The sequence below is a fragment of the Peromyscus maniculatus genome, chromosome 17 (genome assembly GCF_049852395.1).
Source record: "Peromyscus maniculatus bairdii isolate BWxNUB_F1_BW_parent chromosome 17, HU_Pman_BW_mat_3.1, whole genome shotgun sequence".
In the NCBI taxonomy this organism is placed as follows: domain Eukaryota; kingdom Metazoa; phylum Chordata; class Mammalia; order Rodentia; family Cricetidae; genus Peromyscus; species Peromyscus maniculatus.
This window is the reverse complement of record NC_134868.1, coordinates 5,593,825-5,738,003: the sequence shown is the minus strand read 5'-3', so window position 1 is coordinate 5,738,003 and position 144,179 is coordinate 5,593,825. Positions and strand designations below refer to the sequence as shown.

The window sequence follows — 144,179 nt, the reverse complement described above, 5'->3', positions numbered from 1 at the left end:
CTGAGAGTCTCTCTTCCATCGCTTGTATTCTGTTGGTGGTGTATAAAATCAGCTGAGTCAACCTCTTTGAGCCTTTTATCTCTATTAATACTGAGTAGCTAGAGATCATTGCATCTCCCGGGAACAGAGGATGGATGCTGGTGGTGAGACAATGTACCTGAGGAGTTTGCCAGCTGAGTAGTCTTCAGTTGGGAGTAGCTGTTCTTATTCTTCCTCCAACTGGGGAGAAAGCCCAGTCAGTCTAGGTAGTAGGGTATGGGGGTACCTTGATGTGCTGAGTTCCCAGTTTCTTGTCTTTTCTTCAGGGCATGATCTTTGGGTGGATTTTTAACCCCTTCCTTCCTTCTTTAAGGAATCCATTCCTCTGGGTGCTGTGTCAGGAAAGTCAGCTTCCTCTCCATTGCACAAGCATGAACTGTAGAAACTGGAGCCTCCTGAGTCTGACACTGGGGAGTAGGTTTGTTCCTAGGGTGAAGCCATCTGATTGGCAACAGAAATGGCTGCACAATATAGTTTCAATTCTTCCACCCTACTTCTTTCTGAGAATTAACGTTTGGATAGGACACCCATACATTCCACACAAATAATTCAAATCTGGAAAAGGTCACTCCATTCTAGGGTCATTTTAAAATTCATTAAAATGCCACCATAGCAGCTTACATCTATCATCCCAGCACTTGTGTGGCTGAGGCAGGAGAGTAGCCATTAATTTGAAACTGGAATAGGCTACATAGTGAACTTCAGACCAGCCTGGGCTCCTTATCTCCAAAATCCTAAAAAAAAAAAAAAATTCTGAAAAAACTAAACCAAAAACCTCCTTAATACATACATGCCTGGAAGCTCTTCGGTCATAATTACTTTCTAGTAATCTCCATCCCTGTCCCACACACTCATACAGATGAAGGAAACCCAGCAGCTTTATTTAAGGACACCAGGGCATAAGACCCTCGGCAAGTGCCTGAGAGCTGGTCAAGAGCAGTTAGTGTTTCCTCAGATTGCTCTCAGCATACACAGGGCCCGGGCAGCGCTTGGCCAGTGTTTCTGGACTGGGGAGTCAACATGGGATTCCTCCCTTCCTGTGCCTTCCCTCAGAGCCCAGCTGAGTCCAGAAGGAAAGGGAAATGAAATAAACAACTCTGACTCCACAGCCCACCAGGGTCACTGCATTCACAGAGCCACTTCTGAGTCACAGTTGACCCTTTGGTGCCATTGGCCCAGGCCCAGGCTCTGGAAGTGTAAATAAAGGCAGGCGAGGGCAGAGGACTAGTCTCCGGGTAACATTCTGTCCAAACTCACAGCTTCATTTTTGAAAACATCTATTTACTTTGTGTACACACACACACACACACACACACACACACACACACACACACACACACACACGCACACACCCATACAGAAGTCAGAGGACAACTTGGGGTCTCAGTTCTCTCTTTCCACCATGTGGGCCCCGGGATCGATCTCAGACCCTCAGGCTTGGCAGCAAGCACCTTTGCCCATGGAGCCATCTCTCCTGCCCAAACCCGGGGCTTTCAGCAGCAGACCTCCAGTCAGTGGGGACTTCATAGACCCAGTCTGGCATGTGAGCCCGCCTTCAGTGTCACATTGAATCCCTATAAAGTCCCTGCCAGGGAGGGGTTTTGACAAGATAAAGCAGCCCTTGGTGAGTCTCCTAAGTGGTCCTCCTGAGCACTTTCAGGCAGGTCTTTCTGCTGCAGCGGGAGGCATGTGTTTCTCTAGCCAAATAAAGGGACCGGGAAAAGGCAGCAAATGTCACCCCATTCATTGTCTAAGGCATGCAACTCAAAACTGGAGTTTCAGTTTTTGCCCACAGGCATTTGTTGGAACAGGGCATTTCAAGAGCTCAGTTTAAACCCTTCCTGCCCACCTTTTGGTTCTTCTGAGAACCAGAATCAAAGTTTGTTTTTTTTTTTTTTAGTTCCCAGTTCATTCCCTTTTCAATCCACTGAGCTGTTTCCTCCTCCTTGCATTAGCTCTACAAGTCCAGAAGATGGACTGCTAGCTGGTTTCTCTGCCGGGTGGGGAGGAGACGGCCAGGAAGCTCAAAGTTTAAACTCAGCTCACTGTTGTGCAGCTTTTTTGGGCGGGACCGTCACAAAGGAATACAGATTAAACCGTCTCTATTAACAGTGAACTCTATTCCTAAGACTTGGCAAATGGCTCAGAAATGTAGTGTTTTGTTGATCTGGTTACTGCCAGTTTTCTATAGTGAATAATCCCACACAGTAAATGACTCTTCTGGTCCATACCTATGTAATACTTTATAATGAAGTAAAATGACATGTACGTTTGTGTTTGCACCTCAGGATGCGCATTCATTGGTGGCTAGGCTTTCATGATTATTCTCCTTTCTTTTGTATTGATCTCAACTTTGTAACTTGACCACGACCTTCTTCAGTGCTGGAACTTGCCCTGTAGAACATGGTGATTTTATTTACCTGTGTATTTATTTTTACTTCCCGGTGGTCAAATGCTGAAATGTGTCCCAGTGAAAGTGTTATTTGGTGTCCCCTAGCCTTCTTGCTGAGGTTCGAATGTAAATATCCCTATAGGTTTATGTGTTTGAAGAGGTTGCTCCCAGCTGGTGGCTCTGTTGGAGAAGGCTGTAGAACCTTCAGGAAGCCGAGCCCGACTGGAGAAAATGAGTCACTGAGTGTCGATGGGGACAGTGGGACTTGAGGTTTTGGATATAGTCTGTGCCTGCTTTCTGCTCATCCCTCTCTGCTTCTTTCCTGTAGATTCAACGTTACCAGATGATTCTGCCACCATGCCTTCTCTGCCATGATGGACTGGACCCTCACACTGTCAGTGAAAAATCAATCTTTCCTTCCTTAAGTTGCTTCTGTATGGGTGTTTTATCACAGCAATGAGAAAAGTAACTAATACACAGATACCTTAACAAAAACAACAGCTCACCACGCATGGCCACCTTAAAATATGCCATAAAATAAGCACAGTATGGTGGGTGCATAACTGTGATTCCAGTGCTCAGAAAGTACAGACAGGAGGATCACGAGTTCAAGGCCACACTGGGTTGTGTATTAAAACCTCGTCTAAAACACAAGACAGAACAAACACAGACTTTCAATTAAGCATTAGCAGAAAAAAAGGAGATCGTCCTGGCTGGGTCGGCCAGGTGCTTTTCATCAGAAATTTAGGGTTCCACCCTAAACGTATGGTGAATTAGTTTTAAAAACAAAATTCCAAGAGCTTCTGCAGCATCAGCCTTCAGGTCTGTCCTCACATCTCTTGTTCAGACTGTTAATATTTTTTACCTGTGTGGTGCTAGGGATTGGACTAAGGCCTTAGATATGGTAGACAACCACTCTACCACTGAGCTACATCAACAGCCCTAAATTTTTATTTTTAAAAACAATTTGCTTTTATTATGTGTATATGTGTTTACAATCGCCCGTGGGGTCCTGAAGGTGCCAGATCTCCTGAAGCTGGAGGTTCAGGTGGTTGTGAGCTGCCCCATGTGGGTGCTGAGAACTAAAGTCCTCTGCAAGAGCAGCATACTCTTAACTACGGAGCCATCTCTCCAGCCCTGAAATCTTTTGTAATAATTGCACATCGTCCAGGGATACAGTGTGATATTTTGACACGTTTACAACAGGAATTGATCAATTGATCAATAATTAGTATCCTCATCTCTTCTTCATGAGGGCATGGGGTAAGAGTAAGGGGCATGGACCCTTGATGGTCAGCCTGATGCACTGAGCCAGACTGACCACACACAGACCTATTCTCTGTGATAGCTAAAACTAGTTTTATTGCCATCATCCTCTGAGACCCTTACAGAGAAGGGAATTAAAAGGATTTGTCTCCAACAGTTTGCATTAACTGGAAATGAGAAGTCAGGGAGAAGGACTTGGATTAAGCAGAACAAAAGAATGACAACAACAAAGGTCCATTAAACTTTGCACTGTATCATTTTATCCCCCTTCCACCCAACGAGGCCCAATTTGGCTTCCTCTGTTTGCTTTTGACTATTTAGAATAAAGTTGCCTGTCAGATCTCCTGTCTCACTCTTGTGTGTTCTGGGACACAGGTGTGTGCCACCATTTCAGGATTACTGGAAAATCTTCAAAAAACAAATATTTTAAAGATAATTCTGAGGATATTTTAGCTAAGAAAAATTCTCCAGCTGGAAGGGAATGGCAACAAAAGTAGTTCTGAATTGTCTCCCTCCCATTTTGTGCTCCTCTTCCTCCTCCTACACCTTCCTGTCATATAAAATGTCCCAAGGAACATATTTCATGTTATCCTTGATTACTTTTTATTTTTAGAAAGCAATTCCTTACATTTTATCTACTTTTTCCTCTGGGGGAAAAAAGGAAGAGGTAGAAGTCATGGTGCTTGTAGGCGTCAGTGAGATCTGAAGGACCTATAAAAGCATTTTCAATGCTGACACATGACACGCTTATTGTTTGGCTCGATGTTAGTTTTCTTAGTTAGGGTTTCTATTGCTGTGAAGAGACACTATGACCACAGCAACTCTTACAAATGAAAATATTTAATTGGGACTGGCTTACAGTTTCAGGGGTTTAGTCCAGTATCATCATGGTGAGAAGCATGGCAATGTGCAGGAAGACATGGTGCTGGAAAGGGGCTGAGAGTTCTATGTCTTGATCTGCAGGCACCAGGAAGTAAACTGTGTCCCGCACTGGGTGAAGCTTAGCATATGGGACCTCAAAGCCTGCCCCAATAGTGACATACTTCCTCTAACAAGGTCACACCTACTCCAACAAGGCCACACCTCCTAATAGTGCCACTCCCTATAGGCCAAGCATTCAAGCTCACGAGTCTATCTGGCTATACCTATTCAAGCCACCACATTCTACTCCCTGGGCCCCATAGGCTTGGAGTCATACCATAGTGTAGAAATGCATTCAGTCCAAATTTGAAGTCTCCATAGTCTATAACAGTCTCTGTTTAAAAGTTCTGAGACTCATGCAGTCTCTTAATTGTAATCCCCTGTAAAATCAAAATAAAAAAACAGATCACACACTTCCAATGCATAATGGCACAGGTTATATATTACCACTCCAAAACATAGGGAAGGAAGGAAAATGAGGAAATACTGGGCTAAAGCAAGACCAAAAATCAGCTGGGCAAACTCCAAACTCTTCATCTCCATGTCTGATGTTAAAACACTCATCATATCTCCAACTCCTTTCAATTTTGTTGACTGCAACATACTTCTTTCACTTGGGCTGGTTCCACTCCCTGTTGGCAGCTTTCCTTAGCAGGTACAACATTTAATTGGGGCTGGCTTACAGTTTCAGAGATTTAGTCTATTATCACCATGGCAGGAAGCAGGCAGACATAGTGCTGGAGAAGGAACTGAGAGTTCTACATGTGGATCCACAGGCAGTAGGAAGTAAACTGTGTCCCACACTGGGCATAGCTTGAGCATATGAGACATCAAATCCCACCCCCAACAGTGATCTTGTTGGTCTTCCTCCAACAAGGCCATACCTCCTAAGAGTGCCACTCCCTGTAGGCCAAGTATTCAATTACATGATTCTATGTATGGGGCCATACTTATTCAAATTGCCACATTAGTTTAAGCATTTATTGTCCTTTTGCTATTCTTGGACTTTAAAGTGTTAAGAATTTTGTGTTTTATGCTGGGTGGTGGTGGCACAGGTCTTTAATCCCAGCACTTGGGAGGCAGTGTAGGTGGATCTCTGTGAGTTTGAGGCCAGCCTGGTCTACAGAACGAATTTCAGGACTCTCTCTCTCTCTCTCTCTCTCTCTCTCTCTATATATATATATATATATATATATATATATATGTATATGTATATGTATATATATACATACACACACACACACACACACACACACAAAGAGTTTTTATCTTTGTAATTTTTCTGGTTGGGCAATGTGTTCCAGGAATCAAACTCAGGTTATCAGGCTTGCTTGCAAGCCGCTTTCTCCACAGAGCCACCAGAGTCCCTGACCCAGACTATAGAATTTGATGGCATCATTCCCATGGATTGTTTCCTTGATAGTATTGTGTTACATACACAAGATTGTACAAGATGCTTGTACAGGAAAAAGTATTTTCCGACACGACCAGCTGTTGGCAGATCGGCAGTCTGGAGGACATGTACTACATTCAGAATGTGGTACAGAACACATTCAGCAAAGGAGTCAAAGCCAATGTTAGAAACGGTAATGCCTGAGATACCAGTGAGACTAAATCTGATCGGAGATGCTTCCTGATAGCCTTGGAGCCCCGTTTTGAAGGATTTAAGAATTTGGAAGGATGGACAACTATAGCAGCAATGCCCAAGGCACAACTGTGGCAGTATGTTGCTGATGCAGTGGTGAGATGAACTTTTATTATTTGGACTATTAAGAAAAATAAGGGGAGCCGGGCAGTGGTGGTGCACACCTTTAATCCCAGCACTCAGAAAGCAGAGGCAGGCAGATCTCTGTGAGTATGAAGCCAGCCTGGTCTACAGAGTGAGTTCCAGGATAGCCAAAGCTAAGGTGACATAGAGAAACCCTGTCTTGAAAAACAAACAAACAAAAAAAAGAGGGGTGGAATTTGGTTTAAGCATACAAAAACACTGAAGGTAGATGCACATTTACCTGTCACATCTGTAACTAATTATGAACTTGAATCTGAACAGGTTTCCAAGCAAATGTGGAGGTATTCTCCTTCCAAGAAGAATGGAAGGCCCCAGTCCCTGCAGGGAGGCTTAGCTCTTTCCTGACATTTGTCTTGCTGACTCATCATCTCTGCAGGTCCTGTGGTGTTCAAGGGCTCTCAATGTGAACAGCCATCAGTCTCCCATCTGCTCTTTCTGTCTGTCAGGCGCTGCCCAGCCGAGGCCCCCCTGGCCCTGTGCACCTGCTTTACAGGCTCTGCCATCTGCTTTTAGGAAAAGACCTTGGCTGTGACTTTGTGACTTGAGGCCACCTCAACCTGTGAGTTAAGACATGCGTGCGAGCGATGCATGGTCTGGGATGCGGTGAAAGCTGCTCAGAGTTTAGGTGTCCTGTGTGTTAGTCACTGTTCTGACCGTGTAACAAATACCTGAGGAAAAAAACGAGGAGAGGAGGCTTATTCGTTTATACCCTTTCCTGCTAGACTGGCTAGTCAGAGAGCCCTTGGCATCCCCCTGTCTCTGCATACCATTCCCTGCCTCCCCACCACTTAGTGCTGGGTTTATAGACACTCACTGCTTTACATTGGTCCTGGGGAGCTGAATCCAGGTGGGCCCTTAGTCTTACAGAATGTGGTGGTTGAATAAGAAAGGCCCCATAGGCTCATATATTGAATGTTTAGTCACCAGAGAATGGAACTCTGATAGGATTAGAAGGATTAGGATGTGTGGCCTTGTTGGGAGAGGTGTGTCACTGGGGGTAGGTTCTGAGGTTTCAAAAGCTCAATCCTGATCCAGACTGTCTTCCTGGGGGTCAGAATGTAGAGTGCTCACCTACTACTCCAGGACCATGTCTTCCTGCATGTCATCCCCACCATGATGATAATGGGTTAGCCTCTGAAACTGTAAGCAAATGCCCGATCAGATGTTTTCTTTTTTTTCTTTTTTTTTTTGTGGTTTTTCGAGCCAGGGTTTCTCTGCGTAGCTTTGCGCCTTTCCTGGAGCTCACTTGGTAGCCCAGGCTGGCCTCAAACTCGCAGAGATCCGCCTGGCTCTGCCTCCCGAGTGCTGGGATTAAAGGCATGCGCCACCACCGCCCGGCGAGATGTTTTCTTTTATAAGAGCTGCCTTTGCTTGGTCATGGTGTCCTAGCGACAGAACAGTGACTTTACCTATGCCACTTCTGTCATGAATTATTGAGCAGGGGGACCCCCGAAGGTATCCCGCACACGCAGGGAAACATTCTAAGCAGATGCAGCAGCAGCGGGCTGGGCAGATGCACACCATGTGGGCATGGCGGCAGCAGTGGCGGCCAGTGATGCACACCCCAGACACTGCATCCACGTGGAGAGCTTATTAAAATAGAGAGATGAAGAGAAAGATAGGAAAGAGAGAGACAGAGAGAAAGAGAAAGAGAAAGAGAAGAAGAAGAAGGAGAAGGAGAAGGAGAAGGAGAAGGAGAAGGAGAAGGAGAAGGAGAAGGAGGAGAAGGAGAAGGAGAAGGAGAAGAGAGAAGAGAGAGAGAGAGGAGAGAGAGAGAGAGAGAGAGAGAGAGAGAGAGAGAGAGAGAGAGGAGAATGCACCTCATGGGAGGAAAAGCAGAAGAGAGAGGGAGGAAGGGGAGGAGTTTTTCCTTAGAATGAGGCTTTTATGTCAGGACACAGGGTGGCGCCCAGGGGTGGGGTTTCAAGGGGCGGGTCAGAATATCAACAACTTCACTTCATGGATTTATAAAATGAATGACCGTGGAGGAGACTGGGGAGAAAGAAGAGTGGGAGGAGGGGGAAGAAGAAGAGGGATGGCTTCCTGCTCTGAGTCTGCCATAGTGCGCCAGCTGTGACCATCATGGCATCCCTATCTCAGAGCTCTGGGCCTCTGTCATTGTTAATAAAAAATGTTCCCAGCTGCGTCCAACCTTTTGACATTTAGACGAGATATTGTCATCTATGAAGTTCATTCTGGAAAGCCATACAGTCATGTTATAACAACAACAAATCACACACACACACACACACACCAAAAACCTTTCATACTGTTTTGCAGAAATTGGTGACTTTGAGTTGGACTGCATTCCTAGCTATCTTTAGCTTTGTGTGGCCTGTGGGCTATGGATTGAACATGCCTCAACCAAAGGAGCCACAGGACATTATGGTTTGAATGCAAAAACCCTCCACAGACTCCCATGTTTGGGAAGGTGTGGAGCACTTGGCTCCTAGCTGATGGCACTATTTTGGGAAGGTGTGGCGCCTTTGGGACTGTGGCCTCACTGCCAGAAGCAGACCGTTGGATTCAGGTCATTGAGGTATGTTGGACTCCGGTACAGTCAAGGGGACTCTGCTTCCTGATCCTCCAAGATTTTACAAGCTACCTTGCAAGCTGCTGACGTTCCAGACGGAACCGCTCCAGTTACCGCAATGTCCCAGCCATGGTGGTACCTTTAAATCATACGCCCAGACAAACCTCTCCTCTTTTAGGTTGCGACTGTCCTGGATATTTTGTCACAGCAATGAGGAAAGTGACTAATTCAAAGATCTACACTTGGCTCTAGAATTTTGTGGTACAGTGACGTTGTTACCCGCACAACTACAGGGTCATTTTTTGCTGTGTGTCCCTCTGTCCAGGAAGTGGTCTGGAGGCAACTCCCTGGTGTCTGCTCTTCTCCTCCCGTTTTCAATTCTTTCTCATCACTGGGCTGTCTGCCTACAAAGGGGGCTGCATAACTGGTAACCAGAAACACCCCCTATGCCCCCACACCCCCAATGCATTAGGCAATTGCGCGCGCGCGCGCGCACACACACACACACACACACACACACACACACACACACCGGGCATGTTGTAGGAAATCCGCCTGGCTTGGCGCTTGCTCTCCAGCTCAGGCAGGTGGGGAAGGGCAGGGAAATCACCAGTTATTTTTAATGTCGGGGCTTTGCTGAGAGCTTGGCAGAATTTCCTCGCAGGTTGGAGGCCCCCGGAGGCCCCGGGGCACTGCCTGCCTAATTCCCAGAGTTCAGGCACAGATGGCCCCCATCAGCCCTTAAGTGGGGGGAGGGGTCGTCACTCCAGTGAGTCTTTGGAGGGATCTCCAGGGGCCTGGCCCAGCTGGCCATCTCCTGCCTGAAACTGTGTAGTGTAGAGGGAGGGAGGGAAGGAGGGTGGGAAACAGCAGATGGGCCTCAAGGTGCAAATTTAGTTCCAATCTCAGTTGATTTGGGCAGGGGGAGGAGAGACACCTCTTTATTAGCAGTGTTTGTTTGGGCATTAACCTGGTTGAGGGGGTGGGGGGCTTGGAGAGCACTCAGAATTAATGCTGGGGTGGGCCAGCTCAGTCTGCTGCTGAGCTTTTTGTCGGGGGTAGGGGTCGAAAAGAATCCTTGGCGGGACACCACCTGCCTTGAGTAAAGAAGGCCTGTTTGGAAGAGATGTCCTTGGAACAGGAAGCCAAGGTCCCCAGAGCAAATGAAGTCAGAACTTCCCCAGATGCAAGGTGTTCCGCTCCAAGTCTTCCAAGTCTGCAGGGGGGCTCTCGGCAGCAAACAGCCCGCGTGTCCCCCGGTGGCTCTTTGGCTAGGATGGCTTCTGCAGCTGCTCTCCTCAGCTTGCTGCTGGCAGGCTTAGCTTCCCGCACAGCCTTTCCCACTGAACAAGCGTGCTTGCGACAGGAAACGGGAACCAAGACAGTAAAGGTCACCGATGCAGTTCTCAGGCTACTGTGGAGCCTCAAAACACCACCACATCAGTGGGAAAGACGGACACTCCTTGAGCGCAAGGGCCGGGAACTTAGGCCTGTTAGACCATCCCGAAAATCTCATTTCCAGGGCTAGGGCAGGTCAAGGGCAAGGTTAGGAGGAGGCGGCAGGGCTAAGGAGAGGGGAAACACATTCCTGCCTTTGGTTTGTTAGGTCCAAAAGTTAGAAACAGGATAAATGGCTACTAACAATGGCGCCTGTGAGCACTCCAAACGAAGGCTGGCCTCTAGGCTCTCTCAGCATCTCAAGGACCTGTTACAGAGTCCTTGCTGTCCTTCTGCCCCCCCCCCCTCAGCTCTTCTCACCCCACCCCTACCCTGAACTTCTCCAGCTCAAGGGCTCCCCTCCCCCAGCTTCTCATTCCTGTGTGATGCTGCCCGTGCACGTCCTCTCTTGGATGCCCCTCATTTGGCCTCTTTCTTCTTTGCTCTCTCTCTTCTCCTCCTCTCTCCCTCTCTCTCCTCTCATGGCTCAGTTCAGTCCACTATGCTGTCTCTCTGCTCTGGACTTTTCCAGATGCCTCTGGCTGTACTAAGATAAAAATCTTATCTATGACAAAATTCTCCTCAACCACACCTTGGAGCAGTCACGTCCTCATTGTACAAATCAGGTGCCCAAACCCCCACTTTATAGAGCCGAGAGGCCTGCTTACCCCAGTCACTTCCTGATCTCCCCAGGCCAAGCTGCTCAAATCTCATGCAGCCTAAATTTCTTGAAGGAAATAGGAGGAATATTGCCCAGCTCCTTGAGGGTCTATCTGAGGTTACATCAGGTAAAACTGACACTGTGTTGTGTGACACAGCTCTTTTCTTTTTAATCTTAATAATAATTTTTTATTATTTAAAACAATTTAAGTATTTAAATATATTTAATCATATTCCTCCCCTTCCTTAAATCCTTCTAAATCCTTTCCCTACCCACTCATCTTTAAGATCTTTTATCAAAAACAAACAAAAACCTAATACAACAACAATCCCATACACACAAACCAAGAAAACAAAATAAAACCATACCTAAAATGAAAAACACTAAACAAAACAAAACAAAATCTATCAAACTGTAACCAAATAAAAGCACACACACGCCAGGCAGTGGTGGCGCACACCTTTAATCCCAGCACTCGGGAGGCAGAGCCAGGCGGATCTCTGTGAGTTCGAGGCCAGCCTGGGCTACTAAGTGAGTTCCAGGAAAAGGTGCAAAGCTATACAGAGAAACCCTGTCTCGAAAAACCAAAAAAAAAAAAAAAAAAAAAAGCACACACACACACACAAAAACCCTGTGGAGTCCACTGTATATTGATCAACTACATATACGCAGGGGACCTGGTGTAGATCCTATGTATGCAGATCCAGCACACAAACAAGCAGGCCCTATGCATGCTGCCTCAGTCTCTGTGAGTTCATATGAGCCTCGCTCATGCTGATTTAGAGGGCCTTGTTCTCCAGGGGTCCTCCATCCCCTCTGGCTCGTACACTCTTTCTACCTGGGCTTTCTTGGGCTTCCCCGAGCTCCGAGGGGAGCGATTTGATGGAGACAGCTAGGCTGAGTGTTCCAAGGTCTCCCACTCTGCGTAATATCTGCCTGTGAGTCTCCCTATTTGTTCCCATCTGCTGCAAGGGGAAGCTTCTCTGATAATGATTGAACAAGACATTGATCTATGAGTACAGCCGCATATCGTTAGAAGTCACTACATTTTTTTTTCTTTTAGACCAGTATTCTTTGATTTTCCCTTAGGTCCCTGGGCTATGTACTATCATGCTGTTAGCCACCGAAGCAGTGTTGGGTGTGGGTTCTGTATTACGGAGTGAGCCTCAACTTACATACATATTGGTTTGTGCCGCCACCATTGCCCTAGCACATCTTCCAGGCAGTACCCCGCTTGTTTCCGGCTTGGTGTTTCCATACCAAGGCGGTGAAGGCTCTATGGCGGCACCAGCTTGGCATTTCTGTGTTCATCGAGTTGTGTCTGTGTTGTCTTTCAGCAGCGATGTCGTCGTAGATGATGCGGTTTTTACCGTCAGGCTGCTTGCTGCTCAGCGGGAAAGATCTGGTCAGAAAAACTTCTGTTTTCCACAGAGTTCCTCAGGCTGAGGCGGCCAGGCTAGTCCTGGGCAAAGCTGCAGCTACAGTGGAACTCCAGCCTGAAGAATCCTGAAAGAGAAGAAATGCATCTCCATTTCTCAAGTGCCATCTCTCCCAGATTCAGTAGGCCTGGGAATTATGGGAGAAGTGTCCTCACTCAGCCTCAGACCCGGGGGATTTCAAAGGAAATCGTTTCAAGGGGTGTTTCTTTCTTTCTTTCTTTCTCTTTCTTTCTTTCTTTCTTTCTTTCTTTCTTTCTTTCTTTCTTTCTTTCTTTCTTTCTTTCTTTCTTTCTTTCTTTCTTCCTTCCTTCCTTCCTTCCTTCCTTCCTTCCTTCCTTCCTTCCTTCCTTCCTTCCTTCCCTCCCTCCCTCCCTCCCACCCTCCCTCCCTCCCTCCCTCCCTCCCTCTTTCCCTTCCTTCCTCCCTCCCTCCCTCCCTCTCTCCCTCCCTCCCTCCATTCTTTCTTCCTTCCTTCCTTCCTTCCTTCCTTCCTTCCTTCCTTCCTTTCTTTCTTTCTTTCTTTCTTTCTTTCTTTCTTTCTTTCTTTCTTTCTTTCTTTTCTTTCTCTAGTCTTAACACAGGAAACACTTTGGAAGACAGTGTTTCCCCTGAGATGAATTTTCAGAAGTGCATAGATGCTGTTGTGGCCATTAAAGAAGAATTAATTTAAAGTAGACTCCAGGGTAGCTTTGGGTGTGGGGAGTTTTCTTGTGTTTATATTTGGTTTTGGTGCAGAAGTTGGGCCTGGGGCCTGCTTTTATCACTCACCTCCCTCTGCCCCGTGGGTGTGAAAAGTTTCTTTAAATGCAGACTCACTCAGGTGGTCTGGCTGGGTTATTTGTTGACTCTAAAAGGTGGGAGGGGACCACAATAAAGGCAGGGGGGCGGTAGGAGTGGAGGAGGAGGTCCTTTGTGGAGATAATGTGTGATGCAGTTGATAGGTTTTGTTCTTTTATTAGTTTGTTTTGTGGAGTGCTGTGTTGCTAAAATTCCTTCCTTGGGGAGACATAAAGTCTATCCCTCCTCCCAAGGTCCCCAAAGCAGGATTTTTGAGAATCAATGAATTTATTGGGCTTCCTACAGAGCCTAGGCATGGTTTAGGGGTGTGTTTGCGCTCTCCCTCCATCAACAGCATCTGAAAAGCCTTACCCAGCAGGGGCGAGGGCTTCCTCTGTAGTCCAAAGGTGGAGCCACCCCTTCCAGTCTGCCCCGGCCTCTAGTGCTTCCCCCAGGCCAGGTGCTATGGAGTAGCTGGATCCTTGGGCAAGCATCCTGTGCCTCTGTTCAAGGTTTAAACCATCACCCAGCCCCACTAGGATGATCTTCTGCAAGGGGCACAGATGAGTTCCCCAAGATGGTAGTTTGCTTGGCTCGGAGGAGGACAGTCAGTCACAACAGCATGCTATCTATGCACACACTGTGAGGAGGACCATCACTCACAACAGCATGCTATCTATGCACACACTGTGAGGAGGACCATCACTCACAACAGCATGCTATCTATGCACACACTGTGAGGAGGACAGTCAGTCACAACAGCATGCTGTCTATGCACACACTGTGAGGAGGACCATCACTCACAACAGCATGCTATCTATGCACACACTGTGAGGAGGACAGTCACTCACAACAGCATGCTATCTATGCACACACTGGGAGGAGGACAGTCACTCACAACAGCATGCTATCTATGCACACACTGTGAGGAGGACAGTCACTCACAACAGCATGCTATCTATGCACACACTGTGAGGAGGACCATCACTCACAACAGCATGCTATCTATACACACACTGTGAGGAGGACCATCACTCACAACAGCATGCTATCTATGCACACACTGTGAGGAGGACAGTCACTCACAACAGCATGCTATCTATGCACACACTGTGAGGAGGACAGTCACTCACAACAGCATGCTATCTATGCACACACTGGGAGGAGGACAGTCAGTCACAACAGCATGCTATCTATGCACACACTGGGAGGAGGACCGTCACTCATAACAGCATGCTATCTATGCACACACTGTGAGGAGGACAGTCACTCACAACAGCATGCTATCTATGCACACACTGTGAGGAGGACGGAGGACCGTCACTCACAGCAGCATGCTATCTATGCACACACTGTGAGGAGGACCATCACTCACAACAGCATGCTATCTATGCACACACTGTGAGGAGGACCATCACTCACAACAGCATGCTATCTATGCACACACTGTGAGGAGGACCATCACTCACAACAGCATGCTATCTATGCACACACTGTGAGGAGGACCATCACTCACAACAGCATGCTATCTATGCACACACTGGGAGGAGGACAGTCACTCTGAACAGCATGCTATCTATGCACACACTGTGAGGAGGACCGTCACTCACAGCAGCATGCACACGTTTTCTGACTGAGCTGTAGCATCAGTGCTCCTTTAATACTTTTTATTTTGACGCAGGGCTTCATTAAGTTGCCCAGGTTGGCCTTGGCCTCCCTCCACAGCCTCTGATCTTGTGCCTCAGCCCCTGAGTAGCTGAGATGACAGCTATGCCACTAGGCTTCACTTTGTTTCTAAACAGGGTCTTATTTTTAAGCCCAGGATGTTCTAGAACCCACTATGAAGCCTAGGCTGACTTTGAACCTGTTCTTTCCTGCTGTCTCAGCCTCCCAAGCGCTGGGATCACACATATGCACCACACCATCAACAAGATGTATTTGAGTGGAGAGAGGGCATCAGGGTAAGAGCGGGAATGAGGTGGGTGGGTGGTGGAAGTGAAGGAGAGACTTGGGAAGAACTTGGGCTCAGCCAAAGCTGCCCTCAAAATTTGGTTATGCTTTGACTTGTCCTTGTATGACAAGCATACCTTAACACTTTAGCCTTCTAAGTTCATGATGAAATATTCCTTTAAAGCCACCTTGAGTTTGAGGTTATGTACATTTTTCTGGGGAGGGGGGGTACAATCCCTGTTTTCTCAAATGCTGGGTGCATGCTGTAACACCAAGCCCCAAGCCCCAGCCCCGTTGTAAGACCTCGAATTGAGCTGGATAAGAGAAAGCTGGGAAGCATTTCCTTGAGTTTTTCCTCCCTTTGGTCAGAGTGGTGGATCTAAACTTAGAAGATTTAATTAAGAAGAAAAACAATCCACTATGTTGGGTTTTTCTCTAGGAAGCAGGGATGGCGGTGTGGGGGTGGGGGATTGCTTAGTTTCCACTGGTCGTTCCTAGAAGGAGGTACTTAGGATTGTCTGTTACATGGTTGTAGTTCAAGGCCCAGATTCACCACCTTTCCGGCTGTTAGGAGCTCACCATATTGCAGGTGCTCAGATGTCCTCAGAGCATCATTTTCCTCTGGTCCTAGAACTGCTGTGCACATCCAGAATGGAGATTGGGCTAATAAGATGTAGTTTCACGAGTGAAATGATTGCAAAGATAACGTCTGACTCTTCTTGTCCACTTCACCTCTCTCCCTGGTTGCCACTAGACAGGTATTGCAGGCTGGTGTTTTTCTCCTTCTGCCCATATAGTCACCCGGGGCCACCACAGGCTCAGTTTCTGTGTCATGAAGAGATTTCTAGTCTCTTTTTCAGCAATACTGAGACCAGGATGTTTGGGGCAGATCTTTTCATTTTGTGGTCCTCAACACTGCAATCCTTGCCAATCCCACACGAGCAATCTGTACTGTGCGAGGTGACGCCCAAATCCTGAGCCCTCTCTTCTCTGTGCTCATTTTAAACCTGAGTTTAATTTAGAAAAGACAAAGTCATGCCTCTAACTTCAGCTCCTAGTAACCTGGGGGAGCCCTGCTGGGAGAGTGTTTGCAGTCGAACAGAGTGTACTTAAAGCTCTAGTTCTCCAGCCTCCAAATATCAAAGAGTTAGGTAGATAAAGACGCTTAAAGAGGAGCGTGTGGATTCTCACACTCGTGAGAGAGAATCTATTTCATGTGACAAAAATCATTCATGTTACCGTGTTAGAGATGGGTCCTGGGAAGTGAAATAAATACCCGACCAGGATCAGTCAGTGTTGTGGAGAAGTAGCACTTGCAGCCAGGCAGGTTGCTGCCAGCATCTACCCACCTCTCCCCTTCCGCCTCCCAGTCCTCCCTTCCACAGTCTTCCCACATAAACAGTCCTGTGTGGTCATGAGGAAGCCTAAAATGGGAAGAGAGCTGAGATGAAGTTTGCTTAAAGCGCATCAGGGTGACCCCCTTCCCCACAACCCCCCCATTTACCCTCTCTTCGCTCCTCTCCCCATCCCCAGGCTTTGTTGGTACTTACAGATTCCTGACAATCTCTAAGGTCCATATCTCACACAGTCTTGGAAGCATCAGCTAACATCTGCACACACCCAGACCTGTGCCCTAACAGCCTTAGTTTCTAATTCATAGATCATGCCCCCCCCCCAATCTTCTAGATAAAAATCAAGTCATGAACTGGGTGTGGAGTGCACCCAGGAGGTCGAGGTAAGAGGACCTAGAGTTCAAGGGAACCAGAACTTTATAACAAGACCCTGTCTCAAGACCAAAACAAAAACAAAAGCAAAAATGTGACCATAGTACAATGTTAGATCACTTACTTAGCAAGCACAGGCCCTGGGTTGCACCACAGAAGCAGAGGAAAACTAAACACCAACTTGACTTAAGTCAGACTTAACTCAACCCTCAATAAATGATGTGATATGGAAGGGATCAAAATGCGTTGAGGTGCTAGATACACCGATTTCACAAAGTTGAAGTGTGTGTCTTGTGTGGCAGCTGCCCTCTCTCAGGGGTCCTTCTGACGCGCATGGGAAATGGACTCTGAGTGACAACTGTGGCTGTGGGAGAAAATGACTGGGATATACACAGAACTGGGCAGAGATCCAGTGAAGAAAGTGAGGGAGATCAAAAGTGGAGTTCCCATATCTGTGGCCGACGCTCTGGGAAGCTGTTTCTATGGAGGTCATAACTCTAGATTCCACCTCTAAAGCCAGGGACATCCTGACAGACTGACAGACACAAAGAAACCCTGACGCCTAATGAGAACAGTCTGTGGCAGGATGAAATGGGAAAAAGAATGAAAGGCAGTTTGTTTGTGTAGACTTCTTGAGACCTACGTGTCTGCAGCCGAAGGTCCTTCCAGGGCACCAGGTGTAATGCCACCCAAGACCTGCAGTGAGGATATGACTGTTCGTGCTTTGTGGGGACCCAGAGCACATAGGTTGTGGCATTTGCTCTGGGTCATAGCAGGGGCCTCTGTTTAAGAGGTGGGGAAGAGGAGCTATCTCTGCTGGGTCTTGGGAAGGTGGCTGACAGGGGAACAGAGGGCAGTGGACATCAGAGGGATTTCCCTCAGCTGGGAGACCTGTGTGCGATCCCTAGAGACCTCAGACTGAATCATTTTGTCCATCATAGAGTAACTTCTGAGGAGCAGATGACACTGTGGTGGGGTGGGAGGGGCCTTGGAATGCAGGTGCTCTGAGCACAGGCTTCCTGTTCCTCTGCCTGCTCCTCTTCCTCTTCCCCGGCCTGCGGAGTCCCAGAGCTTCTCAGCGATCTGTCTGCAAATCACTTCTCATCTTTCTGATCTTCCTCTCAGCAGACCTTAAGCTGCAAGACTCCCTGATAAATCGGGAGTTGTCACTCTTTCCTAGGCTTTGAGCAGATTCATTAAGGTATAATTGATGTGGAGAAGCTGTACATGTGAGGTCTGTCTGCGGGATGTTTTGATATGCAATGCTTTTTGACATGTGCACCAGTGAAACCATCACCACCAACAAGATATTGTGCACACACATGACCTAAGCAGCTTGGTAACTCCCTCTTGTTCCCCTGTGCCCCTCCTTAGGCATCCCCAGACCTGATTTCTGTCACTCTGGGATGCACGTGAGTAGAACCATACAGGAAATTTCTCTGATTCATCGTGTTACTTTGATAATTCAAGTGTTTCAGTTTTAGAAACCAATTTCTTATTTCCTATAGAGGGCAAACAATGCAGCGATTTGATTGCTGAGAGGCTGCTACAGTCGCGTGGGCACTACACAGGGTGTAGTCCTAACTATGATTGCTTCTAGCTGAGAGCACATGATGACTTTGAGATTCACCCCTGTGGTGGGGATCCATAGTTCACTCTCTTTTGTTGAGTGTTTTTTGGGTAGATCAAATGGACCACTCAGTTCTGTTACTGAGCTCCTGTGAGCCCCAACCCAGACGTGAGTACATCTCTGTAGTTTCCACTGTTGTTCTTGCCAACTAGTAGCTGGCCATTACGGGGAGAAAGGCCCATCCAAAGTTTCTCATTTACCTTCAGAGAAATGGGTGTGAGTGCTAGAAGGACACTAGAGACCAAAGAAGCTGAATTGTGCAAGCCTAAAACAGTACACGGAAGCTATAATCCCTAGTTCTTCTGAAGGTAACTGTTCTTGGACTTGGGGGCCTTTGAAGGGAGAATTAAGTATGAAATCATGAGGGGTCTCTAATCCAATGTAACTCATGTCCTTATAAGACATGTGTGTATGTTTGTGTGTGTGTGTGTGTGTGTGTGTGTGTGTGTGTGTGTGTGTGTGTGTATGTGTGTGTCCTAATTGTCATGAAGGGAGGAGATGACCAATGCTGAGCTAAGGAAAGAGGCCAGTGGAGAAACCCTGATGACCACTTGACCCTGGGCTTCTGGCCTCCAGTGCTGTGAGGAAGGAAATTTCTGCCTACTGGACACGAAGATTGTGATACCTTACTATGGGGTCCCCAGATGACTAGTTCAGTCCTCTGACATCCAATTCAGTTTGGCATTTCTGAATGCTTGCTTCACTGTAGACTGGAATCGGGGGTGGGGAGGGGAGGTAAGCTTTTGGTTCATTAGAAGCCTATAACTTATTTGGCTTATTTCACATGTGAAGAAATGGAAACTCACAATGGGGAACTGACCTGTCTGAGACAGAAGCATCGATGCAGATTCCCACAAGTGATCTGTTCAAAGTGTATCTGTCCACAAGTGTATCTGTTCAAAGGGCAGAGGCAGTAAAGTTTTGGGTACCATGAAAGGGGCCACAAATATCAAACAAGGTCCCCTGCCCTGTTATTCAGTTCTTTCTTATGTAACATTCAGTGAGACCTGGGCTACTCCTGTCTCTTTTCTGCTCATACCTGGGTCATGCATGATGGTTGGGATGGGCCTTACATACATGCTGGCCTCAGGGCCCACTGACAGGCAGTGAGGCAGATGACCAGCTATGACACTGCAGAAGTGAACCCTAGTGGGGGCCTTCCCTGGGCTCATGGTTAGAGAAGGTATATTGTTTGCATAGTGGAAAGAGATCAGGAGTCTCTTGTGGAAGCCTGAGGGCATGTCTGCCTCCCCTGCCTCCTGAATCACACTGAAACAACAGCAGAGGTATAAAAAGGAAAGAAGTCCAGAGCTGCACTGGGACCTCAGGGGTGGCCCCGTGTGCCCAGAGATTCCGGTGGATTTCTGAAAGATGGAAAGTAGATGGGAATAGATGAAAGGGTAAAATGGGGAAGAATAATGTCCAGACAGAAGATGTTCAGGAAACTGCTACAGAGCTGAGTACCCTTAACACTCCTCGGAAAATGTATGTTGTGTGCAGAATTGCTTTTATAAGCATGATGATAAATTTTTTTTCCACTTCTGTTTTGCAGGGACAGCATAACTGAACTCTGGCTGCTGCTATCATGCTCTATGGGCAGCACCGGTGATCAGGCCTTATGGGTTTGCCACAGGCCCACAGATGGCCCAGAGCTTTCCATGTCTTGTGCACTGCAAATATCATTGTGTCTGTGAGTTCTTTTACAAGGCTTGGAGTGCATGGCTTTGTGAGATTTGAAAACAACAACAACAACAACAACAACCACTTTGTGTTCCAAGACTGACATTCCCTATTGCAGCATTGTGATGACTTTTCCAGTTTCCCATACCCAGGTAGCTGGTGCTTTTTGTCCTTACTATTGTACAGAATTTAATTAGTCATTTCTCTCATTGCCAAAACAGAATAGCTGATAGAAGCAACCTACGGGAGAAGGATCTGCATTGACTTATGGTTCCAGGAGAATATCAGCATACTAGGGTCGTGAAGGCGTGATGGCGAGAGTCTGGAGAAGAGTTCACATCTTAGCCAATCTAGGAGCAGAAATCAGAATTAGAAGTGGATCAGGCTATCATCTTCAACGTCCTGTCTCTAGTACCTTATGTCCTCCAGCTTGGCAGCAAAGGTCCCAAAGGTTCACAACCTTCAAAACAGCACCACCTGATGGGGACCGAGGACTCAAACACAAGCCTGTTTGGGACGGAGAAGTTCCACATGCAAACCACAATAAGAATGTTCTGAAGCTGGCAGTGGTGGTGCACGCCTTTAATCCCAACACTCGGGAGGCACAGCCAGGTGGATCTCTGTGAGTTCGAGGCCAGCCTGGGCTACAGAGTGAGTTCCAGGAAAGGTGCAAAGCTGCACAGAGAAACCCTGTCTCGAAAAACCAAAACAAAAACAAAAAAGATGAAAGAAAGGTAATGCCACATGGCAGAATGTGTAGATTGGTAGAAATGGGTTAATTTAAGTTGTAAGAGCTAGTTAGTCATAAGACTGAGCCATAAGCTGACATTTATAATTAATATTAAGTCTCCATGTTGGTTATTTGGGAACTGGTGGGCGAGAAAGAAAAACCTACACAGTTCTTTTTCCAGTTCCTGAAGATATTTCAAAGCATCTCCTGCTTCCCTTCCCCAGTGAGGACTGACCTTCTCCTCCTGCCTGCAGCCCCAGCATGGATTGAAGGTGTCTGTATCATGGAGTTGGGACTGGGCCACTGCCATGAGATCTAGCAGCAGGTCCTAAGGATCTCAGATGTTCACCCTGTGGTCTGAGCTGCATCTTCTATTCTCAGAACTTCTTTAGTTCAGAGACATTTTTTCCTGAATCTGCACATGGACATGCAGTGGCTGCTGGAGTCCATCAGTCAGTTTTCTCTGGCCAGAAACCACAACAGTGAGCCGGAATGGGTTTGGTTGCCTATTCCTTGTCTCAGACTACAGCTATATTTAAACACTGAGCTTTGAGAGGTTCCCAGTGAGTTAGCCATCAGCTGGCTTTTGGATAAACAACTGACTTTTGTGGTCATCCTATTCCTGGTCTAAGTGAACATTTTCAAAGTCCTACTGAGTTTTAAATGACTCAAAGGCATTTGGTGGTGAGATTGTCAAAGTACCATCTTCTCCATGAGTTCTCATTGAAGGCAGCTTAGTGCTGAAGGAAGAGGATTGTCTCTGGATACAGACAGACCTTGGCTTGTGGGAAAGATGAAGTCAGAGGGCATGCTGTTGAGAACCACGAACTCTTCACTTTACTAATTTCTCGGAGTGTAACTATTGCCATCAACGCACAGACCATGTGTCCAGAGTCCAACACAGCATTGTAAACTCAGCACAGGAGACTTCTAAAACAAATCCATTGCTTTCCTTTATCCTAAACTTGGAATCAATGTGTTCTCTGGAGATGTTGGTATCTTGAAAATAATCAGAGATATGGTGTGTGTGCGTGTGTGTGTGTGTGTGTGTGTGTGTGTGTGTGTGTGTGTGTGTAACTCTAACTCTAGTTCTAACTGCTGTTACTTGGCCATGTAACTAGGTCAAGTCACTTTAGTCTTTAGAACATGCTTCCCTTAGATGGTTTGAATTTGAGAACACCATAGTGGGTTAGGAAATTTCCCCAGAGTTAGAACCTCTGAATATCACCTTCTTTGGAAACAGGGACCCTGCAGATATAAACACGTTAGGATGAGGTTATACTGGATTAGGGTTTCTATGGATACCCTATGAGAAAAACTCTTGAGATGCCTGAACAAGTCAAATAGAGTCTTTATTTTACCACAGGGAGACTACAGTGGGAAGCAGCCTCAACCTCCAATTCATTAAAGTTTTTTTTTTTGTTTGTTTGTTTTGTTTTTTTATTTTTGTTTTTGTTTTTTTGAGACAGGGTTTCCCTGTGTAGCTTTGGAGACTGTCCTGGAACTCACTCTGTAGACCAGGCTGGCCTCGAACTCACAGAGATCTGCCTGGCTCTGCCTCCCGAGTGCTGGGATGAAAGGCGTGCGCCGCCGCCGCCGCCGCCGCCGCCGCCGCCGCCGCCGCCGCCGCCGCCGCCGCCGCCGCCACCACCCGGCCAATTCATTAAAGTTTTTAAAGGCAAAAACTGCTATTGTGACATATATAGAGAGGCAGTTCTGGATATCTGCAGTAAGCAAGCATTGTTTACAGAAGCAGAGAGATAACAGTTAAGTGGTCAGGCAGTTCTCGTAATTGTTTTAGGTCAAGGTTACAATGTATAGGCATTTATAGCTGGTCCACAAAACAGTTTACCTTAGGAATTTATGGTTGGTCTAAATGACCAGAGACCAGTTTTGAAGTGACCAGGATAGTTTGAATAAGTGAAGTATTCTTAGGAATATTTTCACAAGATGGCTGGCATAACTACAGTTCAGTAGCCCAGTGCAGGCTAAGTTCTTAGACAATTCAGCTAGTGTCTTCATCAGAAGAGGAAAGGACACAATGAAAACAGAGATGAAGGGCACACAGGGAGGATGCCAGGTGATGATGGAGGCCAAGATAGAAGTGATGTGTCTACAGGCAAGAATGCTAAGGACTCTCAGTCAACACCAGAGAGATGCCAAAGGAGTCCAGAACCAGTTCTTCCCTCGAGGCTCCAGGCAGAGCCTAGACGGAGGAGGTAGATGATGGAGCAGGTAGACGAAGGGAGAGTTTGTGTGTCTTGGGGCTATGTCCTGCCCCGTGCCTTTCTATTCTCCCTTTTCTCTGCTTCCTGGCAGCCACGATGTGAGCTGCTGTGCCCTGCCATGCTCTCCCTACTATGATGAACAGAAGCCCGTGAAGCATGAGCCAACATACGCAGCTATTATACTTCAGTTCTCAGATATTTTATCACAGTGATGCAAAAGTAACTGATAAAACTTCCAAAGTTTGTTCACAGCATAAGATATCCGAGAAAGCACTGATTTGGGGTGGGGTGGCGGGACCATTGCTTTAATAGTCTGATAGCCAAAGAGAGGGATAAAAGTGTCTTTAGAATATCTTATTATTTATTATTATTCCCATCAGTGGTGCTAAAAAAAATGTAGTCTCTTAAAACAGCAATAAGGGGCTGGAGAGATGGCTCAGCAGTTGAGAGCACTGGCTGCTCTTTCAGAGGACCCAGTTTCAATTTCCAGCACCCACGTGGCAGCTCACAACTGTCTTTAACTCCAGTTCCATGGGTCCAACACCCTCACACAGACGTACATGCAGGCAAAACACAAATGAACATAAAATTAAAAATAAAGTATGAAAACAGCAATGATGTAATTTTTTTAGTCAACAGCCTGGGCCAGGTTCATCTCTAGAAGATTCAATAAGAACCAGAGACTCCTAGATGGTACTGAGAATGTGGCTGTCTCTAGGCTCACTGGTGTGGTTGCCATGTACTGTCTGAGCTGGGTCTGGTGGCTGAGATGGCCTTCTTTCTGCATCTGGACAGTGCCCACTGGCTCCCAGGGCTCTTTTTATAGTTGCTCACCCACAAGAAGCTGGGGCCATTCTTTGTCACATGGCAGGGTCATGATTTTAACTAAGGGAGGAACAGCAGAGGCTGCCACAATGTGAGGCCACAAAGAAGAAGCCATGGGAAGCCCTGTGGTGATTTATATAAGAATGGCCTTCACAGGATCATATATTTGAATGTTTGGTTCCTAGTTGGTGGAATAGGACATGAAGAGGAGGTGTGTCACTGGGGATGGGCTGTGAGGTTTCAGAAGCTATTCAAGGCACAATCGTTGTGCTCTCTGCCTCCAAATTGGTGATAAGATATAAGCTCTCAGATCCAGGTCTGCCTACCAGCTGCCACACACACACACACCCGTGGTCCTGGGCTAACCCTCTCAAATTGTAAGCAAGGCCCCTTTTAATGCTTTCTTCGATAAGTTGCCTTGGCCATGTATCTCTTCACAGAAATAGAAGAGTAACTAAGACAGGCCCCTCTGCTGTATTTTCTCTCCCATATTGGGAAAGCAAGCCACAGTGATAGCTAGGACTCAAGGACGAGGGCTATGGATTCCCTCCACCTCGTTTTTTCCTTTTTGGATGCTGGGGAATGGATCCGAATGCCTCACACATGCTAAGCCAGCGCTTTGCCACTGAGGCACACCCTCAGCCCCTAAATTGTATTTTCTTATTAATTAATTAATTAATGGGTTTCAAAACAGGGTTTCTCTGTGTAGCCCTGTCTGTCCTAGAACTTCCTCCGTAGACCAGGCTAGCTTCAAACTCAGAGGTCCACCTGCCTCTGCCTCCCCAGTGCTGGGATTAAAGGCATGTGCCACCATGCCCAGCCTTTAAATTTATTTTATTTAATTAAGCCTTTTTAGTAGGTATATAAAATAATGAGTTTCCTTATAACATTTCCATGCTTACGTCATGGTATTTTGCTCAGATTTGCCCCTATTCCTCTTCCTCATCCTTACTCTCCCTTTCTTCCTCCCCACAAGTGGTTCTGCTTCCATATGACCATGCATATGTTTATATATTCTTAAGTCTAGATACTCATATGACAAAAATGTGGCATTTTGTCTCCTTTTAAAATAGGTTTTATTTTATTATCATTATTTTAAAGTTATGCCTGTATGCATGTGCCTGTATGTGTTTGTGCATGTGAATACAATATTTGCCAAGGCCAGGAGAAGGTGTGGGATCTCTAGGAGGTGAAATTACATGCAGTTAAGTGCTACCTGACATGGGTGCTGGGAATCAAATCTGGGTCTTGTGGTAGAGCAGTATGAGCTTTTAACCACCATGCCATATCTCCATCCTTTACACTCCATTTCTTGGTTTAGGAGGAGAAAAGAATAGAAGAAAAGGTGTGCATTGAGTGGGGGTGGGGGTGGTAATTTTCCAAAGCAGTGAGAGGAGTTGTTCTTGAGCTTGCTCTCCTTCTGTTTCATAAATATGTACACTTATTACATATGCATATGCACGCCTATGTGTAGAACTAGGTCTGATTTTTATTATTATCTGAACTCATTTGCACGTAGATGTGGACATAGATCAACATAGGTACAGCCACATGTAGTGGTAAATGCCCGTGATCCCAGCACTCAGAAGGGAGAGGCAGGCAAATGTCTCTAGTTGGAGGTTAGCCTGGTCTACATAACAAGTTCTAGGCCAGCCAGAGCTACATAGTGAGACTACTTCACAGTTAAAACCCAAACCAAACAAACAACAATAACAATACACCTAACATACGTAGATATAGCTGGGCAGAAAGATCTATATTCTTTTAAGATTTTCATTTTAATTTCTTTTATTTTATGTATATAGGTGTTTTGCTGGCCTGAATGTTTGTGTGTACCTTGTTCATGCCTAGTGAGTTTGGAAGACAGAGAGGGCAATGGATCCCCCAGAGCTGGAGCACAGATGGTTGTAAACTTCCCGTGGGCTCTGGGAATTGAACCGATGTCCCTGGAAAAGCAACAAGTGACAGCCAACCACCTCTTCAGCCCAAGATCTATATCCTTGAATATACACACACTCATAAAGACACTTAAACTTTTGTCCACGTGGTACTGTTCTGGTTGCACCGACAACTTGATGTCTGAAGTTACCCTAACAAGGTAACATATAACTGAGAGGCAAATGAATGGGCCCTGTGTACCGAGGCCCTGGGTGCTGTTCTCAGAGCAGGCCCAGGCAGCTGGGAGGTTCCTTCAGCACTGGGTCTGCATTTCCGCACTCTGCATGGGCAAGGTGTTGAGCTATGCAGAGACTGCTGGGCATGGCAGCCAAGAGGGGCGGACAGCACCAGGACGGGAGAGTGCTGGGGAAGCCAAACTGAGTCAAACCAAGGGAGAATCTCAACTGCTGGCTGGGGCATGCAGGTCTGGATAAATGGACCACTGAAGGACATTGAATAAAAGTGTGATTTGTTTATCTCTCACTTGGAGATGAGTTTTCCCTGTTTCTGTGTACACTTACCTGTCCCTTGTCCTCTCAACTCCAAGCCTCACACCTCAGGGGACTCTCAGAATAAGATTGTTCTTACTTCCTTACTTCCTTATTTTCTGTGTGAGGGGTCTCACTTTGTAGCCCAGCTTGACCCAGAACTCACTATGAAGTCCTGGCTGGCCTTTATTGCACCAATCCTCCTTTTGGCCTCCCCAGTGCTGGGGTTACAGCCACGAACCACCACCCCTGGCTGATTCATTTTGTAAGAGGTCAACAAGCAGTTTAAGGTTAGTCAGCTGAGAGTGCTCCCAGCACAGCAGAAAACTGGCAGTGGTCCTGTAACCCCAGCACTTAGGAAGCAGAGGCAGGAGGATCAGAAGTTCAATGACATCTCCGGTACATAGAGAGCTGAGGCCCGCCGGGGATAGGAAGATCTTGTCTTAAGAAAAGAAAAGGAAAGGAAAGGAAAGGAAAGGAAAGGAAAGGAAAGGAAAGGAAAGGAAAGGAAAGGAAAGGAAAGGAAAGGAAAGGAAAGGAAAGGAAAGGAAAGGAAAGGAAAAAGCATTGGGAGCTGGAGAGATGGCTCAGTGGTCAAGAATACTTCCTGTTCTATAACGAGAACCAGAGTTTATTTCCCTGCATCCACGCTGGGCTGCTCATAAGTGCCTGTAATTTCAATTTCAAGGAATCAGATGTCTTCTGTCCTCTTCAGGTGTACACACAGAGACACACAGACACAGACACACAGACACACAGACACACAGACACACACACACAAACATGATACACAGACACAGACAGACAGACAGACAGACAGACACACACACACACACACACACACACACACACACACACACACACACACCAGAAACAAAACAAAAACCCTGAGATAGAAAGTGGCTTCTCACAATCTTAAGCTTACTAGTTTCAAAACCCGGGTAAACATTGTAACCCTGTCATTTGCAATCGCGTGGATGGACCTGGAGGACACGTTAAGTGAAATAAGCCAGACACAGAAAGATAAATGCCACATGATCTCACTCCTATGTGGGATCTGGAAAAGCTGAGCTCACTGGAATGAAGAGCAGAAAGTAATTACTGGAGGCTGAAGAGAGGCTGGATAAAGGAGACACACTCACAATCAGATAAACACACACACATGGAAGCTGTGCTATCAGAATGACTGTAGATAGCACATTCAAATCAGGCATAAGAGAAAGTTTTGAAAGTTCTCATCATAAAGAAAGGTAAATGTTTGAGGTGAAGGGTGATGTAAGTATACTGAGTTGATCAGTACAGTGTGCCAGTACCAAAACATTCCATGGGACATTGCACAGATAGACAGTTATTATCAGTCAATAAGGAGGACAAAAAACTGCTTGTCCAAATCAAGACAAAGCTCAATCAGTCGGACAATGGGGGGCTAACTCTTGCCCCCACACCCCCCGTTGAGCAGGCCTAGGCTGCTCTGAGCTGTCTAGGCTGTGAATTTATTTGTTACCCAATAAACTCCTCTAGGTCTGAATCCAGGCTGCTGCTCCTTTTCTCTTCCAGAGCAGCTGGCTGGCTCCCACAGTCTTCTCCTTGGCAGTGGAAGGCCTGGATATTTCTAGCATGCAGGATGTGTCTAGCTCACTAGCTCACAGGAGCAGGCCTGGGCTTCCCTCCAGGCTCAGAAGAGAGGCTCCTCTCTCCTCAAGGTTCTCTATCTGTGTCTCTTTCTCTGTCTGTCTGTCTGTTTCTCTCTCTGTCTGTCTCCATCTCTGTCTCTCTCTCCAGGGGCTTATAAATGTAGTTTTGAATGGTATGAAACTTATTACGCAGGCCAGGCTAGATTTGAACTTGTGTCTCTGTCTCCTGATTGCTGGGATTACATCATGAATTACTATGCCAGGCTTTGAATGTTTTTCTTCAAGGCTACAAGCTATTTCATAGATTTGACCAGGAGCTAGAGCCTCCCAGAAAGGTTCTGATAGCTCAGATCTTGTCCTTCCTTTAGCTTGCTCTTCCTCTTCCTGGAAGATCAAAGAACTTTATTGTCACCCTGACTAGATTTGGAACCACTTTGGAGAAATTGCTTTGGAAGGTGTTTCTTGAGTTGTAACTGAGAAGGAAATATTTATCCTGAATATGGGCTGTGCCATCCTGCAAGCTGGGGGCTGGGACTGAATAATAAAAGGAGACAGTGCTCTGAGCACCAGTGTTCATGTCTCTGCTTCCTGATGCAGATGCACTGTGGTCAGCTCCTCACACTAGCCTTCCTGACCTCCCCTCCATGATGGACTGTGTACCGCCAAACTGTGAGCCAAAACACACCCTTCCTTCCTTAAGTTACTTTTGACAGACATTTTGTCACAGCAAGGAGAAAAATAATTAATACACTCTCTAAAATTTATCAAAGGAATGAGAGAGAAGATGGAGTATTTATACACTTGTTCATCCATTCATCCATCTATTAATTTATACTTCTGTCTTGGTTACTTTTCTCTTTCTATAAAAAAATTATGACAATGGCAACTTATAAAAGAAAATATTTAATGTGGCTTATGGTTTCAGAAGGTAAGAGTCCATGACAGCAGAGTAAAGGAACAGCTGAGAGGTCACATCTTGATCAAAGAGAAATTGCAAGTAAATGCACACTGGGAATCACACTGAGTCCTTTGAAACATTAAAGCCTATCTCCATGACACACTTCCAATAAGGCCACACCTCTTTAACAACCCCACCAACTGGGATCTAAGTATTTAAATATATGAGCCGAAGGGGGTCATTCTCACTCAAACTACCACTGAATCCATCCATCCACCTATTCACCCATCCATCCATCCACCCATCCATCCTTCTATCTGGTCATCTAATCATTTATGAGGAAATAAATAATAGTCCAAGTACTAGAGATATAAATAGAATATGGCACTTCCCTGATGCTGAGGAAGAGCATGTTGCCTAGTTAATAGAAGGGAGTAAAATGTAGTACAATAAAAATCCTCTCGTTGAAGGATGGAGGCCGTAACCCTCTGGACTTTCGTTTGTGACCACACACTTGAGGCCTTACCATGTAGTCTTGGTACCTCTGTTGCTTAGAGCACTGGCTGGCCTAACAGAGAAGCTCAATCAGTGTTGAATGAAAGAGTAATGATAATGAAGCGGAGTGTTATAAACCTTAAGTTCCTTCTTCAAATGGCGAAACAAGTATTAGTGATGGCCTGGAAGAGATGAAATATGTTCAGTATTATCTCTACCTTGTGGGATACGGTGCCTGGACCAAGCTGTCCCTTTTGCTTCCTTCTTTCCGTTGGGTTCGCCTCCTCATTCTAGACCCAATGTTTACAAGAGAATAATGAAGGGGGCAAGCTCTCTTCAATCCTGATCCAGTTAGAGCCCAAACATTAGTTGATAATAACATGTGCTTGGTGCTTGGAAATGTTCCCCAGAAAGACGTCATGATTTCACGCCTCTTAGTCAGCCCTTGATGCATATTAATTATCAATTAAATATGACTCATCCACGGGAAGCTTCAGGCTCCTTCAGGGACTACCTGAGTTGCCTAGAAAAGCATGGTGGAGACTTTTCCTAGCAGTGAGCAGAGCAGACGGAGTGAGTGCAGCAGACCCTTCTCCCCCCTCCCATTTTGTATTGTTTGAAATACAGGATTTTAACCACTGCTTCAGTCACAGGCTGCAAGTGCAAAGACATCCCTCAGAGACTGTTGTGCTGTATTTGAGGATCCAAAAAATGGCCTTTGGGGGCCCCCTGCTGTTACCCACTGGAGTTTGTACAAAAATACCTTGGTCTTTGGTCTTCATTGCCCTCTAGTGGGGAGATTGATTTTCAACAGCCTGGGTTGGCTCTTTCTAATCTAGGCAAAACCGAAGAGCAATGCTGAAAGGATGAATTATGGAGTTGTCAGGAATGGAGTATGACTGCACACACACATACAACTAGAAGAGGGATCTGCCTGTGCCACACACACACACACATACACACACACAGACACACACACACACACACACACACACACACACACACACACACGCACACAAAACTAGAAGAGGGATCTGCCTGTGACACACACACACACACACACACACACACACACACACACACACACACACACAGGTACACAAAACTAAAAGAGGGAACTGCCTCTGACACACACACACACACACACACACACACACACACACACACACACACACACACACCTAGAACAGGGAGACAATTTAAACCCAGGGCATTTGCTTGTTTTTGCCTGCTCATCTTCCCCAGGAGAGTACTCTGCCCTGGACTTTTTCTTAGTCACTGATGCATGCATTCGATCATTCTGCTTTTCCACAAACACTTCTCCAGCACCTCTGAACACCAGAGCCTGCCTTAGGTCCTGCAGCTGGAAGCCAACACATTCACATGCTCCTGTAAAATCTCACTTCTAGGTGATGGCTTCAGAACAAAGGGTTCTTTAGCCCAGGAACTGTGTGTTAGAGCTTGGACTATTCTTCTCGAAGGAATTTAGCATGTCCTCAAGAAGAAACTGCCAAAGAGAGAATCTGTAAAGTACCAAAGGAGTGTATTGCTAATAGGGTTACTTCAGGTGTTGCCTTGGAGGTTGGAATATGAGGCACAGTTGGGAAATTCCTTGCATTTCTCAAAACACTCCACCTAAGCTTATTTCTCATGTGGTGTGAGGAGGGTGTGGTGTAGTGTGGTGTGGTGTGGTGTGTGTGTGTGTGTGTGTGTGTGTGTGTGTGTGTGTGTGTGTGTGTTTCAACAGGAGCAGCAAGAATTATCAACCTGGAGGTCAAGAAAAAGTAGTGTGGAGTTTTTCCTTTTTCTAGAAGGAATAAGGAAAAAAATCCCATTTGAATTGTTCTTGGTTGGCTTCTGTCCTCAGAAAGGAGGGAAAGTCTCCATGAGTGACACAGATGAAGAGGAGAATGCTGTGCTCAGAGGCTTTTTTGTCTGTCTGTCTGTCTGTCTGTCTGTTTAAGGTACAGGAGATTACCTTACTTGTTAGACAAGCACTCTCTCATGGAGGAGCTGCTTACAGCTGTGAAGATCATGGGGTCAGGGCAAAGTTTAAGAGGACGGAAGTTGGGCTTTTTATCTTTGTCTCTCCCTCACCCCCTGTGTGTGTGTGTGTGTGTGTGTGTGTGTGTGTGTGTGTGTGTGTGCGCGCGTGCGCACCATGCATGCAAATCTCACGCACTGCCAGGAATTGGCATCCTGGGCCTTTTGTATACCAGGCTAGCACTTTCCTGGAAAGCTACATTTCTAGCCTTGGAATGTCTTTAGTCCCTCAGTCCATTCATCAACCACCTCTGTCTCTAACCTAACATCTTGTCAGTGTCAGATAAATTCTCTTTGGACATATTAACTTAGACTACTAGCTTCCATCAACTAGGAAAGCCAAACATGCCATCAGTTAGCACCTGAGACCTACAGGCAAGAACCCCACACCCCAGCTTTTGTAACCCACCCACCCAGTGATTCCATCTGTGTCCTGGAAATTTCCTTGATTTGTAACTTTCCATTGTTCTGTAACTAAAACACTTCATAAAACCAATTCTACTTGATAATGTGCACCTGCTGGTTCTGCCTAATGCTCTTTCCAGATGTGTGTGCTGCTCACCTGGTGTCCTCATTTGTATTTAATCCAGTGTCACTGACTTGAAGATGCTTCCCCTGGCTGGCCAAGCTCTTTCCTGTGGCTTCATTTCATTTCCTTTGCAACCCTGTCTTATTCATTCATTTTATCTGTCAAATGAGTTCGAGAAAAGCTGGGGTCTTGCCACTGTGCAGCTGCTGCCTGGAATAGTGCCTGCCTGCCTGGCACGCTGCCCTTAGTGCTTGCATTGTTTTTCACTGATTGATTGATTGATTGATTGATTGATGATAATGTGTGTATACATGTGTACATCACAGTGCTTGTCTAGCGGTGTCACAGAACAACTTGTGAAAGCAGGTTCTCTCCTTCCCCCGTGTGAGTCTTGGGATCTCTTTCCCGATCCTTCTGCCTCCACCTCCCAAGTGCTGGGATTACAGGTGTGTGTCACCACGCTCAGTGTCTGTCCTGCTGGGGATTGAACCCAGGCCTTTACAGACACTGGGTAAGTACTCTAGCCACTGAGTGTTTCTTGAGTCAAGAAAGGAATGGATCATTAAATAACTATGAGTATAAGATAATAAACCTACCCAAGGCAAATGAACATAGTTCCTGCCTTTGGAAAGTTCACAGAAAGCTGGTACAGGAGACAGACTAATAAACATTTCCAACTCAATGAAACAAAAGCAATAACGGAGATAAGAAGAGAAGCACTATTTGAACACAGCTGAGGGACTAATTAAATTTACTGTGTATAAATGAGTCTTATCTCTCTGCTTATGTCCTAAGCTCCTGTGTTATTTGTGTTCTGCTCCCGACTGCAGTGGTCTCGAAGAGCCAGTGCCTGGATAAACTTCAGCAGAATCAGCTGCCGGCCCCTGGGGTCTGTTTTCCAAAGCTCCCTGGTATTTCTGAAGCACACAGGCTTGGGACCAATGCAGCATGTTGTCTACCGCAGGGCTGGGCACACTGCTGCAAGGCCCCAGATGCCTGACCATGCCAAGGTAGCCTCCCTCTGGCCAGCTCCCTTCTCTTCCTGAGCAGTTCCAGCTGTGTCTGGGGCTCGAACCCGTGGGGAGAGTGCAAGGGAGATGAGCAACCATTCTTTTTCCTAGTGTGACAGCTTTAGTGTCAGTCATTTCTCTTCACAGGGATAGTTATTACCCACCTTGTGGGTTGTTTTATTTTTCTAACTGAGCAGCACGCCAGCCTTCTATTAGTCCTATCCTTGTGGATAGCTTCAGGGCAGCAGAGGGCGCCTGTCCGTGGAAGCCATCTGGGGTTGCATGGGCCTTAGAGGATGTGTGCCTAGGAGTGTACATGGGGATACAGGGTGAATGTCTGTAACTAGGATCACAAAATATGATTGGAATGACCTACAAATGTTCTGAGGCTCATCTGTTAGAGAGCAAGGCTATATGGTCCGAGAGCCTGACAGACAAGGTTAGCAATGACTGCCTCTGACATTAGGGACCACGAGATCTTAGATGCCTCACTGTTTTGTTTGTTTGTTGGTGAGATGTTGTGGTGCTATGAATAGGAATGACCTCCCTACACTCATAGATTTGAATGCTTGGTCACCAGGGAATGGCAGTTAGGAGGTGTGGCCTTGTTGGAGTGGGTGTGGCCTTGTTGGAGTGGGTGTGGCCTTGTTGGAGGAAGTGACCTTGTAGTTTTCAGAAGCTCAAGCCAGGGCCAATGTCTCTCTCTTCCTGCTGCCTTCAGATCCAGATGTAGAACTCTTGGGTCTTTCTCAAGCATTGTGTCTGTTGTGTGCCGCCATGCTTCCTGCCACGATAACAGACTGCACCTCTGAACCTGTAAGCCAGCACCAATTAAATGTTTTCCTTTATAAGAGTTGTCATGGTCATGGTGTCTCTTCACAGCAATAGAACACTGACTAAGAAAGATGTAGTCCAGGTTGTCCTGGAACTCATTACGTAGCTCAGGTTAGCTTCAAACTCACAGAAATCCTTCTGCTTCAGTCTTCTGAGTGCTGAGATTGTGGGTGGGAACCACCACATCCATACTCTCATGGTAACTTGTCCTTACAGTGGACCCTGGCTTTCTAGAACCAACCAGCAGACTTGAGTGTTGGTTCTAGAATTTTTATTTGGAAGAGGTTTAGGGGTGACAATGTCTTGAAGGATGAATAAAAGGGTTGCCTAAAAACCAAATCTGATAGCAAGTTGTCCTGATCAGTGTTTATTGTCAACTTGAGGCAACCGAGAGTCACCTGGAAAGAGGGAAGCTCAATTGAAGATTGGTCGTGGATGTATCAGTGGGGGTTTATTTTGTTTACTAACTGATGTAAGAGGTATTCTGGGTAGTACCATCCCTAGGCATGTGAGTCTCAGCTCTATAAGAAAGTTAGCTGAGCATAAACCAGACACAGAGAGAGAGAGAGAGAGAGAGAGAGAGAGAGAGAGAGAGAGAGAGAGAGAGAGAAAGGGGGGGGAGTAAACAGTGTTCTGCTGCGGTTTTTGCTTCAGGCTTCTGCTTGGCTTCCCCCACTGCTGGACTCGAACCTGTAAGCTGAAACAAACCCTCTTCTCCCCAAGCTTCTTCTGGTCACGGTGTTTATCACAGCACCAGAAAGCAAACTAGGAGACGAGTGCCCTGTTTAACTTGGACTGTGTAGTGCTTAGGGTAGCCTGGTGTCTGAGGATGTTGATGAGGAAAGGACAAAAGAGTGTCTCTCTCATGCCACCAGCACAGGTCTCTCCTTGTCCCCACCATTCTTCCCCAGATCTCCTCTTGCATCTCTTCTGCTTGTCCTCTCTTTCTCTCACAAAAGTGACACAGCCCCCAAGACAGTGGTGCTCAGCTGGTCTGGGGCCTGCGCAGCACAGACTTCACATCAAGCACTTAGAAGTGTGAGCAGAGACCGGAAGGCAGGGAAGCGGCTTTGAAGCTGGCCGTACTGTGTGCAGTTGGAGACTGAGGTTGTGAGCTTTGTTGGAAGAGACTGCAGTGCTGCGAATAGGGAAGTAGAGGGACAGTTTTCTTTTCTATTCTGTACTTTAAAGAGCATCAATGTTTGACCACACAGCAGTGGAGAAACGGCAGACCTGAAGGAAGCAGAGGCTTCTGGGAGCAGATACAGTGACCATTTGTGAGAGAGAAAAGAGGTAGAGATAATGAGAGGCAAGGGCAACAGGGGCTTGTGTTGCCAAGTGGAGGCCCTAGTTACACTCAGGCTCACATGGCTAATCCAACTCTCTTGGAGGCCTTGCACATCTCCTGCTCAGGTTTCCCATCTATAAAATGTCAATAGCAATATCCTAACATAACAAAGGAAGGGTTCATCCCTTTGGACATAGTGATGCTTTACAAAACTTACCTTTAGTAAAAATGTAAGAAATGATGAACAAGAGAGAAAGAATATGCTATGTTCAAGGATCTCATTGTGTAAAAACTCAGAAAACGAACTTTTGTAGACCTAAGAGCAAAAACCACAAGAGAAGATGTTACCATATGTAGTGCAACTATTTTTGTTCACAGAGGCAGGGAAACTTACAGTAACTATCTATTTGTTTGCTGTAGAGCCTTTGTATGTAGGCCTGTGATCAGTATCCTAGCTTTGGAATCGAGGGCGTGTGCCGCCATGCCAAGCTCTAATGCTGCTTTTTATTAAGACTTCCACAAAACTGCAGAAGTTCATGGGAGGTGTTGAAGTGCTGTGGGATGTTCTGCATGTCAAATGTGTTGCTCTGATTGGTTAGTAAATAAAACACTGATTGGCCAGTAGCCAGGGAGGAGGAAGTATAGGCGGGACAAGGAAGAGAAGAAGGCTGGGAAGTGGAAGGCTGGGGCAGAGAGATACTGTGAGCCACCGCCATGACAAGGAAGATGTAAGGTACTGGTAAGCCACGAGCCATGTGGCAAAGTATAGATTAATATAAATGGGTTAATTTAAGATATAAGAACAGTTAACAAGAAGACTGAGCCATTAGGCTAATCAGTTTAAATAATATAAGTGTCTGTGTGTTTATTTTATAAGTGGGCTGTCAGACTGTCGGGGCTTGGCGGGACCAGGAGAGAAAACTCTAGCTATACTGAAGTGAGGGCTTTGTTCTTCAGACAGTCAACTTAGGTGGAAATGCTCATTTTCCACTGCAGGCATCATGATCACTAGGAAACTCAAATGTGTGCTAGTCACCCAGGTGAGCTTAGTAGATACCAGAGGTGACAGGAGAGATCACTACTCGCCTTTCCTTTTATCAGTTGGCACACACCTGTCTTGCTTTTCAAATTCTATACATTCCTAGTTTCCTTACTCCATCTCCAGCTTGCACTCTTTCTAAGTCATCAATTCAAGGGTCAGCTAGAGCACCCTGCAGCCTGATTTTCTCTGCATCCTTAACTAACTCTTCTCATGGGCAGACTTTGTTTTTTTCACTCCAGTAAGTCTAGATTTAGTCATTCTTGTTGTTAGGAAGGCCTTTTAAAATTAGTTAATTTAGGGACTGGAGAGATGGCTCAGAGGTTAAGAGCACTGACTGCTCTTCCAGAGGTCCTGAGTTCAATTCCCAGCAACCACATGGTGGCTCATAACCATCTGTAATGAGATCTCATGCCCTCTTCTGGCCTTCAGTCATACATGCTGTATACATAATAAATAAATAAATAAATGAATCTTTAAAAAAATTAGTTAACTTATTAATAAGATGATCTCTCATGATGCCTAGGCTGGTCTCCAACTTGATATAAGCAAAAGATGACCTTGAACTCCTGTCTCTACGTCTCAAGTGCTAGGATTCTTCGCAAGCATCACTACATCCACCTCAGAGAAGTCATCTTGTCTCCACAGGAGACAGGTCAGTGGTGACTCTGCCCTGTTTTTGAAAGACAGTTACGTGGTGGGAATTCTCTTAGATCCAGAAGAAGTCCCACACTGGAGATCAGTTGTTTGTTCCTTTTCACTCGTGTGGGTCTCAGACTTCTCTGTAGGATGAAAGACAGGCAGCCATGCCTTAGGTCCTTCCTGTTCAAATGCACTTAGATCCTGAGAGTTGTCGCCATGCTGTGGTTTGTCTAAAAAGAGCCCGAAGCCTCAGCCTTGTCCTATAGCTAGGATCCGTGGCACTTGGGAGACACTGGTCCAGCCCAAATGTGAGCTCCAGTGGCGTTACGGGTCAGGAAGATGTAACTCTGAGACATCACTGCATAGGACTCTGGCCAACTTCGTTGTTTTTATGAGGAAGATAGGCTCAAATTAGCCTCACTTTCGGTTCTTAAAAAAATCCACAAAATTATAGAGCTTGTTCTAAAAGAGTTTCTAGAAGCTGGGCATGTTGGTTCATGCCTTTCATTCTGGCAGGCAAAACTCTGTCTCAAAACCAAAAACAAAACAAAAAAGTTTCAAGAGAGCTTTTGGAATTTAGTTTTATTTGAAGTCATAGAAGCAGCACATGCTCTGCTAAGAATGAAAGGCAATAGTATTTAGTGTTATAAAATGAGGAGTAAATACCCTTTGACCCCATCCTCACTGCCCTTCTCTCCCTCTGCAAAGCATCTCTCCTGTGTCAGCTGAGGGATTCCTAGTCTTAATCCCACTACTCTAAATATTCACGTACACACATTCACAAAAGGGGAGCATTTTACAAAATAGACATCATATTCCCACGTTAATGCTATTCATTGGAGAATTTTTCCTTGCCAATGCATATGCACCAGCTCTGTTCTTCTTCTCCCCCCACCCCCCTCAAGACAGGGTTTCTCTGTGTAGTCCTTCAACTCACTCTGTAGACCAGGCTGGCCTTGAACTCACAGAGATCTACCTGCCTCTACTTCACAAGTGTTGGGATTGAAGGCATGTACCATCACTGCCTGGCCTGCCCTGTTTTTTTTAATTATTATTATTAATTAAAAATTTCATTTATTTTACATCAGTATCGGTTTCCCCTTCTTCCAACCCCACCCTCCCCTTTACCCCTCTCATCTACTCCCCCTTCTCCATCCATTCAGAAAGGGGTAGGCCTCCCATGGGCATCAACAAAGCATGGCACATCAAGTTGAGGCAGGAGCAAACTCCCCCCCCCCCCCCATCAAGGCTGAGCAAAGCCTTGAGGAACAGGTTCCCAAAAGCCAGCTTAAGCACCAGGGACAGGTCCTGATCCCACTGCAAGGAGCCCCACAAACAGACCAAGCTACACAACAGTCACACACATGCAGAAGGCCTAGGTCAGTTCTAGCTTTTGGTCCAGAGTCTGTGAGTTCCTATGAGCTCAGGTCAGCTGTCTCTGTGGGTTCCCTCTTCATGACCTTGACCTCCCTGGCTTGTATAATCCCTCCTCCCTCTCTGGAGCAGGACTCCAGAGCCAGCACTTGGTTGTGGATTTCTATATTTGCTTCCATCAGATACTGGATGAAGGCTCTCTGATGACAGTTAGGGTATTCACCAATCTGATTATAGGAGAAGGCCAGTTCAGGCACCCTCTCCACTATTGCTAGGAGTCTTAGCTGGGGTTATTGTTGTGGATTCCTGGGAGTTTCCCTGGCACCAGGTTTCTCCCTAACCCCAAAATGCCCACCATCAAGACATCTCTTTCATTGCTCTCCCCCTCCATCCCGCCCCCAACCTGCCCAACCTGAGTCCTCATGTTCCCATACTCCCATATCCTCCCTGCCCCCTGTGGTGGTATTCTAATTGTACTGAAATGTGATTTTGATTGTATGTTAATAAATAAAGTTGCCCGGGTGTCAGAGCTATTAGAGCCATAGCAAGTGTGTGGCGGTGGTGGCACATACCTTTAATCCCAGCACTTGGTAGAAGAGCTAGGTAGATCTCTGTGTGTTCAGGGATACAGCCAGCATTGGAGACATATGCCTTTAAGACCTGGGGGGCTGTATATACAGACAGTGACGAGGCAGTCACGTGTTTGGGTTTACAACCAATGAGAAGGCAGAACAAAAGACTATGAAAAGATTTACACACAGGAAATAGGTCTCTTTCGGGAAGCTAGGAGCTCATAGGAGGAAGGGTAAGATTTTAGCTCTTAGCTCTGACCTCTTGGCTTTCTCTTTTACATTGGTTCTGTGTTTCTTATTTAATAAGAGGGTTGGTTACATCTACAGCCCCCACCCCTAGTTTACCAAGGAGATCTCTTATTTTTCTCCTTCCTAGGGAAAATCATGCATGCCTCTTTGGACCCTCCTTGTTACCTTGCCTCTTTATGGCTGTGGATTGCAGCCTGGTTATCCTTTACTTTGCATCTAATATCTGCTTATGAGTGAGTACATACCGTGTTTGTCTTTCTGGGCCTGGGTTACCATAGCACGAATTCTAAGATATAGCACAAATTGAAAGTTAGTCTGAACATACAATTATGAAGCTTTGTTGATTGACCAGTTGAGTTATTTTTATTTCATACGAATGAGCTTGTATGCATGTATTTATGTGGACTGCATGTATGCCTAGTCCCTTGGAGGTCAGAAGAGCTTTGGAACACTTGGAGTTACAAATGACTGTTAGCCACCATGTGGGTGCTGGGAATTAATCTTGCCTTCTACAAGAGCAGCAAGTACTTTTAAAAACTCTGAGCCCTCTCTCTATTGTCTGGTGATTTCTTTTTTATTTACTAATTGGAATAATGTCTTATATATCCCAAGCTGGACTGGAACTTGCTGTGTAGCTGGGGATGACTTTGAACTTTTGACTACCTACCTGCCTTCACCTCCCAAGTACTGGAGTTACAGGTGGGTGCTACCTTGCTCCATTTATAGTACTAGGGATTGAACCCAGGGCTTTGTACATGTAAGGCAAACATTTTGCCAACTGAACCATATCCCTCGCCAGTTCATCTTGCTTTTAAAAAGAACAGTTTGGTAATTTAATTGGTTCTCAAATGGATTCATGTTCACCATGCTTTCTGTCTCATTTTGTAGCACCCCAGGATCTTGGCGGTAATTGCCAATGAACTGAAATTGTATCATCATGCTATTGCCTGATTTGAGAGATGAACATAGTTCTCAGGGTGAGTCATGTTAGGGAGGAATGATTTTATTTTACCTTTTGAAAAAATAATTAAGAATTATTTTTATTATTTTATGTGTATAGATTTTTTTTCTGTATGTATATCTGTGTACCAGGTATGTGTCTTGGTGACTGCAGAGGCCAAAAGAGGGCATTGTATCTCCTGGAACTGAAGTTACAGATGGTTATAAGCCACTATGTGGGTGCTGGAAATAGAACCCAGTCCTCTTGAAGGGTATCCAGTTTTACTGAGCCATTTTGCCAGCCGTTGATTTGATCTTTCATACTCTATCTACTATGGTCTCCCAGTCTACAGAGTGAGCTATCAAAGGCTCTGCTGTAGCTTTATTTTTCAAAGCCATCCAGAAATTAAGATAGGAAAGTATACAGGAACTGAGATTAAAGATGTTGAAGTCAAAAGTCTTCACTGGACAATTTAGAAAGTTTGAAAGGATACACACACACATTTGACTTAATAATTATACATATTTATGGAGTGCAGTGTACCATTTCAATACATGTATACAATGTATAGTTATCTCATCAGGGTAATTGATGTATCTTTCACTTCAAATACTTTTATTTCTCTTTCTTCTTTTCTCCCTTCCTTCCTTTCTTTTTCTTTGTCCCTTTAGTCCTCACATCTTTGCTTGCAAATATTCATTGCAATGAGTCATTGGTCTGGTTCAAGGCCTCTGGCTTCTGCTACACCATCAATACTGGGTCCTCACTGGGTCTTCTCTTGGATCTCCTGTTGTTGCCTGTAGCTTTGTGTCATGCAGATCCTGTAGCTTTGGATCTGCAGGACTGGCCCCTTCACATGCTCCAATAGTTTATAGCTGAGGTGGATGTTGGGATGGGCTAATTCATAGCCTTGGATCTAGACCTGGATGGTAGCTGAGTTGTTCAGCCTGCCAGCTCTCCTTCATCCTTATCACCAAGGCAAGCTCTGTAGCACTTCCCCAGCTAGCTCACCCAAATGCTGCAGGCAGCAAGGGGTGGGGACAGTTCTCCTGTTCTTATACTCTTAGGGTCAGCTTTACTGCGCTGCCCAGGTGAGGTGCAGGGCCTGCTGTCCCAAGTGCTGCATCTGGTGAAGGGTAGGATCAGCTCTCTCACTCTCATGCCCCTGAGGCCAGTTCTCCCACCTGCCACAGGTGGCGAGGGGCGAGGGAAAAGGGGAGAGCTATCTTTCCCTTGTCCATGCGACCACATGACTGGTAAGTAGCAGGATAGCTTGCCTATGCTTACACCCTTGGGGCCAGCTCACCCATGCCCTGGGTCAACAGGGTCAGCTATACTGAGCTGCCGAGAGATGCAGGGACCACTCTCCCAAGTGCTGCATCCAGTGAGGGGCAGGGCCAACACTGTGCAGCCCTTGGATATCAATGTGGTCCCAGGCAGAAGTCCAGACTAGGGATATCCACATGGCCTGTGGTGGTAACACGGGCCATGGGCATCTATATAGAACCCTGATGCTGCATGGCCACAGACCTAGACATGGCCCTCAGCAGCAGTACAAGCCAGGACTTCACCATGGCCTCAGGTGGCTTTTCAGGCTGCTCATATCAGGCTGTTCATCTCCACCCTTGAGTCTCCAAATCTGTCTCTCTTCATAGTGCTCAAGATCTTTCATTTTTCTTTCTCTCTCATCTCTGTACCCCATACTTGCACATTGTAGTGGTTCAAGCCTAGGGTCTCTAGGTATCTTCTTTCTGCCCACTCTGTGTGGTGGAGGGTGGGGCTTCTGGGTGTCTTCAAGTGACTGTCCAACCCAAAGCTTCTGAAGGAAATGAGTCTCTGGCCAAGGTTAGACACAGCACGGTAAAAGTGTAACTCAACATAGTCCAGTCTCATGGTTGAACCGCCACCACAACCAACTAGAGAGGTCAGCAGCTAGGCCACTGATGAGAAGCAAAAACAGCAGGACACGTCCAGTCAACCATGGGTCTCCATTCTGCAGGTACTGCTCTTCTTCCTGGGCTAGGATGCAGCTCTGGGAGTCACAGGGACTCATATAGTGGTCAATTTTCTCAAAGGAAAAAGGCATAGACCCACTAGCACTTGCGTTTGTTACTGGTCTTTTGATGGATGACGTAACTCACAAGGAGTAAGAACAGCAATGGCCTTTGCATCTCCTGTCCCACCTCGCTTCACAGCACACAAACAGCTCATCTTCCATTTCTCCGCCACCTATTTGTTCGCTTCTTTCTCTCCCACCACTCCGCCATCTACTTACTCACTTCCCAGCTGGGTGCGGGCCCCATGCTGGTGTCTTTGCTCTTTGTGGACTTTGGCTGGGGCTGCAGTGTTGTCCTGGTACTTCTGGAATCTGTTTCTTGATGATCCCGGTCGCGGAACCTGCCGAGCATGAGTGCTGCTCTCTTGATGTTCCTCACAGCCTCCTCTCTTTGGGACCGTTCTCACTCGGTCCCTTCTCACCAGGCTGGAGAGGTGGCACCAGAGTCCTCACTCTCTGGAGAGATGGAGCCACCTCTGAAAGCCCAGAACGTGACACTCAGGCGCTGGCAGTGCCATGTTGATTCTTTCTTGTTACTTCATTGTGTTGGGAAAATTCAAACTCTTTTCTACTGTTCTGAAAAATATAAATAGTCAGCCATAGTTACCCTGCTGAGTTATGGGCTGCTTGAACTTATTCTTCCTATGCAGCTGTGTGCCTCTGTTAACCATCCTCACTCTATCCCTCCCTCTCACCTTCCCAGCCTCTGCGGACTGCTACTCTAGTCTCTACTTCCAAGACATCTAGGTTTCAGCTTCTGAATATGAGTGAAAACACACAGTATTTTTATTCCTGTGCTCAACTTATTATTTCACTTAACACAATGTCCTCCAGGCTTATCTGTGTTGACACACATGAGAAGATTTCTTTCTTTTTATTTTGTGACTGGCTATTCTCCTATTCTTTACTCATTCACCTGTTGATGGATGCCTTGCTTGATTCCAGAACTTGGTTATTGTGCATAGTGCTGCAATGAACAATGGGAGGGCTGGTCTCTCGTAGACATGCTGGCTTCTTTTCCTGTAGGTATGGTTCCAGAGTGGTGTTTAAGGGTCAGGTGGTCAGAGAACATGCTCTTAAACCTCACTCAAGGGCTTTATTTGTACAGTCTAGAGCCAGGGACCCTGGAAAAGGTGAAGGAAGGAAGAAGCCAGTCTAAACCAGGAACTATCTTTGGAAGACTTGTGGACAGTTCATTCTAACATCACAATGTTTAGCCTTCCAAATGCTGTGACCCTTTAATACACTTCCTCATGCTGGGACAACCTCCAACAATAATTTCAGTTACTACTTCATAAGTGTAATTTTGCTACTGTTATGACCCATAATGTAAATATCTATTTTCTGATGCCTTAGGGGACCTCTGTGACCCACAGGGTCACAACCCACAGGTTGAGAACTGCTGATTTAGAGCCCTGATTATCCTCAGTGGAGAGACCGGGAAATCCAGGACCTAAGGTATGAAATGTCTTCCTTATGGTCACCCTTAGATTCAGCTGTGCCTGTGGAGCTGGGCGGATGGCAGTCCTGAGCTATAGTTAGTTTTGCCTTAGCTCTGTGGAGCTACATGGCATAAAAGACTTCCCATTCTTCTATTCTGAGATGAGGTTTCCTGCACTGTATGACAAAATAATGTAAATTTACCTCCTTGTTTTGTTAGGATTCACCAAAGCAGCTAAGCAAGCACACTCGGCTCAGTCCTGGCAATAGGTTTTGGTCCATTGACCCCACCACACCGGACCATGTTAGTTGTTCCCAGTTCTGACTTTTCTGTTTGTTTCAAGATTGCACCATTCATCTGACATGTTAGATGCCTCTGTGGATCCTGGCTGGATTTTGCGGTCTATATATTGGGTGGTCTAGACTAGATGGTAAATATTTGCTGCATGAATGGCCTTTGATGTACTGAGTACTTCGTAAGCATGTGCTGGCTGATTGGATAACTGACCCCCTTCCTCCTCCTTCACTGGTGCGCATTCTTTTCCCGTCTTCAAACTGCCTGTGTTAGCCATGAGAGCTCAGCTGGTATCCAAGGAGAGTGAGGTGACCAAAAATCATCCACCTGCTGCTACCCTTGTGTTAAGATAACGCCTCATCTTCGTACTATCAATGAGGTTGAGTGAGATTTCATCCTTGGGGGCTCCTACTCTTTCTTGCTCCTGTTTTTCATGGGTTGTTTAACAAGGTCATCTGGCACCCCTTTCCAGGGATTGTGGTAGTCACTGCCCTCCTAATTTCTCCTATCTTTCTCTTTGTATCGATAGCTATGTGATGTGGGGTTGCCATGACAACTGACTGATTAACATCCAATTCTCAGACCAGGAAACACACAGTCATAAAGAATTACAAATGATGCCTGATTGTCGGCTTCCAATAGCATGATTGTTGCCATTTTCTGGCAGGTAGCTCAGCCCTAACAGGAAACTGTGCTGTGCAATTATTGCATCTCTATAGTTAGAGTAGGCAGTGCTTCCAACTCAAGAGATTTTATTTTTAAAGAAAAAACCCTCTCCCATCTTCAGCTGGAAATGTTTATAAATGTAGAAGATGAAGTGAGGCATTGGGGTGGGAAGTAAAGTTGCCAGGAGAGGTGAGTATAGCCTAAGTAAGACTCCAAGCTAGACTTTCAGAGGAAAGGGACAGAGAGCAGACAGGACCGGAGGCACATGGTATGGTTGTGGGTAGGGAAAGACGGCTGACTTCTGCTGCCTATGCTTTCTTCTATTCCAACTCCTGCACCTCACAGCAAGTCAAGGATGGCACAGAAATCACATCCCAGTGAGAAGTCTAAAGCATGGGGTATGTGAGATGGTGCAGGACAGATAACAAAAATACCCATGGGCCACAGGTGATCTGCAGCTCAGGTCAATGGCGGAAGCAGCTCACCAGAGCTTAAATCATTTTTGATGGTCACAGAGCAAGCACCTGGGCCTGGAAGCGAAGCAGGGGAAGAAGCCCTTGTACTGGGTAGAGGGGTTTGAGAATGGATCAGTGTGAGGGATCCAGGCGAAAAAGGCTGGTTGTTTAGAGGCTTCAGAGATAGAGACCTTTGTGTTTGATCCAGAGTTAGAGTGACTTTTTACTATGCCATTGGATAGTCAATGTTTCTTAGGGTAGTAGAAAAAGCTAAAGAGAATGAAAATATTTGGATGCATGCAGCTAGGCTTACTGCTGAAGGCCACCTGTTAACACTGCCTCTTATTGAGAAGGCTGCCCCGTGAGTATCTTCTGAACTGTGTCCACCGTTCAGAGGTACAGTCATAATTGGCTACTGGTAATTTGTCCTATGGCCCTAAGGATGGCCATCCCTCTGCTGCTTTTCTTAAAAAGTTCGTGCTCCTAAAATAGTACTTTTTAGACACATAACATCAGTGTTAATGTTTTTGACCTTAAAATCACCTGAATCCTTTTCTTTCCTTCCTTCCTTCTTCCTTCCTTTTTTCCTTTCTTTTTTTCCATTTTTTTCAAGATAGGCTCTTACTATGTAGTTCTGGCAGTCTTAGAACTCACTATGGAGACCAAGCTGACTTTGAACTCACAGAGACCTACCTACCTCTGCCTCCTGAGTGCTGGGAAAAAAGGAGTGTGCCACCATGCCTGGCTCACCCAAATCCTTTTCATTGTACCTACTGTTTAATTTTTGCATACATTTATTCTTACTTCTTATGGGCAGAAACGATCAATTCTGGCAAGCAGCACAGCTGTAGGAAGTTATCATTGCTTAGATGAGTGACTGAAGGTGGGTTGCATGATGGCAGCACCAAGTGCATGTGGCAAGGAATGACAGGGTAGCAATGATGGAAGCGGAAGTGGGAACACTAAGGATTGTTTGGAGTTACACCAAGAGGAGACCTGATCTAAAGAATGGGCTTGAGAAACAGGACTAGAAATTTGGACAAATGAACATTTTTTTAAAATTAGTATGCTCTTTCTTTCTTTCTTCCTTCCTTTCTTTTATTTATTTTTTATTTTTTATTTATTTTTTTTTGGGTTTTTCGAGGCAGGGTTTCTCTGTGTAGCTTTGCGCCTTTCCTGGGACTCACTTGGTAGCCCAGGCTGGCCTCGAACTCACAGAGATCCACCTGGCTCTGCCTCCCGAGTGCTGGGATTAAAGGCGTGCGCCACCACCGCCCGGCCTCTTTCTTTTATTTTTTTAAAGAAGGATAAATATTTATTTGTAACAAAGGGGTTTATGTACAGTGTAGAAAATCTGCAACTTCTTGTTAAATTCACATTTGCACTTCACCTTTTTAAACAAACATTTATAATCATTATTTTATACAGATATAGATATGTAAATACAGCATCAAGTTCAGTGGTCCTTCAGCATTTTCTTCTTAAATTTTTTTTTGAACATTGAAAACAGGTTATAATTTCAAAGTCCAGAGTTATTTGAAACTGGAAATTATTTTCTCTGTAGAAAATAATAAAGATGATGACATTTACCAATAGGCCCTTTTAAGCCAAATAATAGCTGAATTATACATATAAATAATGATTAGATTCTGGGATCTCTGTGAGTTCCAGGCCAGCATGATCTGCAGAGTGAGTTCCAGGACAGAGGACTGATCTCCAAAGTATATAAAGAACTCAAGAAACTAGACAACAAATGTGCATTTTTAATGCCTGGCATTTTAAGCCATTACTCTAGTATTTTTAGTCATGGCAAAAGAGCATTTCCTGTGAACATGAGTTCTTCATCTTGGCTACGGAGTATTACTTATCTATGATGTGGCTTTACTTTTCAAAAATCATGAACATCTCTATGTTGACACAAATAACTCAATAATTTTTTCAAAGGAAGAAAAGTAGGTTAAAGTTGTCAATTTAACATGCTGTAAATCTATCAAGAGCAGGATGATTGCTGCATTTGTCAGCGTCCGACACAGACAGAGAACTTCATATGTTATTGCTGAATGTAACACTCAAATTAGGATTAAACACAATTCTTCTGCCTGTCAGTAGGAACTGAGGAGGAAATACAAGACTAAATGTCAGAAATCATTAAGTATAAATTTGGGTGAATTCTCAGGACACAAAACATGTGACATCTGAATTTCAGGAGTGGGGCTACTTGACATACTTCAACAACTTGACTAAGATAGAACTTGTTGTGGAGAAAGTTTAGAAAGATGTGTTGAGAGACCGACCACCTGAAAAGCCCTTGGAACACAGTAAGAATTCACAGTGTTAAGTGCCCAGATAGTGAACGTTCTCTTATATAAATTATGCAGTGTTATGTAATCACTCAAAGGTGTAACACACCTAACAACAGTGTTGTAAGTGGCCATCTCACAGGAGCAAGAGTTGGGTATTCAAGGAGCAGGGCCTCTCTTCTTTTGATTTACCAGAAATGCTTTCAGCCAGTGTCTTTTTTGTTAAACAGTGGCCGTAAGTATTCATTTGATGGCTCAAATGGAACTATGAGCCCATTTATATTTAGGAGCCCTACTATCTCCGTATTTGTAGGACCATTTAAGGCCAATTAAGAAACATCAGCACTCTTTGCCTCTGACTTCAGACTACCTGAGCAGATAAAAGCTGGTGAACACGTTTTGCTTTCTTTTCCATTCAATCAAAATCCATTTATCTAAGCGCGAATGTTTTATAAGTGCCTTCCAGTGAGTTCTGTGTTTGGTTTGCTGGCCTCTGTACAAACAGATGACTTGCTGTTTGCTACGGCAGTATGCAATGGGAATTGAGTACACCAGTTTTCTGAGGCTGATTTTTCATTTGTCTCACTTGCACTTTAGAGTAGAAAGGATCAGTTTTCACAAAGTAATTTATGCAATTTGTAGCAACTAACATTCTGCAAAGAGTGTCTCTGAGGACATGGTTCATTTTCTGTAACAAAATACTGGAAGCTGTTTTTTTTTTTTTTTTGTTTGTTTTTAGTTTTTTGTTGTTGTTTTGTTTTTTAGTAACTCCCCCATACACAGACTGTATGGTTACTTTTGGTTGATGGGATATAGAATCATCTAGAAGACACACTTCTGGGTGTGTTTATAAGGGTGTTTCCAGAGGAGGGAAGAAGTGCCCTAAATATGGGCAGCACTATCTTGTGGATTAGATTCTTGGACCGAATAAATAAAGACAAAAGATCCAGCATGCTGAGCATCAGCACTCATTTCTCTCTGCTTTCTGACTGTGGACATCATGTGCCTGACGCTCCTGCCAGCACAGTTTCACACTTACAACATTGCTAAGGAGCTTTTCTTCTGTGCTTTCTTCTAGAAGTTTCTATGCCTAACGTTTAAGTCTTTAATCAACATTTCTGCAGTGCTTGACACTGAACCTAGGGACTGATACATTCTAGTCAAGTGAGAGTTCTTTTTACAATTTTTATTTTGAGATAGGTTCTAAGTTGTCCAGGCTGATCTCAAAACTGTGATTCTTAATTCTCACAGCTGAGTAGCTGAGATTACAGTTGGTTTTTTTGGTTGTTGTTTTTTCTTTTTGTTTGTTTGTTTTTTGAGACAGGATTTCTCTGTGTAGCTTTGCTCCTTTCCTGGAACTCACTCTGTAGCCAAGGCTGGCCTCGAACTCACAGAGATCCTTCTGGCTCTGTCTCCCAAGTGCTGTACAGTTGTTTTAAAGTGTGCTTATTTAGTATGGTGCTCATGATTGCTGGGGCCTCGCACATGCTAGCCAGGGCTCTACCACCAAGCTATAGCCCCAATTTTCCTTCTACTTTGAATTGATTTTTATATGTGGGGTCAAATTTCACTTTCTAGAATGTGAATATTCATTTTCCCCACACTGTGGTTTTCAGTTATCAGTTCCCATTGTAAGCACAGATCCTTCAGTAGATTCTTTAAAATTTCTCTGTATAAGATCATGCATCTTTCAGAGATAACTTAAGTTCTTTCAGTGAAGTGTGGATGCCTTTCATTTATTTTTCTTGACTAATTGCTCTGGTTAAGCCTTCTAGAATGATATAAAAAAGAAGTGGAAAGAGTGGCCATCTTTGTTATGTTCTTGACAGAGGAAAAGCTTGGTTGCAAGGTACCTTTAGGCTGGTCACACATGACCTTTCTTTCATTGAAGTATAATCCTGCTATGAAGACTTCGTAAGGTTTTTTTTTTCTTTTTGAGATGGGTCTTGCTATGTAGGCCAAGTTGGCCTCAAATTCATGATCCTCTTTTTCTCAGTTTATCTAGTAGATTATCACTGTTACTTTTTTTTTCAATTTTTAGTTTTTTTTTTTTAAAGAAAACTTTTCTACTGTTTTCCTTTACCTAATTTCTCCCCTGATCATTGTTACTTACTTCCTAATGTTAAGTCTGTGCTTGGCCATAACTTAATAACCACTCATGATTTAAAACACTCAATAAATTGGGCATGGTGGCTCATACTTGTAATTCCAGCACTTAGGCTGCAGTGACAAGGAGGTTTGCTATGAATTCCTGGACAATCTGGAGATACAAAGTGAAACTCCGTTTCAAAAAACTAAACCAAATGAATCTGAAGCAAACTTAAACAAACACAGCCATAAAGACAAAACAAAACAAAAGATGGAAAAATTTATAGGAACTCACAAAATAACAAAAGTTAAAAATCAGAAAATCTGAAGACCACACACTGAATAAGAACATAGAACTGGTAACCAGAAATCTCCATTAAGGAAAAACCCAGGACCAGATGGTTTCAAGGATGAATGTTATCAAACATTTTAATTTTGTGTGTGGGGGTGTTTTGCCTGCATGTATGTCTGTGCACCATGTTAATGCACAGCCCTCAGCGACCAGAAGAGGGCACCAGTTCCTCTGCAAATGGAGCCATCATGCAGGTGCTGGGAATTGAACCCAAGACTACAAGACCTCTTAAATGCTGAGCCATCTCTCCAGCCCCCTTAATTCAAACATTTAAAGACTGCCAATTATTTAGCTAATGCCAATCATTTTCAAAGTCTTCCAAAAAAATGAAAGAGAAAGGAGTCATTAGCTTTATCCTGATACCAACCAGACAGAGATACAGAAAACTTGACAAATATAATAGCTGTAAAACTCCTGAAAAACCTCTCAAACTGAATTGAATAGCATGTTAGAAGGATCACACACTATGATTAAGTACAATTATTACTGAGATGCAAAGATGGTTCAATATACACCAAATAATACGTTATACACCAAATTAACAGACTCAATGATAAAATTCTTGTTTACATCAATAGCTGCAGAAAAATCATTTGAAAAAATTAATTTCTCTAGGGTTAGTTTCTATGACTAATGCGGTGGTATAATGGAGCTGAGCCACACCAGCTCATGAAAGTCCGTTCTGATTTCTTTCCAATTCTGTATTCAGGAGTCTCTTAAAATCAGGTCAGGTGGTGATGAAGCAATGGCTCAGTGGTTAAGAATACTGGCTGCTCTTCTAGAGGATCCAGGTTCAGTTCCCAACATCTGCATGGTGGCTCACAACCACTCATAATACCACTTCCAAGGGATCTGATACCTTCTGGTCCCATGGACACTAAACACAACGGTGCACAGACATATATGCAGAAAAACACCTAAGCCTACAAAATAAATATAAGTACATATTTAAAAGAAGCCAAGTCAGGTAACTAGGAACAGTCGCACTACAAAAAACTGACAAATGCAGGCTAGAGGGATGGCTTAGAGGTTAAGAGCACTGGCTGCTTTTCCAGAAGTTCAATTCCCAATAACTACATGGTGAGCTCACAGCCCTATAATGAGATCTGGTGCCCTCTTCTGTCATGCAAGCAGAACACTGTATACATAGTAAATAAATAAATCTTAAAACAACAACAATAACAACAACAAAAAAACCTGACAGGTGCTCCAAATTGGACAATTTTACTTTTCTGTTATTCAGAATTATTTTGTCAGCAAAGTGCAGATCAAATCATATAAAGTTGCTTATTACTTTTTATATATCTATGGCTATGATGATTTATATTGATGGTCAGTTTGGCAGGATTTAGAATCATCTAGGAGGCAAACATCTGGTCATGTCTGTCGGAAGTATCCAGGTTGTATTAAATAATATGGTAAGACTCATGCTAAATGAAGATGGCATCATTCCATGGGCTGGGCTGAGACATAGAGTGAATAAAACAGAGGAAGTGAACACAGTCTACTGATTCTTAACTGTGGCTCTAGGGTGCCTTTCCCACCAAGGTGTTCTGTGGCTGGAAGTTTTCCTGTGTCCTGCCTGATCCTTCTGACGCTTGGTCTCAAGTAAACACACAGAGGCTCATATTAATTACAAACTGTATAGCCTATTGCTCAGGCTCATGGACTCACCCTCTGAAACTGTAAGCAAGCCTCCAATTAAATGTTTTTTTTCTATAATAGAACAGTAACAGTGGTGGATTCTCTATTATTAATTCTTTCCCTCATGAAACAACCAAAACCCCAATAAAATGTATGAAGTAACATCAGGCAGCAAATGACAGTGAACACAAACATGGCATATATACAAAATATGTACACAAAGCGATATAAACAAAATTATATGTACACAAAGTGATATGAACAAAAGTGATATGTACACAAAGTGATATGAACAAAAGTGATATGTACACAAAGTGATATGAACACAAAAATGATACATACACAATCAGGGAGACCCTGAGTTGAGGGGAAGTGGAAGAGACCAGAACAAATAAGGCTGAGTTACAGAGACTGCGGAGATCTGAGCATGGATTCAGAAGTGTAATTGAGGGTTATCAGTTGAGTCCTGATCAAAGTAGACATGTGGGAAAACAGTTCATGTCCTCGGACACTATGTACTGGTGAATAGTGAGGGAAGATTTTTGTTTCCAGAGGACAGAGTGAAGAACGTCATTGTACAAGAGACCTTGTATAAAGTTCTCAGAAAGGGTTGATTGGATACCTTGATGATGTGGCTTAGGTTGTCCTTTGGCCTACACACACACACACACACACACACACACACACACACACACACACCTTGTGCTCCCCCCCCCCCATGTCACTGCTTCCTCCCTCTCCCACAATCGCCTCAAGAGTCATCTGCTGTGTTGTGATATATCCAGAACACACACACACACAAGAAGCTGTCTGATGTTCCCAGTCTTCAAGGCAGGGATCCGAACAAGGCCATTTCCTTTACAAAGTCCTTACCTTGAGGCATTTGTCATAACAGCAGAAAGTGGACTAAGATAGGGGCCGAAATCGGATCTGAACTTAAGGTTGCTCTGACTTCACCTAACCAAGTTCAAAAGTGGGACAGAAAAGAGAAATGGCTCCCAGTTAACTGCATCCCAGGACAAAGCTCACACATTCAACTGGAAAATAAAAATATTCAGCAAAACATGATAAATATCACAATATTCCAATAAAAAAGAAAACGACTGGCAAAGAAATGGGAAAACACAAGCGGCAATGAGGAGAAAGTTGGGTCTAACATTTGGAAACAGCACTTAGAGCAGGAAACACAATGTGAACCTGCCTTACTTCACAGATGGTATAACCATCTTCCTAGAAAATCCCACAGAACCTACTAGAAAGAGGAAGAAGGAATGGCAAGATATAGGATCTATGAGATTTTAAAATTCAATTTAGTTTCTCATGCTAGTATTAAAGAGAAACTGAAATGAAGTTAAAGAAAAACACCACAAAAAAACAGCATTTAAAAAGATAGCCTGCTCACAGACATGCTCTGTTCTCTCTCTTCCCTCAGGCTCTTCTCTGGGGCTGCAACAGAACACCAGCTACAGTCTCCCTTCCCTCTGGACTCCTCCTATAGATCCCACAGACCATCCCCTCCTGTTTTCCCTCCCCCACTCATCAATGCATGCCAGCCCTCAACACCAGCAGGCATTCTCTGTGTACATACCAACCCAGCAGGCCAGTAAAACTGGCAACGCACAGCCACCATACTCTGAAAATCCAGAGAGGAAACAGAAACCAAGGAACAAAACACCTACCCAAAAGAGACAAACTCAGAAATCAGCACCTGGACCTATAGTCACCCCAAACCCAGATGCCTAGACACCAGTGTAAGAACATGCTCAAAACAGCCAGGACAGCGTGTCTCTACTAGAACGTAGCTATCCTACCACAGCAAGCCCTGAATATTTCAACATAGCTGAAATATAAGAAAAAGAACTTAAAAGCAACTATACAAAGATGGTAGAAGTCCTTAAAGAGGAAATGAATAAATCACTTAAAGAAATTCAGAAAAACAAAAACAATTGGAGGGATTTCCTTAAAGCCAAGAAAAAACAAACAGCTTAAGAAAACAAATAAAATGGATCAAGGCCTGAAAATGTAAATAGACGCAATAAATAAAGCACAAACCTGGGGGAATTCTAGAAATGAAAAATTTGGGATTTGAACAGGAACTACAGAAATAAGCTTCACCAATAGAATGTAAGAAGTGGAAAAAGAATCTCAGGAGTTGAAGATATAATAGAAGAAATAGATACATCAGTAAAAGAAAATGTTAAATCTAAAAAAAATTCCTGACACAGAACATCCAGGAAATCAGGGACAGTATGAAAAGACCAAACCTAAGAATAATAGGCGTGGTATCCCCTTTTTCCTTGTGGTCCGTTGGCCACCAGTCCACGAGAACAAAGGGGCAGAAGCCGTGACAGAGAGCCTTGGATGGCTTGTGAACACAGTAGGGGTAGCTCTCTAGGAGATAACTTCAGTGAGTCAGCTCAACTTTTTTCAAGAGTATAGTGGATAAATAGGATTGGGATGGTAGCTGGGGCAAACCCTAATTTGCATTAGGTGACATGCTTCTATCGTATAGTGGCAGTGTGGCCCTATGAAAACAACTAGAGCATGTTACTTAATCACCATGTGGGCAGCAGGGGAAGAGCATTTGCAGGGAACTGGGTTAAGAGTCATCCTTAAGATAAGTTAGGCATCCGGTCCTAGTGACATCCCCCAGATAAGGCTAGGTAGAGAGCAGGAATCCCCTTCTGGGGATGGTGGAGGGGGTGAGGTGGGGGGTGGGGGAGAAGTCCTCCATAGTGTACCAAGCTCAGGGAGAGCTGCTAAGCTATGGTAGACTGCAACCTTTGACCAGCAGGCCTCCCAATAAATAGGAATAGAGGAAGGAGAAAAATCAGCTCAAAGGTTCAGAAAATATTTTCAACAAAATCATGGAAGAAAAATTTCCTAACCTAAAGAAGGAGATTCCTATAAAGATACAATAAGCATACAGAACACCAAATAGACTGGACCAGAAAAGAAAGGCCCCATGCTACATAACAATCAAACACTAAACATACAGAACAAAAAAAGGACATTCAAAGATGCAACAGAAAAAGATCAAGTAATGCTTTGGGTCGCAGGAATCTATCATAAGAACTCAGCTGGTTATGGCAAAGTCACTACCTGGAGGGGTCAAGGATTTCCTCCAGAGGAAGCCAAATTCCAAGGAGTTTTTGGTGTTACTTGGCTTGTTATATATCAGCTGTTTTCTGTTATGAAAATCATGTGTGCCTTCATTTTTTTCCCAATTGACTTTTCCCTAAGAAGGGGTAACAGTGTGGACTGATCACTCTCTGGACATACACATTCCAGGTACTTGGAGAACAGCCTCAGGAAAGGCTTTCTCTGGAATTAGATATCTCCCTTAACCACTTTCAAGGACTAGCAGTAATAACAGTCCACCTGAAAGTCTCCTGATTTAAGGTAAATTTCACAAGGAGACACCACCTAGGTCAGGTGGACGTTAAGTAATAGCTTTACACAATTCAGCTCGGACCCTCCTTTCTTACAACCTTACTAACTTTATAGACCTCTAACTCCTTGCCTAACCACTTCTAGGAATATTTAGATAACCCTCTGCACTGATAGCTATGCTCAGCCAGAACCCTAGTTCAAGCCTCCCTGTAATTATCATCATTGGCAGCATCCGGCCAGGTCCACCCCAGTTGGAGGAAAGTACCTTAGCAGAGTTACCTCTGTACTCTCTAAGAACAGACTTAAACATCCAGGCTATCTGTTTGAGAAGGCCTGGCGGATGTGCTAATTAAGCTTTACTTCCTCCTTTCCCAAACCTTACCTTTAGTTCCAGATCTCCCTTTAACTATCACCAGAGGCATCTAGCTGTACACAGGTTGCCTAGAGATTGAGCACACTTTCCCCTACCCTGCAGAAAAACTGTCCTGCAGATAGCTTGGACAGATAGGAGCCACAGGAATAAAGGAGGCAGTTTTATTTTTTCCCATTGATCTAGCAACTTATAGATTCTTAACATTTTCTACTAATCACGTTTAAGACTATAGTTGAGCACATAAGATTCCCTCTTCTTAGATATTACCCGAATTTAGCCTTTAGTTAATTCATTCCCCATTGGTCACTTCCCTTTGGGGTTGCAAATGATAATTAACAGTTATTGCCTCTCAATGGATTCTTATCACCCTTCTGTTTGACCCTGGAAGCCTGGCTTTATATACCAGGACTTCCAGGGCACAAGGGATGGAGAAGAGACAGAAGAATGGAAAAACTAGACAGGCAAGAACTTGAGAGGAACAAACTGAGACGGGGAAGAACTAGACTGATGGGCTAGAAGAAAGTACTAGAGGAACGAGATGGGAGATGAGGAAGAATCAGATGGGGAAGTACTAGCTGGGTAAGAATAAGATGAAAAGGACCTAGATGAGGCAGAATTAAGATGTGAGAATTAAGATAGAATTTAGAGGGAACAGTAGATAAATATAGAGAGAAATCAGGCAAGAAAGGAGCTAGGCATGAGAACAGAACTGAAGCTGTGTAGATAGGTTGTTATGCCAGAGGAATTAAAGCAAGTGGACTATAGAGCTCGGTGTGCTGAGATTCTATTTCCCCAAAATAGTTCTTGCTGTTAGTAGTTCTCTCTCCTGAGCCCCTGGGATGGCTGGTCCTGTTAATATTATACAAGAATGTAATATATTAAAGGCAGACTTTTTAGAATTTTAATTGACTTCTCAATGGAGACTCTAGAAGCCCAAAGGGCCTGGACAGATGTGCCACAGACCCTGAGACCATAGATGTTAGCCTAGACTACTATACCCAACAAAATTTTCAATTACTACAGATGAAGAAAATAAGATATTCCATGATAAAGTTAAATATAAACAATATCTATCTATAAATCCAGCCCTACAAAAGGTACTTGAAGGAAAACTCCAATCTAAGAAGATTAACTACATACATGAAAACACATTGCCAAATTTATTTTATGAGGTCACAGTTACTCTGTTACCCAAATCACATAAAAACTAAAAAAAAAAAAAAAAAAAGAATCACAGACCATTTTTTTTGTGAGTTTGTGAACATAGATGGAAAAATAGTCAATAAAATACAACTGAATCCAATCCAAATACAACATCACAAAGATCATCCACCATGACTAAGTAGGCTTCATCCCAGAGATGCAGGGGTGATCCTATATAAGAAATAAGTAAATGTAGTCCAACATATAAAGAAACTGAAAGACAAAAACCACATGATCATCTCATTAGATGCATAACAGGACTGACAAATTCAACACCCCTTCATGATAGAAGTCTTGGAGAGATTAAGGATACAAGGAAAATACCTAAACATACTAAAGGCAACCTACAGCAATCCAATATCAAATTAAATGGGGAGAAACTCAAAGCAATTCCACTAAAATCAGGAACAAGACAAGGCTGTCTGTCTACTCTCTCCATACCTACTCAATACAGTACTTGAAATTTTAGCTGGAGGAATAAGACAACAAAATGAGATCAAGGGGATACAAATTGGAAAGGAAGCAGTCATAGAATCATTATTTGTGGATGATATGATAGTATATATAAGTGACACTGAAAATTCCACTAGGGAATTCCTACAGCTGATAAATACTTTTAGCAAAGTGACTAGATACAAAATTAACTGAAAAAAAGAAAGAAAGAAAAGAAAACAAAAAACCAGTAGCCTTCTATACAAATAACAAATGGACTAAGAAAGAAATGAGGGAAACAATAGCTTTTACAGTAGCCTCAAATAATATAAAATATCCTGGGGTAACTCTAACCAAGCAAGTAAATGAGCTGTATGACAAAAATTTCAAGTCTTTGAAAAAAGAAATTGAAGAAGGTATCAGAAGACGGGAAGATCTCCTATGCTCATGGATCAGTAGCATTAATATAGTAAAAAGTCATCCTACCAAAAGCAATCCCTATCAAAATTCCAAAACAATTCTTCATAGACCTTGAAAGGACAATACTCAATTTCATATGCAAAGACCCAGGATCACCTTTCCTGATTTTAAGTTGTAATACAGAGCTATAATAATCAAAACCACATGATATTGGCATAAAAACAGACACACTGATCAATGGAGTCAAAATGAAGACTCCTACATAAATCCAAATACCCACAGACATTTGATTTTTTTTTCTGGAGCTGAGGACCGAACCCAGGGCCTTGCGCTTGCTAGGCAAGTGCTCTACCACTGAGCTAAATCCCCAACATCCCCCTACCCCCCCTTTTTTTTAATAAATAAGCTGCAAATACACACTGGGGAAAAAAAAGACAGCATCTTCAACAAATGGTGCTTGTCAAACTGGACAGCTTCATGTAAAAGAAAGCAAATAGATCTATACTTCTCTCCCTGCACAAAAATTCAAGTCCAAATGGACCAAAGTCCTCAACACAAAAGCAGATACATTGAACCTGATAGAAGAGGATGTGGGGAATATCCTTGAACATATTGGCAAAAGAGACAACTTCCTCAACAGAACACCCATCATGCAGGCACTAAGATCAACAATCAATAAATGAGACCTCCATGAAACTGAAAACCTTCTGTAAGAAGGCAAAGAACACCTTCAATCAAAACAGAACAGCAGCCTGCAAAATGAGAATAGACTTTTTTTTCCAATTTCACATCCAATAGAGGATTAATATACAAGATGTATACAGAATGCAAGAAATTAGATATAAAAACCCAAATAATCTAATTTAAAAATGGAGTATAAATCTAAATAGAATTCTCAATAATGGAAACTCAAATGCCTGAGAAACACCTAAAGAAATGTTCAACATCCTTAGCCACCAGGGAATTGTAAATCAAATTACTTTGAGACTCCATCTTATACCTGTCAGAAAGGCTAAGATCAATAACATAAGTGACAGCTCATAATGGTAAGGATGTGGAGCAAAGGGAACACTCCTCCATTGCTGGTAGGAGTGCAAACTTGTACAGTCACTGTGGAAATTAATATGGTGGTTCCTTGGAAAGATGGGAATTGATCTACCTCAATATCCAGCTATACTACTCTTGGGCATATACCCAAAGGACACTTCATCCTACCACAAGGACATTTGCCCAACCATGTTCATTGCTGCTCTATTCATAATAACTAGAAACTGGGAACAATGAAGATATATACCTTAATAGGAGAATGGATAAAGAAATGTGGTAAGTTTATACAATAAAAAGTTACCCAGCTGTTAAAAAAATTGGCATCATGAAATTTACAGGCAAATGGATGGAATTAGAAAAAAATCAGCCCGAGTGACATAATTCAGACAAAGAAAGGCAAATGTGGTATGTACTCACTTATATAACAGCTGGATATTAGCTGTTAAATAAATGATAACCAAGCTACAATCTGTGGACCCAGAGAGGTTAGGTAAAAAGGAGGACTCTATTGGGGATTCATGGGTCTTCCCGGGAAGGAGAAACAGAATAGATTTGGTGGTGGAGTGGGCGTGGGTGGGAATGAGAGTGGAAGTCGTCAGGTGAGGTGTGATGGAGGGAGAGATTGTTGGAATTGGGAACGTTTGGTGGGCGGCGTGGAAACCTAGTGCAGTGGAAACTTCGTGTGATCTATGAGGGTGACCCTAGTGAGGACTCCTAGTAATGGAAAATTCAGAGTCTGAATTGGCCATCACTTGTACCCAGGCAAGGCTTGGACTGCATTGCATTTGGTTGAGTTGTTGGCCAAAGGGGTCCCATAGAGATCCCCAAACAACCAAGCTGATTCTAGGACCAAGGTTGCTCTCTGAAAACTTACAATGGGACCCATTGATGAGGACAACATTCATACAACTCATTGAACATGGAGAGGTCGAGTTGGTGCTGCATGGAGTCTTCACCCCTATGTTCTAGTTTCTTTGTTATGGGAAGGTACTCTGCAGGCTAACAAAAGAGAAATGGGGACATGAGCCCAGTCACAATACATTTTACCTACAACCTGTCTTGCCTGTAAGATGTGCTGGGCCAGTTGTGGTGCAGAACTTTTGGGAGTTGCCAACCAATGTCTGATTTTTTTTTATGATGCAAAGTATTTTATTTTTAAACTTCTAAAGTTTGAAAACAAGAGAGCCTAGTTTAGATGAGTTTCTAAGATGAATGTGCTTGTGAAGAGCTCAGTTTCTGGCTGACAAACAGTTCCTAACACCTTGGGAGCTTACATTCTGATCTGTGAGTGGTGAGCTGACTAGCCTCTTACAGTAGCATCCCTTTTATCCTTGGTAAGGGCATAACAAACGTTAGGCATTGTTCTAATCTTACATAGCCAGTGCTATGCTGTTCTGAATATCTCTTGTGAGGCATACACTATGTACAGAAAGCCATCTTCATCTTTCTGAATTTTACACACTTTAGAGATGGGTGTGGACATACTCAATATGCTATTCACCAGGAGGAAGAAGGCTTGATTAGCGCTGAGCTGTAAGCACCTTCTAATTATCTTGATGAGCTCACTCATGTTCACCTGATGGGGTACAAGGGACTTGGTTTTACCCAGGACAGGCAGTTGCTTCTCACTCTTGTATTGTTCTATTGTTACCACCTGGATCTTGGTGGGGTGAAGCTCCAAGATAAGCCAGACAGGACATCTTTTACTCTTTGTTCAAGCTACAACACTGCTTGAAGGTCTTCTCTGGATGTAAGACATGGTGCCAGGGTCCATGGTCAAAGCCTCTAGCTCTGAAGATGGCTTCCCTTGTCCCAATGTCTGATTTATTTATCACAAGACCCACTCCATGAGAGGGAGCACATGTCTGATATTACTTGGATGGCCAGGAATCAGATACTGGACAGCCGCTTAAGACCTATAGTAGAACCAAACACAACTGGTCTAAGAAAAAAAAAATCAATGAAATGAATCCTAATGATATTCAGCTCTCTTCATAGATTGGTGCCTTCTCTAGTCATCATCAGTTGGTAAACTTGGTTGCTGCTAAGCTTGATGACCTGAGTTCAATCTCTGGGAGACCCACATTACTCCTACAAATTTTTCTCTTGCTTCTGCACTTGGGTTGTGGTATATGCACACTCCCATACTAGCACATACATAAATAATTTTGTGAATAAATGCCATTGAAGTCACTTGCAGCCAGACAACACCCTAGGTTTCGTTTCTAAAACTCACATAGAAGTAGATAATAGACACCTGTAAGTTGTCCTTTCACTGCCACACACACACACACACACACACACACATACACACACACACATACACACACACACACACACACACACACGACAGCACAGACATATACACATAAACATAGCTCAAACATTTTTAAATGGATGAAATTAACAAAGCAAAGTAAATAATCCTATTATTGAGAACATATGAAATGATTTGCCAATTTAAATTATTATTATGTAATTTCAAGAAATATTAATGTTCATCAAAATATTAATGGTTTCTTTTAAAATCATATTTTACCATTTAATTCTCAGAGTCAAAGAGAGGTTATTTTACAAACATATCTCAGGTGGGCTTAGAAGTACATGCCTCTAATCCCAGCACTTGGGAGACAATGGCAGGCCAATATCTCTGAGTCTGAGATCAGCTTGGTCCACATAGCGAGTTCCAGGAAAGCCATGGCTATGTAGAGATAGCCTGTCTCAAAAAAATTCCAAAAAGAAAGCACATATCTCAAATTATGGAACTTTTCCTAATATAATCTGACTGGACTCTGACTGATTTCAACAAAACCTTTTGTTATCTTTACTCACTTTAAAAATAACTATGTTAACAATGAAAACATGAAGCAACATGGAGAGTCTATTCACAGATGTATAGAAAGCCATTGAATACTTTGACAACATTCTAGCAGGAACTTTCATCTCCTTCAAGTGACAGGAGACAGAAGGAAGGATGGGGCATTTTCATCTTCTGTATTATGATGACATATTTTGGATCTGAAGAGTTTTTTCTATAGTACTGCTCAGACCTACTGCTGATCTACTAGGGAACACTCCTATAGAGCCTAAGATACAGGTGGACTGTAGATGCATAGCTGTTTCTTATACAAGTGAAGCTCAGACTTTTCTTCCCTAGACAGACGAAATGGCATTCCAGAGCATTTGAGAACAAAGTGTTTTTTCATATCCAGGTGTGAGTGAAGGCTGAGGCAGAATTCCTGGTCCAAGCAGAGCCATATGGCCGGAGAGAAGAGAACAAGACAGTTTCTGTAGATGGTAAGGCAGGCAGGCTCAGGCCAAGGAGTAAGGAGCAAGGAAAAGTTCTGTAGACTATAGGTGGATTTGTATCAGGTCAGGAGAGAAGAGGGAGGGAAGATGGAGGATGACGGAACAGAGGATGAAGATGAGATCAAAAGCTTGAGTTTAGTTACTATTAGGCTATGCGAGGACAGAAAAAAAAAGGGACAAAGAGGAACTGAGTGTCAGGATGGAACTGAAGCTGTATACACAGAATTTTGTCTTAAAGAAATAAAGTAAATGGACAAAAGAGCTTGGTGTACATAGATTCTTTTCCCTCAGATAACCCTATGCCAGACACAGCATCTTTCCCAGGACTCTGGGAGGAATCTTCTCAGAGAAGGCCCCTGGGGAAAGTTCTGATATTTGGCACCTTTGAACATGGTACTCATAGAACCAGGGGAAATAGGTAACCAAGTACAGAGAGAGAGAGAGAGAGAGAGAGAGAGAGAGAGAGAGAGAGAGAGAGAGAGAGAGAGAGATTGCTTGGCAGAGGCTGTCCAGAATGAAAGGACCAAGCAGATGCCATAACAGGCTGCTCAGTCTTCTCTCAGAGATCAGGCCTCAATTTCAGTTTCCTGAGACTGAGCAAGCAGTATCTGGGAGGGCCGTGAACAAAAGACATAGTCCTTGCAGTAGCTCCCTTTCTGCACATACTCTGACTGCTCAAAGTTCAGCCAGATGTTTACTGTCTGGGACCCCCCACCAACTTAGAGCTATGTGCATGAGTCAAGGACAGAGCCTGGGCCACTGAGTCAGCCCCCATGGCAGCTCAAGGACAGAGCCTGGGCCACTGAGTCAGCCCCCACAGTCAGTACATGCTAGGCCAGCCAGCCCCCATGGCAGCTCAAGGACAAAGCCTGGGACTTTTCCTGGACTGCCCCCAAAATGATAATTGTAAACCCCAACCAGTAAATTCAAAGGTTACATACCCTCACCCAATTAAAAGAGAACGGAGATAAAAATAAACCAATCTGAGTTGCACCCATGCAAAACCCCCAAACTCCACCCCCCCACACACACCCCTGCCCTGAAGGGCTTGCGGTTTTTGCCTTTAAAAAGCCAGCCTCACAAAGAAAGAGCAACTCCTCCCTGCCTCACTGTATTGGGTGTAGGAATGAGTTCCCTGTCTAGACTTGTATCTATAGAATAAACCTTGCTGTTGCATTCTGGACATCCACGGTCTTCAGTGGTCTCTTTGGGGCCATGATCTGGGCATAACACAGAGAAGAGGCAGTTTCCCCGGAAGTCATAAAGGTGACCCCTGAAGGTTTCAGCTACAAAACGGGCCTCACCAAAGGGTTCTGCAGACCTGGGTGTCCTCATCATGAATGGTGAGTAGCTATGAATAACCCCTTTCACTTTACCAACCCCTTCTCTAATACTTTTTGCACCATGGGTCAGAACAAGTCTAAAGAAAAACAGCTTTTGATAGAAATTTCAGGACACAGACTTAAAATGAAAGGCTGACTCTGGTCAGTTTACAGGCTTAGATAAGGAAGCAACAGATGATCTTAATTCTAGGGAGGTTCCTAAAAGCCGCCGACCTTATGGAATGACTTTACTGGCAGACTGTGATAAGTGGCCGTCATTGAAATGATGAAAATGCCCCATCACTCCTTCTGTCTCCTATCACTTGACGGAGATGAAGGTTCCCGCTAGAATGTTGTCAAAGTATTCTCCAGGGAGAAACCCACCGTTATTTCTCAAGGGGTCTTACAAAGAGATAACACCATGAGACCTCCAGAGGATGTATACTAGAGATAATGAGGTTTGCTAATTTTTCTGAGGTGGAAGTTCATGTTACAGTTTTTTTTTTTCTGCTAAGATTTGCTGGAAACTAAAGGGTTAATTTGAGCAGTGAAGCTTTCAAAACTGCCCTGCGGCAAGAGTTGAGAGCGCACTCTAACAGCCTTCATTTAAATAACAATACAAGTCTCTGGGCCAAAGCCACTTTAAAACTAAAGGCTATTTAAACTTTCTTCAGCCATCTCCTATCACTGTATTTAAAAAAAAACCAAAAACTGTCTTTTTCTCTTTCTGGGTGGACTATTCTTATGAGGTTCTTAGTTACTTATAAAAAATCTTGACCCAAGTCTAAGAACTTCTAGCTAATTATCAGATATGTGGGAAGAGATGCCTTCTGACTATCTGAATTCCTACAGGTTTCCTGGACCCCAAAGACATCTGGGGGACTGGGAAATCCTACCGAAATAAATGCTTACTTCTTTTTGAATATCTGCCTTCTCTTTTCTCTTTGAATCTAACTCTCCAGTGCACATGCCTCAGCTCAGCACCTCCACCCCTCCCCTCCACCTTGCTATTCCTGGCAACTGGCAGTGAACTTGATATTCTGGCTGCTGCAATTGAGATAATCTTCTCCCTTTTTTCATTCATATAACAATTACTTTTGGTTTTTACTGTGCTTATCTTAATTCATGTTACACCATAAAGGATTTATTAAATTGTTACTCTTCTCATATGCTATATTTCTGCATAAGAGCTCTTGTTTCTGTATTAAGGTAACTTCAATACAAACTTAGGTCCCACAGATGCTCATGACTAATTCAGGTAATTTTATCTAACAATGCCTCTTTAAAATACAGTTTAGATCCGGGCAGTGGTGGCGCATGCCTTTAATCCCAGCACTCAGGAGGCAGAGGCAGGCAGATCTCTGTGAGTTCGAGGCCAGCCTGGACTACAGAGTGAGTTCCCGGAAAGGCGCAAAGCTACACAGAGAAACCCTGTCTCGAAAAACCAAATAAATAAATAAATAAATAAATAAGTAAATAAATAAATAAATAAATAAAAAATACAGTTTACAGTTTAACCAAATTTATACCACTATTGGAGATTAATAGATAGAGTCAATGTTCCAAACCAACCATTTCTTTTTGATAAGTCAAAATCATAGTATTTAGACATATTTGGCCATATTATGATATACTAGCTAATGATAGATTCTTATGTTATTCCTTTGCACCCCCCCTTCTTGGGACAGAGATATTCTAATTATATACAAACATACCTATTAGATGGTTAAACTAAATCTGCTTGCCATCTATATAGATTATTGATTATAAATACATTTTATAGATTATAAATATATATTATTGATACAAATATTGATCACATATCGATATTAACTGACCATTACTGATTATTTTTCCAGTCACCTCCAAACAATATTTATCCACATCATTCATTGCTCTAGAGAAAATTAAAGGTCCTTTTTTTTACTATACAAGGGGATTACATCACTTTTCCAAATCAGTCAAACTGAATATATATCATGTTTTCAGTTTTCATTAATCATTTCCCCCTTTCTTTCCTTCCTTTCTTTGTTTGTTTCCTTTTTTTTTTTTTTTTAAAACACTAGTCTTACTATGAATCCCTGGCTAGCCTGGAACTTACTCTATAGATTAGGCTATCCTAGGACAGAGAGATCTGCCCGCCTTGCCTCCAGAGTGCCTGCATTATAGGTGAGCAGGTCACAACTGGATAACTTGGTTCTTTTAATTGGCTTACTGAGGAAGAGTGGCTGAATCTGGATGGTTAGGGCAGCCAGGACACAGGCTCTGGTCCTAACAGAAGAAGGCTCCCCCCATCTAATGCAGCCCTCCTGCCTTAAAGTCCACTGTCTTCCAACTGTGAGCAATATTGTTTTCCTTTATCATCGAGTCTGCTATAACTCAAGAGACAAGGGCAGGGTTCTGTCCTTATTCTTCAAATGATGAAACCTAACTCACAGAGATAAGTGGTTTTCAATATAATTAAGTGTAACTGCTCATCTAACTCATCCTTTCATTCCAATGACTCACTAAATGAAGTTGAAACCACCTTAGCCAGGCATAGTGACACAGACCTCTAATCACGGTACTTAGAAAGTGGAGGCAGGAATTTCAGGATTTCGAAGTCATCCAAGGTGAGAATGATCAATGGGGTATGGTATGAGGCCCATGAAACCAAGGGAGACTATGAATGGCTCAGGACAGTGTCCACAGTCTTCCCTCAAGAACTTCAGGGCCATGACACCTGTTAGCATTCAGACCTGCCCCTTGGGGACCTGGCCAATATGCAGGCAATACCTTGGCCCACTCAGGGTCCTGACAATCTCATGCACCCATTGCTACATAGTCTCTCTGTGCATGCAAGAAATCCGCTCATAAAAGGTGGGGCTGCCATGTACCTTCTCTCTTCTCTACACAACCCCTCGTCTGCTCTCATTCTCTTTCTCTCTCTTCCTCTCCCCATCTCTCTTCCCAGGAGGTAGCTCTGTACTCCTTTTCCCTCTTCTTCTCCTCTCTCCTTTCACCACTAATAAAACTCTCCACATGAGCACCCTCTGCATGGTGTGTCTTTCTCCACAGCCCCCACACACCTTGACCACCACGCACCATTTTTAAAATACAACATTGGTACTGTGACTCAGATGGCTCTCCTGGCAGTTCCTCAGTCTGAGGCATGCTGGGACCCTGGACCCACAACAGGCCCACCTTCCAGCTCACCGATCAACTACCATCCCATCCCATCTATCAGTGGCAGTTTCAGCTGGGTTATTATGCCCCTTCCAGAGCTGCCCATAATCCCATAGCTCCTTTAAGCCCTAGTGGCTTTTGGGACACCATTCCTGACCTTTTCCTATGCATGAGATCCCTCTGAGACCTTGGTTTTTGTCCTTGCCTATTGGCCTCTATGAATGACCTGGTACCAGGTATCGAGTCTCCTCTGCCTTTGTCAGACTAAGCATGACCCCTGTTGAGTGTGGTGATGACCTTCTGAATGTCTTAGTGTTGGAATTCCTGGCCACTGCCCCAGCTACATGACCGGACATGCGCTGTCCAGTAGCCAAGCAAGAGGCTTAGTTATCCTAGGGCCTTACATCCTATATAATCTGTGTGCTGTGTGTTCACATAATCTATGCACATGTGTGGCATAGATACATAAGCCCATATGCACATGTGCGGGGGAATCCATAAGAAGAGGGTCACAGACCCTGCCCTCTCTCTCCTTGCATGACCATTTCCATAGGCCTAAACATACTCCCCTCTGTTCTCTTTCCCCCAATAAACTCTTATAGTGCATTTTGTTGTGCCTCATGGCTTTTCTCACATGGTAAACAGTGCCACTTAATGAATAACACAGCGCCACATAATAACTAACACTTAGTCCTTCTTCAGTCCTCCCCTTAGTCCTGGGGATGCCCACGGCTACAGGCTGTAGTGACTCCTTTTTCCTCTCTCACCCATGGGAACCGTGCTGTAGTTTTTGGGACAATGATGACTACTGTGAGCAACAGGGCCTGCCTCTCCCAAGCCCCTGCTCTGACACAGTCTTTCACCCTTTCCTCTCCCCCTCCCTCGTACCTCTTGCAACTGTTCTGTTGTGTGTGGCATGTTTGTTTAGTGGCTTACCTTGACAGGGCCCATCAAAAGTACCCACTTCATGTCAGGACCTCATCCCCCTGCTCCACCCATGGCAGATCTGCTCTCTTCCACCTGTAACAAATCTGCTTTCTCACTCACTGACAGCTTTGCCTCCTTCAGTATTCTTCAGACCAGACAGTCAGGAAACCAAAAAAGAATTTTCCACTTTCTTTCTTTTTCTTTGCTCCGAAGACCTGCTTATGCCTGTCTACTCTCTCTCTTTCTTTAAATGTCCTATCGGTTTGCTACAATGTGTGAGTCAGAGATGGAGAAGGCAGCTTCATCTCACTCAGCACACACTGGTTCTTCTTTTCTTCTTATTTACTCAACTCCTGTTTAATATGTCTGTGTGTGTATATGTATGTGACTTTGATTTAACCCTATATGTATGAATGTAAGCTATAATTCTATGTGTATGTGTATGTAACTTAGATTCAACTCTCTCTCTCTCTCTCTCTCTCTCTCTCTCTCTGTGGGTGTATATGTAACTATTGTTAAAAAATCATGTTTTAAGCAACAACCACATGGCTCTCCTTCATCTTAGCTGGTGACCTCATCATGATGTAGATAGTCATGTGGCTGGCAGCCATCTATTACTAAGGTTTATTAAGGTTAAAGACCTCGCTATTTGTTTTATCTTCTTTCATATTTGCTTTAACTCTAGTTTATAATATACTCTATATGATAATAGAAATTTATAATTATGAAGATCTATTCAGATTAACAAATGCTAACTTAGAGATTTACACCTATGTCTTTGCAAATTGTTCAACACCGAACTTCTAGAGAATTAAATAAATGATGGTATAGGTTTAATAAATAAGATATTTGATAAACAAGTTATATATTCTATAATGGAGTTTCTGCTTTCCCCAAAAGGATCCTTTTCTCAGAGTTGGGCCACACCCCAACTCAAATGTCTCCTATTTTCTGTTCCCATTTGGCACTGATGACCTTTCCCCTGTCACTTTTCCTTGCCTTCTCAGGGGACAGCTTTGCCAGTTTGGTAAAACTTGTTCTGTTTTTTCCCCATGAATGTCTCTTTTGGTGTCTTTATTTAAAATCATATTTGTAAGGCTAAACCTGACAGAAATGGAATGTAAGTCCTAGTCTTATGAAAGCTGCTAACATATTGAAGACTGTTAGGGAACACAAGTAGATAGTCAGTCATTCATACCTAATAGACAGTCCTCAAATGCTCAGAGATCTGCAGAATACGGCATCTAAAATGTCTAATTAGAAAGCTTTTTGTGATAGAGAGACATGCCAGCTCCTGGCAGCACCCGTATTTCCTCCAAAGAAGATGTATGTTCTCAGAAGAACTTTCACCTGGAACTTGCTCTAGAATGAGAAAACTGCCTTTTGCCTTGACTGCTGCCAGGGTCTTCTTCAGACCACAGACAACAGGACTCTGGGGAATCCATTGCCTCACTTTTGCTTAGACAAGATAGGCTGGTCCTCCCTACAGCTTCCTACCCCACAACTGTTGGCTATTCTGAGGCCCGTCAGCCAAAGAATGACATGTTGCCCTGAGACCTCTGCCCTCAATGACCATGGAGGACCCTGGGGTGGCTGTCTAGGTAGCCAGCAAGTAAGTCTCTGTCACCTTAAATCACTGACTCAGGTAAAAATTTATCCTTCTCAGATCTCTGATGCTTTTTGATGACCAGGCTCTGTCATTTCAATGGCAGCAACCAAGGCTCCAGCTGCCTTCTCAGTTCTCTGTGCAAAATCCACAGGCCTCACTCTCTTAGAGCTAATGCTAAGTCTAGACATGGTTCACCTTACCACCAGACTCAAAAAAGAGATATGACTGCTCTCAGTGGTCAGCCACCTGTATCCCCTGGTAAATTAGATTTTTTAAAAAAAGGTGCTTTAAGGTCTGTTTATGTAAAGATGGGAAAGCTGTTTCTCTTCTGCTCGTTTACTTATCCTTCTCAGATATGATGATGTTTGATGACCAGGGACCTTTAGATACTAATAGATTTACCAGTTAACAGCTCCCCTCTACTTCCCCAACATTAGAGTGTATGGAAGCCTCCCAGCCTTTGGCTGTGATACCAAGATATAAATCTGGTCCAGTTGTTTCACAGACACTTGCAGGTTCCTATACAGATCCACCCATCCTGCCAGACTCATGCCAAGATAAATCCGCAGGGGGCCCTCCAGATACGCCATTCCCTGTACCAGCTCCAAGGATGCCAACCAGGTGAGCACTGACAGGTTGACTTCCCCCACATGCCTGCTCATAAAAAGACTCTGTTATCTCTTAATCCTTGTTGACACCTTTACAGGATGGATGCACTTCCAGCCTCCAGGGAAACAGCAGATGTGATGGCTCAGGTACTCCTGAAGAACACATTATCCCTCAGTTTGTCATGCCATCTCCCAAGCTCCTGGGACTTCACTGCCGGTACCACCTCTCCAGGCTCAAGCAGACACCTACCCAGCAACTGGAACCTGGTTTTCCAAGATGTCCCAATGAAGGGCATATCTGCTCTCATGTCTCACTCATTCATCTTTGCCTCTCTGTACAACCAGGGCCCTTCTCCGTTCCATTCTTTCCAGCAGTTATCACTCTTCCTGTGACTAACCCCACTTGTGGGACTGATGATAACCATCTATTTTTTCCCTAGTAACCTGCCTTCTCAGCTCCCTCAAGAAATAGATGCCCGAGGTCTTCAGGATGACAGCTAACTGAATGCTCCTTCACCCACACTTCCCACTGTGTGTGACCCTGACTCCCATCTTCTCCTCCCCACTTTGTCCCAAATCCTGAGCAGGAAGCAGTCTCATCTCAAGAATTTGGCACCTCTCATGCCCATCCCACTTGCCATCCATAACTCATCCTTTTTATAATGACCAAAAGGGAGGAATGGTAGCATTCAGACCCACCCCTTGGGGACCTGGTCAATATGCAGGCAATACCTTGGGGTATTGTCACGCTCAGGGTTGTGACAACATCATAGGCTCATTGCTACATGGTCTCTCTGTGCATGTGTGAAGTTCCCTCATAAAATGTGGGGCCCGGCCCGCCTCTCTCTTCTTCTCTCCTCAGCTCCCACCTGCTCTCTCTCTCTCCCCTCCTCCTCCCTCTCCCTCTATTTCCCTCTCATTCTTTCTCACCTCTCTTTCCCTCTCTCTCTTCCCAGGAGTGAGCTTTTCACTCCCTCTCCCTTCTCCCTCCCCCCTTCACCACTAATAAAACTCTCCACAAGAACACTGTCTGCATGGTGTGTCTTTCTTTACGGCTCCCACCCACCATGACTTCCATATGCCATTTTAAAAATACAACAACACCAGCAAGTGTTAGCTCTGTATTTACACTCTAGGTTTTCTATTCTTGATAATGTTTCCTGTCCATGGTAGCCTAGGTCACTTTGGTGTCAGACTCCTGCTACTCATTAAAAAGTGGAATTCTCCTGCAGGTGAGGAAATTATTCTCAGGCAAGGATGAGCTCCCTAATTGCTTATCCAATGCAACATGTTCAGCCCTGAAACCATATACACACAACTAACAGAAATGGACTTAACCAGTCTTATTTAGATATTTGTGCATACTTATTCACACATATTTAACAAGGAAGAAATTGGAAGGGAAGAATTTGGGAAGGGATTTAGATAGGACAAGGAAAGGGGAAATTCATGTAATATATTTTAATTAAAGTGTATGAAAATAAATTTTAAGTAAGAAAGCAGTTAAAGAGACAGCTTAGCAGTTAAAAGCACTGGATATTGTTACAGAGAAGAGAGGTTCCATTCTCAGAACCCACCTCCTGGCTAACTAACCATGGCCTGTAACTCCAGTCCGAAGGGATCTGTTGCCCTCTTCTGGCCTTGACAGGTACTGCACATAGACACTTGCAGGCAAACAACTATATACAAAACCAAAAACAAACACAAATAAAGCTTAAAAAATGAAATTCTCTACATTGATGTCACAGCCCTGAGACAGACAACAGGCAGGAATAGTTCAAAGGAACTCCTTCTGTTCCTGCACGGAAGCAACTCTGGCCTCCTCGGAGCCAGCATGCTCAGAGGCAAAGGCAGCTAGCTTTATTCTGAGGTTAAAACAGCTCAGCAAGATTCTTCATCTAAGAACAGCATCCACAGTGCTGGTAGGTGACTTTTCCTTGATGTGTTCTGTATTTGTGTTTCTTGCTCGTTGTGTGCGTGAGAATTGTGGCAACGACACACATTTTAAAAGTATTGATACGGCTTTTAAATGTAGATCATAATATATGATCTAAAAGATAGATTTCAACTGCCTAAGTGGCTAGACTTGTAGTCTCCTGTCGCCATTTAAATTGTTCAATGTATATCCTGGGGCTTAAAAGAGACTTAAGGATGACAGCATATGTGGAATGAAAAATCTATTCTAGACGGGCTCCTCTTTTAGGATTAACAGAGATGCATGCACACTGTTATTAAAGAGATTCTTGTTTATTAATTTTGTAACTATCTCAAGTGAATTCTCCCTGGGAAAGCATATTAATTCTAGAACAGCTCTACCTCCAGGCTTTTAGAAGAAATGTTCTGAGACAAGCTCTCCTACATGAACCATAACAATATACATAAAAGTTTACCATTCACATCTTAGCATCCAAATTCCTAACAATCCTGGCTAACATACTAAATATCCTTGGGGTGTTTTAAAGGCAGCCCTCCCTCAGCTACATTCTACTTTATGTGACTTACTATCTCCCAAGCATTGTTGTCTTAGTTTGGGTTTTTATTGCTGTGAAGAGACACCATGACCATGGCAAGTCTTATGAAGGAAACATTTAACTGTGGTGGCTCACCTAGAGTTCAGAGGTTCGGTCTATCATGGCGGGGAGCACGGAGGCGTACAGGCAGAGGTGGTGCTGGAGCTGAGACCGCTACATTCTGCATGCCACAGGAAATCAACGGACACACTGGGAGGTATCCTGAGTGTACGAAACCTCAAAGCCACCCCCACAGTGACACACTTCCAACAGAAGGTATGCCCTTCAGCCTCAAGGTCTACATTAAAGTCATGTGTCATCCAGCTTCCTCCAACAAGACCGCACTTCCGCCAACAAGGCCACATGCCCTAATCATGCCACTCACTATGAGTTTATGGGGGCCAAATACATTCAAACTGCCACAATTGGTAAATCCTTTACATAACCAATTCGACTCTTCTACATCACAGGCTTACTAGCTTACTAGTAGTGGAGAGCTACCCAGTACGTGAGATGCCATGTATATCCTCCTCAAAATTAACTCCAAATGGATTCCCCCCTCCCCTCTGGAGCTGAGGACCGAACCCAGGACCTTGTGCTTGCTAGGCAAGCGCTCTACCACTGAGCTAAATCCCCAACCCCTCCAAATGGATCTTAATGTAAATGTCAAATGTAAAGTGCAGGCCAGGCGGTGATGGCGCACGCCTTTAATCCCAGCACTCGGGAGGCAGAGGCAGGCGGATCTCTGTGAGTTCAAGGCCAGCCTGGGCTACCAAGTGAGTTCCAGGAAAGGCACAAAGCTACACAGAGAAACCCTGTCTCGAACCCCCCACCCCCCGAAAAAAAAAAGTGAAGTGCAGAACTTCTAGAAGAAACTAGGCCTCTCTGAGTTCGGCACCCTGCCTAGGCCTTGGGAAGTTTCTCTAAGGCCCTCATGTGTAGAGAAAAAGACAGATCTCCTCTAAAACCAAGAATATGCTTGGGAGAGCGGGTAAAGATCTGGGGCCAGGGCTTTGGGAAGCGGTTGCTTCTGATCCTGAGAAGCCAGCTCTTTCTGCACCTGGGGTTGTGGTTATCAGTCCCAACACCGCTGTAGACTTTGTTTATAATGTTCTTGAGATATCCTGTTTTCCTCTGTGCAACATTTTTTGATTAGCCTCTTCCTGAATTTGTATACTTCCATTCAAAACCAAACCCATTGACTTATATTACAGGGACCTGTTGAGTTTGGTGCAAATCTCCAGCCAATCTGGGGTAGGTCTGTGCTTGTGGTGGAAGCCAGGGCTGGGACCCACTGTGCTGTGTCCCTTCAGCTCACCGGGTCCTGTCACTCAGCTTCCTGTCACTCAGGCCTCACTAGCCAATCAGGGCCTTCAGCGGACCTGCCAGTCAGATGGGCGGGTTCTTCCGGTCACCAGGCGTCTGGCTCGGCTCTTCCATTGAGGAAGTAGTAAGTTTGCTGGTGTGCCGTGCCTTAGGGAGCGTCTCGGGAAACTATGGGGGAGCGTGCCAGTGAGTTCTGCAGCTTCCGCACGGTGAGTCAGGGGGCTGCTGTCCCTAGACGGGGAGGAGTGGCCAGCCATGGTGAGGAGGGGCAGCTGTGCCCAGACTGGAAGGAGCAGTCGGCTGAGCCGCACGAACCGGTGTGGTGGGTCCTTTCCGGGGCTGGGCAGGAGTCGGTGGGCAAAGTTCGGCGTGTTCCTTCCTGGTCCTGTGTGTCTTGTGTGCTCCTTGCTGGTGCTGTGTGGTCCTGGGCTGGGGCGGCAGCCTGTGTATAACTTCACTCTGAGGGCCGCGTCTGGACAGAGCATTGGGAGTGGGACTGCGCTTAGACATACCCTTGTGGTTGATGTCGCTGTCAGATGCTGGCACCTGTCACCGTGAAGGGCAGATTTGCCAAACTTGGAGAGTCCTGGTCTCTCTAGTGACACCCAGAAGTTCTGCACGTTTAACATTGAACATTTAGAGGTAGGATCCATCTGGAGTTAATTTTGTGGAGCTTGTTAATGGTATCTCCTGTGTAGAGGAGCACTCCGCTGCTAAACTGTGATGTAGAAGAGTAGATTTGATGGTAATAAAATTGATGGTATAAAGATCTCCCCTCCCCCCCAAAGAAAAGATTTACTAATTATTTTTTTTTTTTTTGATTTTTCGAGACAGGGTTTCTCTGTGTAGCTTTGCGCCTTTCCTGGGACTCACTTGGTAGCCCAGGCTGGCCTCGAATTCACAGAGATCTGCCTGGCTCTGCCTCCCGAGTGCTGGGATTAAAGGCGTGCGCCACCACCGCCCGGCAGATTTACTAATTCTTAGGAGACATTAAGTCACACAAAGTAGAATTTAGCTAAGGGAGGGCTGCCTCCCAAATACCCCAAAGATAAGTAGTATGCAAACCATGCCTATTAGATTAGTATGATAAGATGTAAATATTCACCAGGATCAAGCAGCCATTAAGCTATATTCACCATAACCAAAGAGACAACTCTGATTTACAACCAGCCAAAAGCCCCCCACCTCCCAATCAAAGAACAGGCCTCTTGGGTGCTGCTCAGGGCATCATTAGAGGGTCATACCAACATTCAACATTTAGTCCTGGTGTGCCATTAATTCTAGAGCTGCATCTCCAGCCTTTTTGAAAAGTGATTTTGTGTCAAGATCTCCTATGTTGATTGAAGTGTAGCCCAACAGGGCATTGCCCTTGCTATTGTCCTGACTAACCACCCTAAATTCTTGGATTACAGTTCTGTAGCACCAATTTGAGTCACATAGTGGACTGTCCATCGCACTAACAAGAAAAAGATTTGTATGTTGGAGCATGGCTTCTCCATTCAGACCAGAAGAGGAGGAACAGTGTACTGTGTACGCTGCAGGGGCAAACAGACTAGACAATAGCCAGATCACAGACTGAAGTTTAAGACTGCAGGGGTCTCCATCATAAAGAAGGGCCTGATGGGGCACTGAGAGTAACTTTCTGTGTAATTTCCCAACATGTATTAATTCCTTCCATGTGAATGAAGACAGAATTGATGGGTGTACAATTTAGGGAGGAGAGCTTGAGCTACTGTATATCCACTTTTCAGTTAGGGAACTCTCCTGTGCAGATATGTGCAATCCTGGTTGACATAGTTAAGTCAGCTCAGAGGTTTGAGACACCGGCCTTTGGCTCTAAATCTGTGTCAGCTTACAGCACTCAGCAGCTAACATTTTACATGGACAAAGTCATACAGACTCTTATTAAATTAATGGCATTCTCTCTACCAGGGAATTGGCTATTCAGTTTCAAAGTTAGTATAACTAAGTTTTCGTCCAATTATTTTTATCATTTTAAAAAGTCAATTTTATTGGTATAAGTTTTTCTAGTTTCACTTTCTTTAAATGCAATACTGCTCTAATCTCTGTTTTTTAATTTTCCAGTGTTTCCCAGTCATTAAGAATTTCATTCCATTTTTATCTTAAGTGCTATATATTTATTTATATCTATTTATCTCTCTATATATATCAGTTTAAAGCACTGGTTCTTTTTTTCCTTTTTATTGTTAAGAATTTTTATAATTTATTTTATATTCCAATCACAGATTCCCCTCTTTCCTCCTCCCTCCTCCCTCCTCCAGTCTCCCCCCCCCAACCACACCCTCATTCCTTCCTACCAGAAGGTAAGGCCTCCCATGGGGAGTCAGCAGAGCCTGGTACATTCAGCTGAGGCAGGTCCAAGCCCCTCCCCTTGTCTAAGGCTATGTGAGGTGTCCCATCATAGGTAGTGAGTAGAGCAGTGGTTCTTTATCTGGGGTGGTAGAGGCATCCTTTTGGGGGATCAAATGACCCAGTTACAAGAGTTGCCTAAGACCATTGGAAAACATAGATATTAATATTACAGTTCATAGCAGTAGCAAAATTATAGTTATAAAGTAGCAGTGTAAATAATTTTATAATGGGGGGGGTCACCATAACACAACTGTATTAAAGGGATAACAGGTTAGGAAGGTTGAGGACCACTTTTTTTTATCAATGTCTCCTATAGCTCAGGCTTGCCTCATACTATGTAATTGACAATTACTTTGAATACCTAATCCTGTCTCTGCTGCCTAGTGCTGGGAAGACAGTCTTGCAACTGCTTCAAGGCTGGGCCTTGACTGGTCATTGAGAAGGAAAATTAGACCAGTGAATGAGTGTCCTCCAACCTCTGTGGCTTTTATTGGGAACTTACAAGTGAAGAGGGACCTGAGTAAGAACTGAGTTCACTGACCAAGTGTAAAGCAGGTGCAGTCACAGCACAAAAAGGGATGAGTAAGAAGAAAGGTGAAAGCTTTCCTGCTGTGACAGTAGTTGACATTAGCAATGAGTAGTTAGGTAACCAGTATAACACGATCAATAAATGTCCTGACTGGCCATTTCTTGGGTTCACAGACGAGAAAATCATGAATGTGGATAAAGAACTGAACTTATTGTGAAGTCAAGTTACTGTAGTTAGTTACACCAGTTCAACCAAAATAGAACTGGGTAAAGTGGTGTGGCCTTGCCTAAAATGACTGTATTTTCCAGGTTTAAGATGTACAGTCTGAGAGAAAAGGCATGAGTAATACTTAGTGTCCTCTAATACAAACCCCTAGTCTCTGGATCATATTGCCATAAAGCCTGTTTCAACTTTTTAAAATATTTTTTGGGGATTATAATTACATTATTTCCACCATTCCTTTCCTGCCTCCAAGCCCTCCCATAGACTCCACATTATTTTCTAATTAATGGCCTCTTTTTGCTTAAACAGTAGCAACTGTTTGAATGTGAGCTGTGTTTGACTAGGACTTCCCAGCTTTGAAGCAATGAGTTGGCTGCACTGGACTTAGAGTGTGTAATGGAATGTGTACACAAAGGACCCTGTGCCTTGGAAAAGGATCAGGATGTACTCTGGGAGAATGGAATTCTACTAAACTACAAATTTCCTAGAGTAGGGCCTGTCTGCTGGGGTGTAAGGGCAGAGTTGGGAAGGCTAATCATGTCTGAGTCATTTGATTTCTGCTCACCCAGTAGGGGAGCTGCTGCTGTCCTGAGGCCCAGATGGTTGGCCCTAGCTAATGAGGAACTCTGAGAAGGCTTAGCAGTCAGGAGCACCAGTGGAAAGAAGCTTGTATGTTCTTCTTGTATGTTCCAGGATTCTTCTCTGGTTCTCCTATAGGGAGCTGTAAAGAAGACCACAGCTATGCTATGGTGAATATGGTGACCACTGTCCCCAGACTTGGAAGAGCAGGTTGGCTCTGTTTTTAGAGTCCCAGCTGCTGGAACTGGGGTGGACCATGAGACAGACTGATTCTGTTGCTACAGGTGGTGACCTGCGCAGTACCCTGTAGCTAAAAGTTCTCCTGGTCCCGCCTGGCTTGCGGTCAGGACAAATCTCTCACTCACCAGTCCCGCAGCTGCTTGGACCTGTATAAACACACAGAGGCTAATATTAATTAAAACTACTCAGCCATTAGCTCAGGCGTACTACTGACTAGCTCTTACACTTAAACTCAGCCCATTTCTGTTAATCTATATATCACCACGTTCTGTGGCTTTACCTGTGTGCCATTACATTCTGCTCCCTGGATGGCGGGCTGGTGTCTCCTGACTCAGCCTTCTTCTTTTCAGAATTCTTGTCATTTTATTCCACCTATACTTCCTGCCTGGCTACTGGCCAATCAGCTTTTTTATCAACCAATCAGAGCAATACACTCACAGCATATAGAACATCCCACAGCACCTCCCCTTTTCTGCCTAATTAAAAAGGAAGGGTTTGACAGCATAGTAAAATTACATATAACAAAACAGTTATCAAGCAAGAATTACAGTTATAATATCTAGTCTATTTGTATTTGACAAAATTAAAGATAATATTCTATCCTATGAGTCTAAAGTTTCATATTTATCTTTTATCATAACTAAGGAAAATTATAATTACAACTATCTAGTCTTCAATACATCAAAGACCTCAGAAGGATATAATATTACCTAAGTAAACAGGAAGAGCATTATAAGCAAAAATCTAGAATGACAGAGACACCTGGCTACCTGGACAGTTACCCCAAGTTCTTCTGCAATGTTGGGGAATCCATTCTTCAGCCAACAGGTCTAGAGTCTCTCAGTTGCTTCTTCCTGAGTCCTGTAGAATGTCTGGCAGTTCCTTCTGTGAAGCAGGAACCTGAAGGACCATCTCACTTTGCAAAATTCATTGGTCACCTTTTTATGGGTCCTGCATGTCCAGTCGACACAACATTTTGTCAAGCAGTCCAGGCAAGAACAGTTTCTTGCCCAAATGGCTATTTTTGCCAAGAAGAAGATAAACTCCATATAGAGTGTCTTTGATGCCCATCTTTCTCTCTGAAATAAATCGGTGCTGCCAGGAGCAGGCGTGTCTCATTGTTCAGGAAAGTCTAAGTTTTTAAAACATTTTAAATGCCATATTCTGTAGGTCTTTGAAATGTTTGAAGATTACCTAACTAATTGAATTATATCTATGTATACCTAGAAAACTTAACATGACTATAAGTTTGACTATCATAGAAGACTAATTATTAAAATCTGTATTTCTTAATTATCCATTACAATTTAAATGAGCTGCACAAACATAATACCTTAAACAAGTGTAGAAATATACACACAGTATAACAAAATTAATTTTAAATTTGTATCAATAAACTAAAATTTATATCAATGTAAAACATAAGTTGTTACTCTTTAAAAGTAGGTTCAATAATCTACCTTTTTATCCTATAATATCTATAATATCCTATATTTCTATATCATATCTCCCTTTCTTCTTTTAGAAAGATATTGACTATGACCAATAACAATTTGTAACCAACAATCTAAACAAAGACAAACATCCATAATTCATTTTTTTTGGGAATTGGGCCTAGTTTTCTAGGCTACTTCCTACACTGTATTCTTATGGGGACACAAAGAAAATTTTAGATGGTCAAGTCCTGACTGGAGTAGTCTGTGAGGCTGTATTCTCTGAGCCAGTTGCCTTGAAGTTGATTTTGGATGTTGGATGATCTGGGCCATGGTGTCATTGGAGACCTTTCAGGGGGTCTTGGCTGGTCAAACCTGATGTATCTTAACTTGGAACAAATCCATAGCCTCTTGTTTCCTATGGAAACAAAAGCAGAGCCTCCTTTCCAAAGCAACATATCCTTAGATCCAAATTTTGAAGTCAAGATACCTTTAAAATATACATATTGGTTTAACTGAGAAGCCTTTACAATAAAATGTCTTTTTGCAGTTAAAAATCCCAAAGACAATATAATCCAGACTCTCTGTGTGATTTCCATCTTTACATGGCTTATTTTTTATATTACTTTTACTTTTTCTTTGACAAATTTATTTTTTAAAACTTTCTATTTCTTTAATATAACTGTCTAAATTCTTTTTTTCTTTCTCTTTCAAGCCTACATACATGTTTACACATAGTGTAAACTGTTTAGGGTTTATTTAATCTGAATCTGTATTGTGAATCGATTGCTTTAAACTGAAGTATTACTAGAATTGAAATGGCAGCTTTGGCTGCTGGCTCTGTTCACCTCAGCTTTCCAACATGGAGGAACTGTGGAACTACAGTTACTGCCAGCTTTGGGGGAACCATGCTCACTGCTGGACTCTGGGAGGCAGTGGGTCTATGCCTCCACCCAGCAGCGTGTTGCCCCAAAACCTCTTCTTTTTTCTTTTCTGTCTTTTTTATTTAAATTCTATTTATTATGTATACAGTGTTTTACCCTGATGTATACCTGTATGCCAGAAGAGGGCGCCAGATCTCACTACAGATGGTTGTGAGCCACCATGTGGTTGCTGGAAATTGAACTCAGGATCCCTGGAAAAGCAGTCAGTGCTCTTAACTTCTGATCTTAACCTCTGAGCCATCTCTCCAGCCCCTCTTTTTTTTTTTGTACTAGCAAAAGCTGAATCCATCACACGGTGTACTGCGTGGCTTGCAGACACCACTGTGTACAGTGACAGGAATCTGCCATGCTGCACTCGAGCCCGTAAGCCACGACAAACCAGTCATACTGTAGCTCACAGCTTGCCTGAGAGACACATCTAGGAAGCTGTTTTTAGTGCTGTTTTAGAATCCTTTTTAAAAAAGCTTTTTCAGATTTTAGGTCTCATGTTTTGGTGCCATTTGTAGCTGGAAGTTTTTCTGTGTCCTGCCTGGTCTGCAGCTGCTCAGACCCAAGTAAACACACAGAAGCTTATATTAATTAAAACTGCTTGGCCAATAGCTCAGGCTTACTACTGACTAGCTCTTACACTTAAATTCAGCCCATTTCTGTTAATCTATATGTTGCCACATGTTCTATGGCTTTACCTGTGTGCCATTACATGCTGCTCCCTGAACAGTGGGCTGGCATTTCCTGACTCAGCCTTCCTCTTCCCAGAATTCTCCATGTCTGCTTATCCTGCCTATACTTCTTGCTTGGCTACTGGCCAATCAGCTTTTTATTTATCAGTCAATCAGAGCAACACATTCACAGCATACAGAACATCCCAAAGCAGTAGCCCTTGGCTTCTGAGCCTCTGTGAGTGCATATTCCTTGGGGAGGCTTGGCTCTGCAGCCTTGAGAAACTGTGGTGTTTGTAATGTAACTGTCCATTGTGCACACACAGGCATTGTTTTTGGTTTGCAGTGGGAAGAGAGATTGGAAAACTGAAGGTCTGTTTTCTAGAAGTTTTGAATATTGCACTCCATATTCATTAGCGTGATAAACTTTACAAATAGTTTAGAAAGTGGTAGAAACGAGGTGATGGGGATCACACTTCAGCAATACTTGATTGGGGAAATTTAATTTCAGGGGATAAAAGGAGTTTCTGAGCTGCAGTGGTTTTTCATGTGTGCATGGGTTAGGCAGGTGGATAGGGCAGAGTCCACCCCTTGTACCATAGTTTATGTGGCAGGAAGCAGACTTTAAATTATCCTTCAATATTGCTTTGTGTATGGTCATCTGCCTGGCTGGCCTTGCCTGAAACCATAGGGCCATCATCAGGTAGGGGCTACAGAGCCATAGCCAACCCTTGTGAAGACCTCCTTTTTCATAGAGAGTTCCAGAGCATGGAGTCCTCTCTGTTTGGATGACAGATCAGTAGCTGGAGGGTCAGAAATATAAGAGTTTAGGGGCCACTTTGAGTTATTTTTGTGAAGCCTGTTTTTATTTAATTTCCATGCACCTACCATCATAGGTAACATTGGTCAAGTTCACATTTTCCCTGGCTGAGTTTCCTTTGTCTTTTGATAAAAGCTTGACTATCTTTTTGTGCTTTTGTTTTTGGCTTTTTCTCTCCATCCTCTTATTTTTTCACAAATATTGTACACATTCTTTATTGTTGTAGCTTTGTGGTAAGTACAGAGGTCACACTATGTCATTGTGTGTACTAATCCTTCACAATTCTATTGAGAACTCTTGAGTTTTTCCACATGGTATGTAGGTTTGGAATCAGCTTTCCTGTTCGAATATTTTGGGAACTTTTTTTTGAATTATATTGAATTTATGCTGCAAATTGAACATACCCAACATCTTTCTTATAATACATCATGCTAATGGTGTTGTTTACAGTAATAAAATGGTAAAAGACAGATTCTACATAATCATTCATTAAGCAGACTACAGTAAGTGTGGATCTGAAACTGATGTGAAATAATGTTTAACGCCATAGAAAGAGGACTCCAGTGTAGAGTTTAGTGGCACAGAATACATTATTATCTTCACATAAATGATATCCTACTAAGTCTGATTTAATTGAGAAAACAAAAAGGTGAAAATCAAACATGCTCTAGAATTGAACAGTGAATCTGAATGTTACATGGACTGTGTAGTAGCATGCAAAATAAACTCTGATAGCAGTAGGTTGGGATTTTCCACAGATATCAACTAAAATTAGTTAAAACCATGTTGCATTCTTATAGTTGATATAAAATTGCACATATTTGGTGTGTGTATTCTGATGCATTTGGGCATATTACCTCTATGCATCAACCCCATTACCACAAACAACATAGTAAACTGTGTTGTCCAGACCTTCTTTTTCTATCCATTTGTTTATGTGTGTCTACAGTGTACAGAGTTCTCATAAAATGACAGAATTGCTATGGATCCCAGCAGTCTTCTCAGTTTATTTTCCATGCACTTAAAATTAGTATTATGAAAAATCAGAATTCTCATGTGCATGGCAGTTATGAGAATGACTGCCTAAATATGAAAAAAAAAAACCTAAAAGTTCACTTGTTGAGGACAAGCTGGATGTCTCAGGAGGCCATGGTACTAAATGAATGAAGACAATAGCAGTGGTTAAGGGATTATATACTTATAAAGGACTCTCACAGTTAGTGGTGTATCAGGCATGAAACTGAATGTAATTACAGCTTAGTCAGTGTCAAGCCATTTGTTTCTCTTATCTGGATTTAATCTGACAAATGCACAATCATTTGTCAGGTGTCTGTAAGAGTTTCAGACATCTTGTCTATATTACAGGTGACTGTTGTTGGTATTTTGGCTCTTTTGGGGGGGGGGCTGACGACCCAGCTCCCAAATAAATCACACACAGAGATTTATTCTTGATTATGAATGCCTGGCCTTAGCTTGGCCGGTTGCTAGCCAGCTTTCCTTAACTTTAAAGGTAGATTATTCCATCTACCTTTTTTCCTCTGGGCTTTTTCTATTCTCTTACTTCTGTAAATCTTACTCTTACTCTGTGGCTTGCTGTGTAGCTGGGTGGCTGGCTACTGGAGTCCCCCTCCTCCCTCTCTCATTTCTAGATCTCCCTCCTCCCAGATTTCCCCTTCTATATATTCTCTTTGTCTGCTGTCCCCACCTATCCTTTCTCCTGCCTTGCTATTGGCCACTGAGTTCTTTATTTGACCATCAGGTGTTTTACACAGGCAAAGTATCATAGCTTCACAGAGTTAAACTGCCCTGGCCAGCAGGGCTTCAACGGGAACTCAGCCACCCTTAGGACAGAATGATAGGGACAGGAGACACAACGGAATACACCAAGACAAGATTCTGATCAAGGTGCAACTTTATTTTTCTCCAGGAGGGTTTATATAGTTCCTGCAGGGTGGGGGGAGCAGGAGGCTGTTATCTGCATAGGGTGGGGCAAGCTAACCGGATGTTTGTGTAGGATGTTTATGCAGGATGTTGACGGTGAAAAGGCCAAGGGCTCTGACTCAATGTCCTGTTGCTAGACAATCTGACCATAAGATGATGTAATTCCCTGTCTTATCGGGGGGGGGGGGGTGTCTGTATTTTTCCACTAACTAGAGATTCTGTCCTTGTCCCTGACATTAAACGAATGCAACACACCTTAAAATAATATTCTACTACAGGTAGCAATAGAAAATGAAGGGCAGAAAGAACACAGAATCTAGCTGAAGCAATCATCTTCAAAGGACTTTCCTGACAGATCTTTCATACAAGTCTTTCACTTGCTTTTTTAGAGTTACCACAACATTTTATATTATTTGAGGCTATTTTGTTTCCCCGATTTCTTTCTCAGTCTGCTTGTCATTTGTGTATAGAGGGCTAGTGATTTTTTTGAATTAATCTTGTATCCAGCCACTTCACTAAAGGTGTTTTTCAGATGTAAGAGTTCCCTAGTAGATTCTTTTGGGGTCACTTATGTGTACTATCATATACTTTGTAGATTCTTTTAGGGTCACTTATGTATACTATCATGATACTTTGACTTCTTCCTTTCTAAATTATATCCCCTTGATCTCCTTCAGTTGTATTTTTGCTCTAGCTAGAACTTCAGTAACTATATTGAATAGATATGGAGAGACTGGACTGCCTTGTCTTGTTGCTGATTTTAGTGGAACTGGTTTGAGTTTCTCTTTATTTAATTTGATGTTGGCTATAGACTGTTGTTGTTCTTTTACTCTCTTTGGGGGGCCCACCACCCAACTCCCAAATAAATCACACATGGAGGCTTATTCTTGTTTTTAAATTTTATTTTATTAAAATTTCTATTCATTTTACATACCAACCACAGATCTCCCTCTTCTCCCTCCTTCTGCCCCCCAGCCTTCCCTCCCAATCCATGCCCTCCCCCCATTCCCATCTCCTCCAAGGTAAGGTCTTCCATGGGGAGTCAGCAGAGTCTGGTACATTCAGTTGAGGCTGGTCCAAGCCCCTCCTCCCTTCACCAAGGCTTCACAAGGTGTCCTACCATAGGCACTGGGATCCAAAAAGCTGGCTCATGCACCAGGGATGGATCCTGATTCCACTGCCTGGGGGCCCCCAAATGGTTCAAACTAAACAACTGTCTTGCCTATCCAGAGGGCCTAGTCCAGTACCATGGGACTCCACAGCTATTGGTACACAGTTCATGCATTTCCACAGAGGCTTATTCTTAATTACCTGGCCTTAGCTTGGCTTAGTTTCTAGCCAGCTTTCCTATATTAAATTAATCCATCTATCTTTTGCCTCTGGGCTTTTCCCATGCTCTTACTTCTGTAAATCTTACTCTTACTCCGTGGCTTGCTGTGTAGCTGCGTGGCTGGCTCCTGGAGTCATCTTCCTTCTCTGGCTCCTCCTTTCACTCCTCCATCCCTTTTTTCTTCCTCCTAGATTTCTCCTTCTGTATATTCTCTCTGACTGCTGGCTCTGCCTTTCTCTCTCTCCTGCCTTGCTATTGGCCATTCAGTTCTTTATTAGACCGATCAGATGTTTTAGATAGATAAAGTAGCACAGGTTCACAGAGTTAAACAAATGCAACATAAACAAAAGTAGCACACCTTAAATAATATTCTACATTTCACCCCCCTCTTTTTTTTTTCTTTCCGAGACAGGGTTTCTCTGTGTAGCTTTGTGCCTTTCCTGGGACTCACTTGGTAGCCCAGGCTGGCCTCGAACTCACAGAGATCCGCCTGGCTCTGCCTCCCAAGTGCTGGGATTAAAGGCATGCGCCACCGCCGCCCGGCTATTTCACCCTTTTTTTCTAAATAAAAATGAAAGAGTTTTAACTTAAACATAATAAGACTATATACAATAACAATTATCAAGTAAGGATTACATTCACAATATTCTGTCCATTTGTAATTAGCATATTCAGAGAAAATAATATATTACCTATCCTATCTTAGTGAATCAAAAATTTACAACTAATTTACTTTCTTTTATAACTAAGGAAAACTGCAACTGTAACTGTTTAGTTTTCAATTCCATCAAAGACCCAGAAGGATGTAATATTATCTAACAAAAAGACATTTGGCTGCTTGGACAGTCACTGAAGTTCCTCTGCAATGTTGGGGCATCCATCTTCAGCCTACAGGCCTAGAGTATCTGGCAGACTTTACTATGAAGCAGGAATATTGGACTGTCCTGCCTTGTTTTGACAAAGTTTGTCACTTTCTTCTCTGTCCTTCAGTATATCTGGCAGACTCTTCTATGAAGTAGGAATTTTGAAGGACTGTCCTGCCTTGTTTTGGCAAAGTTTGTCAGTCACTTTCTTCTCTGTCCTTCAGAATATCTGGCAGACTCTTCTATGAAGTAGGAATTTTGAAGGACTGTCCTGCCTTGTTTTTGGCCAAATTCAACAGTCACTTTCCTCTGTGTCCTGCATGTCCAACCTGCTCAGCGCATTATCAACAGTTAAAGGCAAGAAAAGTTTCTTTGCCCAGTGGGTAACCTTGACACAATGAAAGCAGACTCCATAAGAAGTTTCTTCAATGCCCATCACTGTCTCTGAAGTAAATTGGTATTGCCAAGAGCAGATGTGTCTCATTGTCATGAAAAACCTTAGGTTAACAAAACATTTTAAATAACACATTCTGTAGGACTTTAAAAGGTTTGAAGACCATCTATCTATCTAAAATATATCTCTATATGATCTAGAAAGCATACCTAACATATCTAGAATTTTGATTGTTATGAACGACTAAACACTAACCTATGTTCCTGGTTATCCTATATAGTTTATTATAACAGCTTTCAAAAACTAGAAATTTACCCTATATTTGTAAATAAACTGCATAGGTACAATACCTTAAACTAGAATAGAAACATACATACAATATGTTGTAACAAAAACAACCTTAAATTTTTATCAATATACAAAAACCATTTAAACAAGAATAGAACATATATACTGTGTAACAAAAATAACTTTAAATTTGTATCAATATTTTATATTCTCCTAAATGATAACAAACATCTATAACCCATCAAATAACCAAAGACAACCCACACCCCCAACTCTTGGGAATGTGAATGTAGGTTTATACATACTGCTTCCTGGTCTCTGTGGATGAAGCATTTTTAGGGTCCCAGAGAGAAAATTTTGAGATAATGGCCAAGTCCTGGGAAGACCAGCAGGAACCTTTGCTGATAGATATCACCTGTCAAGTTTCAGGAGGTTTGGCCTGATCAAACATGATCCATATTAACACTGAAGGAACCCGCAGCCTTTCATCTCCTGTGGGAACAAAACTTCCAAGTATTTTTGATTTCCATTTGAAAAATACATGTTTTTTTTTAATACTTTTTTTTTTTTTTTAAAGTTAAGGCATTCCTAAGGTATAAAAGCAGGTTTATTTCACCAGTCCCTCTTTCTTAGCATTTGTCGTTTGCATTTCAACAATCAAAAAATTCAAAATCAAAACAATAACATACAGGATCCAGACTACCTGTGTATTTCCCATCTTACCAGGCTTTTCTCTTTACTCTCTTTAAAGATTTTATTTTATAAACTATTCATTTTTTTTCTATGACTATAGTCTTTTCCTTTTCCTAAGCCTGTGCACATTGTTAAACACACTGTAACCTGTTTAGGGGTTTTTTGTTTGTTTGTTTTGTTTTCCATCTGGATCTCTTTTACTGCGTATCTCTAGTCTTTTTTGACCATATGAGCAAATCTTAGACTGATAAGATACACATGGATCCTCTGCATGCAGCTCTCTCCTGTCGTGCCCTCGTCTTGCGTCATGAAAGCCAAACCTAAAGTTCACAGCTCAGTCAGAGGTTTGTGACTGACAACTTTGTTCAACTGTCCTAGCTGTGGAAGCCAGTACCTGTGTTGCCACAGGCGGTTTTTACTTTTAGCTTTCCCTTTTTACTTAGTGCTGCCAGCTGAACAGTAGCACCTCTTAAAGGAGCCATCTTTTATCTTTTTTACTTTTTAAGCTTTCTCAGGCCCTATGGAAATATGCCCCATGTTGGGCACCAAAATGTTTTTTTTTTTTTTTAACTCTTTTTGGGGGGCCTGCTACCCAGCTCCCTGATAAATCACACATAGAGGCTTATTCTTAATTGTGAATGCCTGGCCTCAGGTTAGCTTAGTTTCTAGCCAGCTTTTCTTATCTTAAGTTAACCCATTTATCTTTTGCCTCTGTGCTTTTCCCATGCTCTTCTGTAAATCTTACTCTCACTCTGTGACTTTCTGTGTAGCTGGGTGGCTGGCCCCTGGGGTCCTTTTCCTTCTCTGGCTCCTTCTCCTTTCACTCCTCCATCTCTTTTTTTCCCTCTCAGATTTCTCCTATATATTCTCTCTACCTGCCATCTTCATCTATCTCTCTCTCCTGCCTTGCTATTGACTATTCAGTTCTTTATTAGACCATCAGGTGTTTTAGACAGGCAGAGTAACACAGGTTCACAGAGTTAAACAAATGCAACCTAAACAAAAGTAACACTCCTTAAAATAATATTCTACAACAGTAGGCTTGCTGTAAATTGCCTTTATTGTGTTTAGGTATGTCCCTTTTATCCCTAATCTCAACTAAGATTTTTATCATGAAAGGATTTAGTCAAAGACCTTTTCAGTGTCTAATGAGATGATCCTGTGCATTTTTTCTTTCAGTTTATTTATATGGTGGATTACATTTCCTGATTTTCATATGTTGAACCATTCCTGCATCTCTAGGAAAAAGCCTACTTGAACATTTTGGATGATCTTTTTAATGTGTTTTTGGATTCTATTTGCAAATATTTTATTGAATATTTTTGTGTCAATGTTCATGAGAAAAATTGGCCTGTAATTCTCTTTATTGAGTCTTTATGTGCTTTGTGTATCTTGGTAACTGTAGCTTCATAAAATGAATTGGGTAATGTTTCTTCTGTTTCTGTTTTTTTTTTTTTTTTTTGGTTTTTCGAGATAGGGTTTCTCTGTGTAGCTTTGCGCCTTTCCTGGAACTCACTTGGTAGCCCAGGCTGGCCTCGAACTCACAGAGATCCGCCTGGCTCTGCCTCCCGAGTGCTGGGATTAAAGGCGTGCGCCACCACCGCCCGGCTCTGTTTCTGTTTTGTGGAATAATTTGTGGAGTATTGCCATTCACTATTCTTTGAAAGTCTGGTAGAATTCTGCACTAAAACTGTCTAGCCCTGGGCTGTTTTGGTTGGGAGACTTATAATGACTGCTTCTATTTCACTAGGTGTTACAGGTCTATTTAAATTGTTTATCTGATCCTAGTTGAACTTTGGTAAGTAGTATCTTTTGAGATAATTATCCATTTCTTTTAGATTTTCCAATTTGATGGTGTGCAGGTTTTTAAACTATGTCCTTATGGTTCTCTGAATTTCCTCAGTGTCTGTCCTTAGGTCCCCATTTTTAGTTCTGATTTTATTAATTTGGATATTCTCCCTGTCTTTTAGTTAGTTTGGTTAAGGGTTTGTCTATCGTGTTGATTTTCTCAAAGAACCAACTCTGTGTTTCATTGATTCTTTGTAGTGTTCTCTGTTTTTCTATTTTATTGATGTTAGCCTCGATTGGATAGTTTCTTGCTGTCTACTCCTAATATGCTTACTTTGTAGTGGACAATTTAGTAGAGCCATTGTTTGTACCTGATATAAACTCTGGAGTGGTGATGGCTCACCTAGGTTTTGAGGTAATCTTTTGAAAATAATCAGTGATTGTTATTTGAGATTTATGGAGTTGTTTTTCCTATAGGTGCTTCAGAGCTTTTGCATGTCTTCAGTCACAAGACAGTCTTTGCAAACCAGGAAGTCTTATAATGGCTGGGGATTGCTTTGGTAATGTGATCCTTCAGACAACTCTTAGATCAGATCAATAGTTCTGGTATGTGGAAATTGACTTGGTAAAAATTACTGTTAATGTAACAAAAAAAACGCTTCTGCAATTCGAGGCAGCCTGGTCTCCAAAGAGAGTTCCAGGAAAGGGCTAGCAAAGCTACACAGAGAAACCCTGTCTCAAAAAACCAAAACCAAAACAACAACAACAACAACAACAAAACAAAAAACGCTTCTGCAAAGCTGCTTGGAGTTCAGTCCACTGAAGCTGACCTCTCCACTCTTTAAGGCTTGAATGTATCCTCAAGTGTCTCTCTTTCTTCAGTTGTTTCACATGGAACAATTTACCAACATTACTTCTCTTTGTTGTAGAACTTTCAGGTGTGCTGTTAAGTTGCTAGTATGAGATCTTTACCTTTTTTTTTTTTTAATGTAGGTGCTTAGTGCTATGAACTTTCCTCTTATCATTATTTGTGTCACATAAATTTTGATATGTGTGGTGATATTTTGTGTATGATCTAACAAAGCTTGCCTGAAGATCAGAGGGCAAAGCCAGTCATTAGTTAACCATAGAGGCTAGGCAGTGGTAGCACACACCTTTAATTCTAGCACTTGGGATCTCATTCCTTTGCTCCCAATATTTGAGAGGCACACACATCTTTAATCCCAGCACTAGGGAGGTTGAGACAGGAAGTGACATGGCTAGATGGAGAAAGGAATATAAGGTGAGAGGAGAAAGAACTCAGTTTTTCAGGCTGGGAATTCAGGAGAGGTAAGAAGTCTTTCTAGTGGCTGGCTGCTCTGCTTCTTTGATCTTTCAGCATTTATTCAGATGTCTGGCTCCAGGTTTTTATTATTAAGACCAATTAGAATTCATGCAAAAGGTGGTGTATTCATTATCATTGAATTCTAGAAAGTCTTTAATTTATTTATTACTGTCTTGACCCTGTAGTCATTCGCTAGATAATTGTTCAGTTTCCATGAATTTGTAAGCTTTCTGTTTTTTTTCCCCTTGTTGTTTATGTTTAGTTTTAATCATGGTATTCTGACAGAATGCAGGGGATTATTTCAATTTTCTCATATCTGTTGAGGCTTGCATTGTGTTTGAGTATGTCAACAATTTTGGGGAAAGTTCCATAAGGTACTGAGAAGAAGGCTTATTCTTTTATGTTTAGATGGAATGTTCTGTAAATATCAGTTAGATTCATTTGGTTTAAAAGTCAGATAGCTCCAGCATTTCTCTTGTTTAGTTTTTGTCTGGAAGGCCTGTCCATTGTTGAGAGTGGGGTATTGAAGTCTCTCACTATCAGTGTGTGAGGCTCAATGTGTGATTTAAGCTGTAGAAGTATTTCTTTTACAAAGTTGTTAACCTTGTGCTTGTGGCATAGATGTTAAAAATATAAATGTTTATCTTGCTGGATTTTCCCTTTGATGAATATGTAGTGTTCTTCCCCATATCTTTTGATCAATTTTTGTTTGAATTCTATTTTGTTTGATATTAAAATAGCTACACCTGCTTGCTTTCTAGGTCTATTTGCTTGAAATATCTTTTCCCCGCCCTTAACCTTGTGGTAATGTCTATCTTTGATGTTGAAGTGTGTTTCCTAGGTGCAGTAGAAAGATGAACCTTCTTTTTCATCCATTCTGTTAATCTGTGTCTTTTATTGGGGGATTGAGGCCGTTGATACTGAGTGATATCAATAAACAATGACTGTTAATTACTGTTATTGTTGTTGTTGGTGTGTGTATGTGTTTGAGTTTGTGTGCTTCCCTTTTGCTTTTGCTGATGTGACATATTTATTTCCTTTGTTTTCTTTTTTTTTAAAATATTTATTTATTTATTATGTACACACATGTGGGGTTAATCTCCTTGGTTTGGAATTTTCCTTCTAGCACCTTCTACAGTGTTGCATTTGTAGATCGATATTGTATAAATTTGTCTTTATCATGGAATATCTTATTATCTCCATTTGCCGTGAATGTAAATTTTCTGGGTATAGTAATCTGGGCTGGGATCTGTGGTTTCTTAGTCTGCAGCACATGTGTGTAAAGCCCTTCTGACTTTCAGAGTCTCCATTGAGAAGTCAGGTGCAATTCTCATAGGTCTGCCTTTGTGTGTTACTTGGTATTTTTCCTTTGCAGCTTTTAATATTCTTTCTTTGTTTTGTATGTTTAGTGTTTTCATTATTATGTGGCAAGGAGACTTTCTTTTCTATTCCAATATTTGGTCTTTTGTATGCTTCTTATACCAGCTTGATAGGCACCTCCTTTGAGTTAGGAAAATTTTCATCTATGATTTTGTTGAAAATATTTTCTGGACCTTTAAGCTGGTATTCTTCTCCTTGCTTGATCTTTTTATAGTTTGCCAGAATTCCTGGATATTTTGTGTCAGGAATTTTTTAGATTTAATGTTTTCTTTGACTGATATACCCATTTATTCTGCTATATCTTCAGTACCTGAGAGTCTCTCTTTCATCTCTGTATTCAGTTGGTGAAGCTGGCCTCTACAGTTCTTTGTAGTATTAAAGTTTTCATTTCCATGATTCCACCAGTTTGTGTTTTCTCTATTGCTCCTATATTCATTTTCACGTTTTTTTTTTTTAATTTTTTTTTCTTTTTGGCTTTATTTAAGATATTTATTGATTTTCTCTAATTGTTTGAGTTTTCCTGGATTTCTTTGAGGGATTTGTTGATTTCCTCCAATTGTTTTGGTTTTCCTCGATTTCTTTAAGGGATTTATTCATTTACTCTTTCAGGACTGCTGTCATCTTCATATAGTTGGTTTTAAGGTCTTTTTCTTGTGCTTCAAATACATTGGAGTATTCAGGACCTGATGTGGTAGGATAGCTGGACTTTGGTGGTGACATGTTACCTTGGTTGTTATTGATTATGTTCATAAGCTGATATCTAGGCATCTCAGTTTCTGGTGATTATAGGTCTAGGTACTGATTTCTGGATTTGTCTTGGTTGGGTGGCAGGGTTTTTTTTATTTTTTATTTATTTATTTTTTGTTTGTTTGTTTGTTCCTTTGTTTTCCGAGTTTCTGTTATCTTTCTGGATTTTCAGAAAGTGTATTGGCTGAGCATTACCTTTTTTACAGTTATGCTCGGCTGGTGTGTTCATGGGGGAATGCTTGCTACTCTTGGAGGCTGGAGGAAGGGGAAGCCGGGGGAGAAGATCTTAGGGATCCACAGGAGGAGTGGAGAAGTGGTAGGGGAAGCTGCCTTTAGTATTCTATTCCAGTTCTAGGGGCAACTGTGAAAATTAGGCCTGTGGCAACAGATAGTGTGGTAGATCTGCAGACAGCCTACCTGGTCTTCTGGCAGGCACGATGTCTGGCTGATCAGGGGGTGGCTGCCTTAGTTGGGTGCTGCAGCACAGAGGTAAGGCGAGTGAGAATGGTGTCAGGGATCCAAAGGACACATGGACTGGGGGAGATAAAGTTGCCCCTGGTATTCTGTTCCAGTGCTGAGGGCAACTGTGAGAATTGGGTCTGTGGTAACAGATAGGGGGATAGGTCTTTGGGCAGCCTATGCAGTCTTCGGGCTGGCATGCTCAAGTTGGGGGCTGGGATACAGAGGCGGGGCAGGAAGGGCAGGGCAGGTAGGGATGGTCTGTGGGATCTGTAGGAGGTGTCGAGAGTGGGAGGGGAGGCTGCGACTGCTACTGTGTTGCAGCACTAGGGGCAGCCCTGAGTACTGGGTAACAGACTGTAGCAAATCCCCATGGGCAGCCTGCCTAGTCCCATACCCAGTATCTTAATACTGAGGCATCAGGTTCACAAGGATCACTTATATTCTTTCTTTCTTTCTTTCTTTCTTTCTTTCTTTCTTTCTTTCTTTCTTTCTTTCTTTCTTTCTTTCTTTCTTTCTTTCTTTCTTTCTTTCTTTCTTTCTTTCTTTCTTTCTCTCTCTCTCTCTCTCTCTCTCTCTCTCTTTCTTTCTCTCTCTCTTTCTTTCTTTCTTTTTTTATTTTTTGTTGTTGTTAATTTGTGAAAAACTTTTTGTTTATTGGATGAAAAGTACTATGTGGGCTGAGCAGGTCACTCAGCAAGTATTATTCTTGGGGTTGACCCAAGTTCAGACACCCAAGTCAGGAAGCTCTTAACCACCTGCTACTCCAAATCCAGGGGATCTGACATCCTCTTTGGTTGTCACCTATACACACACAGAAGACATTCTCACATACACAAACATACACATAAAAATGAGGATGGGGGGCTGGAGAGATGGCTCAGTGGTTAAGAGCACTGACTGCTCTTCCAGAGGTCCTGAGTTCAATTCCCAGCAACCACATGGTGGCTCTCAACCACCTGTAATGAGATCTGGTGCCCTCTTCTGGCCTGCAGGGACACATGCAGGCAGAATACTGTATACACAATAAACAAATAAATAAATAAATCTTAAAAATACTGTATACATAATAAATGAATAAATAAATATTTTAAAAAACGAATTGACTCTCTGGCAGGATTTGGTAGCACACATCTTTTAAAAAAATGAGGATAGTTTTTTTTTTCAAAAGTGCTTGTGACTTATAAAGCAATTAGAGCAAAACAAATTGCTTTAGATGTATAATGCAAACCATACATTATTTTTTTAAAAAATCTATGATCTTGCATTTGTTTTTTAAAAATGTACATTTCCATAGTCAGTTGCAGACTTACATCCAATTTTCAGTCATTGGAAACAAAATAGTGTCTAAGTAATCCTAACAGACATACTTTTCTTTATCATAAGGGGATGAGATACTTTAAGTAAGCAAAACTATTTTCTACAATGTCAGAACATCAGAGGGCTTCAAGTGAATATCTCCGGTTTTGGTGGAACAGCCCTTCTTGCCAAACCCCTTTTCTATTTTTGGCAAAAAAAAGAAAAAAAAAAAAGCAGTGTACAGGATGAACGCTGGCCAGTGATTTCTTTGATTTTGATCTTTGGTTAGAATCTTGTAGTTCTTGTTTAAGGGACTATGTTAAATTTGTATCAAGTCTTTGTGTCCCCCTTTATTGGTGGTGCTACCAATGTTATGTGATTTTATTAATTATAGTCTAATTATTTTGTTGTTTCTCTGAGAAATGATAGACCTTCACCTATTTTTATATTCTAAAAATTTACTATATTATGTTTTGAGTTCCTTGAGTTTTTATTTGTTTGGGGACTTTCTATGGGGAAACAGTTTTAGTTTTTTCTTCTTGATGCTAAAGGTTCTCTCCTCATTTCTTGACACGTCCATCTTTTCCAAGTGTTGCAATCATCAATGTTTGTTTCTTTCTACTTTAAGGATTGATATGGTTAACACATTTTTTTTTTAAATTTATTATATATACAGTGTTCTGCCTGCATGCCAGAAGAGGGCACCAGATCTCATTACAGATGGTTGTGAGCCACCATGTGGTTGCTGGGAATTGAACTCAGGACCTCTGGAAGAACAGCCAATGCTCTTAACCACTGAGCCATCTCTCCAGTGCCTGGTTTTGGATTTTTTAAACTTTCTTATATATTCAGCACTGTTGTAGGCATATGTGTGGTAGAGTCAGAGCCTCAGTATGAGACTGAGAGTTCATTGCATAATTCTGTGAAGATGAAGCCTGGGTTGCATTTTGAGACTACAAGATGTTAAGTTTGAGACACCTATTGAGAGCTGAATATAGGGAGTGAAAGTTACCTGAGAGAGATGTGCATGAGAAGTTGTAGGGCTAGCGCTCTCTAAGCCATTTGAAACGGAAGCCCCATGTGTCTGACACAACGATACAGGATTTGGTGCTTGCCCTGCTGGGTTTCAGTCTTGCCTTGGTCCAATATTCCCACACTATCTCTCCATTCCTCTCTTTTGGAAGGGGAATGAATATTCTGTGCCATTGTATGTAGGAAAGAAGTAACTTGTTTTCTCATTTTACAAGATGTCACAGTCAAGAAATTTCCTTGAGTCTCAGAAGAAACTTTGCACATTTGAACGGCATAGGGACTGTTGCAGACTATGAGGCTCTTTGTCATTAGAGTAAATGGATTTTCATCATGGGATGACCATGATCTTATAGTGACCTAGGTTAGAGTGTAGTTGATTGACTGAAAAACCTACTACATAGGATGTTGCATTTGAATACTTGTCTCTTCTTGTTGGCTTTCTTTGTTACAGTATCCTTAAGCAAGTGGGCCTAGGCTTGATAAGAGAACTTGCTGATCGTGAGACAGTGACCAAGCAAGACAGAAACCTTAGAACCTTTATGCTTATGGAACCTTTATTGGGAGGAGGCTTTTTGGATGAAACTCCTGATTGGGGTTTGCATGTTTATAGCCTCAACCTATTTCCTGTTCTTTGTGTGTACTTTGTTGTGATTGAAACTAATAAACTATCTTCCTCTTCATGCTGTTACATTTTCTCTACTATTATAGACTGTTTTCTTAAAGCACAAAGGGTACATTATAAGCAATTGCTACTCAATGCTAAACTATTTTGCTGGCCTGCTGTTTTTATTTTATTTTATTTTATTTTATTTTATTTTATTTTTTGTTGTTGCTTTGAAGAGAAGGTTTATCTATGTAGCCTTGGATGTCCAGAAAATAGGTATGTAGACCAGGCTGGCCTCTAATTTAGGGATCTACCTGACTCTAGTTCCCAAGTGCTAGGATTAAAGGTGGGCCAGCATTCCTTGCTCTTTTTGTTCTTATACTATTGGCTGGTAGCCTGGAATGTAGGTTTTTGTACATGTCAAACATACGGTGTTGTGCTGATCTTTAGCCACATCTTGAATTTTGAAAATTGGTAGAGGTTCATTCTATTTCCCAGCATAGCATGTATTCATGACATTAATACTGCCTGAGTCTTGTGAGTTGTTGTATTGTAGTTGTGTGAGTTATTGGATTGCAGTTGTGTGGCATTCTTCCTATCTGTTGTATATGTTTTGACATTTTTGAATGAATATGAGTATTTTGCCTGTAAGAATCAACATGTACCACATGTGTGCCTTGTCCTCACAGTAGTCAGAAGACAGCCTCAGAACTCTTGAACTTTGAGTAATGGATAATTGTGAGCCCCCATGTAAGTACTGGCAATTGAGCCCACCCATTTGCAAGATCAGCAAGCAATCTTAACTGCTGAGCCATCTCTCTTGCCCTACATTGTTTATTTATGATCAACATTTATATTGCTAATGTTTTCATCTGTCCACTTGTAACTGTTTAGACATGCATTCCCTTTTAAACAAGATTTTATTAATGCTACAGTTAAACTGGGGCACTTTAGGTTTCCAGAAAATGAAGACAGAACTGGAGTGAATGCACAAATCTCTTAGGAACTTTGAGTTCTTTCTATGTTTTTCTTTGATTGATTGATTGATTTTTGTGGGGGAGACAGGGTCTTATATGTATCTCTGACTGTCCTGGGACTCATTGCCTAGACTATGCTGGCATCCAACTCAATGAAATACACCCGTTTTTGCCTTCTGAGCGCTGGGATTATAGGCATGAGCCAGTACACCCAGCTTGTCCATCTTTTTTTTTTTTTTTTTTTTTTTTTTTTTTTTTTGTAGTTAGTAATTGTTCATACAATATCTCTGGTGTTTACTCAGTACTGTTGATCTGTTTGCTTTTCTCTCTCTTTTAAAGTCTGTTAATTAGCATTTTTCTTGCAAGGCGTGTAGAAATGACAAGAGGTGAACCTCTTATTCAGTTTCCTTCTAAAGTGACTTAGTGATTACATTAAATCTTCTGTTATGGAATAAGTCTGGGAAGCACCAGAAATATGTGAATATATTGTCAAAGAAGTATACATTTACAACACTATTACTATCATGCTTTCTGTTACACACATGTATGGGATATTTTAGAATGCAGTGACCTATGATGATGTACATATTGACTTCACTTGGGAAGAGTGGGCTTTGCTGGATCTTTCCCAGAAGAATCTCTACAAAGATGTGATGCTGGAGACCTACAGGAACCTCACTACTATAGGTAAGACTGAATTTCCCTTCACATTTTAAAATAAGGGGATAACTATTTCTTGGTTATTAATGCTCTTCTATAATTTTGATTGAGAAAGAGGAAGAATGAGTTGAATAAATCATGCAGGGTTCATTGAAGATAATAGCTTAAATTTTATATAATTTCCAATAATCTGTCATATATTTTCTTGTACTATATTTTAGGCTACAATTGGAAAGACCATAATATTGAAGAACATTATCAAAGTTCTAGAAGACATGGAAGGTAATTTTAATGTGCAAGTGGATACAAATGTGCCTCTGAGTAAATTTTAATGTGTCCTGAAGTTTTAAGGGAAGCAACAGTGTAAATAAGCACAGCCTTAAGTTTATTGATGATTATAAAATTCTCACAAAATCATGTACCTCAATGTCATGGAGCTGATTTGTATTTGCCTGATATTCTTGTAAGAAGGAAGACAAAGAAACAATGCCTTAACACATATCACCATTTGAATCATAGCCCCATGAGAACTATGCTGTAGAAGTTCCAATCTGTTTAGTTTTATACCATTAAGATATTGCTAAAAGTATACACAATTGCTAAAGGTATATGTCCAAAATCTTCTAACAACTAAATAGTTCATAGCAAAGCTGGTATTACTCATATACTTGGAGCAACTATGCTAAGTTTAGTGAGAGGGGAAGTTTATGAGAGTCAAGAAAGTTGTTGTGGAGAAACCTTAATCCCTATATTACGTTAGTGAGGAACAGAAAGTGAAACTATGAACGCAATGTGGAAACCCTTTATTTGTTATTCTTTTACTAGGTATATTTATGTCACTCTGGATACAAGCCATGTGAGCATAGAGATATGGAAAGAAGTAATCTCTTTCCCAAAGTAATTGGAAGTTGTATAGTAGTCTCTACTTTTAGTAGACTTATTGAATGTGATGCAAGTTTACAATTAGTTTTTTAATTCCATTAAGAATACATCAATAAACGCACACTGCAGAAAATCCCCATGAATATTAGAAATGTGGAAATTCTTTGGTTTGTCTTGGTCCATTTTGCAAATGTATGATTCATAGTGTAGGAATATTTACAGATACAATCAGTGTGGCAAAGCTCTGAGTTTTTTCAGTTCTCTTCAAATATGTGAAAAAAATGATATAAAATGCATAAAAATGTGAGCCATGTAATAAAGGATTTTACCATCACTGGTCTCTTTAAAGATGGAAAACAATGCTTAATGAAGGGGAACACCATGAGTGTAAACAGAGTGATAAAACCTTAGATCTGACTCCTCTTTACAATTAGACCAAATTGTAAAGTTAATTCATTCGGGTAAAAAAATTCATGAGTGTCATGTATGTGGTAAAGTTTTTATATGTACCAATTATCTTTGCAGGCCTGAAAGAAGTCTTACTGGAGAGAAACCCTGTGAATATACTCAACGTGCCAATGCATTTCCATATCACAGTCATTTTCAAAGACTTGAAAGATTTTCTACTCGAAGAAAACGCAGTGAATGTAATCAGTGTGGAAAAGCCTTTGCAAATCACAGTTATCTCCGAATACATAAAAGAACACACACTGGAGAGAAACCCTGTGAGTGTGAGCAATGTGGTAAAGCCTTTGCACATCTTAGTAGCCTCCAAAGACATAAAAGAACACATACTGGAGAGAAACCCTACAGATGTAATCAATGTGACAAAGCCTTTTCACAACCCACTAGTCTCCAAATACATATAAGAACACATACCGGAGAGAAACCCTATGTATGTTATCAATGTGGTAAAGCCTTTTCACAACACAATATTCTACGTGTACATAAAAGAACACATACTGGAGAGAAACCCTGTAAATGTAATGAATGTGGTGAAGGCTTTGCAAGTCACAGTCATCTTCAAAAGCATGAAAGAACGCATTCTAGAGAAAAATCCTACAAATGTAATGAATGTGGTGAAGCCTTTGCACGTCACAATTATCTTCAAAGGCATCAAAGAATTCATACTGGAGAGAAACCCTATGAATGCACTCAATGTGGTAAAGCCTTTGCATATAACAGTTATCTCCGAATACATGAAAGAACACATACTGGAGAGAAACCCTACAAATGTAGTCAATGTGGTAAAGCTTTTGCGCGTCACACTAGTCTCCGAATACATGAAAAAATACATAGTGGAGAGAAACCCTATAAATGTAATCAATGTGATAAAGCCTTTTCAGAACAGAGTTATCTCAGAATACATCAAAGAACACATACTGGTGAGAAACCCTACCAATGTACTCAATGTTGTAAAGCCTTTGCACATCACAGAAGTCTTCAAATACACAAAAGAACACATTCTGGAGGAAACCCTTTGAATGCAAGTAATGTGGTTAAGCCTTTGCTTCTAACAGTAGTCTTTGAAGTCATGAAAAGAAATCATACTGGAGAGCAAACCTAAAAATGTCATCAGTGTGGTGAAGTCATTGCACTTCATGAGTCTTTATACAAGAGGAAAACTTTAAGTGTGTAATCAATCTGTTATAGACTTTGCATACAACAGTAATCTTTGAGAACCTGAAAGAATTCATACCAAATGGAAACCGAGCAAAGGATTTTGTAGGACCATTAGCCAACACACTTACATTCAGTTAAATAAGATTTTTCTGAAGAAAAAAATCTGGCAAGTGTCAGCAATCTGTTCAAGCATGATGATGTACCTCTTTATTTTATTTGAACCTCTAAACTCGTGGAAAAAGCTCTATGAATTTAAATGATAAGGTAACCCTTTTAGATTTCACACTTCAACTATATGAAATAATTCATCCAGGTGTAAAACTTCATGGGTGAAGTGGCTCTATCCCCTCCAAGTCTTCCACTCTTTCCTTTTTTTGGCAACTACATGCAGCTGTCAGTGACAGCACCCTGCAGGCCCCCATTTCATGGACCACACTTGGACCCTAAAGCTCCTCGGTCCCCACATTCTCACCCCTGTCACCTTCTTGCCTGGTAGGAGTATGGATATTTTAAACAGACATTTTATCTCTATTTGGCTAACCACTAATGATACAATGGACCCCATGAAATTCTAATTTCCAAGGAACCTCATTCTGGGCAAAAATTGAGTCTTTTGGGGAAAAAATGACTTTTCTGCTGAAGAAACATTTACTCCTTATGAATACCTTGCACAGGAGAAAGCTGAGAATGGGGGAGGGATTTAGGGATGGAAAAAATTCATTATATGGCTTAGTTAGATTACTTAGTTATGTATACCTTTTGCCATCTATCTAAACCTATTTGTACTCTAGGGATTGATTGGTGACCTTATATCTTCATCACTGTTACAAATTAGTCACACCGAATAAAGATGTTTTCAATTTTTCTTAATATTTTTTTTCCTTTTGTATTGTTTATTTATTTTTATTTTAAGGGAATAGTCTCACTATGAATGTTTGGCTGGTCTGAAACTTACTCTATAGACTAGACTTTCCTAGAACATCAGAGAGATCTGCCCAACTTCCTTTTAGAGTTCCTGCATTATAGTGGACATGTCACAACTGGACAACTTGGTTCTTTAATTGGCCTAATAAAGATGAGTGACTGAACCTGGTTGGTTATGGTAGCCATGACACAGGCTCTGGTCCTAACTTCAGTAACAGGAGGCTCCCATCAAATGCAGCCCTCCTGCTTTAAAGTCCACTGTCTTCTAAGTATGAGCAATATTACTTATCTTTATCATTGAGTCTGTTATAACTGATCAGAGGACGAGTTCAGAGTTCTGTCCTTATTTTTCAAAGGGTGAAACCTAGGCTCACAGAAATAAGTAACATCTCACTAAATGAAGTTAAAGCCACTTAAGCCAGGCATGGCGGCACTAGTCTGTAACCATGGTACTTAGAAAGTGGAGGCAGGAATTTTAGGATTTCGAAGTCATCCAAAGTGAGAATGGTCAATGCGGTTGGTGAAAGGCCCAGAGCACCTAGGGAGACTGTGATTGGCCAGTGTCCATAGTCTTCCCTGCAGCACCAGAACTTCAGGGCCATGAGACCAGCAAAGTGTTAGCTGAGGTATTTACCACCCAAAATTTTCTGTTCTTGATAATGTTTTCTGTCCAAGGCAGCCTAGCTCACTTCAGGGTCAGAATGCTATTGCTCATTAAAGAGTAGACTTCTGCAGGTGGGGGAATTAGCCTTAGGAAGGGATGAACTTCCTAATAGCATATCTAATGCAATGTGCTCAGCTGTGAAACCACACACACACAACTAACAAATGGATTCAGTCAGTTTTCTTCATGTATTTTTGCAGACTTATTCACACATACTTAACAAGAAAGAAATTGGAAGGGAAGAATTTGGGAAGGGATGGAGAGAGGACAAGGGAGGGAAAAAGTGATACAATATTTTAATTAAAATATGAAAATAAACTTTAAGTAAAAGAGTGGCTAGAGAGTTAAGAGTTAAGACATTGTTACAAACAATACAGGTTCCAATCCCAGAAACCTTGTAGCTAGCAACCTCCTGTAATTCCACTCCCAAGGCATCTGATGCCTTCTTCTGGCCTCTGCAGGCACTGTGCACAGATACATGGAGACAAACACCCATGTCCATTACAAAAATAAAGCTTGAAATTCTAATGGCTGGAGAGAGACCTGGGTTCAATTCACAGCACCCACTGGGTTCAATTCACAACTGTCTAACTCCAATTTCAGGGAAACTAGCACCCATGGCAAAGCACCAATGCACATAAAATAGAAGTGAACAAATAAAAAGATTTGTTTAAAAAGAAAATGGAATTCTTTTTTTTTTTTTTTTTTTTTTTTTGGTTTTTCGAGACAGGGTTTCTCTGTGTAGCTTTGCGCCTTTCCTGGAACTCACTTGGTAGTCCAGGCTGGCCTTGAACTCACAGAGATCCGCCTGGCTCTGCCTCCCGAGTGCTGGGATTAAAGGCGTGCGCCACCACCGCCCGGCCAGAAAATGGAATTCTTTATGGTGATGTCACAACCCTGAGATAATAATCAGTGCTAGGTAAAATGAACTCTTATGTGTTACTGCACAGAAGCAGCTGTGGCCTTCCTCTAAGCTAGCATCCTCAGAAGCAAAAGCAGCTTTGTTCTGAAGTTTGAATAGCTTGGCAGGACTGCTCATCTGAGAGTAGCATCCACAGTGCTGATAGGGGACTTTTCCTTGGTGATTTCAGTATTTGTGTTCTCTGTCCTTTGTATGTGTGAGAATTGTGACATTGATACATCTCTTCAATGTATATTTTAGGTCATATAATCTAAAAGATGGATTTGCCATGTAAATCTCCATCTGCCTAAGTGGACAGACTTGCAGTCCTTATTTAACCTGTTCAAAGTAACCTGGGACCTGAACCTAAAATAGATTTAAGGATGAAAGCATGTGTGGAATGCAAAATCTGTACTAGGCTGGCTCCTCCTTTAGCATTACCCAGAGCCGGATGCATACTGTTATTACAAAGATTTTTGTTTATTAGCCTTTTAAGTATTTGGGGTGATTCCTCTCTGGAAAGGCATAATAAGTCTAGAACAGCTGTACCTCCAACCTTTTAGAAAAAAAAATGTTTCTGAGACAAGTTCTCCTATGTTGACTCAAGTAACCTTGATCTCACTATGTTGCTCCACGGGGTAGTGACCCTGCTGTCCTCTTGATCAAACCAACTAAAAGGGCTCAACCATCACTGAGTTTCAAAATTACCCATTTGAGTTATGTAGTCAACTGTCCATTGCAGTAACAAGAAAACGATTTGCATGTGGGACATAGCTTCTGCCTTTAGACCAGAATTGGAGGAATAGTTTCTTGTGTATTACCCCAGGAAGAAACAGGGTAGATAATCATTTGTTGGAGTCACCATTATGAAAAAGGACTTGATTGTGGCAGGGGGAGTGGTTTGTAATTTTCCAGTGTAACATGAATCTTAAAAGGTCTTATTCATAAAAACAAACCCAGAGGCAGGTATTGGGGTGAATGCTGAAAGATCAGAAAAACAGAATAGGCCACAGCTAACCTCACCTGGCCAGCTTCTCAGCCAATTCTGTTACTTCAAACTGGAAGCCTCTGAATCCTCATCCAGAATGAATCTCAGCTGAACTGCTGCTAAAAGTCTAAAAGCTTAACCATCTGTAGTTCCTGATTTTCATGCCTTATATGCCTTTCTGCTTCCTGCCGTCTCTTCCTGGGATTAAAGGCATGTATCACCACCATGCCTGGCTGTTTCCAGTGTGACTTTGAACTCACAGAGATCCAGATGGATCTCTGCCTTCAGAATGCTAGAATTAAAGGTGTGTGTGCTGCTATTTTCTGGCCTTTATATCTAGTGGCTGTTCTGTTTTCTGATCCCAGAGAAGTTTACTAGTTCCCCAATATATTGGGGAACACAATATCACCACATTCCATTATGTATTAATTCATGTCATATAATTGAAGGCAGAGCAGATTGTTGTACAATTTGGGAAGGTTAGCTTGAGCCAATGAATAATTGAATTTCCAATTAGAGAACTCTCCTATGCACATTTGACATATCTCCTTTGCCATCAGGGTTGGCACAGTTAAGTCATTTCAAAAGATGGAGGCCATTGGTTAAATCTGTGTGTGTCAAATCTCAGCAGCTAACATTGCACATAGATGCAAGGTCATACAATATCTCATTAATGCCATTCCCTCTACCAGGGAATGGCCTTCTCTTTTTAAAAGTCTATATAGCTGTGTGCTTTTTTCAATTATATTTATCTTTTAAAAAAGGTAATTATTAGTTTTTTTTTTTGTAAATTTATTTTACAACATCATTTAGTTCAACATAATAGCCACAGAGTCCCCTGTTCTCCCACTCTCGCCCCCTTCCCCCTCCCCCCACCCCACCCCCCATTCCCACCTCCTCCAGATCAAGGTCTCCCCCAAGGACCGGGATCGACCTGGTAGACTCAGTCCAGCCAGGTCCAGTCCCCCCCCCCCCAGACCGAGCCAAGCGTCCCTGCATAGGTCCCAGGATTCAAACAGCCAACTCATGCAACGAGCCCAGGACCCGGCACCAACACACAGCTGCCTCCCAAACAGATCAAGCCAAATGACTGTCTCACCCGTTCAGGGGGCCTGATCCAGTTGGGGGCCCCTCAGCCCTTGGTTCATAGATCCTGTGCTTCCATTCATTTGGTTATTTGTCCCTGTGCTTTATCCAACCTTGGCTTCAACAATTCTCGCTCATATAAACCCTCTTCTTTCTCACTAATTAGAATCCCAGTGCTCCACCAGGGGCCCAGCCGTGGATGTCTGCATCCAGATTCCTCAGACCTTCCTTGGATGGGGTTTATGGCACAACTAACAGGGTGTCTGGCCATCCCATCACCAGAGTAGGTCAGTTCCTGCCGTCTCTCGACCATTGCCAGCAGTCTTTTGTGGGGGTATCTTTGTGGATCTCCGTGGGCCTCCCTAGCTCTCTGCTTCCTCCCCTTCTCATGTGGTCTTCATTTAACATGGTCTCCTATTTCTTGTTCTCCCTCACATTTGACATATCTCCTTTGCCATCAGGGTTGGCACAGTTAAGTCATTTCAAAAGATGGAGGCCATTGGTTAAATCTGTGTGTGTCAAATCTCAGCAGCTAACATTGCACATAGATGCAAGGTCATACAATATCTCATTAATGCCATTCCCTCTACCAGGGAATGGCCTTCTCTTTTTAAAAGTCTATATAGCTGTGTGCTTTTTTCAATTATATTTATCTTTTAAAAAAGGTAATTATTAGTTTTCTTTTTTTTTAATCAAGAGATTTTCTATTCATTTTACATACTAACCACAGATTCCCCTGTCCTCCCTCCTCCCACCACCTGGCCTTACCCCCAATACACCCCTTATTTCCACCTCCTCCAAGGCAAGATGTCCCATGGGGAGTCAACAGAGCCTGGTACATTCAGTTGAGGCAGGTCCAAGCCCTCCTAACTGCACCAAGGCTGTGCAAAGTGTCTCATCATTGGCACTAGGCTCCCAAAAGCTGGCTTATGCACTTGAGACAGGTCCTAATCCCACTGCCTGAAGTCCCCCTATCCACTTCAAGCTAAACAACTGTCTTGCTTATACAGAGGGCCCAGTCCAGTATCATGGGGGCTCCTCAGCTATTGGTCAACAATTCATGCATTTTCACTAGTTTGACTAGTTGTCTCCACTTTTTTCAATCATGGTCTCACTGTCCCTTGCTCATAGAATCCCTCCTCTTTCTCATTGATTAGACTCCTGGAGCTCTGAGTGGGATCCGGCCATGGTTCTCTGCATCTGCTTCCATCAGTCACTGAATGAGGGTTCTATGATGACAATTGGGATATTCAGCCATCTGATCACCAGAGTAGGCCAGCTCAGGTAACCTCTTGACGATTGCCAGTAGACTATGGTAGAGTCATCCTTGTGGATTCCTGGGAACCTCCATAGCATTCTGCTCCTCCCTATTCCCATGGTGTCTTCATTTATTATGATATCTCTTTACTTGCTCTCCCATTCTTTTCCCATTCCAGCTTGAACCTCCCACTCCCCTAAGTTATCATCCCCCATTCCTTGCACTCCATCACCCAGTTTGCTCATGTAGGTCTCATCAATTTCTCCATCACTCAGCAATCCATATGTCCTTCCTAGGGTCCTCCTTACTAGCTAGCCTTCTTGGAGTTATGTGTTGCAGTCTGATCATCCTTTGCTTTAGATCTAGTATCCATTTATGAGTGCGTACATACCATGTTTGTCCTTCAGAGTCTGGGTTACGTCACTCAGGATGATATTTTCTAGTTCCATCCATTTGCATGAAAACCTCATGATGTCATTGTTTTTCTCTGCTGAGTAGTACTCCATTGTGTATAGGTACTACATTTTGTTTATCCATTCTTCAGTTGAGGGGCATCTAGGTTGTTCCCAGGTTCTGGCTATTACAAATAATGCTGCTGTGAACATAGTTGAGCATGTGGCCTTATGGTATGATTGAGCATTCCTTGGGTATATGCCCAAGAGTGGTATAGCTGGGTCTTGAGGAAGATTGATTCCCAGTTTTCTAAGAAACCACCATTCTGATTTCCAGAGTGATTGTACAAGTTTACATTCCCACCAACAGTGGAAGAGGGTTCCCCTTGCTCCACATCCTCTCCAATATAAGCTGTCTTCAGTGTTTTTGATCTTAGCCATTCTGACAGGTATAAGATGGTATCTCAGAGTCATTTTGATTTGCATTTTCCTGATGACTAAGGATGTTGAGCAATTCCTTAAATGTCTTTTGGCCATTTGAGATTCTTCTGTTGAGAATTCTCTGTTTATCTCTATAGCCCATTTTTTATTTGGACTGTTAGGTATTTTGATGTCTAGTTTCTTGAGTTCTTTATATATTCTGGATATCAGTCCTCTGTCAGATGTGGGGTTGGTGAAGATCTTTTTCCATTCTGTAGGCTGTCCTTTTCTCTTATTGACTGTGTCCTTTGCCCTATAAAAGCTATTCATTTTCATGAGATCCCATTTATTAATTGTTTCTCTCAGTGTCTGTACTAATGGTGTTATATTTAGGAAGTGATCTCCAGTGCCAGTGCATTCAAGACTACGTCCTACTTTCCCTTCTATCAGGTTCAGAGTAACTGGATTTATGTTGAGGTCTTTGATCCACTTGGAGTTAAGTTTTGTGCATGGTGACAGATATGGATCTATTTGCAGTCTTCTACATGCTGACATCCAGTTATGCCAGCACCATTTGTTGAAGATGCTTTCTTTTTTCATTGTACAGTTTTGGCTTCTTTGTCAAAAATTAGGTGTTCATACGTGTGCGGATTAATGTCAGTGTCTTCAATTCAATTCTATTGGTCCACATGTCAGTTTTTTTCTTTTTTTTTGCCAGTACCAACCTGTGTTTATTACTGTAGCTGTATTGTAGAGCTTGAAATCAGGGATCTTGATGCCTCCAGAGCTTGCTTTATTGTACAAGATTTCTTTAGCTATCCTGGGTTTTTTGTTTTTCCATATGCAATTGAATATTTTTTTTTTCAGGACTGTGAAGAATTGTGTTGGGATTTTGATGGGGATTGCATTGAATCTGTAGATTGCTTTTGGTAAGATTGCCATTTTTACTATGTTAATCCTACCTATCCATGAGCATGGGAGATCCTTCCATTTTCTGATATCTTCTTCAGTTTCTTTCTTCAGAGACATAAAGTTCTTATCATACAGGTCCTTCACTTGCTTAGTTAGAGTTACCCCAAGGTATTTTATATTATTTGTGGCTATTGTAAAGGGTGATGTTTCTCTGATTTCTTTCTCAGCCAATTTATCATTTGTATATAGGAGGGCTATTGATTTTTTTGAGTTAATCTTGTACCCTGCCACATTCCTGAAGGAGTTTATCAGCTGTAAAATTTTCCTGGTAGAGTTTTTGGGGTCACATATGTACACTATCATATTGTCTGCAAATAGTGAAAGTCTGACTTCTTCCTTTCCAATCTCTTTGATCTCTTTTTGTTGTTTTATTGCTCTAGCTACAACTTCAAGTACTATATTGAATAAATATGGAGATAATGGACAGTCTTGTCTTGTTCCTGATTTTATTTGAATCACTTTGAGTTTTTCTCCATTTAATTTGATGGTGACTGTTGGCTTGCTGTAAATTGCCTTTATTAAGTTTAGAAATGTTCTTTGTATCCCTTGATTTCTCTAGGATCTTTATCATGATGGGGTGTTGGATTTTGTCAAAGGTTTTTTACAGCATCTAATGAGATGATCATGTGGTTTTTTTCTTTCAATTTGTTTATATGGTGTATTACATTGACAGATTTTTGTATGTTGAACCATCCTTGCATCCCTGGGATGAAGCCTACTTGATCATGGTAGATAAATTTTTTATGTGTTCTTGGATTTGGTTTGCCAATATTTTATTGAGTATTTTTGCATCAGTGTTCATGAGGGAGATTGGTCTGTGATTCTCTTTCTTTGTTGCATCTTTGGGTGATTTGGGTATCAGGGTAATTGTAGCCTCATAAAAAGAGTTTGGTAATGTTTCTTCTGTTTCTATTGTGTGGAATGATTTGAAGAGTATTGGAATTAGTTCTTCTTTGAAATTCTGATAGAATTCTGTGCTGAAACCATCTGGTTCTGGACTTATTTTAGTTGGGAGACTTTTTATGACTGTTTCTATTGCCTTAGGGGTTATTGGACTATTTAAATAGTTTATCTGGTCTTGATTTAACTTTGGTATGTGGTACCTATCCAGAAAATTGTCCATTTCTTTCACATTTTCCAATTTTGTGATATACAGGTTTTTGAAGTATGACCTGAAGATTCTCTGAATTTCCTCATTGTCTGTTGTTATGTCTCCCTTTTCATCTCTGATTTTGTTGATTTGGATGCTTTCTCTCTGATTTTTGGTTAATTTGGATAAGGGCTTGTCTATCTTGTTGATTTTTCTCAAAGAACCAACTCTTTGTCTTATTGATTATTTGTATTGTTCTCTTTGTTTCTGTTTCATTGATTTCAGCCCTCAATTTGATTATTTCCTGGCATCTATTCCTCCTGGGTTAGTTTGCTTCTTCTTGTTCTAGAGCTTTTAGGTGTGCTGTTAAGTCACTAGTGTGAGATTTCTCCAACTTCTTTATGTGGGCATTTAGTGCTATAAATTTTCCACTGCTTTCATAGTGTCCCATAAGTTTGGGTATGTTGTACTTTCATTTTCATTGAATTCTAGGAAATCTTTAATTTCTTTCTTTATTTCTTCCTTGACCCATTGGTGATTCATTTGGACATTGTTCAGTTTCCATGAGATTGTAGGCTTTCGGTAAATTTTGTTGTTGTTAAAATCTAACTTTAAGCCATGGTGGTCTGATAAAATACAGGAGGTTATTCTAAATTTTTTTTTGTATCTGTTGAGATTTGCTTTGTGACTGAGCATGTGGTCAATTTTAAAGAAGGTTCCATGGGGTGCTGAGAAGAAGGTATATTTTTTTGTGTTAGGGTAAAATGTTTTGTAGATATTAAGTCCATTTGAGTCATAACATCAGTTAAGTCCCTTATTTCTCTGTTACGTTTCAGTCTGGCTGATCTATCTAATGATGAGAGTCGGGTGTTGAAATCTCCCACTACTAGTGTCTTTCTATAGGCAAATTAAGACCATTGATAGTAATGGATGTTAATGACCAGTGATTGTTAATTCCTGTTATTTTTTGTTGGTAGTGTGTGTTTCTCTTCTTTGGTATTTGTTGTTGTGTGATTATCTATTGCCTGTATTTTCATGGGTGTATCTAACTTCCTTAGGTTGGATTTTTCCTTCTAGTGCTTTCTGTAGGGCTGCATTTGTGGATAGGTATTGTTTAAATCTAGTTTTATCATGGAATGTTTTGTTTACTCCATCTATGGCGATTGAGAGTTTTGCTGGATATAATAGTCTGGGTTGACATCCATGGTATCTTAGTGTCTGTATAACATCTGTCCAGGACCTTCTGGCTTTCAGAGTCTCCATTGATAAGTCAGGTGTTATTCTGATGGGTCTGCCTTTATATGTTACTTGGCCTTTTTCCTTTGCAGTTCATAATATTTCTTCTTTATTCTGTATGTTTAGTGGTTTGATTATTATGTGGCAAGGGGTCTTTTTTTTTTTTATCCAGTCTATTTGGTGTTCTGTAAGCTTCTTGTATCTTCATAGGCATTTCCTTCTTTAAGTTGGGAAAGTTTTCTTCTATGACTTTCTTGGAATATATATTCTGTACCTTTGAGTTGGTATTCTTCTCATTCTATCCCCATTATTCTTAGGTTTGGTCTTTTCATGGTGTCCTAAATTTCCTGGATGTTTTGTGTTATGACTTTTTTGGCTTTAGTGTTTTCTTTGACTGATGAATCTGTTTTCTCTATTCTATCTTCTGTGCCAGAGATTCTCTCTTTCATCTCTTGCATTCTGTTGGTTATGCTTGCATCTGTGTTTCCTGTTTGTTTACTCAGATATTCCATTTCCAGCCTTCGTTCACTTTGTGTCTTCTTTATTGCCTGTATTTCAGTTTTCAAATCTTGGACTTTTTCATTTACCTGTTTAATTGCTGTTTCTTGGCTTTCTTTAAGGGATTTATTGATTTCTTCCATTTTTTTGTCTGTGTTTTCTTTGAGTTCTTTAAGGGTAGTTTTCATTTCCTCTTTAAAGGCCTCTATCATCTTCCTAAAGTCATTTTAAGGTCCATCCATTTCTTCTGCTTCTTCTGCTTTGGGGTGTTCATGTCCTGCTGATGTAGCACCACTAGGTTCTGTTGGTGCCGTATTGGTCTTTATGTTGTTGACTGTATTTTTGCATCTACCCATCTTTTTTTGCACTCCATGCATGTGCTGTCTGTCTGAGGGAGCCTTTTTGGTCTGATTGATACTCTTGGTCTAATGGGAGCTTTTGCTCTAATCTGGGCTCTCGGTCCAATCTGTGTTGATGGATTCTGTTCCTAATTAGTGCAGGATGGGCTTGTGACTCCAGCTTTTGCTGGTGTTGCAGGGGGCTGTCTTCTTGGCAAGGGAGAAGGGGAAGGAGTAGCTAGCCGGTCCCTGGAGCTTCAGTGGCTTAGGGGAGGGGCACAGGATCTAGTTTCCTTTTTTTTTTTTTTTTGAGACAGGTTTTCTCTGTGTAGCTTTGCGCCTTTCCTGGAACTCACTTTGGAGACCAGGCTGGCCTCACAAAGATCCACCTGGCTCTGCCTCCCGAGTGCTGGGATTAAAGGCATGCACCACCACTGCCTGGCCTAGTTTCCTTTTTAAAATATGATTTTTTTGAAAGTCATCTCTGTTCTAATCTGTTTTTTGTTTTTATTCTCCAATGCTTCCCAGTCATTAAGAATTTCTTTCCATTTTTCTCAAATGCTGTTGATTATTTTTGTATAGAGCAGTGCCTCTTAAAGCTCAGGCTTGCTTCATTCTGTGTAATTGAGAATTGTTTGAACACCTAATCCTGTCTCTGCTCACTGGTGATGGCAAGACAGTCCTGCTACTCCTTTCAGCCTGGGCCTTGACTTGTCGGTGAGAAGGAAAAATACATCAGTTAATGAGTGTCATCCAATCCCTCTGAATTTTATTGGAACCTAACAAATGAAGAGGGAACAGTATAAGAATTGAGTTTACTGACCAACTTTTATGTAGGTGTAGTCACAGCACAGAAAGGGAGGGGCAAGACGGAAGGTGAATGCTTTCCTGCTTTGAGAGTAGTTGACATTAGCAATGAATAGTGAGGCAATCAATTATAGGTGATCAATAAATGTCCTGAATGACTATTTCTTGCACCCACAGACCAGGCCATAAAGAATGTGGGTAAGTGTGATTTCCCTACAGCCTTTCTAGCGGGCAGGGAATAAAAATGAGTTATGAAGAGAAAAAAAATGCAGCTTGGCTCAGCCCAATTCTATTGTAACCAGAGCTGGACCAGGAAGGACTTCTAGAGTCTGACCCAGATCATTTTACTTTAGCTATATTTAAGCACAGCACAATTTAAAAAAAAAATGTATTCAAATAACAACTCACTCTCTAGTGCACAACAATTTAAGACATGTTTACACTGATATTCCTTAAAAGGTACATCTGGCTTCTGTCATAAGAATAAGTATTGTTGATTCTGAGATAGTGTCCAAGAATTAGGGTCTAGGAAACTTGACTGAGGCAAACATAATGTCTGTGGGTGTTAGGATTGGCCTGGCCCTAAGATAACATAGAAGTCACTTAGGCTGCACAAGTTACCTCACTCATAAGAGTAGGTTTTATGGTCTAAAAGCAATGCTCAAGATTTAGGGGAAAAGGTCATGGGTAAGTAAAAACATAACTTCCAGAAGATAAGGGCAGAGCCTGTCTCTTCAGACAACAAAGGATCACCAGGTTGTAAAATGACATCATTCCTAAAGTTCCAGGAAGAGTGAGCAGCTATGCATGTTTAACTTTTCTGGCTTCTCCAGTGCTTACCTATGTATATGAGGCTTTTTGCTTTCTACAGATAAAGACCTGAACTTATTGTGAAGTTAAATTACTGTAGTTATGCTAGTTCCACCAAAATAGAAAAACAGGATAAAATGACAGGGCCCTGCCTTACAGGAGTGTATTTTCCAGGTTTAATAGGTACAGTCCGAGAGAAAAGACATGAGTAATTTCTGATGTTCTCTAATACAAGTTCCTAGTCTCTGGAGCACATGGCCTGTTTAACCTTTTAAAAATGTTTTGGGACTAAAATTACATAATCTCTACTATCTCTGTCCTGCCTCCAAGCCCTCCCACAGACTCCTCATAGTTTTCTAATCCACGTACTTTTTTGCTTTAACAACAGTTCAACAGCAACAACAGCTATTATTTGAAAGTGACCTATGTTTGGCTGCAGGATCTCTCTGCTATGAAGCAAAGGGTTGGCTACCCCCAACATTGTGTGTGTAAGGGAATGTGCACAAAAAGGACCCTGTACTTTAGAAGAGGAACAGGAAGTGCTCTGGGAGTCTGAAAGAATTTCTACTAAAATATAAATTCTCCAGACTTTGGCCCTGTCTGGCCATGGGTAGAAGGGTAGAACTGAGAAGGCCTGTGCTATCTGAATCATTTTATATCTTTTCACCCAGTGGGGGAGCTGCTGTACTCCTGAGGTCCAAGTGGGTGGCCCAAGGTAATGAAGAACTCTGGGAAGGAGAGCATATGAGTGGGTGTTAGCTTGTGGGTCCCTTCCAGGAATCTCCTCTGATGCAGCTGTAGGGAGCTGTGAGGAAGACCAGAAGTCATGTTATGGTGAGTATGGGGCCACTGTCCCCAGAGCAGGAGCATCAGGTTGGCTGAGTTATCAGAGTCCAAGATGCTGGGATTGGAATGGGCCATGAGCCAGACTGTGGCTCTGTTGGCCTGTGTGGTGACCTGTGCAGTGGCCCTTGGCCTCTTAGTCTCCCTGAGTGTGGTTGACTACAGAGGGAGAATCTCTGCAGCCCTGGATGGAGAAAGCTGTGGTGCATGTAATATCACTGTCCAGTGTGCACACACAGACATTGTGTTGGTGTGCAGTGGGAAGATAGATTGGAAAACTGAAGGTCGGGTTTCTAAAAGTTCTGAACATTGGATTCCACATTCAGGTTGTGTGATAAATTTTGCAAATGGTTTAGAAACAGAAGGTGATGGGGATCATCCTTCAGCAATACTTGACTAGAATGCTTTTAATTTTCCTCTACCATCAGCTTCAATGGCATGATTCAGGGAAATTCAATTCCAGGGGACAAAAGGAATTTCTGAACTACAGAGGCTTTTCAGGTGTGTATGGGTTTCAACAGGTGGATAGGGCAGATTCCACATCTTGTGCCATAATCCATGTGACCAGAAGCAGACATTAAATTATTCTTCAACGTTGTTTTATGTGTGGGCATCAGTGGGGCTGGGTTTGCCTGAAACCACAAGGGAGCATGACGGAGGGGCTAAAGAGCCATAGACAACCTTTCTGATGACCTCCATTTTCAGAGATAGCTCTTGAGCATGGGGCCTCTCTGTTTGGAAGAGAGATCAGTAGTAGCTGGAGAATCAGAAATATAACAGGTTCATGGCTACTTTAAGTCATTTTTGTAAAGTATTTAATTTCTCTATATCCACATTTGTAGGTAACATGGGTCAAGTGCTCATTTTTTTTTTTTTTCTGACTGAGTTTCCTTAGGTCTTTTGAGGAAAACTTGGGTATATTTTTTGTGCTTGTGTTCTTGGATTATTCTTTCACAAATAGTGTGTGAGAATATTCCTTTATACTGTGTGAATATATGTTGCTGTAATTGGGTTAATGAAGAAGCTGAGTGGCCAATAGCTTGAGAGAATAAGATTGGATGGGAAAATCAGACTTAGGACACTGGGAACAAGAAGGGCAGTATCCCGAGAAGCTGCAAGCAAGACATGAAAAGGAAACAGGAAGTGCAATATGAGAGAGAGGTAACACCATGTGGCAGAATGTAGATTAATGTAAATGGATAGTAACAAGCCTGAGCTATTGGCCAAGATTTTATAATTAATATTAAGTCTCCATGTCAGTTATTTGGGAACTGGGGGGTGGGAAAGACAAGTCTGCCTACATATGGCATTTCAATGTAGGGCCAGAATTTCCACATAAGACCCAACAAAGCTTAAAAAAAATATTCAAGCACAGAAAAATGGAGCCAAATGAGGCTTCCTGACAACTGGCTTTTCTTGGGTACTAATACTCGATACTAACGACAGACAGAGGCATGGCTCCTTTATGAGGTGGCTTTCTTGGCTGCTATCAAGCACAGGTCTTATAGGAGGCCCTGCTACCACACAACTTAATAGGGTTCGTGAGCAGTGGTTGGCACATTTCTAAGTGGCAGCATGGACCCAACAAATTCCAAGAGCTAAAGTGGTAAACATGGCTCCTGCCTATACCTCTGCTATGAAGCTAAGCTCTCAGGGAACTAAAGGTGAGAGGATCTAGCTGCCAATGTCATGGTTCAGTACTAAGCTGAACCATGCTGGCAACTGATATGGCAGTTTAAGATTCATCTCATGTGATCAAAAACCAAGGTGTTGCTTTGGGGTTATGCTTTTTTCCCCATAGGAAATGAGAGGCTGTAGATTTATTCTATGTTAAAGATGATCATGTTTGATCAAGGAAGACCCCCTGAAAATCCTAACTACAGACATAAATAAACCTAAAAAAAAACCCCTACAAAACATGTAACATATTTTACCTGTTTAAACATAAAACAAAAAAAAAATCATCTTTAACTGACTTCTACATACCACATATTCCATACTTGTATGTTATCTTGAAAAGTTTAAGTATTTTCAGAACAAGAGATCCAATGAAAATGGATGCCCCAGGTGATTCACCATCTCAGAATGCCTTTGTTATAGTCTCCTCAGAGTTCTGCATCCAAAACAGCTTCAAGACTGCTGGCTGAGATGATTCAGCCTCACAAACTATTCCAGCCAAGATCTAGCAGTTATCCGCATTTTCTCAAGGTTCCCCCCAAAATACCAGTGCCCACAAACAACAGGAGGTAGTCTAGAAAATAATGCCTGCATTCCCAAAAGATGGGTTATGGCTGTTTATTATCATTTAAGGGGAGTTTGTTACAAGTTGTTATTGGTAATGGTCAGGGAAAAACTGAACAAAGGAGATTAGATTCAGGAATCTTGTTCTGAAAAGAAAAAAGGGGGATATAGAAATGATAAAATAAGAGGGTAGATTATTGAATCTACTTTTAAACTAAAAAAGCAACTACTATTCTTAAATATTTTACATTGGTATGGATTTTGGTTTATTAATACAAATTTAAAGTTATTTTTGCTATACTATATGTATGTTTCTACTCGTTTAGGATATTGTGCTTTTACAACTCATTTGAAAATGTAATGTATAATTAAAAATACAGGTTAGTAGTTAGTCATCTATAAGCAAACTTATAGTCATATTAGGTATGTTTTCAAGGTTAAACAGATATATTTTGATAGATAGATGGTCTTCAAACACTTCAAAGACCTATGGAATCTGGCATTTAAAATGTTTTAATATATAAGACTTTTCTTGAAAGACATCTCTGCTCCTGAAAGCATCAGTTTGCTTCAGAGAAGATAATGGACATTGAAGAAAATCCATATGAAATTTGCTTTCCTTATGGCAAAATCTAGCCATTTGGGCAAAGAAACTGCTCTTGCCTCAATTGCTGACAATGTACTGTCCAAACTGGACCAGCAGGACACAAAAAAGCACTGCCAAACTTTGCCAAGACAAAATAGTCTTTCAAAATTCCCTGCCTCTCAGAAATGTCTGTCGGATATACCAGGCCTGTAGGCCAACTTTGGATGCCCCAATATTACAGAAGAATCTTGGGTGACTGTTGCTGGAGGGCTTCTCTCCAGCTTCCACCAAGCCCCACAGCCCCACAATCCACTTATAAAATAATCACTCAGACGCTTATATCACTTATAAACTGTATGGCCGTGGCAGGCTTCTTGCTAACTGTTCTTTTATCTTAAATTAACCCATTTTTATAAATCTATACCTTGCCATGTGGCTGGTGGCTTACCAACGTCTTTACATGCTGCTGGTCCTGGCGGTGGCTGCAGTGTCTCTCCCTCCTTCTTCCTGTTTCCCCAATTCTCCTCTCTCCTTGTCCCGCCTATACTTCCTGTCTGGTCACTGGCCATCAGTGTTTTATTTATATAGAGCAATATCCACAGCAGGTGACTGTCTAGGCAGCCAGATGTCCCTGTGGTTAGGTAACATTTCACCCTTCTGGGGTCTGTGATGAAGTTGAAGACTAGATAGTCATAGTTAAAGTTTTCCTTAGTTATGACAAAATGTAAATCAGGTATAAAACTTTAGACTCATAAAGATAAGATAAATAATAGAATATTTTCTTTAAATTTACCACATAAAATGGGCTAGATATTGTAACTGTAATTCTTACTTAATAACTGTTTTGTTGTATATAATTTTACTGTTAAAGTTAAAACCTTCCTTTTTAATTAGACAAACAGGGGGAAATGTGGAATATTTCTTTATACTGTGTGACTATATGTCACAGTGAGTGGGTTAATAATGAAGCTAACTGGCCAGTAGCTGGATAGGACAAGGTTAGGCAGAGGAACCATACTAAGGACTTTGGGAAGAAGGCTGGAGTCAAAGGAGTCACCAATGAGACACAGAAAGGAAACAGCAGGTGCAGGATGAAAGAGAGGTAACTCCATGTGGCAGAATGCAGATTAATATAAATGCGTTAGTTTAAGTTGTAAGAGTTAGTTAGTAACAAGCCTGAGTTATTGACCAAGCATTTATAATTAATATTTAGTCTCCATGTCAGTTATTTGGGAACTGGGTGGTGGGAAAGAAAAGTCAACCTACAATTGTATATACATTTTTTGTTTGTTGTAGCTTTGTGGTGAGCACAGAAGTCACATTATGTCAATGTGTGTACTATTTCTTCATAATCTTATTGAGAATTCTGAGTTTTTCCACATAGCTTTGGAATCAAGTTTCATGTTATTAAATGTTGGGAATTTTCTTTGGATTGTATTGAATTATGATGCAAATTGAACATATCCAACATCTTTTGTTTTTAAATACATCATTTTAATGGCATTGCTTACAGTGGTATAAAAGTGTAAAAGAGATTGTCCTACAAAGTAATTCATTTATCAAATTACAGTAAGTGTGTGAAACTGAAACTGATATGAAATAATATACAAAGCCATAGAGAGAGCACTATGGTATATTGTAGTGACACAGAATACATTATTATCTTCACATAAATGATATCCTACTAAGTCTGACTTAATTGAGAAAACAAAAAGGTGAAAATCAAACATACTCTAGAATTGAACAGTGAATCTGAATGTAACATGGGATTGTATATTAGCATGCAAAATAAACTCTGATAGCAGTAGGTTGGGATTTACCACAGATATCAACTAAAATTATTTAAAACCATGTTGCATTCTTATAGTTGATATAAAATTGCACATATTTAGTGTGTGTATTCTGATGCATTTGGACATATTACCTCCAAGCACCAACCCCATTACCACAAACAACACAGTAAACCCTGTTGTCTAGACATTTTCATTATATCCATGTGTTTATGTGTGTCTACAATGTATAGAATTCTCATAAAACAACAGAATTGCTATAGATCCCAGCAATCTTCTCAGTATAGTTTCCGTATGATTAAAATTATTATTTTTTTTAATTTATTTATTTTTGTTTTGTTTTTCGAGACAGGGTTTCTCTGCGTAGCTTTGCGCCTTTCCTGGAGCTCACTTGGTAGCCCAGGCTGGCCTCGAACTCACAGAGATCCGCCTGGCTCTGCCTCCCGAGTGCTAGGATTAAAGGCGTGCGCCAACACCGCCCGGCGATTAAAATTATTTTTTAGAAGTATCAGAATTTTCATGCTCATTACAGTTATATTCATGGTGGCCTAAATATGAAAATAACCTAGATGTTTACTTGTTGAGGACCAGCTTGGTGTCTCAGCAGGCCACTGTGCTAAATGAATGAAGACAATAGCAGTGGTTACAGGATTATTCACTTATAAAGGACTCTCACAGTTCGTGCTGTATCAGTCATGAAGCAGCATGTAACTTCAGCTTAGGCATTGTCAACCCACTTCTTTCATCTGATTTTAGTCTCTAAATCACTCTTATTTGTCACATGGATAAAAAGCTTCAGCCATCTCTATACTGCAGGTTGCAATGAAAAATGAACGGCTGAAACAATCACCTTCAAAGGGTTTTTCTAACATTTGTTTATTTGGTAGGTGGAGAAGAAAAAATAAATATCAAGTTTTTTGTAGCAACAGTTGTCATAGAGAGGAGATGCAAATGCGCTATTATAGTATAGTGTAAAAATGTAGAAAATTGCTTTATTTGGATGGTATGAGAGTTTTCTACCAATGAGTTGCACTGCATGAAAAGGTGAGTTATTTGATCACAAGAAAAGAGATGAATCACTTGTCTCAGCCTGTAACGTTTTGTAAAATTATAATTTATTGTGATTATGTAAATTTAAACAAAACAAATGAGTCTGTTCCTTTTTTAAAAAAAAATTTTATTTATTTTTATTTTATGTGCATTGGTGTTTTGCCATGGGCGTCAGGTCCCCTGGAGCTGGAATTACAGACAGTTGTGAGCTGCCATGTGGGTGCTAGGAGCTGAACCCAGGTCCTCTGGAAGAGCAGTCAGTGCTCTTAACCACTGAGCCATCTCTCCAGCCCATGAGTCTGTTTCTTAACCTCATGTTTACCTTCTCATGCAGTCCAGGTTTCCCTTTTTGTAGCCTGTAGACTACCTTCCTGTTCCAAGGAGACTAGAACTAGTGAAGGAACTCGTGAAGGCTCCAAGTCTGCACTCTTTTGTCCACTCTGTCCTGAGAGATGCTGGCAGCTATGGCTTTTTGTGAGTATACAACAAGTGACAACTGTAGAGTTTAACAAGTCTACCTACTAGATGGATAATTCTCTGTAGGGTAGCCCACTTGGCAAAGTCGTGGAGTTACTGACTGCAAATGAGCAGTTGTTTCTGTCTGTAGTTTTTCACATGTGCCGCTGCATTTCTTTCCTAAAAACAGCTATGGGTATTTTCCCACTGCTTGTGTGTAAACATCCCATCTTTGGGGCACACTTATAGTTGTGGATGGTCAGGAAGATGATTTCTGCTTAATCTGTATGAATAGAAGTAATACCAGAATATTTTTCTTAATTGACACAGGAAACTAACAGTATTCTCAGTCACAAACAGCTAATTGTAGACTTCAGAGCAAAATTCAAAACAGACTAAGCTGCCCCTGCAAATAAAATACACAAGGGCAAATTCCCAAGTGTCTGTTTGTTGAACCAAAGTCAGGCTGACAATATTAAGCTATAACCCCCTTTAGTAATTCTCTCCCTACATGTACTTCTAACCACTCAAGATTCAGCGAACTAACTTGTTGTTGTTAAGTCCTGGATTTCAATGTCATTTTCTGTCTGAGAAAAGAGCTACATGCATGGCCAAGTGTTACTCACTGGCTGGTCAATGTGACCATCCTAGCCTGAGAGAAACCATTTGATTCCTTACATGTATCAGTTTGGCTCTGTCTCTGATTGTTTACTCAAGAAATGCTTTGTAACCCTGAAAGTGTAGCATATAATTGTCCAGAGTTGGGCTGTTGGAAGAGGAGAGGAGGATAATGTGTGTGAGTGTGTGTGCACAGATATGTAGAGGAGCTGTGAAAAAGAGCTGGGTGAAAGAGCTGCTGCTGTGAAGGAGTGAGGATGTGAAGGAACTGTGAAAAAGAGCTGTGCAGTGAGTGAGTGAGTGTGTGAGTGAGTGAGTGTGTGAGTGAGTGAGTGTGTGTGGGGGAGGTATGTGTTGAGTGAGTGAGTGAGTAAGTGAGTGAGTGGAGTATGTGTTGAGTGAGTGAGTGAGTGAGTGTGTGAGTGGAGTATGTGTTGAGTGAGTGAGTGAGTGAGTGAGTGTGTGGGGTATGTGTTGAGTGAGTGAATGAGTGAGTGTGTGGGGTATGTGTTGAGTGAGTGAGTGAATGAGTGTGTGGGGTATGTGTTGAGTGAGTGAGTGAGTGAGGTATGTGTTGAGTGAGGAATATAGCTGAATAGGCAGAGAAAAAAGTGTGAAAGATGAAGTGTGAGAGAGTAAGTGAGTAAAAAGTGAGTGAATTATGTAGAAGTGTGTGTGTGTGTGTGTGTGTGTGTGTGTGTGTGTGTGTATGTTGGGGGGTGGGTATGGGTGTGCAGAAGGAGTAGAAGAGAGAGGATATATACTTGGGCAAGAGAGCGGAAAGATTTTTTTCATTTTTCTTTATTAAGAAATTTTCTACTCACTCTGCATATCACCCACAGATCCCACCTCCTCCCTCCTCCCATCCCCAGCCCTCTCTCCCAAGCCACCCCACATCCCCACATCTCCCAAATCAAGGTGTCCCATGAGGAGTCAGCAGAGCCTGGCACACTGAGCCTAGGCAGATCCAAGCCCCTTCCCAGTGCACCAAGGCTGCACAAGGTGTCACACCACAGGCACTGGACTAACAAAAGCCTGCCCATGCACCAGGAATGGATCCTGATCCCCCTGCCTGGGTTTTCCCCCAAACAGTTTGAGCCTAATAACCATCTTCCGTATCCAGAGGGACTAGTCCAGTCCCATGGGGGCTCCACAGCCATCAGTCCACAGTTCATGGGCTTCCACCAGTGTGGCCAGTCATCTCTTCATGTCTTCCCATCATGATCTTGACGTCCCCTGCCTATAGAATCCCTCCTCTCTTTCATCGATTGGATTCCTGGAGCTCAGCCTGGTGCCTGGCTGTGGATCTTGAGCAGAAAGATTTTAAGAGAAGATTTTTTTCAAGATGAAGTAAAAGAGAAAGTTACCATCAGAAAGTGTGTGTGTTTATTTTCCCCATCGAATAGAAAAAAGTCCAGTCCTCTATGTGTTTGTGGATTTTTTTTTTGTGCATACCCTGGAGGTGGCCTTGGAGCAGGTTCTCCAAAGACTATCAATAAATCTACATTCAGTGAACTGTGTGGAAGTTGTCTTCGGAAATGGGTCTCCACTGTCAGTTTTCAGAGAGCAGCCTTCTGTCCTAGCATCAGGATGGGTTGTTTAGGAGTCTCCATGAGACCTCTTTTGCCAACAATTCAACCAAATGTAACCCAGTGCTATCACTGGAAGCCCTACCTGTCTACAGAAGATGGTCAGTTTAGACTCCTTATTCCATTACTAGGAGTCATTACTAGGGTCATCCTCATATCTTCTAGGAAGTTGTCAGTGCACTAGGTTTCCACACTAGTCCCCAAGTGCCCCCTAATTCTATGTACTCTCTCCCTCTAACCATGCCTGATCCCTCCCTCCTGTTCCTGTTCCACCCACGCGCAGAATCTATTCTGCTTCTCCTTCTCAAGGAGATGCATGGGTTTTCTTATAGTCCTCCTTTATACATAACCTTCTGGGTCTGGGGATTATAGCTTGATTATCATTTATGTAACAGTTAATACCTATTTATCCATGAACACATACCATATTTGTCTTTTGGGGTCTGGGTTACCTCACTCAGGATGATTTTTTTCTACTTGCACCCATTTACTTATAAATTTCATGTCATTTTTTAAAGCAGCTGAGTAATGCTATATTGTATAACTATACCACATTTTCTTTATGCATTCTTTAGTTAAGTGACATCTACTTCATTTCCATCTTCTGGCTATTATTAATAAGTCCAAAATGAACATAGTTGAGTCATTGTGGTAGGATAGGATGTACATTGGGTATACACCTGAGAGAAGTATGCTGTGGGATGGTCTGTATGTCAAACTGCTCTGATTGGTCAATAAATAAAATACTGATTGGCCAGTGTCCAGGCAGGAAGTAGGTGGGACAAGGAGAGAGGAGAATTCTGGGAAGCAGAAGGCTGAGGCAGGGAGACACTGCCAGCCGCCGCCATGACCAGCAGCATGTGAAGACGCCGGTAAGCCACCAGCCATGTGGCAAGGTATAGATTTATGGAAATGGATTAATTTAAGCTATAAGAACAGTTAGCAATATAAGTTTGAAGCAATATAAGTCTCTGTGTTTACTTGGTTGGGTCTGAGCGGCTGTGGGACTGGTGGGTGACAGAGATTTGTCCTGACTGTGGGCAAGGCAGGAAAACTCTAGCTACAGAAGTATAGCTGGGTCTTGAGGTAGATCAATTCTCAATTTTCTGAGAACCCACCATATTGATTTCCATATTGGTTGTCTTAGTTTGCACTCCTACCAGCAATGGAGGAGTGTTCTCCTTGCTCCACATCCTCACCAGCATGAGTTGTCACTTGTGTTATTGATCTTAGCCATTTTGACATTTGTAAGATGAAATCACAAAAGAATCCTTTAGAATTTGAGAACATCACTTAGAACAAGAAGATTTGGGAGGGTTTAATAAAACTGCTTCATGCTGATACCAATATGCATAGCTTTTGAAACAAACACCAGATTTTATTGATGAAACCTAGAATTTTGGGTCATGAACCATTAGATATCAAGTACTTTATGATGCAGTGCCTTGTGTTTTAAACAGCAGTATCTGAGAATTACACCGAATGAACATAATCAGAGTCATATCTGGCCTCTGACTTAGGTTAACACAAGGGGGTCATTGGCCAATCCTTCAATATCATAAATCTTGTATTATTGATTATTCATTTTTCTCTCTTCATGGTGATATAGAAGGAATGGTATAAAATGAAAATTGCATATAAAGGTAAGTGAGAAATTGTCATATCAAATGCCATATATAATGACCTTTTTTCTTTCTTAGATTCTGAAAAAACACTCTCAAAAGATCTTGTATAAAACAGATGTTTAGGAGGGGCTTTAGTACCAATCAGGACAATATGTGCAGGACCACACCAGTACCATACAAAGAACACATTGTTCAAATTCTCAGATCGCACAGCATCATTCATGGGACACCTCTGTGGAAATTCCCCCATGGGTGCCTGTGATGATGTCTGTCTGCCTACTCCAATTCTTGTGAGTCTCGTTTTATGGTCCCGCATCTGTGCTTCTCCAGATAATTTCTGTGGGGCCTGTGTTCTCATTCAATTATACCAAACTGATGAGTGTTTAAATAAATTATGAATAAAGGTGAGAGGCTTTCAAAACAGTGCCTAAAAAACAAAATGCTGCTAAAGTTTGAACCATGTTTAAAAAAAAGTTAAAAAAAAAAGTATTCCTGGTTTCAACAAAGGCCCAAATCCTTTGGCTTGTTGAAGGTAATTAAAAAACAATTCTCTGTAGTGCACTTACAGTAGGTTTTATTTTTCACAGTGAAACAGTGGAAGAGGGATTTAACTTCCCATGTGTTCTTGATTCTGACTATATTTTTCCTACACAGAAAGTTGAAAGGTAAGAAGTCAGAACAGAAGGGTATGAAAGTCTCCTTTGAAAAAAAATGTAATCAGAAAAACCTTTCTAGAGAACAAATTCAGGGCTAGGAAAAGATTCCAGGAGAGACAGAAAGTAAGAATAGAGTTTGGGTTGTTCAATGGGCAATATTTCAATAGCAACTGAAAATGACATACCTGGGAAGGATATTCACAGGAAAGAAGGGTATAGGAAGAGAGCATCATTAACTGAAAAGCTTGGCACTGGAATGTGATATAAAGTTATTAACTCACTGCCAAGGATCCAAACAAAACCAGTTTTTCAAATTGGGTAAAATAGATTTAGGGAAGAATATATCTACAAGAAAGAAAAGGAAAAAATTCAAACTACTTCATTCCTCCCAGTTGTAGCTCTGCCTCCATTCTTTTTTTTTTTTTTTTTTTTTTTTTTTTTTTGGTTTTTCGAGATAGGGTTTCTCTGTGTAGCTTTGCGCCTTTCCTGGAACTCACTTGGTAGCCCAGGCTGGCCTCGAACTCACAGAGATCTGCCTGGCTCTGCCTCCCGAGTGCTGGGATTAAAGGCGTGCGCCACCAAAGCCCGGCTCTGCCTCCATTCTTATATTGCTCTGGTTCACAGGAAGGTGCACATCAGTGCTTCAGCATTCTGGATTTGTAGTGATAGATGCATTATCCATACTCAGCATCCTTGTAGATATGCAGGAGTAAATTCCTCCCTTGAGATAAACGGATGATAGTTTCCTTCAACATGATAATCTGAGGATAAGAGGCATGGTAGATAAAAGTCTGACAAGTTAAAAGATATGTCAAAAGATATTGTTGAAGATCTCTTAGGAGTTAACATTCCCGTATGTCAGATGCGCTTTGGTTTGCCATTGCAAACCACTCCATTGTTTTCCCTTCTGACCACACTGTGTTGTATAATAACAAAATAAGTGATAATAGTTGTAAAAGTGTGATGTGTGAAACACATGACTTCATGGATACACACCAAAACAAATGCCATTCTAAGTAACAACAGGTCAACATGGGTAGTCCACCACTGGTATGTAATGGTTTCTGAAAGAGTTGAATTTTTGTTCTCCGTTCAGCACATCCATAAAATTGATTTCATTTCCTAGAAAAAAAACAAAACAAAACAAAAAAACTTCAGTATTTCACATTCCCCATATGTTGAATTACTAATAACATGTCAGATAATCAAGAATTAGCCCAACACACTCATGATTAGTCTACTCTATTGAACTTGCCAAGTAGCTGTGTATAAGCAGTAGATTCTGGAACTGTGACTTCAGACATGCAGAGAAGAGACAATGCTCTGAGAGCAGGCAAGATCTATGACATCAAGCCAAGGAACTACTTGATTCCTCCTGGACTCAGGGAGCTTGCTAAGTTATGTTTGCTCTCATTGCCAGAAATCTGGGGCCATACCCAGGGGATCAAAGTGAAGGAGCCTTATGTATGCATAGCACTTAAAAGTATAAGAAGACTTGAGATGTTTCCATTTTTCTCATTTCTCTATCCTTGATGGTTCAAAGCATGCCTGACCTTTACATACAGCAGCTCAAAAACCATGAAATAAGTTCAATCTGTACTGAATTATAAACATAAAAGTTGATTGTAGTGCCTCCTGATTTAGTTAATAGTGAACTTTTGGGGACTATTTAGTGAGAAAAGGGAAATGTGCATTTGAAGACAATGAGATATTTTGACATCTGACTATTTTTTCCTGCCAAAATAATTAAATATTTTTCAATTATTTTTTCATTTAGTTATTTGTAATTTTGAGATTTATTTTGAAACCCGCTCTAGCCGCTAAACTCAGGCCTCATTGCATCATTCTGAGTTCAGAGGCTCTGGGTGTATACCAGCGTACCTGCCTGACCCTCATACATTTCATGTACCTAGACACCATAACAAGCCAGAGAATTTTGTCAGGTTCAGCTTTGACTTCTTTGCAGTATTTTCCAGTTCACTACTCCCTAGAATGATTTGTAATGTAACAGATGAGCTTGGAGCTCCTGTTACTGGCCAGGACCCCAGCATCTCTGCCTCATCATTAGAAGAAGCCTTTATAAGTGCCTGCTTACTTTCATCATTGTGCTTTCTGCTCACCACATTCTAAAATGCCACAGAAGTGTTTACTTTATTGATATTAAATTACATATTAAATGTATCAATAAGGTGGCTGGAGAGATAGTTCTGTGGAGAAGAGATCTGCTCTTCGATATGACCCTGGTTCCATTCTCAGCACCCACACGATGACTTGCAAATATCTGTAACTCCTATTCTTCCAGGGGATCTAACAGCCTCGTAATGTCTCTGTGGGTACCAGGCACACATGAAGTACATATACATGCATACTTACATAATTAAAATTCCCAAGATACCATACATGGAAGTGCTTTATGGAAAATGTTTTAGGCAATATTTTGCCTATATTCTTGAAGCTTTCCTTTGAGTTCTGATTATACTACAAAGTCCCCATTTTCTTTGTACTTATGGATACATAAGTAACATTACCTGTAAAACAAACAGGCAAACATAAAACTTCCCCTTTTCTGTGTTTGATCTTTTATAACAGATGCAAAAATCCAGTGTACTCCCTTTGGAACAAGTTATCCATGTGTTATACAAGATTCAGTCATTCTTCCATTTATGACATGAGAGGATCATCTTTTATCAGTTCACATAGCCCTGAATGTTCTGTGGAACACAATGTCCTTCAATGCAGGATTGGGAAATGGTATCTCAGAAAAGGTAAGTGGAACTCTTGTTTTCTGCCTTTGGGGTCAGAGTTTTCACTGTCATCCAAGAATTGAGGATACCTCTGAGAGATCATTGCTGTTAAAGGATATCCTTGGATTGCATTCCTCTGGAGTGGAAGAGACATTGACCTAAAGCTAGTCGTGGCTATTCTTCTGATGTCTTTGGCTATTACCTCTGTATTTGGCTCTGTGTTTCTTATTTAATAAGACTGTTTAGCAATTCATCTACACCTAATTTTGTTTAAGATAGTTTTGTAATATTGACATAAATGTAAAATTATTTTTGTTATACTGTATATATGTTTTCACTTCTAAGATATTTTTATATTAATGCAAATTAATGTTATTTTTATCATATTGCATTATACATTTCTACTTCTGGTTAAGATATTTTTTGTAGGGGGCTGGAGAGATGGCTCAGAGGTTAAGAGCACTGGCTGCTCTTTCAGAGGTCCTGAGTTCAACTCCCAGCAACCACATGGTGGCTCACAACCATCTGTAATGAAATCTGGTGCCCTCTTCTGGCCTGCAGACATACATGCAGGCAGAACGCTGTATACATAATAAATAAATAAATCTTAAAAAAAAAGATATTTTTTGTATATTGTCAAAATTTTGAAGTTATTGTCCTTATACATATGTTTCTATTTTTGCTGCTGAGCTGTCAGAGCTGGTGAGACTGGGATGGACCATGAGCCAGACTGGTTCTGTTGCTCCCTTTGGGAACCTGGACAGTGGCCCTTGTCCTCTGAGCCTCACTAGGGAAAGGGAGGCTGTGCAGCCCTGGCTATGGGAAGCCATTGTGCTAATAACATCACTGTCCAGTGTTCACACACAGGCACTGCTTCTGCTGTGCAGTTGGAAGACAGATTGGAAAGCTGAACATTTGTTTTCTAGAAGTTCTGAATATTGCATTATTTCAATTTTAGTTTTGTGTTATAAATGTTACTGATAGTTTAGAAGCTAAGGAAAGAGGTAAGTGGGATCATTTTTCAGCAATACATGATTAGAATGTTTTTAAATTTCTGCTACCACCAGCCACAGAAGTTCAGTTTCAAGGGACAAAAGGAGTTTCTGAGCTTTAGAGGTTTCTCAAGTGTGATGGTGTTGTGTAGGTGGATAGGGCAGATTTCACATCTTGTGCCATAACCCATGTGGCAGGAAGCAGACATTATATCCTTCTTCAATATTGTTTTTTTATGTGGGCATCAGTGGGTCTGGGTTTACCTGAAATCATTAGGAGACATGAGAGTTTTCAGAGCCATAGCAGGAGATCACCTTCATTTGCAGAGAGGGCTCTAAAGCATGGAGCTTCTTTGGAAGAAATATCAGTAGCTAGAGGGTCAGAAACATAACAGTTTAAGGGTCACTTTGAGTTAATTTTGTGGGAGTTGTGAAGTCTGTGTTTATTCAGTTTCTATATACATAGAATCATAGGTAGCTGGGTAACATTGGTCAAGATTGCACTTCTTCTGGCTGAGTTTCCTTTGGTCTTTTGATTAAAAGTTGACTTTATTTTCCTGCTTTTGTTTCCTGCTTTCCCTCATCTCCTTATTCTTTCACAAATACTGTACACATTCTTCATTGTTGTAGCTTTGTTCTAAGTATAGAAGTCATATTGTATCAGTGTATGTACTATTTTTTCATAATCCTATTGAGCATTCTGAGTGTTTCATCTTTGCATGTGGCTTTGCAATTAGATTTCCTTTTTTAAATTGTTGGGGATTTTTTTTGGATTGTATTCAATTAATGTTGCAAATTTACCATATACAACATCTTAATATTGATGCATCATGTTCCCAAGGATCATTTATTTACTTTATTTTTTAGGTTTTATTGTTCTTGTTGTTGTTAATCTGTGAAAGATTTAATTTATTGGATACAAAGTACTATGGCATTGGCAGGTAGCTTAGCACATATTCTTCTTGGGGACAACCTGAGTTAATATCCTAACACCCAAGTTAGGAGGCTCATAACAATCTGCTACTCTAGATCCAGGGGATCTCAAACCTCTTTTTTGTAATTCACCTGTATCACATGGAAGACTCTCTCACACATGAACATATGCAAAAAATGGGGATAAACTTGTTTTCAAAAGTTCTTGGGACTTATAAATGAATTAGAGCAGAGCAAGTTGTGTAAGATGTATTATACAAATCATACAATATTTCTTTCAAAATTGGTTATCTTGCGTTTGTTTTTACAAGTTTTCATTTACTCACTCTGGTGCAGCCTTACATCATCCAATCATGAATTATAGGAAACAAAATTTTACAGTTTGGTCTAGTGGTAAAGAGGAATTAGATGTTAAAGTTTTATCACCTTGTTTACACTCATGGTTTTCCCCTTCATTAAGGGTTGTTTTACATCTTTGAAGATACCTGTGATATAAGAGCCTTTATCATATACCTCACATTTATAGCATCTTTTTTTCTACATGAGATTTTTTTCACACATTTAAAGAGAAGTGGAAGAACTCAGAACTTTACCACACTTATTGCATTCATAAATGTTCCTATATTATGAGTCATACTACATTTGCAAAGTGAATGTTGTTATTATCAAACTTTCTTTTATACACATGTATGAAATAATTTTAGAATGCAGTGACCTATGATTTCACTGAATGAGTATGGGAATGTGTAAAAACTTCTGTTTTTCCTGGTTCACTTTACAAATGTAGTGTAAACAAAGTGATAAAATCTTAAGATCTGATCCCTCTTTATCATTAGACCAAATTGTAAAATTAATTTTTACAGATGAAAATATTCAACAGTGTAATGAATGTGGTAAAGCTTTTACAGGTGCCATGCCAGTTATCCTTGCAGGCATGAAAGAAGCCATACTGGAGAGAGACCCTATGAAGGCATTCAGTATGGTGAAGAGTTCATGCCTCCTGTAAAGAGAGAAAAGGAACTAGCAGGCATGAAGAATGACTTGTCTGAATGACATGATATTCTGCTTCCCCAATGCCTGCAAAACCCTCAGTAAGGAGCCTGAAGTGATGGTGACTCCAGATAACATCCAAGTTGTCAGGAAATCCTGAGACTTAAACAGAAGTCACTCTAAAGCTGGGGCAATCAGGCATTTACAAAGAGCTGTGGAGTATGGTGGAACTGTTAGGGAGGGAGAAGACCATGGCGAGAAGACCATGGAACCAAAGGAGACTGTGATTGGCTCAGAGCTATGTCCATATTCCTCCCTCCAACTCCAGAACTTCAGGGCCATGACACCACAAAGTGTTAGCTGAGGTATTTATCACCCCACATTTTCTGTTCTTGATAACGTTTCCTGTCAAAGGCAGCCAAGGCCACTTCTGGGTCAGACTCTTGTTGCTGGTTACAGAGTAAAATTCTCCTGCAGGTGGGAGAATTAGCCTCAGGCATGGATGAGCTCCCTAATTGCATATCTAATGCAATGTGCTCAGCTCTGAAACTGTATACATACAACCAACAGAAGTGGAATCAGCAGGTTTTATGCATATATTTATGCATAAATCAAACATGCTTAACAAGGAAGAAATTAGAAAGGAAAAATGTGGGAAAGGATGGAGAGAAGACAAGGAAGGGGGAAAGTGATGTAATATATTTTCATTAAAATGTATGAAAATAAATTTTAAATAAAGAAGTGGCTATAGAGATAGTTTAGCAGTTAAGAGTGTGGGTCTTGTTATAGAGGACACAGCTTCCATTTTCTGAAACCACCTGGTAGCTAATCATCTTCTGTAAGTCCAGTCCCGAGGGATCTGATGCCCTCTTTTGGCCTCTGCAGTTACTGCATACAAAAGCGTGAAGGGAAACACCCATCTACATAAAACAAAGCTAAAGCTTAAAAAAATGGAATTCTCTGCAGTGATGTCACAGATCTGTAACAGACAGCAGGCAGGGCTAGTTAAAATGAACTCCTGGTCCTGTATGGAAGCAACTGTGGCCTTCATCTGAGCCAACATGCTCAGAGGCAAAAAGCAGCCTTATTCTGAGGTTGGTGTAGCTCAGCAGGACTGTTCAACTAAGAATAGCATCCACAATGCTGATAGGGGACTTTTCCTTGATGTTTTCTGTATTTGTGTTCTCTGCCCTTTGTATGTGTGAGAATTAAAGGCAATGATATATCTTTTAAATACAGATCATAAAGTATGATCTAAAAGATTTTCTCTCTAAATCTTCATCTGTCTAAGTGGCTAGAACTGTAATCTCCTGTCCCTATTTAAATTGTTCAAAGTATTACCTGGGACATGATCCTAAAAGAAACTTAAGGATGATATCATATATGAAATGCAAAATCTGTTCTAGCCTGGCTCCTATTTTAGCATTAGCTAGAGTTGGATGCATACTGTTATTAAAGAGATTTTTTTGTTTATTAACCTTTTCAGTGTGTGGAGTGATTTCTCCTGGAAAGGAATATTAATTCTAGAAGAACTATACCTCTAACCATTTAGAAAATGTTTCTGAGACAAACCCTCTTATGTTGGCTCAGGTGACCTTGATCCCAGTCTGTTGCTCCCCAGGGCAATAGCCTTACTGTCCTCTTGATTAAACCAATTAAATTTTTAAATTAAAGGGCTGTAACACCACTGAGTGTAAAATTATCCATTTGAGTCATGTAGTCAACTGTCCATTGCAGTCAGAGGAAAAGGATTTGTGTGCGGAGCATGGCTTCTGCCTTCAGACTGGAATAGGATGAATAGTTTCTTGTGTACATTGTAGAAGTAAACAGGATAGGCAATCAGCTGCTGGAGTCACCATTATGAAAAATGGCCTGGATTAGTGATTTTGTCATTTCCCAGCATATATTAATTGATGCCAGGCCAGATTGGAGGATGTAAAATTTGGGGAGGTTAGTTTGAACCAATGAATATTGAATTTCCAACTAAGGGCTGTCCTTTGTAGATTTGTTCAATCCTGGTTGGCACAATGAAGGCAGCTCAGAAGGTTGAGACATAGGCCATTGGCTGTAGCTGTGTGTGTCAGGTTACAGATCTTAGCAGCTAACATTGCACATAGGGGCAAGATCAAATAACATTTATTAATGCCGTTCCCGCTAACAGGTAATGGCCTGTTCTTTTTCAAAGTCAGGATAGGTAGGTGTTTTTTCAATTATATTTATCTTTTTTAAAAGTCAATTATTGGTTTTACCTTTTCAATTTGATTTTCTTTAAATATATCACTGCTCTAATCTCTTATTGGTTTTATTCTGCAATGTTTCCTGATTATTAAGAATTTTTAAAAAAATTTTTCTTTAGGTGCTGTTGATCAATATTTCTGTTTAGAGCAATTTTCTTCTGTAGCTCGAATTTCCCTCACACTATGTATTTGAGAATTCCTTTGAACATTTAATCCTGCCTCTGCTGTCCGAGGCTGGGAAGACAGTACTGCAACTCCTTCCAGGCTGGGCTTTGACTGGTCTGTGAGAAGGAAAAGTAGACCAGTGAATGAGTGTCCTCCAACCTCTCTGGCTTTTATTGAGAACTTACAAATGAAGAGGGACCTGTGTAAGAATTGCATTCACTGACCAACTGTAAAGCAGGTGTAGTCACAGCACAGAAAGGGAGGGGCAAGAAAGAGGGCAAAAGCTTTCCTGCTGTGACAGTAGTTTGTGGTGATATTTTATTTGTACTGAAATGTTATTTTAATTTTATGTTAATAAATAAAGTTGCCCTGGGGTCAGAGCTATTAGAGCCATAGTAAGAGCGTGGTGGTTAGAAGAGCTAGGTAGATTTCTGTGTGTTCAGGGATACAGCCAGTATTGGAGACATACGCCTTTAAGACCTGGAGGGTGGTACTTACAGGCAGTGATGAGGCAGTCATGTGGTTGGGTTTACAACCAATGAGAAGGCAGAACAGAAAGATTATTTAAACAGGGACACAGGAAGTACCTCCCTCTCTCGGGGAAGCTAGGAACACTGCAGGAGGTAAGATTTTATCTCTGAGCTCTGACCTCTCGGCTTTCTTTTTTACATTGGCTCTGTGTTTCTTATTTTAATAAGACGATTGGTTACATCTACATCTGGCGCCCAACGTGACAAGAATCCATTAAAAACTGCTTGGGGCCGGCTCCCTAGCCGGAGCAGCCGGCTCCCTAGCCCCGGCCCAGGTCTGGGCTCAGGCTGGACTGTGAGCTGCTTGCTTAAAGCCAGTGCTACAAACAGCTCAGGCCTGCCCTGCTAAACAGGGCCCCTGGCTGTAAAGCCAAGCCTTGACTCAGCTCAAGAGGGAACAAGTGGCTGGCTTTAAGCTTTAGCCGGCTACCCCTTCGCTTTCACTTTCACTTTCACTTTCGCTTTTGCTTTCTCTCTTGCTTTCTCTCTGTCTCTCTGTTTCTCTCTCTCTCTCTCTCTCTCTCTCTCTCTCTCTCTCTCTCTCTCTCTCTTTCTCTCTCTGGATTTACACCTAGGACTCTAGGTGGCTGTTTTGAAATTCGCTCGGATTTCTACTGTTCTACGCAGATTTGGTAAGTCATAAAGGAAACTATTTAAAAGACAAATTTTTTCCACATTTAAAAAAATGGGTTTCCTGTGTACATTGGAAGAAAATTGGGTTTTGTTTGAAATTTTAGGTACAGTAGTTGACATTACCAATGAGTAGAGAGGAAATCAATTTTAGATGATCAATAAATGTCCTGACTGGCCATACACCAGGCAATCAAGAATCAGGATAAAGAACTGAACTTTCATGAAACCAAATTATTGTAGCTACTCTAGTTCAACCAAAATAGAACATCTGGGTAAAATGTGTGGTTCTGCCAAATAGGATTGTTATTTTCTAGGTTTAAGATGTACTGTCTGGGGGTTGGGGATTTAGCTCAGTGATAGAGCACTTGCCTAGCAAGCACAAGGCCCTGGGTTCAATCCTCAGCTTAAAAAAAAAAAAAAAAAAAAAAAAAAAAAAAAAAAAAAAAAAGATGTACTGTCTGCCTGATATGCCACACTCCTTTAATCCCAGCACTTGAATGGCAGAGGCAGGCAGATCTTTCTGAGTTCGAGGCCAACCTGGTCTACAAAGTGAGTTTCAGGACAGCCAAAGCTGTTATATAGAGAAATCCTATCTAGAACCCACCCCCCAGAACAGATGTACAGCCTGAGAGAAAAGGCATGAATAATCCTTGGTGTGCTCTAGTACAAATCCCTAGTCTCTGGATCACATGGCCTATTTCATAACGCCTGTTTCAACTTTTGAACATATGTTTTGGGGGCTATAATTACATCATTTCCACCATCTCTTTCCTGCCTCCAAGCCCAAGTGTGTCAGTCATTTCAGGCTGGGCCCTGACTGGTCTGTGAGAAGGAAAAAGAGACAGGGGAAGGAGTGTCCTAACGCAGCCCAGGCTTTTATCAGGGAGTGGCAATGCAGAGGTGCTTTCTTAGAATGGGAATTCATGGTCCACACATTACAAGTTGTTATGATCACAGTACAGAAAGGGAAGGGCAGGAAGGAGCCTTAAAATTTTCCAGTTTTGTCTGCAGTTTGGATTACCAATGTGCAATCAGTTAATCAGGTATAGGTGATCTATAAATGTCCTGAGTGGTCATTTCTTGGGCTTCACAGACCAGGTTCCTTGGCCAGGAGGTTGATCTGTCCCTATTGAAATGTTAAGTCTGCACCCAGGACAGATTCTAATCTCTTGGCCAAGGGCCTTTTTCTCTTAGCAGGCCTTCTTTACTACTTTTAACTTTCCTCCTTCCTAAGGCCCCCAGAATCACTTAGCATCAGAGATCAGAGCTCCCAAAACTCTTGGCATCTTTGGCCTCTGGCAAGGATGAAACTGCTAGAGTCCCAGTGACACTTCTGGCTTTTAGTCAAGAAAGCAAGTAGTTTCTTTTCTTTGGGTTCTTCTTACCCTAGACTGCCTAGTTGATTTCTGTCTACGATTCTTATCCCACCTCCCTTTGGAGAGGTAACCCTGACAGATATTATGAGATTGGAACAATGACCAATCTGGCTTCTTCCAGCTGAATTTTGGGTATCAGGTGGCAGTATTGGGAAGGGTCTCTTGTAAAGACCAAACTCAGATATAGACAAGAAAGGAATCCCTTTACTGGTGTCTAGAAAGGACTAAAATGTCCAATGTCCAAAAGGCATTCTCGATGGGCTCACAGTAGCCCCCATCCTTTAGATCTTTTCCTTTGACCTCTACAGTTGTTCTCCAGAGTGATGAACCCACACTTTGCTTTTACACCTTTTCAAAGCTATTTTAGCAGCCAAAAGTAAGCATGATGCACTCCCATGTGGCTTCTGGATAGGGAGAGAAGATGTATTTAGCCATCATTTAATTTTGAGGTTAAAACAATCATGGGCCTGTCTTCCATGGCTGTGGGCAGGTGCTCAGTGAGCCAACATCTAATGTCTCACATCTGGGCAACATCTTTTTTTTTTTTTTTTGTGAAGAAGATAATATTAGTGAAATTGGTTGTCTAAATAACATCTCATGTAGACTTAAGTCTAATGTCTGTGGAGTGCAATCCCTTGGGTTGTTACGAATTCCCTAAGTCTTTGATTAAATTTTTCCTCCTGAATGCTGAAGACCATGCAAGTGGCCAAAATTAATTTTTCTCTTTGTGCTGTCAAGAACAGTTAAGCAACTAGTCCTCAGGGGTCACTTGGGCTTTCGAGGAATCTCAGACTCTTCTAGCCTTTCTTTTACCAGTTGTCCATCAATGTGAGGTTATACAATATCTTATTAATGGCATTCTCTACCCAGGAAGTGCCTACTCTGTTCCAAAGTCAGTATAGTTAAGTGTCCTTCCAGTTATTTTTTCATTTTAAAAAGTCAATTATTGGTATCATTTTTTAAAATTCATTTTCTTTAAATGCATTACTGCTCTAATTTGTTTCTATTTTCCAATGTTTCTTAGCCACCAAGAACTTCATTCAAGTTTTTTCTTGAGTGTTTGTTTGTTTGTTTATTTATTTATTTATTTATTTATTTATTTATTTATTTATTTATTTATATCAGTTTAGAGCAGTGGTACTCCACTCAGCCTGGGAGATTATGGTTCCCATTGGGGGATCAAATGACCCTATCACAGGAGTAAGCCTTAGACCATTGGAAAACACAAATATTTATATTGCAGTTCATAATAGTAGCAAAATGATAGTTATGAAGTAGCAGTGAAAATAATTTTATGGTTGGGGATTACCACAACATGAGGAACTGTGTTAAAGAGTCACAGCATTAGGAAGGTTGAGAACCACTGGTTTAGATCAATGTCTCCTGTAGCTCAGGCTTGCCTCACACTATGTAATTGAGAATTGCTTTGAACATTTAATCCTGCCTCTGCTGCCCAGTGTTGGGAAGACAGTCCTGCTACTTCTTCCAGGCTGGGCCTTGACTGGTCAGTGAGGAGGAAAAATAGACCAATGAATGAGTATTTTCCAATTCTCTGGCTTTTATTGGGACTAACACAATGAAGAAGGAACTGTGTAAAAATTGAGTTCATTGACAAACTGTGAAGCAGGTTTAGTCACAGCACATAAAGGGATGGGCAGGAAGGAGGGTGAAAACTTTCCTGCTTTAACAGTAGTTGACATTAGCAGTGAGTAGTGAGATAATCAGTCTCAGATGATCACTGAGTGTCCTGACCAGCCATTTCTTGGATTCACAGACCAGGAAATCAAGAATCTGGATAAAGAACTGAACTTTCATGAAACCAAATTACTGTAGTTACTCTAGTTCAACCAAAATAGAAGCTCTGGGTCAAATGGTGTGGCCCTGCCTAACAGGACTGTGTTTTCCAGGTTCAAGATGTACAGCCTGAGAGAAATGGCATGAGTAGTGCTTGGTGCTCTAATACAATCCCTAGTCTCTGGATCACATGGCCATAAAGCCTGTTTCATATTTTTAACAATATTTATCAGGGTTGTAATTATATCATTTTCACTTTATCTTTCCTGCCCCCATACCTCTCATGGACCCTTCACTGTTTTCTAATCCATGGCCTCCTTTTGCTTTAACAACAGTTACTGTTTGAGTGTGACCCACGTTTGACTGCAGGAACTCCCAACTAGGAAGCAAAGGGTTAAATGTACAGAATTCAACAGGAAGAATCCCAACAACAGTGCCCTGGGTTCCTTGGCCCAGCAGATTGATACTATGGTGTTGTTCCATGTTGTGTTATCTTTCATTTTCTTGTTAAAGTTTCTATGCGGCATAGGGTGTAATTTGTTATGACTCCGCCTTGCCATGTTCTGTTTCCCTCTCTGTCTGGGCAGAAGTATAATGTCTAGTTAGCACCAGAGCTGAGTAAAGTAATTCTAAGACTATTATTATCCTTATGAAAGTGCAAACCCAGTTATTGGGTTAGGCCTGAGACACATTATGCTTGTAGATCATCCAATTTTCTAATTTTTACATTTCCCTTTTTTGTCTGTGGTCCAGATTGTATTGCCTACTTCTGACACCATGACTTCTGTCTCCTTTAAATCTCAAGGATTTCTGTCCTGGTAAACATATTTATGGGGATTTATTCTGTACGGTCAGGAAAAACCTGGTTGTTATTCTATGTCCAAGTCTGACTTAAGTGTCTTTTATGGAAGAAGCTCTATTCAATCTTTGTCTAGTATTTAACTTATAGCATGCAAACTTCAATATAATTTTCAAGGTGTCTTTGAGTTATAAAACCTTGATTTTTAAGCAGTCCATTCTATCTTTCTATATTGCCAGCTGCAGTTGGCTTATTTGTCAAATGGAAGACCCACTGTATGTCTATAGCCTGGAACCACTTCTGGACTTTAGAACCTGTAAAATATGTTCCTTGATCTGCTCAATAGTGATTAGGCAGCTGTATATGGCTATCCAACACCAGAGTGTATATTTGTTGCCAACCGGTCTGGTCCATGACTTTCTCTAGTGAATCTGAGTCCTGTGCTTTCATCTACGAGGGTGCAGACACATAGGCCCCTGTGAATATTCAAGAATCCAATGAAACCTATTTGTAGCATTTAGGAGACCGTGTTACAGCTGTTAGATCATGTCTGAATCTAGTTTTAAGTGCTGGGCAAAGGTGGCAATCTCTATTAACTTCTTTACAGACCTGCCAGGATAAATTAAGGTTCCTTTTATTAAACCATTGGGACAAAATGAGCCTAAATGTCCCATTGTTTTATGTGATCTTTGGATTTCTTCTTTACTAATTATGCTAACATTCTCAGGTTTCTTAATTTTCCAATCTGGGTTCCTTTTAATAGTTATTCTCATAGATTTGTCCTGATTTAATTTGGTTCTGCATTTCACCTCATTTTTTAGTGTTAGGGGTAAACATTCAAGTTTACCAAGTGTGTGATCTATCATCCTTGATAATTTATTCTGAATTTGTTCCCTAGGAAGTTTTATTATTCTAATCTGACTTGAAAAGGATGCTAATTTGTCTGCTATTTCATTATTTCTAGATGTGCTGTCTGTCTTGCCTGGGTGTATGTTTACAAGGGTTCCATAAATTTTGATGTCTTTGCTGTTTTGCTATTTCCATCCATGCTTCCCTTGACCAAATGTCTTTGTCATTTATCTGCCAGTTAGTGGTTTTCCATTTTGATGATCATATATCTATACCATTGCACACACACCATGAATTGGAGAGGATACAGATTTTCCTTTTGCTTTCCTGAGCTGTTTGTCTTACAGTTATCAGTGCTGTTATTACTTCAGCATGTTGTGCTGATTTGGTGATTCCTTCCTCAGTACTAGCCATTCCTTCCCCTGGTCTATAAGCTGCTGCTTTCCATTTGGTTTTGGTTCCATCAGTGGTTCATGAGCCATCAGTAAGCCATTTGTTGGCCAAATGCTGTGACCATTCTCTTGGTTCCCACAGTCTAATAGATGCCTCTTTTGGGTGAGCGGTGAATGGTTACATCCTTTATTTCTCTTTAAGTTTCTGTCTGACAGACCTGTCCAGTGGTGAGAGTGGGGTGTTGAAGTCTCCCACTATTAGTGTGTGGGGTTTGATGTGTGACTTATGCTTTAGTAATGTTTCTTTTACACATGCTCTCGTATTTGGGGCAGAAATGTTCAGAATTGAAACTTCATCTTGGTGGATCTTTCCTGTGATGAATATGTAATGTCCTTCTCGATCTCTTTTGATTGATTTTAGTTTGAAGTCTATTTTGTTAGATATTAGTATAGCTACACCAGCTTGGTTATTAAGTCCACTTGATTGAAAAGTCTTTTCCCCACTTTTTTACTCTGAGCTAATGTCTGTCTTTTAAGTTAAGGTGTGTTTCTTGTATGCAGCAGAAGGATGGATCCTCTTTTTGTATCCATTCTGTTATCCTTTTTCTTTTTATTGGTGAATTGAGTCCATTGATATTAAGGGATGTTAATGACCAATGATTGTTAATTCCTGTTTTGTTTTGTTTTTTTATGGTAGTATATGTATTTCCCTTCTTTCAGATTTGCTACCATGCAATTACCTATTGCCTATGTTTTCATGGGTACATCTTAGGTTGGAGTTTTCCTTCTAGTGCTTTCTGTAGGGCTAGATTTGTGGATAGGTATTATTTAAATCTGATTTTGTCTTGGAATGTCTTGTTCACTTCATGTTCATTTATGTCATGTTCATCTATGGTGGTTGAAAATTTTGTTGGCTATGGTAGTCGGGGTGGCATCTGTGGTCTCTTATTATCTGCATTAAGTCTGTCCAGGACCTTCTGGCTTTTAGTCTCCTTTAAGAAGTCAGGTGTTATTCTGATGGGTCTGCCTTTATAAGTCACTTGGCCTTTTTCTTTTGCTGCTCTTAATATACTTTCTTTATTCTGTATGTTTAGTGGTTTAATTATGTCAGGAGGGGACTTTGTGTGTGTGTGTGTGTGGGGGGGAGGGTCTAGTCTATTTGGTGTTCTGTAAGCTTTTTGTATCTTTATAGGTATTTTCTTCTTTAAGTTGGGAAAGTTTTCTTCTATGATTTTGTTGAACATATTTTCTGTGCCATTGAGTTGGTATTCTCCTTTCTTCTATCCCTATTATTCTTTGGTTGGGCCTTTTCATGGTGTCCCAGATTTCCTGGATATTTTGTGTTATGGCTTTTTGGCTTTAGTGTTTTCTTTGACTGACAAATCTATTTCCTCTATTGTATCCTCCATGCCAGAGATTTTCTCTTCCATCTCTTGTATTCTGTTGGTTATGCTTGCATCTGTAGTTCCTGTTCATTTACTCAGATTTTCTATTTCCGGCATTCCCTTGCTTTGTGTCTTCTTCATTGTTTCTCTTTCAATTTTCAGGTCTTGAACTGTTTCCTTCACCCATTTAATTGCTTTTTCTTGACTTTCTTCAAGAGATTTGTTGATTTTTTTTCCCAATTTTTTGTTTGTCTTTTCCTTAATTTATTTAAGGGATTTTTTCATTTCCTCTTTAAAGACCTCTATTATCATCATAAATTTTTTAAGGGGCACTTTCTTCTGCTTCTTCTATGTTGTGATGTTTAGGTTTTGCTGTTGTAGAAATGCTAGGTTCTCATGGTGCCATATTGCTCTTTATGTTATTGTATGCATTTTTGCACTGGTGTCTACCAATCTCTTCCTTCAATAGGTGCAAGAGGTGTCTGTGTCTTAGGGAGCTGCTCTTGGTCCAATCAGAGCTGTTGGATTCTGTGTCTCAGGAAGATGCTGAGGTCACAGGGAGATGGGTAGGTTTGGGGTAGGGAGTGGGTCTTGCAAATTGCAGGATCCGATTGGGGGGTGTTGGTGGGGAAGCCTTTTTGCAAGAGTCTTTCCTGCTCTTCTTCAACAGGGACAGTGGTGGATGGGAGTAGGGTGCACAGGTTGTGCCCCAAAGCCTTGGTCCTGGAGGCAGGACTTTCTGGGTAGGAGAAGAGTCACTCATCTCTTGGTTCAATCAGAGCTGGTGGATTCTGTATCTCAGGAAGCTACTGCGGTTGCAGGATGATGGGTGGGTTTGAAGTAAGGAGTGGGTCTTGTAGATTGCAAGATCTGATGGGGGTATTGGTGGGGAAGCCTGCCCATCGGAGTCTTCCCTGCTGGGCAGCAACTGGAGTAGCAATGGGTGGGGGTTCCAGGGCACAGGTTGTGCCCCAGGGCCTAGCAGCTATATCATTTTCAATGGTTGCAGAAATGACAGAGGTGAACTTCCTATTCAGTTTCCTTCTAAAGTGACTTGGTGATTATATTAGAACTTCTGTGTAATGGAATAAGTGTGGAAAGCATCAGAATTATATAACTACACTGACAAAGAGATATTCATTTACACTGCTGCCAGTATCACATTTTCTTTTGTTCACATGTGTGGGATATTTTAGAATGGAGTGACCTATGATGATGTGCATGTTGACTTCACTTGGGAAGAGTGGGCTTTGCTGGATCCTTCCCAGAAGAGTCTCTACAAAGATGTGATGCTGGAGATCTATAGGAACCTCACAGATATAGGTAAGACTGAATTTTCCTTCACAATTTAAAATAATGGGATAACTGTTTTTGGTTATTTATACTCTTCTATAATTTTTATTTAGAAAGAGGAAAAATGAGGTGAAGAAATCAGGCATGGTTCTAAGGTAGAGTGAAGATATTAAGTTAAATTTCACACAGTTTCCAATAATATATCATACATTTTCTGCTACTATATTTTAGGCTACAGTTGTGAAGACCATAATATTGAAGAACATTGTGGAAGTTCTAGAATACATGGAAGGTAATTTTTATGTTCAAGCTGGTACAAATGTACCTCTGAAGAAATTATAATGTGTCCCAGAAGTGTTAAAGGAAGGAAACTGTAAATAAACACAGCTTAAACTGTATTGGTGATTATGAAAGTCTCACAAAACTACATACCTCAATGTCAGCTAGCTGATCTGTGGTTGCAAGGCATTCATATAAGAAAAAAGACAAGGACACAATGACTTAAGTAGTATTACCATTTGAATCATAGCCCCATGAGACCTATACTATAGAACTTCCAATCCATTTAGTTACATACCATTCAGATATTGCAAATGTATACACAATTGAATAGGTGATAAGCATATGTCCAAAATCTTCTAATAAGCAAATAGTCCAGAGTAAAGCTGGTGTTACTCCTATACTTGTAGTGACCTTGCTAAGTTTAGTGAGGGGGCAGTTTATGTGAGTCAAGAAGGTTGTTTTTGAGAAACCTTAATTCCTATATCACATGTCTTTGAGGAACAGAAAGTCAGACTGTGTGAAGGCAATGTGGAAACCTTTTATTTGTTAGTCTTCCTTTAGTGGGTGTAGCATATGTCACTCTGGATGCAAGCCATGTGAGCCATGTGAAATATGAAAATGAGCAGCATACCTCTTTCATTCTAAGAACAATGAAAAGATATGTACTAGTCCCCACTTTGAGTAGACCTGTAGAATGTGATACAAGTTTACACTTAATTGGTTTTCCAACTTCATAGGGAATACATCAATAAACTGACACTGCTGAAAAGCCCTATAAGTATTGGACTGTGTGAGAACTTCTGTTTGTCAGGTTCCACTTTGCAAATATAGTATGACTCACACTTTAGGAAAATTTAACAATCTAATATGTGTGGTAAACTCTTAGTTCTTCTAGTTCTCTTCAAATATATGAAAAATCTCATACAGAAAATAGATAATATAACTGTGAGCCATGTAATAATGGCTCTTACCATCACAGGTATCTTCAAAGATGCAAAAGAACCTTAATGAAGGGGAACACCATGAGTGTAAACAAAGTGGCAAAGCCTTAAGATTTGATTCCTCTTTACAATTAGGCCAAATTATAAAATTAATTCATACAGATGTAAATATTTAATATAACGAATGTGGTAAAAGTTTTACACGTATCAATTATCCTTGCAGGTATGAAAGAAGTCATACTGAGGAGAAACCTTCTGAATATTCTCATTGTGTTAAAGCCTTTGCATATCACGACCATCTTCAAAGACAAGAAAGAATTCCTACTAGAGATGATCCCTATGGTTGTATTCAATATATTGAAGCCTCTGTATGTCACAGTAATCTCAGAATACATAAAAAAACCCATATTAGGGAGAAACCATCCAAATATAATGAGTGTGGTAAAGACTTTGAATGTTACAGTCATCTTCAAATATGTAAAAGAACACATACTGGAGAGAAACCTTATGGATGTAATCAATGTGGTAAAACATTTGCATATCATAGTCATCTTCAAATACATAAAAGAACACATACAGGAGAGAAACCCTACAAATGTAATGAATGTGATAAAGCATTTTCACAACACAGTAGTCTACAAATACATGAGAGAACACATACTGGAGAGAAACCCTACAGATGTAATCAATGTGATAAAGCCTTTTCACAAGACCTTATTCTCCAAATACATAAAAGAATGCATACTGGAGAGAAACCCTATAAATGCAATGAATGTGGTAAAGCCTTTTCACAATACAGTCATCTACAAACACATAAGAGAACACATACTGGAGAGAAACCTTACAAATGTAATCAATGTGATAAAGCCTTTTCACAACACATTATTCTCCGAATACATAAAAGAACACATACAGGAGAGAGACCCTATGAATGTAAGCAGTGTGGTAAAGCCTTTTCACAACACAGCAATCTCCAAACACATAAAAGAACACATACTGGAGAGAAACCCTATGAATGCAATGAATGTGGAAAAGCCTTTGCACATCACACGCATCTTCAAATACATAAAATGACACATACTGGAGAGAAACCCTATAAATGTTATCAATGTGATAAAACCTTTTCACAGCACAGTAATCTCCGAATACATGAAAGAATACATACTGGAGAGAAACCCTATGAATGTAATCAATGTTCTAAAGCCTTTACATGTCATAGTGGTCTCCGAATACATAAAAGAACACATACTGGAGAGAAACCTTATGAATGTAATCAAAGTGGTAAAGCCTTCGCACGTGACTGCAATCTTCAAATACATAAAAGAACACATACTGGTGAGAAACCCTATGAGTGAAATCAATGTGATAAAACCTTTACATGTCATAACCATCTTCAGATATATAAAAGATCACATACTGGAGAGAAGCTCTATGAATGTAATTAATGTGGTAAAGCCTTTGAAAGTCACACTTTTCTTTGAAAATCATAGTCATCTTCAAATATATAAAAGAATGCACACTGGAGAGAAACCCTATGAATGTAATCAATGTGTTAAAGCCTTTGAAAGTCACATTTATCTTCAAATATGTAAAGAAACCCATACTGGAGAGAAACTCTACCAATGTAATGAATGCAATAAAGTCTTTGCACATCACTCTAATCTTCAAATACAAAAATGAACACATTGGAGAGAAACCCTACAAATATAATCAATGTGAAAAAGCTTTGTGTATGTTAGTAGTCTCTGAAATCATTAGAAAAAAATCACAGTGCTGAGAAACCCTATAAATGTAGTCAGTGCAAAAAAGTTTTACAATTCATGGTAGTCTTTATGTAAGCATAAAACTTTAAGTGTGAAACTGGTCTTTTCAAGCCTTTGTGTATCACAGTGTGTCTTTGAGGACTTGAACAAACTCATACCAAAGGGAATCTGATTGTAAAGGATTTGGTAATATCTTTAGCCAATACATTTAAATTCAGTTACACAAGATTATTCTGTAGAAAAGAATCTGACAATATCAGCATTCAAGCATTATGATGTCCCTCTTTATTTTGTTTGCACCTGCAAATGCATATGGACAAAAGCCCTATGAATTTAAGCAATAAGGTAATGCTTTTGGATTTCATACTTCTCTTCAATTACATAAAATAACAATCCAGGTGTATAACTATGGATGTGCTTGCCATTTCTAGGCATGGTGGACCCCAGAGGGCAAACACAGCTCTGCCCCAGGTCACTGGACTTGGGGAAGGAGGAATCTCACCTTTAAGCTACCTGTCATTACTAGACCTGCCAAACCCAGAGGACAAACACTGCTCTGCTTCTGGTCACTACACTTGGGGTGGGAAGGATCTCACCCATGAGCCACCCACTGTTTCTAGACCTGGTGGTCCTCTGGCACTGGGCATTCAGTCACCATCTTAATTTTTGGAAGCAGGGACCTTCCCAGCACCACAACAGACTGAGTGGGACAAGGAGACCTGTAGGAGCCCATTCTCGGGTTCCTCGTGGCTTTACCCAGCAGGTCCACATAGAGGATGATTAGGACCATGGGCCTGAGTGCAGGTGTCTGAGATGGTCTGCACTTGGCTGTGCTGGGGGAGGAGGTCTTTTGCTCCACCCCTTGGCATCTCTATAAAAACCCTGGGGCAGAGACAGTCGGGGCCGTTGGAAAAGGTTCCAGGCCCTCTCGAGGCTATCCTTTATTTTCTATCTGTTTATCTCCGCAATATTCTCCACAATAAATCCTTCTATCTAATATTTCCTGCTGCTCACACTTAAGAAAACTCTGGGGAGCTGTGGGGTTGGTGGGTAAACGCCCCACAGAAACCTGCATGCAGCACCAGGCAAATAGGCACTATTGTGGTGAGCAAATGTGTGGTGTGGTATGGGAGAGAGCCAGAATGGTTCATGTCCTATGGACAGAAGTATATCTGAAAGAGGTGACAGGCAGCCTGATGTAGGTGGATTGATTGCTACCCAGGACT

At 41.7% G+C, this 144,179-nt stretch overlaps 2 protein-coding genes across 3 annotated transcripts; both read left to right on the top strand.

Moving 5' to 3' along the window:
- The first annotated feature begins 73,009 nt into the window (after positions 1 to 73,009).
- LOC107402768 (uncharacterized) lies at positions 73,010 to 99,887 on the top strand. The gene is made up of 4 exons (XM_016007962.3): positions 73,010 to 73,143; positions 96,413 to 96,539; positions 96,734 to 96,794; positions 97,920 to 99,887. Exons 1-4 carry the CDS (start codon positions 73,105 to 73,107, stop codon positions 98,959 to 98,961), a joined length of 1,269 nt encoding a protein of 422 aa, XP_015863448.1. The 5' UTR covers positions 73,010 to 73,104; the 3' UTR covers positions 98,962 to 99,887.
- LOC121823510 (uncharacterized) lies at positions 73,030 to 142,913 on the top strand. Of its 2 annotated transcripts, XM_076553245.1 has the most exons (5): positions 73,030 to 73,143; positions 125,445 to 125,620; positions 139,871 to 139,997; positions 140,199 to 140,259; positions 141,414 to 142,913. In XM_076553245.1, the coding sequence occupies exons 2-5, from the start codon at positions 125,579 to 125,581 to the stop codon at positions 142,543 to 142,545; spliced, it is 1,362 nt and encodes a 453-aa protein (XP_076409360.1). In that variant the 5' UTR covers positions 73,030 to 73,143; positions 125,445 to 125,578; the 3' UTR covers positions 142,546 to 142,913. The 2 variants fall into 2 exon arrangements, with proteins under 2 accessions (XP_076409360.1, XP_076409361.1); XM_076553246.1 differs by lacking the exons at positions 73,030 to 73,143; positions 125,445 to 125,620 and adding an exon at positions 139,145 to 139,240.
- The last annotated feature ends 1,266 nt before the right edge of the window (positions 142,914 to 144,179 follow it).

Excerpts from the sequence above, each read along its gene's own strand:
- LOC107402768 (XM_016007962.3), top strand. The coding sequence starts at position 73,105 with ATGGGGGAGCGTGCCAGTGAGTTCTGCAGCTTCCGCACG. Across the intron at positions 73,144-96,412 it reads AGTTCTGCAGCTTCCGCACG|AATGCAGTGACCTATGATGA; the intron begins GTGAGTCAGGGG and ends GGGATATTTTAG. Across the intron at positions 96,540-96,733 it reads CAGGAACCTCACTACTATAG|GCTACAATTGGAAAGACCAT; the intron begins GTAAGACTGAAT and ends ACTATATTTTAG.
- LOC121823510 (XM_076553245.1), top strand. The coding sequence starts at position 125,579 with ATGTCCTTCAATGCAGGATTGGGAAATGGTATCTCAGAAAAG. Across the intron at positions 139,998-140,198 it reads TAGGAACCTCACAGATATAG|GCTACAGTTGTGAAGACCAT; the intron begins GTAAGACTGAAT and ends ACTATATTTTAG. Across the intron at positions 140,260-141,413 it reads AGTTCTAGAATACATGGAAG|GTATGAAAGAAGTCATACTG; the intron begins GTAATTTTTATG and ends TTATCCTTGCAG.